General features: G+C 39.2%; 1 protein-coding gene and 1 long non-coding RNA gene across 2 annotated transcripts; one reads left to right on the top strand and one right to left on the bottom strand.

The window, feature by feature from the left end:
* Positions 1–41,604: 41,604 nt before the first annotated feature.
* On the top strand, positions 41,605–134,130 carry xylt1 (xylosyltransferase I). Its single transcript, XM_077571489.1, has 11 exons — positions 41,605–41,958; positions 85,842–86,412; positions 91,825–91,997; positions 93,526–93,728; positions 98,453–98,533; positions 101,193–101,409; positions 101,731–101,907; positions 109,817–110,082; positions 118,624–118,822; positions 125,968–126,301; positions 131,127–134,130. The coding sequence occupies exons 1-11, from the start codon at positions 41,671–41,673 to the stop codon at positions 131,447–131,449; spliced, it is 2,832 nt and encodes a 943-aa protein (XP_077427615.1). The 5' UTR covers positions 41,605–41,670; the 3' UTR covers positions 131,450–134,130.
* LOC144055494 (uncharacterized) lies at positions 47,052–47,615 on the bottom strand. The gene is made up of 3 exons (XR_013294892.1): positions 47,468–47,615; positions 47,249–47,342; positions 47,052–47,171 (listed from the first exon to the last, which is right to left on the bottom strand). It is a non-coding gene; the product is annotated as an uncharacterized LOC144055494 (long non-coding RNA).
* Positions 134,131–144,179: the final 10,049 nt, after the last annotated feature.

Here is a 144,179-nt window from a genome sequence, read left to right as displayed (position 1 = left end):
TGTTTGTGAAATACTGTACAGCATATGAGGCGAGATGCAGAATGACAGTGTCAGTAATGTAACTTTGCAAAGTTGTGGTCATATTAGGCTGCAAATGGAAAAACATTTCTAGGAATTGCGGGGCGCGGTTTGAGAGATCCATCATGTTCCGGGGCGACTTTAATGGCCGAGCCAGAGAATGGAGCCGCAGTGACATTCACGGAATCCCACAGATAAAAAGCTACTGATCCTAATGGCGAGATGTCGAGTGGAAAAGGCGAATGACTTTCATTTTTATGACTGTATATATTCTTCTATGAATGGACAATCAGCCAATATGTACCTCAAGCCTTTTATACCCGCTGAAATATTCATCTTTAGTGGCTGACATCATTTTGCTGTCAGCGCCACTTCAGCTGTGTTCTGCGAGATTTCTCACACTTCTCACACTCTCAAATAACACAAAATCCTCCATAGTAAAAAAAAAAAAAACCTGTTTGAAAAATGAAGTCAACAATGCCGGTGGAGCTTGTGATGACAATTTAATTGAAATGTCAGTCCAAAGACAGACACTCCGAAGATGTGAATGTTGTTGTTGTCTTTTTCATCCCTCTTTTGATTCCTTTCCCAGCACATTTTCGAATGACAACTTCATCTTCCCGCTTCAGCCAAGGACACGTATGCATCAGGTGACAAACTCATTGCTGCACTCATTTGACCTATCACCCCAACAATGGAAGCCGACCCTGAGCTGTTCATCTAATTAATCACCCAACCTTCGCTTTTACGTCCCCATCTGCCCTTTCCTCAATCCCAACCTTCCTCTCAGGTTGAACCAAGCCTATATCTGCCCCCTCAGCCAATAAGAGTCCACGGCAGTCGTCCAGCATTCTGCATGAGTGCCAGTATAAACGTGACAGAAGTAATTATCCATCAACGTCTGGAGGCCACGAGCAAGGGTTCCCGCCGACCGCTCTTCAACCTCAGCGTAGGCTACTTTCGTCTTTTTATACTCAGCTGGGAGGAGGATTGCGGGGCATGAGTCGTATTTAGAGTTAATTGCCTCAGGCAGGTGAGGACATCAGTTCCACCGTGTGACCAGGCAGATGGCTCACTGGAGGCACGTTCGATCAACTAATTGTAAAGCTCTCGTAGTGCTTTGGGGACGTATTGACCCTGAGCTGGGGGTGAGGGGCGAGACACACAAAACTCTGCTGTTTCAGTTTTTTTGTGCTAAATCATCATCATGAACAGACACTGCTGCACCTCTGAAGCTTCCCCCGCGGGACGTGGTTTAAAATATTTGGAATTCACCTCACACTACCTGAACAAAAGCATGCATAAATATAGGCACGTAAAAGTGTGGCCCAGCACAAGCACGTGTCATTGCAGGTGTCTTGAGCTGTGGCCTTTATTGCTGAGGGAACAAGAGGTGATGTAAATAAAGTTGTTGGCTGAGGAGGAAATACTTTGCCAGCAAAAATCCGAGCTAGAAATAATAATAATGAGAGGTGCCACAAAGAGAGAACTCAGACAACCCCAATGTAACACAACTTCAGTGAAAAAAAATAATATTTTTTTTAAATGAGTGTGTTTTAGTTGACCACTAGATGTCACTATATCATAGAATGCATCTGAAACGCACACATTTTAAAGCATGCACACTACGGTGGCTCAGAAAGACCACACTTCACAAGCCTATTCTTATTTTGCGTGGTTAAATGAGCATCTCGGTGAGTGACGGCGACTTGGCAGCCGATATGAAGCCCAGAGGATTTAGCCGTAGCAGGTAACAAGAGCGGCTAGCGGGAGAAGCTAGTAAAAACAAAAGCTAGTAAAAGCTTGCGAGAGAAAAGCAGAAGTTGAAAAGCGACGGGAGCCCGAATCACAGGGCTCAGCGATGACCACCTGCAGGCGCCAGCTGTGGAAGGTAAGCGGCAGTCGACCCATCGGGTCCGACATTCGATGCAAGCAACACAACCAGGGCTAACTACGTTCGCAAAGTTGTCTTTTGAGCATCCGTTGCAGGAAGCCTCTTGACTTTAGCCATGAAATATAATTAGTGATTACTAAACCAATGATTATGTTTAAAAAATGTACATGTAGTGATAGAACATATTTTTTGCTTATTATTGAAATAAATAGTGTTTTTTTTTAATAGAATGAATTATTAGTTCATCACTTGATGGCGCTAAAGATTACACACTGTCACTTTAAAGAGAACTCAGGACTTGATACGAATGGTATTATTGAAGCCATAACTGATCGACAAAGTGGGCATTAGGTCAATTATATTGATGGAATGTCCGTCATTTATGGGCGGACAACCATTTCACTTCAACAAATTGACGGAAGTGATTTTTCGTCCAACATAATCGTCAATAATGAGTAGTGACTGACAGACTCCCATTTTACTGACGACTGAAGCTTGGTTTATGCTTGACGCGTCCTCAAGGTCCGGCATCCGCATTGCTCCCATTTTTCGCACCGTGCACCAACGAGAATTTTTAGCCTACGCAGACCACATATGTAGCAAACTTGCATATAGTTCACAAGTTCTGTCATCATGCCTCAAAGGGGCCATGAAGGCAACAGCAGTCAGGATGTTGGCGGGCTTGGGGGAGGGGAGATGCGACAGACTGCAAACGATGCATCGGCTAGCGTGGTTGTTGTCCTACCGTGGTAACGGCCAATAGTAAAAATTTTATGTGTTCTCATTAAGAGTTTGTTGCTAGCTTGCCGCTTGGTCTGATTACTTCTGCAATTCAACAATAATAACCTGGACTGCCAGTCAGCTCTCGTGGATGAAAGTAGAGGACAGCCATTTTGTGTGGCCTCTGTGATTGTCAATTTCCGTCCAAAAAAAACTAAGACAAGCAAAAGAGGAACTCCTCTAGAACTGCAAAATGTAATAAAATCTCATTTATAACACTTAATTTGAGCTGGTCGCGTCACATATTAAAAGTTGGAAAAAAACCACATAATTTTACCAGTAAATTTGTAAACAGGCTGTAAATTTACTAACAGTCTGAAAATTGAGGCGACCGGTGAAATTTACTGACAGTCCTAAAATAGCAGCTGTAATTTAGCGATGGCGGTAGCGCAGTTAAAATAACGATGACGGATTGATGATTACAGCTTGGTTCCGCTTGAATACAGGAATGAAGATGACATCAAAATTTATTGATGTGCCCACCTCTGCTGATCCATATTATTTAATTGACTTAACAGTGGGACAATTATTCCCCAAATTTTCTCACAGTAATAGAAACACTGTCAGCAACTCAGCAAAAAGAGCAACAGTTACATTTAGCTTTCTTCTGAAACTATGAAGTGAGAGATTCTTCACGGGTGGGTAGCTAAATGTCCAAACCATAACCTGTCCCCAAATGATATTGTCCAACTTTTTGGGTAAATTATAGTGTTTCACCACACAACATGTCAGTCACATTTCCTCTAGTCTAGGTTTTTTAATATGTGGTCACAGCTGATCATTTTCTGACTGAAGACTGCTTGGTAGACAATATGCTCTTCATGGTGTTCTTGCCTATAGGCTACTGTTTAATCCTACCGAGACGATGAAAAATATTTAACCATTTCATACGCAGGAACCAAAAAAAAAAAGGAAATACAAACAAGATCATTCTGGTCCATTTTTTCCTCCAAAACTGAATAAAACTGAGTTCGATTTGGCATCAATCTGACATTTCCCCATGCTTCTTAATCTAAACTCATGATAAATGGCTTCCTTATTGTCTTGCCCTGATTATAATGAACTTTTTCTCCTTCCCACTCCACTAATCTTTATTTGTCCAAAACATCATCTCTCCAGATAATAAGGTTTCACATATGAATGTGGAGGGGAGAAAATGAATATTTTGAATTAGAAATGGTCTGCGAAACGGAGTCTTTTTCTTTCAAGCTGAACTGAAGAAGAGTGAGGAAAAGGTGAACGTCTGATAAGATAAACTGAGTCAAGTTTAGGGCAGTTTTTGGCGGGTGGAAAGAAATTCCACCTAAGAATATTCATAAGACAAACATTATTACTTTATAAAGTAATTAGCCCATTCTGATGAGATCCAATATTGGAGCTCCATCAGATATTTCCTTCACAAAGATAACAATGCTCACGTTTACTGAAATTGTCCGAGGTATTAATTTAATAGGTTTGTTTGTTGTGATTGTGTTTTGGTGACTGTCACAATAGTCATTGTATTTTTGACATAATTAAATGTAATTAGGTTGTCCATGTGTACCTCAAGTTGTGGCTGTAAGTCAATAGTGAACGTCAATTTCGTCAAATAAACAGCACATATTTAAATCAATATACATCTCGGAAACAAAAGCCGATGTTCACTGCTCCTATCGGTGTGGTGTCCATGTCTATTGAACCAGCTGAATGTCCCCACTACTGATTGGTTTTGAGAAGACAAAACAAATGAATCCCTCCTTCCAACAAGACATCCTTGCGTGAAAACAATATTGGGCTGGAATTAATGAAGCAAGACGAAATGCAATTTAGTGTGATTATCAGGCCCCTCTGATGTTTGAATTATTTACGGTATTAGCGGGTGTGAATATCAGTAAATCAATGCAGCATCTCTTTTAGATCATGTTTCATTAGTTCAAACAACATTACTTGGGTTAGTTGCCATGCGATGCTATTATGTATCACTGTGCCACCCAATAGTGAGAAGTGAGAAGTGGTTGGATTACCGTATCAAAAAACAATAAGATCTTCAGATGAGTTTCTTAAAAAATGTATTACCTTACAAGTCTTGGTTTGGCTAATGTGAGGATTTTCTGGTCTCAAAATGTTTTTCTGGCTTCATTCAAATTTGACACACGGTCAACTGGAGAAACTCTGCTGCAGGACAGCTTTTTTTTTTTTTTTTTGGGGTGACCAGGCATCAGTTTAGATGGAGTATTTAATGCCTCTCAGCAGCTGGCAGTCGGACCGTAGCGTTGACGGCGTATCCGTCATACAACACAATGCTCTCTCATCCCTCACTGCCGTTAGCTCACCCCACCTCACGCCCCCTCGCAGATTACACATTCGATCCACTTCAGATCCCTCTATTCGTCATGTGTGATTTGTTGAGCTGCACCGGGTTGTAGAGACGCAGCTGATAAACACTAATGTCTGCTCTGCCTAATCTCACCTGGGTGAAATGATAAAGAGCAAGAAAGGAGCCAGACCTTGACTTTGATGGGTCAGAGTGGGGCGCAGAGGCGCAATGAAAATGAGAAAAACAGTAAAAGTGAGAGTTTGAAGGATGACTCGGGATGGTATTGTACTCAATGACAGCTTAGTCCAATTAAATGTTTGTTGTTTTTCCCCCTGGGCACAAGTCTTTTTGTCCATATAACACTGAACGGTGGTAGAGCGAGGAAACAAACAAGTAGTGTTTCGGCAGGTTATTGAATTGATGTGCAAATGAAGTCAGCTCATATTTGAGTGCAGTGCTTTTAGCTGCTGTGTGAATGTGTCAAATGAAGTGTGTTACACACGCACTTCAGCCTTGAGAGCACAGTAATGCTTTCCCTGAACTTTTGCACGCGTGTGCGTGCATTTGTGTATCCATCTATGTGTTTACATACAGTATATTTCAAGTATATCATGAAAATGTATGTAAATCGTCATGCTTGTGTATTATACATTACAACAGAGATCCCCAAACAAGGTGGTGTGGCACAGTAGTGTGCAATGAGATTGCACTGGGGAACACGATTTTTTTCAAGTTAGGTCTGAATGCTGTTTTTCTGTCTTTTTTTTTTCCAAAACAGATTTTTTCAAGTTTTTGAGCTATAGACCCCCATTTTAATTAAAATGTGTTTGTCTGTTAATAGTTGGAATAATTATAACTTTTGAAAAAAAAAAAGAGTATAAAATGTAATTTACAACTGACAACGGTAGCATATGCCCATGGTTACAAGAATGAGAGAAAAGCCAGCACTATATCTTTTCAATTCCCACTATGCAAGATTTCTGTTAGCGTGATGACCTATTTGGAGCTGCACACACCTCTAATCACACTTTCTCAATTGTGACTGCAAAAACAAGTTGCCATGTGGCCGTAGATGAGTCCAATTGTACTCAGCTCTTCTTACTGCAGTCTTACTACAGCTAATTTTGCTGTTTGGTAAAATGTGGAGAATAAACTTGACGTACTAGAAAAAAACTGATTGCAATTTTGGAATTAGTATGCCAATTTTAGTTTTAATCAGCACAAAAATCAAACTCAATGGATTTTTTTTTAATAGTTCCCCAGTGTTATGAGAGGTCGTCCAATTTTACTTTGTAATTAATCAATTATCAGACAATGTCAGCCACATATCATATCATCATGATAGGCAGAACAATTAAATGCTCTTCCACATGACGGCAGAAGGTACATTAAACCTGTGTATCCTCCTCTTGCAATAACACAACACAATTAGTTGTGGCTTCCTGCGAGTATATCAGCTTTGTGTTCAATTAAACACAGACAGATTTCAAACTCACTTGCAAAGTAATTTGGTGAATACATTGAGGCAAGATTGCCAGTATTTCAATATTCATTCTTTTTTTGTTTGGTGGTGTCCTATGCTTTTGTCTAATATAAAATGCGTGCCTTGACTCACTAAAGGTTAGCAAACATTACATTAGCAAATTCACAAAATAGGGATCCTGCTAGTATTCATATGGAATATTAGGTTGCCACAGCAACTGCTGATGCAACAATATTTTATATTAATGCTACCTCTTATTGTGCCTCCATCTTGATCAAATTATCGTGGGGAAATAATAATGCCCTGGCCATGGAGCAGTCTGAGGTGTCAGTGAATAAAAAAATCACAAGTGCAAGTTGCAATGACAACACGTGTGTTGCTCCATACGCATTTGTCAGATTGAGCAGTGTATTACTCTAAGTGGCAATTCAATGAGATGTGTGTTAAGATCACTTCAAGAGCCACTTAAAAAGAAGAATAAAATAATATATAATAAATAAATAATACTTAAAATATTACTAAAATGTCACTCTGCTCCCTCTTGCCAGCGTACATGAGTTGGAGTTCAGATTCATAGTTACATTAACACTTGATAAAAACACAAAAAATAATACCACAAAAAGTCTCAATATTTTAGAATATTTTGTTTGTTTACAGTTGTTTTTCTGTATGGATATCATGTAAGTCTTTTTAGAACAATTCTGCTACTGTACTGTGAGAATGTATTCTTGATGCAACTTACTTTATATATACAGTTCTGTACTTTTTTAATGATCATTTTTATTTCATTTTTTTTAAGCCTCGAGCGTGAAACTCTCAAGCGATGAGCTGCTGAGTGGTCGTAACCTTTGCTAAAGGTGGCTTAAAGATTGCATCAAGGCACCGTTCCTAAGCATTTATACAATTTGAACGACCTATCCTTCACGTAGCCTATTTCCGGATCGTCTCATTCGAATACGATAGTCCGGAGTATACGTGGGTATACGGCGTATACCCACTTTTTTTTCAGTCAATTTTGCGTCTACTGAAAGAGGAATATATTATTATGTCCTCTTTGCGTGTTCCAAAAATGAAGATAGATTTAATGCAAGAAAAATACACCTTTGCAAAAATGATTTAATAAAAAACAGAGAATCTCTGGACAAATAACTGCCTCTAATTCATCACTTAAACAGGTGGGATTCAGAGCGTCAAATGTAGCTCTTCCGCGTGCACAACGGTTTCTTATAGTTAAAAAGACCTCCTCTCTTTCATTTGTAGACAAAACATACTCTCTGGTACTTTTCCGTGAGCGATGGCGAAAACAGAGTCAGGTGTGGGTGTTCAAAACAGATTCTGTTCTCAAGGACCAAATGTATTTTCGCACAAAGCGCTGAGAAGGAACTTTTTAGACTAAATAGTATGTCCCAGCTTAAGGTCAGCCTATACGAAGTCAACACCATCTGCTCTGCACAGGACACAAAACATTTCGACAAGGTTAATATAAAGAATTAAAATGTTAATAATGTGTAACAATGGTTAATAAAATAAAATGAAGTATTAAAAATGTTATAATATCTATCACTACCCACTTCTGAATCCTCCTGGATACGCAATTTTTGCGCACCATTCAGCCATGACTACAGCTACGCTACGTGTATTTTATATAAACTTGCATATTTGCCACTTTATAAAGTGGCATATTTGCAAGAAAAAAAATGGTAAATTTGTTTGAGTTTTTTCTCTGAATATTGCCCCCGCTCTATAAAATATATATATATAGTTATATGTGGCCCTCCTTCGCTCCTTTGGTCCAACACAAGGGTTGAAATAATCTTTCGCATAACAGTTTATGTGTCTGCATGACATGTGCATTTTTAGCCCAAATAAAAAAAGGATTTAAAAGTTTTTCCAAAAATCAAACGGCAGGGGGAGCCCCAAAACCTTCGTTGCGATGTTTATATTACCTACAAGCGGGTACTCAAAGTCGAGACAAGATCGGTTCTACTAGCATAGCAACAAGCCTCAGCTGGCTAATACTGCACACAAACACGTTGCCCTTTCGCTCTTAAAGTTAGTAATGATAGCTTCCATGGCGGCATATAAAAATTGCAAGTAGTTATCGTATACTGTATACAATAACTTAAAGTAATATAGCCCTAACTAACTTAAATCAGGTAGTTTAATTTTATAGTAGATAAGACAATTCATGTTTACCTCACAATAAATAATTTTTTTATTACAAACTGCTCCTAATTCATTCATTCAATTTATTATTGTGCGTAATTACAAATGATGGCTTTTCCCTCACATGTCACCGTTCCTAAAACAAACATTTCTATAATAACCACCCACTCTCATAACATGCCTTAAATCCAGAATCTAAAAAATAAAATAAAATAAAAACTAGCCCATTGGCCGAAAATTCAATAACTCAAAAGTACTAATCCATCGTCAACCTTTATCAGTTAGGTTTTCTTAATCTCTTTGTTTTTTTATACTTTAGCAACAGCCACGCTCACAGTCTTGAAAAAAAAAAGCAAACACAACTTGACACACATGCAGACCTTGACTTCAACATGGAGGGGTCAGCCACACTGAGGCGTGACCAGGCTTCTAAGGGCATGAATCAAGTTCCCAATAAATAGAATTAAAACGAATAAATACTTAGCCATCATAGATGGAGAGTGATTTATTCCACACTTTTACAGAGCTGGCTGAATACCACCAGCGCCATAGAAATCAATATGTAATTACAGACATCCCACCTTGGGCCATTCGTCTCTCAGCATGCACTTCCCACCACTGACCAACATCACCCTCAAAACAAATGTCACAACAATGCTGGAACCGAGAAGAGAAACAAAATATAGAGGACTTTACTCTGATGAGTACAGCATTGTAGGGACATGGACTGTATCAAATTCATTTTTGGCACCATTAGTTTATTGTTTTGTTTTGTTTTTAATTTCAATAGAAACTAGTTGCACATAAAAAGTAATTTAGCTTTATATATATTAGGGGTGGAACAGTTCACAAAACGGTTTGTTTCGGTACGTGTTGAATCATATCTACCTGTTATGCATATACCGGTATTGAAGTTATAGCACGTTAAACATGTCATATGTGTTTGTGTCACGAGTAGCTGAATGTGTATTCAGCATGTTATGTTTGATTTATGTTGGTCTATGTTTTGATTTTTGATTTTTTTTCAACAAATCATAACTTTAGGTTGTGTGTAAAATAATGACATCCATGTCAATTCCGTGAACAAGTTGCAATGTTCATCGGGGAATTGTTTGTGAAATTACGAATTTATATGTTTTGATTTTGGCCTTCTGATGAATTGGTCTGACATTACTCTTTTATTTTTTGTTTTACTTTAAATGATCATCCCGTGGGCTGGATTAAACCCCTTTGCGGGTCTGATCCCGCCCGTGGGCCGTACGTTTGACACCCCTGGTTTAACAGTTTTATTTTACAGAAGAAGTATTCTATTTAAGGATCAAAGAAAGCTATTAGAACAGTGTTTGAGATTTTACTCAAGTAAATATCTGTTACAGGCTTTGAAGAAAAAGGTAGAAGCAGAAGTAGAAAAATGAATTAAGATTAATTAATTGCAATTAATTACGGATAATTCTGCTCTGATTTATTTTTTGGGGGGGGGGGGGGCAAAGGGAGGTGGTTTACCGTGAGGATTTTCATATGCCATGGCGTCACAGGTTGGTAGAATATTTTTTTTATCATTGAGGTATTGTTAAAAAAAACAAAAATCCTGAACTTCTAACTTATAGTCATTACATATTGTAACTTTTATGAGATTCATTATACTGTACGTAGGCATTCCGAATAGGATGCTTACTTGTCTGATTCAAGAAAAGGCATGAACTCTTTGACCGCCCAAAACATTTAATGACGTATACTAAAATCAAAATGAATGCCGCCAAAAACGTTAATTGACGTTGTTTTTTTTCCCTCAATGGGCAGCGCTGCCTAGTCAATGGGCTTGTGAAATCACAAACACCCACTATCTATGGCCATCAGATGGCAGCATTGTATCTCTTTTCAATGGGCTCCCGATAGTATGAAATTGCAATGAAACATGACGAATCTGATGAAATAGAACGTTTTCAAGGATGACGTCGATGATCAAAGCCTTTGCCACATTAAATCTAATTCACAGAGCGTCAGTAAACAAAAAATATTAGTGTCAAAGTCACTGTTTTCACAAAAAGCTGTTTTTCTCCTTATCTTTTCAATTTTTGCTCAATGTCACTCAAATTCTAAAATGGTGATTACAAAAGAACGGAATAAGGTGGAAACATACTTTTTTTACAATGAAAGAATGGAACGCAATCTTTCATGTGGTACCCACCATGTTTATGTAGTCATAGCACACAATATTCTGTTTGGCTTGAAAGATGAGTTAAAATACTCTAAATCGGCTGGCACTGTCGTGGTTGTTTTTTTGGATAACGTGTGGCAGTAAAAGAGTTAATATAGTATGCCTATAGAAGCAAGCCTCGCTGAGTGTTAATGAACAGCTGTGTGGGTTTGATCTCTACTCACTGCCAGTAACATAAGTGACCAGTAAGTGGTTTGCCACACTTAAGCTGTAGCGGCTCTTACCTGGCCCCGGCGGTTTAAGACTGACCCCGACATAGGCAGAAAGAGACACACTAATCCATCGCTCTTTCCCCAGATGGACTCACCTCATCCCAGTTATCTCTCCCCACAACAGCAGCCCCTCACTTAGACAAACATCTTTCTCTTATTCTTGCTTTCTGGATGCCTTCATCAGCCAAATTTCCAATATGTCGACGGCCATAATTTTTTTCTGCTTCATATCTGACTTTAATGTTTCAATATTCCTTACAACGCCAACAACAAGCCCCAACATCAACCAACGTTCACTTCACTCTCTGGATGCCTCTCGATCTTGTCACAGGATACCATTACCTAGCTTGGGCCAAATTGACATACATCATTGCCTATCAATATCTGCCTCTAATGAGGGCTGAAATTATTGGCAATAGGAGCCGTTTTGATTCACTGCCACCTCCTTCTGCCTCAGGCTCCAGCTTTGAGTCAAGCTGCACAAGAACATTTGAATTTATTTCAGGATCCATAGCTGAGAGATGGATGTACAATCATTTGATGCAGCACAAGGCAAAAAGTGTCAGCTGTGTGTAATTTTATCACAGGAGTCAAAAGTGAAGCCAGTAAATCACTTTATGTGCTGTTGTGGTGGAAACAATGAGATTTTTCGAGGTTCTTTCTTTAAATGGCAAGTAAACTCGGAATAATGGAGACAGATCTGAAGCCTTTTTTAACGTTTATCTACCCACACATGTTGAGGTTCATGTGGTGCAGGAAGCAGGTAAAGTGAAAAAGGAAGTAATATGGGGGTGGGGGGGGGGGGGTGCAAAATCCAAAAGCAAAGTTTGACTTGGATCAAGAAGTACACAAAGTGAACAGGCACAGACTAAACACACACGGACAAGAAGACCAAGAAGACAACAGGCTAGGTAACTAAAAACACACTGACCTATCACAATTTGAGGTACACCTGCACATGTGAGAGGAAGGAAACAAACTGGTTGGATGTCATAGGATGGATATTGTCATGTCAAGACACAGGTGTAAATTCTATAGGGTACAAGGGAGCAGATGCCCGGTGACCTCCAATGCAGTTATTTTTAATTATTATTTTCCTACATTTTACCACAAGAGACCGGCCCACAATTTAGAAGGCCCAGTCTATTAATCCATTTTGAATATAGATAGCAAACTGAAACATCATCAATAAACATTAGGGCAGAACTGCATGTTAGGCAAGAGTCGGGCTGGGCTGGGCTGGGCTAAGTCAAAATGCCAGGGCCGTTTTTTTTCGTGCCAGTCTAGCTCTGCAAGGGAGTGACTGGTAGGAAAATGCAGGAATGAAATTTAAAACAGAACAATGATTCAGGTGTCCAAACATTACATTAAGTTGAAGATGTACTAAGTTTTTATGTTTGCATTGGCTTTCCAACAAAATTAACTTGCCAAATTGTGTGCTACAGTTGCTATTAATACCATGGCATTTTAACTTATTATATAATATTTTTCCACTTTGTTGCTCTGAAATGTGAATTATTAACACATTACGCATTATTTTGGCAAGTGATGTCACACAATGAGGCCCTTGGGGAAAAAATGGCCCCTGCAGTTTACTGACTAGCTCTCCCTGATGTGCATTATGTCAAGGACACGTAACGCACCATGATGTCATAGCGTTTGAAGCTCAGACTCATTCTGGCCAGTCCTGATCATGCCAAAATGACCAGCTGATCCCAGTGCACTCTGGTGGAAAAGATTAGTGAGAGGTCACTTGTCTCGAAAGCACAAAAATAGCGGTGACATTTTAAAGGCTACAGCGGGATAATTTTCAGAGCCTCATTAGAATAATAGGAACACATCAAACTAAGTCAAATATTATTCATGTTGATGCCAATGTGTTTTGTAGTTACTTCACTTGGAGCTGATTAACTGAGATTCAGAAGTTTTTGAGAACTGTCTTAGATGTTAGATGGTATGTGCCACAAATTCAATGGTGTAAGAAATGCTACTGTTAACAGGCGTGACCTCTTGTGAGTCTTTGAGTATGACAAGATTTTCTCACAAACAATGGAAAGAACTGCAATTTACATTATTTTTTATGAAGCCCTAATAGTCTAAACACTGTATTCTGATTAATATCGCATCAGTGGAATATGAATATAGCAGCAAAATCCACCCGTTTTTATCCATCTCAAGGGGCAGCCATTTCATCACATATTTTGGGGATGTGGGAAAAAACTGGGGTACCTGGAGAAAACCCACGTGAGAGTATGCCAACTTCACCGGAAGATTTCAACAAGTAGCTCCTGACTGTGAGGCAGATGTGCTACCACAATTTCAATATAGCCTTCATGTTATTTATGAGGTTTAAATGAAGATTCGTCCATTGCAGTATGAAATATTTGATACGATCATTAGTGGAAATTAGATATACATTAATTACCAGCATTGTTTGAACAGATATTTTAGCATTAACAGTAGTATTTAGAGACTCATAAGGAAAATATTGTGACTCAAAGCGAAGAAGTGTGAAAAGACCCGTTGGCAAGTTGTTCCTTATACAGGATGTTTGATGTCACTCAGAATTGAAGAGTTATTCTTGGAGAACAAAACTAAATTGATTGTGAGCAAAGGTGAACAAGAAAATGGACAAGCAGTGAAGGAAGAGTGAGGTAGCAGCGATTGTATCAGCTATTGGCATTTAAAGATGCATTACTGTATGAATCATTTTTTTCAACACTTGTCCCTCTGCCTCAACCCCAGGCTAAGATTCTACTTCCCACATGGTCGTATTTAGATCCCACTTATAAGTATAGATTCATTCCTGCTTTACACGGCAGTCTACCTAACAGCCTATTTATAGTGAACAAAAGTCATCACTGTGATTTGTTTATACATTTTGTGAAATAATGGAGAGTGTCAAACAAGCCACCCATCAGACTATGACTTTAAGTCGGTCAACGAAAAAGTTTAATGTTAATATACCAAAATGACATTTCAGTCATCTATTTTCAACCATTCAAACCTCTGAACAATTTAGAGCCTTCATTTAACCTAAAAAAAAATATTTTTCTGGAATGTGGGAGGAAGACAGGTGGAACTCACTCAACATGCAAAAAGCCCAGATTCAAACACCCATCCTCAGAATTGATGAGCAAAGCACCACCATTGACTGAAAACAAAATACAGTATGTTGCTGGAAATACAACACTGTTACACATTCAACTAAATTTAAAAAATGTTCAAAATGCCCTGCTTAATAGCAAAATAGGACTTATGTAAAATAATATTAATAAGCTACACTATGATGTGTTTAATTTACATCTCCCCGACAGTGTTAGAGTCAAAACTTTATTGACACAGCCACTCTATTGGATATAATTAAATGCAATATAACCTAATGAAGTGTCAAGCTAAACAATGTAACTTGCATGACCATTCAAAATCTACAGCAGCCAATATGCAAATTAAATCTTCTAAAAGAGTGTAGCATGCTATTGTGTTTCTTCAAGGTTTACAGAATGATTTTGAATGAGTCCAATTTTGTTATTCCACCAGCAAGCCATGCTTGAAGGGGCAGAGCACTTGCACTCTGGCCTCTTTGTAATGGCTCTGCATCCCCCGGGGTGGGAATAGTGTGGTCAGCAGTGGGTTAAATAATTGCTGTGGTGGCATCAACACTGGAGTGGTTTGATGCTACAGAGAAAATTTTACTTGCGAACCAGCAATGGAAAAGCTGAAATTCCATTGCTATTTTTACCATAATATCAAGATTGCGGGCCTACGGAGTGCAAATGTTCTTGTCAGGCTTCCAGATAACGACGCATGTTGTGGAACTGACGCTTGTAATCTTTTCTTGTACAGTGTTTTGGATGCCTGCCATGCTTGCACAGGCAGGGTTTGTTCTGTGATAATCTTAGCCTGAATACAAGTTACAATGGGGCATTTATACATTCAAACATAACTTCAACAAGTATGAACTCGGAAGTATAATGCATTCCTCTTTTCTTAGAAATTTTTGGGGGGACTTAGTTTTTTTGAATATATATATTTTTATTTTCTGTTTTATTTTAATTTTTTTCTGTTTTTCTGAGTAATTTTTTTCACAATTTTAAACAATTATTTTCCTGTTTTTCTGAATATATATTTTTTGTTTGTCTGAATAACCAGCTCCCCCCATGTTTTTGGAAATATTTTTATAACAAAAAAACAGAAAAAAAATATTCTATATTTATTCTAAATATTTAGAAAAAAACTGAAAAAAAATATGCAAAAAAAAACAAACAGCTGTGAATGAAAAATGCTTCCGTTTCGCCATGCGTGTTAGCTTCTTTGATCATATCTCTTGATCACTGTCCCCGACAAAATCTTGTACTGTTACCTCATCTTTTTTTTTCTTTTTGTAATCATCATGTGTCACCTGGTAATCCAGATCAGATCCACACATGACCAGAGGTAAAGGGAACGAGTGAAAGGAAAAGAAAGAGAGCGAGAGAGGGAGTAGATTAAACTTTCATGAGGCTGGTGTTGGCAGGCACAATGAAAATGCAAAGATTGAACTTTTCTCCAGGAACGAGGGCGGAGTGATGAGAGTCAGTAACGCCTGGAGGTGTGTGAGAAATGGGGGAGCAAAAGCATTCATATGTGGCCTGGATGGGAGGATGAGAAAAGCAAACACTTTCCACCACACCCTTGTACACCCCCCATTATTGTTAAGATTATTTCTTTTTTTCACTGCCATTTGAAATAGACTCAGTTAACAAAATTGATCTATTATTTTCCGCATCCCTCTCATGTTGCAGGAACTGTGACTCCAGAACTGGACATGTCAGATACAATGGTGGCAGTGTCTCCAGAATGTCTTTCATAGATTTTGGTCTATAAACACACATACAAATAGACATACACATACACAAGTATTGTGGCTCCACTCTTCTCCCTTTCTGCATTATCTTTATCTTGTCTCCATCTTCCTGGAAATGTGCAGTGCTATATCATGATTGATGGGTTACATTCAAAGACAACCCCCAGTATTTTTTGGCTTTGTTAAATGTGGCTGAACTTAAGACAGACAGTTTGTTGGATTTTGATTCCAAAGCCACACTTATGTACTCATAAAACTGAGAAGGTTGACGTGTGTCGTGGGGTGCACTTAAGGAATGTTGACTATTGAATGCTGTTAGTAATTGGTGGTGTGTCCTGATTATGTCCTTATGATTAGCATTTCATATTTGTTTGCCATCAGACTAGGACAGGGGTAGACAATCCTGGTCCTCGAGAGCCACAGTACTGCGTGTTTTAGATGTCTTCCTCCTCAAACACAGGTGGGGATCGCTGTCAGGCTTCCCCAGAAGACCTGTGATTCAAATTCATATCACAGGTGATTCAAATGATCATCTCTTCAGTATGATCTGGAGAAGCCTGATAGCGATCCTCACCTGTGTTGGAGGAGGAATACATCTATAACACACGGGATTGCGGTTCCAGGGTTGGCTATACTCGTGCACTAGAAGCCAAAGAAATTGAAGGTCCAGGACATTCAGAAAGAGCAGAACCCATTTCCACGTTGAAGTTCAACGTTCTCTTTGGCATATACAGTGTGCAACTCCACACCAAGAGTTGCACCCACAGAGAGAATTTTGAGAAGTAATGGAAATCCAGTGTATTTAATCTTTTTTTGGAATGACTCTGTATTAATATAAAACTAATTACTAAGGTAATTCTAGACCTGTCACGTGAAGTGTGGCGTTATGACCCAAACAAACAGGGAATCTTTATATACAAATATAAAAAGTAACAAGTGAGAGCAGGGCTGAATTCAGATGACCTTGAAGAAAACACTTGGCAGAGAAAACTTGACTAAGAATCTGGATGCAGACCACAAAAGTACAAAGTAACCACAGTGAGCAGGGAATAGAATAAAATAGTGATAGGAAACCTCAACGTGCTGAGAGAAACCTTGGCAAATACTGACAAAAATGTACTGACAAAAGCATCACTCAGTAACTCTTGCTAGGCCAAGACACAATTCTATATGACGGAATAAAGGCCTATATGATCAAATAAGAGACAACATTCTCATCACAAGGGACATTTGCATAAGACTGAACAAAGTAAGAGTAGCTTATACATCATCATCAAACATGATTATTATTAACATTATGAAGGACATAGCAAATGTATACTCGCATAGAAAACATCAAACATCATCATAAGGGACATAGCAATTACAAAATAAAAATTACTAGACAAAATAAGACTAATACATCATCGTCAAAAGAGACAACATAATACAAAACCATAATGATTCACAACACAGTCACATACGACTCCATGACCCAACCCCAAAACACAGTCTAGCAAAAACTTTGTAATTATAAAACTGTACTGAACATAGGTAACGTTCTATTGTAACATTTTAACCTTGTTCATTGTCATAATTATGTTTGAAAGAAGCGACAATATTGTTTTAGCATAGTTGCCATTAGCTGTATGGCCTGTAGCTGCACATCAAGGATTAATTTTAGCAAACATACAGTATGGTTGGATGTCCGTATGCAGGGATGGTTGAGTGCAGGTGAACTCTTTGGAAACACACGAACAAAAACAAAAGGTTGTGAACAAAGATGATTCACCTTTGTATGTAAATATATCCCTCCCCTACTGAGATCCTTCCTCATAAATAGTTACACAGGTAGCGGAATTGCCTGGGGTTTTCCTTGCACCTTTCCTCTTAACCTTGATGTTCTCTCCAATTCCCAAACATCTGCTTAATACATCTAGCCCTGAGCGTTCACTTCCTCCTCACAAGAAAAAGAAAGAGATGGTAAGAGGAGAGTGAAGGATTGTGGGGATCAGGTGTCTCTCGAGACCACGATTAGTATTCAGAAGCCCAGCTTGCAGTCCTCATGCCTGATAACCCTGCAGCAGAGGGCTTGCTGAAAGCAACAATATGGAGTAATTCTACCTGAGAATAGCAGGTACAAAATAAGTATGATTGCAGACTTAACTATAAGCAGGAGACGAGATCTGTGTCTTGGTGATGATCAGACTTTAGTGTGCCATGTAGGCCACTGGCCATAATATTTACGTTGTAACATTGTTGTGCTAAAAGTTGTGTGTTAACAGTCAATGTACTAAGGCCCGAAAACACGAAAGCCAGTTTCAATGTATTCTCACAAGTTTCTTACCGTTTAGGCCGTTCGTCCACATGCCGGCGCGGTTTCGGAGCTTGAAACCGATCACTTTTGATTTCAATACGCGCCCCGTACGTGTCCGTCTAGCCACCATATGCAGGGTACTCCTCCAGCGATGACGTAATGGCCGCAGCTCGATGACGACGCATTGTCGCAGATTCATGACTTTTGCACCAATTATCGCGTGACTGCGCGCGAACCGTCAGTCTGTCAACAACAATGGCGGATAGCCGTGTCATAGTTCGTTTTGCGCAGCCTCCTTAGCTAGCTCAAGCTTTTGCAGCAAAATATTTTGCTTCTTTATTTCCACGTTCAGCAAGCGCTGTTGTACTTAAATCATCAGCCATTGTCACTTCTCCTGTGTTTGTCTTTTTCATGTTGTTTTGATACATGCCAATCCATGTTTGTTCTGTAGATTGCAATAAAGTTCTAAAAGTGTCTTCTTCGCTGATTCTTCTTCTACGCTTTCCGTTAACTCCCTGTAGCTGCGCGACATATGCATTACAGCCGCTAAACGTCCTCAACGTCTTCTTTTGGACACACGCAAGTCGTAAAATGTTTCTGTGTATACGAGATTTGTTTGAGTAACGAAGCCTTTGCCTCCGTCTGGACGGGGCCTGAATCTGACTATTGTTTTGAATGTTTTTTTTTTTTAGCACTGTTAGTTAGTTAGTTTGTTAGTTTGTTAGTTAGCTAGTTAGTTAGTTAGTTAGTTAGTCCTTTTGCTCCATGGCTAAGTAAAAGGGAGCACTGTGACAGCGCACGTCTTGCTTTGTAGTCCTGTCGCCACCAAAATGGCGGATACGTCGATGATGACACACATTGCCCGTTCCCCACTCACATCCACTTTGTAATGGACATCATCACCACCTACAGCCAGTACTGGGTGGAACAATCTTGCGCAGCAAGCCATGATTTTACAGATGAACTAGTAGAATTGTTAACGTTTGTTATGCCATTTTGTGTGGGATGTTTGTGGTGTCAGGTGTGAGTGCCAAGTGCAAAATCAGAGAAAACAATACCAACTATTGTCTCCATTTGCTTACTTGATGCTTCAAGGAGATAGCGTTCCTAACTCCCATCTCTTCTTCATGTAATTTGCTTCTATGCCTAATCTCTGTATAATCTTCTGTTTCCTGTCTCGTGGCATATTTCCGCTGTTTCTTATCACTGGGGCTTTTTCTTTGGCCATCAGTCTCAAACTGTCTTCAGACGACGTCTGAAGCTGCCTTGTCTTTTGTATTCTGTAAGAAAATGGTGCTTGTGTCTATACTTCTTAAAACCGTGTTTATACTGACAACAAGTTCTACTTTGTAATTAGATGTCAACACCATACACGGTACAACACATCAAAAACATCCAAAATGGGTCCTGATCTTGTGTTGCTACACATTTTGGAACCACTTGGATCTGACACCCAGCTTCTGTCGTCTTGTGTCTTTTCCATCTGACTTTGGCGGAGGTCTCACTCTATCACTGTCCTACTCCATCACATTGCTGGTTCCTGTCCAACCATTTAAGCATTTCCTACACAGCCCAACTGGTTGAACATTACATTGGCTGTCATGCACATCAACACTCTACTAGATGTTAAAGAAAAACAACAGGTGGAGTGCAGTTGCATTTTGTCTGATGTTTGTGTCATTACTTTACTTCAAAGAGGATGACAACAAAAGCAGATGAACAAAACAGGATCTGTCTGCTTTAAACTTCAAATCTGTCAATTTGGGGTAGCGCGGATGTAGACACTTTGGGCAGAATTTAAAACTTGATCATATTCTTAAGTGAGTAAATATTCTGACAGCTTGTTCAGGAAATGATAAGAGATGAAGTAGCAGTTGCTAGCGTTGTTGCTTAAAAAATCAAATGTAATTGACACCTCTAAGATGACACATCAGGTGGCATGTACTATTTTTCTTGATATGGGATGAACACTGGTCAGGACTCACATTTTTTATTTTTCTTTGGCAGAGCTGTATTAACAATTTTGCCTTTCCAAAAATAATGTTCAATTTTTTTATGGTAATTATTATGGAATACTGACTCTTTAAAGAGGAAGTCAACCTTAAACATTTCTTGACAATAATATGTTATATGTGACCTCATTGGTCTAAACATATCTTTCTGATAATTTTACACTTGTAGAATCTTCGGGGGCGGCCATTTTGCCACCTCATGTTGACTGAAGATGACATCACAGTTGCTCAGGTCTCAGGCAACGACCAATCACAGCTCACCTGTTTTTTTAAACTGAGCTGTGATTGGTTGTTGCCTGAGACCTGAGCAACTGTGACGTCATTTCCAAATGGCTGCCAAAATGACAAAATGGCTGCCTTCCGATATTGATTAAAAATTGCTGGATTTTGCTGCTTAACTCATATTCCACTAATGCAATATTAACTATAATAATGTATTTAGACTAGTGGGATTACATATAACACATTTTTCTCAATAATTTTCTTTTGGGTTGACTTCCCCTTTGCTTTTATACAAATATTTGTTTCTCTTAAGTGCATGCCCACTCAATAATTGAGAAATTACACAACCATGTACTACCAACCTCAATAACCTTCGACCAATTTTGAACCTTCCTTTCATCTCCAAAATACTAGACAAACCTGTCACCTTCACAACCACCTCATGTTCTTAAAATCACCAACAACCTCCTCATGGCTTTTGTCTCTGGCCTTCTTTCCATTCTCATGCTAATCGACTTCACAGCAGTATTTGACGCCATCTCTCACACGGCTCTCCTTGAATGAATGGCATCCATTGGCATCACTCACATCCTGTCATTCTAACTGCGCTCAATACATTCATCTTAGGTCTCACAAATCAAATACTTTGCCTGTCACAGCTGAGGTGCCCCAGGGGTCCAACCTGGGGCCCCTGCTCTTCATTATCTTCATTCTTCCACTTAGCTAAACCTCCTGCAAGCATAACATTAACTTTCACTTTTAGACGGATGACTAACTTCCTTGAATTGAACAGTTCTCTATGCATGTCAGGTCATTGTGAATACTTATTTTTGTTCATGCACAGATGTTGTCGATTCATATTTGAAAAAAGACTCCAAATTGTTTCCAAGACACTGACACAAAAAACTAGGAAGTAATCAGACTGCTGCTTTTCAGATTACATCTGGAGACACACATATTCCAGTTCAAACCACAGTTTTGGTTTACTCTGTCAAAAGTCAAGAATTGTCTTCTTTTTATGTCATCTGTTGCCTAGCAGCAGCAGCAGCAGCAGCGGCAGCAGCAGCAGTTGGCATCCAACAGCTCTCATCCTTCTTGCAGTGTGGTGCTGTACATATGGCTGTTCATGCACAGGCGAGCGCGTGTGTATACTCCTTACTGTCTGAGCTGTACTTGAAATGCTAATCTGCTCAGACAACAGGGCCAGTCATGTCCAGAGGCTATGGGCAAAGGACGGAAGGACCTTGACAACATTGTGTCCGTGTAAGAACGCTTCCGCCCACACTGGCCAGCCTCTCTTACCTCATGACTGTCAAGATAATTAAGATTGCATAGAATCTGATTAATAAGGCTCCGGGGAGACAACCTTCACTGGCGTGGCCACCAATTTAATGTGCTTGCTTGTAAACAAGTTGGGTATTTTTCGCAGACAGGAAAACAAGCACAATTTTCATATTTAAAAGAGCTGCAAAAATGGAAGAAGGCGATCGAAAATGAGTGACAGATTTGATCAAAAGATAGATGGAGCTCATGTTAAAAGAAGCAAGAGCGTAGAGGCATGGGCAACGAGCCAGTGGTGGCTCAGCAGGGAGTCTCTGCTTCTGGTGCTTGAACAGCTGGTCAGTTCACACTTTTTGCTAGATTGGCCTTAAAATATTGTAAGATAAATAGGTCCTCAAATCCCGTCTATAATAGACATACCCATAATTCCCAGCACATGAATTTCTGTGGCTAGAGGGCAAATACAATTATCTTATAATAGATATGCACTTCACTGTGGAGCCACCTGGATATCATCTTAACACCCTGCTCCTTTTCATCATTTATCCGACACAGAGCGAATGTTTGCGTTAAATTTATTTCAGTCCAATTCAGCTTTATTCCCATCATGGCAAATCCAAACAGAAGTTACTTCAAGGTGCTTTTTACATGGAGCATATTTAGGAGCCAGGACCGATCTTCTTATATTAAAATGACACAAGGGATTCCCACCTACCGTGTCATTTTACTGGAGGCGGGGGTATTGCTTAACACCCATCCTCAAAATGTAAAGATGGTGACTGTATTGGATTTGTATATCTTTATACAGTACATCTCAGGCAGGGACATTGGTAGTGCAGTCATTCCCATTGCTTGGGCTCGCCAATTGCCATGTGATGAAGTGGCAAGCGGGCCAATGTGTCGTATGTCAGCCAGGATAGGCACTAGTCCATTCAGCAAAGGAGAGGAACACACTAGAGTAGTTCATCCAATAGTCTGTATTATTTCTTTGCATGTGGTTGTTTATTTAAAACAAAAAGACAATGGGCACGAGTCCTTGATATGTTCACAAGACAACACGAGATTATTTTGCAAACATTCTGAAGGAAAAAAAGCTAAGAAGGATTTATGAAGCGTTCTTGAACCTAATGGAAGTCATGTAATGGTAAATATTTAATGGAATTGGAAATCATTTAATAATATGCCTGAGTAGAAACTTCACATATTTTGCTAGATCACAATATAAAAATTATCTTTATTGTTTTTTTAATGAAAAAATATTGTGTTGACATGAACAAAAATAGTTTTCAAAAACTTCTATGCACACGAGCTCCAGATGTATTTCACCTTTAAACTGCATAGAACAGTTGAGATCCATGCACTGCATGATAGCTTGAATGCAGTTAGTAGTCGGATGCCATACAAGTCGCTTCAGGTAAAAATGGCAACATTTGGAGTATTAATTGTTACTTTGGGAGTCGTCTGTAAAATGTGCTTTCAATTAAATTGACTTGTTTTGTGTTGAAATATAATGTCTTTTTTTTTAATGTGTGGAACAGCAACATGTAAATTAAAACACGTAACATTATAGTCATCACATTTTTCAAGTGGTCTTCTATGGGAAATACTGTATTTATCAGTGAGTGCCTCAGTTATCTTGAAAGGTGTATACTGTAAGTGGGACTTCAAGCCATTGAACGAGGCTCACTAATCTTTGTCTGAGAAACAATTCAGCAAGTTGCATGTTTTGTTTTCTTTCATTGCGTAAGTGTCACAGAAAAGACCGTTTTCTGCTAACCAATCAATATTATACCTTTTAATACCTAAAGGTTGGTACCCCCAACAGTGGGGTACCAAAAGGTGGTATGGAACATATTGTATGCCTCTATTTTCTACCACTTTTCACAACATTGTTGTTGTCGTTTTTTTATTATTACATAGTTTTTTTGTTTGTTGTAAAAGGTCAAGTATTGTAGTTATGTATTTTATATGACAAATTATGTGAATTGCTGTATAAATAATATGTATGTTACTTACTTGTCCTGCCTAGGGTCAGCTGGAGCCTTGCCCCTAGGATATAAATAAAGTTGAACTGAATTGAACTGAATTGAATTGAATTGAATTGAACTAAATTGAACTGAATTGAATACATTCTGGACTGGTCGCCAGTTAATGATAGAAAAACAACCATTCAGGTCCGGTCAATTTAGAGTCTTCGCGTAAATTAACTTGCATGTTTTTGGCATGTGTGAGGAAGCCAGCAGGAGAAAACTCACTCAAGTAAAGACAGAATATGCAAACTACACACAGGGAGGCTCGAATGAGATTCTAACCCAGACGTGCTAACCAGTGGTGACTCATCAACAGTGCTAGAAGTCGATGTCTTCCAACTCTGCTGGGTCACCTTGAAAGAGAGAGAAAATAAATAATGAATGTGGGAAAATACTTTAAAATATATGTACTGGATATCTGTTTTCAGCATCATAAATACAGTACTATACAGTTATTGATGAGTTTATTATATCAAACAATTATGTATTTCCAGTATGGGCCCCCCTGATCAAACTCGTCAGACTCAACAAACTCTTGAAGTTTGACATGCAGTATGCACCAAATAGGGCACCTTTGGGAGCTGAATTCGACTACCCACATACAACAATGTCTAAACGTAGTTACTGTAGCGGACATGATTTCCTGTCCAGCTCATGATGGAAACTTGCCCCATCCAATATGGCCACCTCATTTAAGTGCTGGCTGCCACGTCCACGTCTACTCATCTTTTCTTCATTCAACTCAGTGAAGTAACTCCATCACATTTCAAGAGGAGAACACAGTGCTCGGGCCTCGTGGATAAGAACAGGTAATTCTAGGTTACTCAACAACATTACGCACCGACAGGCTATAGTGATGATTACACTTGCCATTCTTGTCGGTTGAGTCCGCTTTTTCGCTGGCTTTCGGGTGTATACTGTGATAGTATGGTAAAGCCACAGCTGGAGTTTGTTAACTAATATTTTGTTACCCATATTACTAATATATATTTTTGTGTTTACTTTTCTTTTTACTATGTTTATATATTTGTAAACGTAGCACATAACCTCAATTTAAGTAGATGTTTGTCTGCCTCGTTTGATTTTAGTCCGAAATTCAGAGCATCATTTATTAAAGCTTTTATCTCTCACTGTGCCCACTGAGCAAGACTAGATGATGCATGCACAGTCGTGTTTCCTTTTACGGCCTATTGTTTGTTTGTGCATTGGGGCACTCCATTGATTTAAGTCATTTCTGACTCCGTCAGGTGCACAAAGCAAACAAATTTGCTGAAATAACGCAATCTTTGAAAGTTGCAACATTGCCCCAGATACATACGGCCGCAGAGAGATTGTTGAACACATGCTGACTTGTAGGACAAACAAAGCAAAAAAGTCTGGCCTGTTTCCATTATTGGGGAGAAAATGTTAACCCCTGGCACTGACTACAAGTGCACACCAGCAATGCAGGGTCTTGAGATGGAGGAGGAGAAGCATCACAGACATTTGAATGCCTGATGCATTTGAAAGCAAATACATGTTGTTCATTGGGAACACCAGTGGTGTAAATATCTTGTTTTCGTTTATTAGGACTGAATTGAGTAAGGTCTTTCTTTCTTTCCATCATCACCGCTAGGTCTGCCAAAAATAGCATTAGTGGCATTCAAGTTTGACCTTCCCTCCTCTCACTGCAGTTAAAAGTTGGATGTGATATTTAAGCAATGTGTTCGAATATGTCTTTGGGGTATTATTACTGTAAACATCAAGGTTGATTCCAGGACATCTATTACAGTATACATTATATAAATGGGTTCCATAAGAGTGGGGGTGATTTGGGGGTAAATTCTTCATGTTTATTTTACTTATTTATTGGACAGCTTACTTTGAATGAGAGATTTATTCATGATTTCATTTCAATTAGCAATCTAACTGAAAATGCATGTTTAGAAAAATAATTTGAATAAAACACACAACAGTTGTGCTTTATATAGAATACTGCTATCTCTTGTAATGTGATTCAGAACATTTAATAATTTTAATTTTGAATTTACATTTGACCTTGGCTTGGTTAATGAATGCGCACAGTATGTTGCTGTGTAAATATATGTAATATAATCACCCATAAATTAATCACAGAGGTTTAATCACATCCATTGACCCATTGTATTGTAAACAACCAGCATGAAATATTCAAAGCATTTCTGTTTGTAGAGCGCATTTTGCTCTCGGTGTAATCCAAGTGAGATAAACATTTATTTGCATGTCTCATTAGTGGAGGTCACTGATAATCAGACAAATCAGCGGGGGCATATAATGCTGTATGTCTCACCTACGCAGATCAAAGTTAGGCAGCTCTCTGGGCTTCTTTAAACTCGTACATATTTCCCAAGCTCCCTCTTGCACATCGACTGCCTCTTTAACTGTCTATTTTGCTTTCCTTTTTTTTTTCCTTCTCTCAAATCATCAGTTGTGTTACTATTTTTACCAATCTTGGTCAAAGAGGAGTGAGTAGAGCTGCAGAGAAAAACAAAAGAATGTGCAAATGGAGGACAAGCAAAGCTACACGAGTGTCTGCACTTGATTTGACAGAAATAAAAGCTCTTAGCCTTGCAGAGGGATTAGAAAAATGTGGGTTTAAATCAGGTTGAGTGGTATCACTTCTGCAAGAGGAGAGATTGAGCCTTTAAATCAGGGGTATTAGGGGTTGTCATTATACATATATATATATATATATATATATATATATATATATATATATATGGCAACTGTATTTACTTCTGTCATAACTACAGTCGTACAACTCGTAAAACACAGAATCAAACACTTTAGAGTACTCAAAGCCATTTGTTTTTAATCTGTCAGACACGGAGCATCTTTCAAATCCATTTAACAGGGCTTCACTTTTTATCTAATCAGCAAAATGTCTGAATGTAGTTAGAATAAATTATTCAGTACTGTAATGAAAGTGCATAGAAGTAAATTTGCTCTGTAAAATGGTTGTCTCTCTTAGGGGGTTTGCTCAGGGACTTTGGAAGAACTGGATAGCTGAAAGGTCACATAATATTAATATTAATATTTTAGAGTTTTATCCCCTAAAGTCTTATACCACTGAATAGCAAATGGAAGTAGCCAGGCAAGTTATATTCCATCAGCCACATAACATGAACAAATGTTCTTATTCTGTAATTTTCAAACACTGGGCAGCATTTATTGACTTTTTTTTTTTTAAACAAATAAAATCGTACACAAAATCCCTCCTCATGCACTTATTTTAAAGAATGTGACATTTAGAATTAAATGTTTTGTTACAAATACTCATATATGCAATTAATGATAGAGCAAAACAATTAATCCTGCCACTAAGCGAATGTTTCCCCCCCAATATGTTTGTTGTCAAAACCTTGTAAGTTATCAAACAAAAAGCATTTGAGTATTGTTCATGAACATGAATTAGTAATTTTGTTTCATTGTAAATTGCATGTGCCTGCCAGCTTGTCCTTGGTAGCAGAGTTACATGTCCTTGTATTCTAATGAAGGACATGAGACTGAGACTTCGGAAACAAAAAAATGTCAAATACTGAGAATGGAAGCATTGCCTTGCATTGATCACATTTGCAATTATGCATTAAAAAAATATGAATTGAAGCTCAGTATTTCTGGCAATCCAGGATGTGAAGGTAATGTTGCAGTTGTATGAGTAATTAGCGTAATAATTATAAAAAAAATAAAATGAACTTTATTCTTTAACTTTATATTTATATCTTATTAAATATTTCATTGCACTGCTATTGCTGAAGGACGTTAATACAAACACATGTTCAGAATATCATAATTGCAGTTGCAAGGACATCTATTGTCAAAGCTTTTAGGTTCATCATGCTAACTCATTCAGCAATTAGGAGTAATGAAAGAGCGGACAATCTCTGTTGAGTTTGTTTCTTAACAATGTAAATGGGTCAATGTGACCTGTTCTAATGTTTAATCATCAAAAAATCTCATAACACCAATTCGATGTTTTTAATATTTAAAAAATAAAAAACGCAGGTCAGCAGATGAAGTTGAACCTAAGTTGTTTTTTTGTTTTTCTAGATTTTCCAAACGGGTCAATTTGACCTACAACATAACATGGGGGTTAAGTCAACCCCAATTGATAATTTTTTAAACTCAATTTAATAATCAACATCTAAGCCACAATATAAATAATAATAATAATAATAATAATAATAATAATAATAATAATAATAATAATAATAATAATAATAATTAAAGTGACTATGAATGTTTGATATTGTACACAACATTTGTCTTTGTTGCTGGGCAACAAACAGCTCTTGGCTCTGTAACTATGGGAAGTGTTGACCTGCTACAAACTGAACTGTTGCACACAAAGAGGACTAAGGCATTTTTTTCCCTTTTGGTACGAGAGAGATTGTTTGATACACCAGCAAGATACACCTGCTGTTTGAATTCAAATCAGAAACAAAAAGAAATACTGTGCTCACAATGTATTCAAAGTTTCCCCTTCTTTGCAAGCCTTATGGATTCAATGCAGGCATAATTAACATCATTCCTTGTGGGAAGGTGGCCACTACTCATCATCAGTCATCTATACAGTAATTATAAAATTATATATAGGTATAATCTTAATTATACTTATCCATTTTCCATACTGCTTATACTTATTAGAGTCCATGGGTAACTGGAGCCTATTGCAGCTGATTGTGAAAACCCCTGCAAGCATGAGGACAACATTTATGTTTCATAAAGAAATGTTCAATGTAGGCCTATAACCACTATAGCAATACTCGAGAGTGCCCATCTTTTTATTTATCCATCCATTCATCCATTTTCCATACAGTTGTCCTCATTAGGTCGAGGAGTTAGATGGAGCCTATCCCCGCTAACTTTGGGCAAGAGGCAGAGTGTAGGCCTACTCTGGACTGGTCACATTCACACCTTTGGAAAATTTGGAGTCTTCAATTAACATAGGGCCTACTGTAACATGCATATTTATGGTATGTGAGAAACAAAGACAAGTAGAGTATTAGCCTGGCAAGCCAAGTCACACCCACTTTCTTGAAAGACATAAAGTGGGCCTGGAAAGGCTGCCGTTGACCGCTGTTTGGCCCGGTTCAAAATGAACCGTACAATCACATTGGTTGATTTGCTCTGACGTATTCTTCATGAGCAACGTCACACTTCAGCGGCGTAAGTCCATTGAAAATGGTGCTAATTTGTTTCCCTCAGCATTAAACTCAGCTTTAAATGACCAGAAACACCGTCATTAATAACCACAGTAGCTGACTGACATCATTGGAAACATTTATTTCAGATGGAAACTCACTTGCTGGCACAACGAGGAGTCTGGTTTCCAGGCAAGTCGAACATGACTCCAGACACTACACACATGACAAGATTCAAACCCCAAACCTGGGAAATGTGAGGCAGATGCGCTAACCACTAACATACTGTGCCGCCAACTCAAAGCATGACATTCACTAGCCAAGATTTGAATTAAGCGTCATTCCAGAATTGGAAGACATCAAATTTTAAATAATCCACAAACAGAATACTAAAACGTGAGGGTTTTTTTGGGGGTATAATTTTCTGAGATCAAATCTAAGAAAAACTAAGAGAAACGAATGCTTGAAAATTGTTTTTAAAATACCAAATAAGTCTGAAGTAGCCGCTAAAACGTAATTTTTCTCTTGTCCCACCTCCTAATGATCAAATTGAATCCTAAATAAAACAGTTAAGATGACAATTAAATTTCTTTCTTTCTTTCTTTCTTTCTTTCTTTCTTTCTTTCTTTCTTTCTTTCTTTCTTTCTTTCTTTCTTTGTGTCTATTATTTGTTTCATTGCCGTCTTTTGTAACTGTGGGAACATTTGTATGGATAAACATAACATTTCAGATAATAATTATTATTCATGGCACCTGTGTTCCACAACATGCACACAACCCTGTTACCATAACCTTTTAGAAGTTTTGTAAATCAGATGATACGCCTGACTTGACATGATTCAAAAGAATGGGTAGAGCAAACGTATGCTAACATAGTTAACCTTGATTGAATGTCATCACTCTGACACATGCAACCCTGTTATGCAGATCAGAATAAGACAATTTTTCCCCTTTTATTATTTTCATATTTTCAAGTAAGTTTGTTTTCTTGGTCGGTAGTAACAGCTAGCTAAACAGCTAGCATCTACTCCTGAGAGAAAGTAGTCCGGATTTGCAACGCTGTTACCTGCAACCAGCTGTTGCTTTGATTAGAGTGATGGGGTTGCGCTAAATTAACAGGGTTGTGATAAAAAAACATTTTTACCATTGATCTGTAAACTGAGCTAATCAAGCCTGTGACAGTTAATTACCTAATATTGATGAATATGTAGTTGTGAAGGTTTATGCTAAGTTTTTCCTTGCCATCTTGTGGTTCGATCAGGGGATGTCGTTAATATTTGTCAACTGTTTGCATCTGAAGACCTTTGAGTCTCTTTTGTGATTAAGGGCTACATATAAATAAATTGGACTTGACTGGACTTGACTATTTTTCAAGAATTTTGAAGCTCTAAAGTCCACCAATTATGGAAGGACCCTTAAAGATAATATTTTAATTCATTTTGTTGTTTAGCTACAGACAGTCAGTGCAAGCATGAAAACAGATGCGGCTTAATGTCAAAAAGAGGATAAAGTCATAATTGGACAGTGTGAATCTGTAAGTTGCAGTGCACAGCGCGATAAGCTCCAAAAGAAAGAAACTGCAGAAAAGATTCCGCTACAACAAAAACATCTGATTACCACGAATCAGCAGCATTACAATGTGTATAAAGTCTCCTTTATAAGGTCTCGGGATTGTGTAATGTTTGAAAGTCACATAAAATGGTCAAGACAGCAAAACATCATTACAACAAACAAAAGGCAGATGAAACTTGTTTGTGCCTTCACCCCATGACTCCCAAATTTCGAACATGTGAGAACTTCATTTGCCAGAGGGCACGTAAGGAAAGTCCCTCTTTCAGTTTTTCGACTTGTTCTATTAAGCATGAACACTTGACTTAGCCTACTGCAGAGTGACTACTTGTTGTCATGAGCCACAATTTCCCAGCAACATTAGTGTCACTGCAACCCCTGTAGCAACATATTCCAAAACAACTTGGCACATTACACTCAGACATTATTAACACGCTGTACTGATAGTACAAACCCAATTCCCAAAAAGTTGGGACACTATACAAATTGTGAACAAAAACTGAATGCAATTTTGTGGAAGTGCCAAATTTCAATATTTTGTTCAGAATAGAACATAGATGGCAGGTCAAAAGTTGAAACTCAGAAAAATTATAATTTTAAGGGAAAAATATGTTGATTGTAAATTGTATTCATGGTGCGCAACAAAAAAAAAAGTTGGGACAGGTAGCAATAAGAGGTTGGAAAAGTCAATTACACTTGTAAAAAAAACAGCTGGAAGACCAGTTACCACTAATGAGGTCCATTGGCAACTTGAATGGAGTATAAAAAGAGCTTCTCGGAGTGGCAGTGTCTCTCAGAAGCGAAGATGGGGAGAGAATCACCAATTCCTCCAATGTTGCGCAGAAAGATGGTGGAGAAATATCAGAAAGGTGTTTACCAGCGAAAAATTGCAAACAGGTTGAAGTAACCATCATCTACAGTGCATAACATCATCCAAAGATTCAGAGAATCTGGAACAATCTCTGTGTGTAAGGGTCAAGGCCGAAAAATCCTACTGGATGCACATGATCTTCGGGCCCTTAAACGGCACTGCACCGCAAACAGGAACGCTTACTGTAAGGGAAATCACAGAAAGGGCTCGGCAATACTTGCAGAAAACATTGTGGGTGAACACAATCCACCGTTCCAGCCGTCGTTGCCAGATGAAACTCGACAGTACAAAGAAGAAGCCATTTCTAAAGCAGACCAAGGAGCGCAGGCGTTTCTCTGGGCCAGGGGTTATTTCAAATGGAGTGTGGCAAAGCGGAAACCTGTTTTGTGGTCAGACCAATCACGATTCGAAGTTCTTTGTGGAAAACTAGGTCGCTATATCATACTGACTAAAGAGGACAAGTACAAGCCAAGTTGTTATCAGCACTCGGTTTATAAGCCTGCATCTGTGATGGTTTAGGGTTGCATGAGTGCGTGTGGCGTGGGCAGCTTCCACATCTGGAAAGGCATCTTCAATGCACAAAGGTATATTCAGATTGGAAAACAACATATGCTCCTATCCAGGCATCATCACTTTCAGAGAAGACCTCACTAGTCTAATTAATATAACATTTGTGGACTATGAATTATGCAGCAAAATCCACTCGTTTTTGTCCATCTCAGGAAATGTCGCTCAGGAAATGACCAATTACAGCTCACCTGTTTTATGAAGCTGTGCTGTGATTGGTTGTTCCCTAGACTTGAGGAACTGTGATGTCATTTTCACTCGACAGCAAGTGGCAAAATGGCCGCCTTCTGATTTTGATAAAAACGGCTGGATTTTATTGCTTAACTCATATTCCACCTACACAATATTAACCTGAATATCATTTTTAGACTAATGGGTCTGCGTAGAACATGTTATTTTCAAGAATTTCTTTTTAGGTTGACTTCCCCTTTAACAAATATACTCAAGTAAAATTATTCTAATGTGTAATTTATCCAAAAATGTACAATGTAACAACACACCTTGGGTTACAGTCTCCCTCTGCTTTCGTGTAGGTGTGGCTGTCAAGGCCACCTGCCTGCTGCTGTGTCTCTCGCTGCGCTGGTCCACTCCAGTCAGCACGACGCCTGATTACACGAAACACTGAATGCATCGGCGTCTTGCAGCGGGTCGCCTCAGGCTTCAACGGTCATGTTGTGCTGCTCCCACCAGAGGTCTGCCCCCTCCTGTCCCAGACACACTCCACCACTCCTCTACGTTATCGATACAGGTTGTTTGTGAATCTACAGCACATGTGTTTGGTTGAATCCCAGCAAGTTAAAGTAGACCGCTGCGTGTCTCTGAGTGAGTGACCTGGTCAGCTCTAATTATTCTCAGCGTCCGTTGCTCACTCTGTCTCTTGGACAGGTGGATGGATGGACTCATCTGTCGGCCACCTTTCAATCCCTGAACTACTTTAGTAGACGCACTAGTGTGCTTTATATGCTCTGATTGTGTGTCCTATCATAAGCTATTATAAGCTTACTTTATGAATATCTATTTTTATTTGAGCTGTTCTTCATCTCGCTTTTCTTTCATTTTGCTCTCATTTTACATTTTTTGTGTCGTCTCCCTCGCTGCCTTCCATCCTGTGTTATCATGCTCACGTTTGTTGTAATTACCAGCTTTGCATTTCTATCCTTTCCAGCCCACCCTTCCCATCTTCCTCACTCACCTTGATGAACAAAGGCTTGGTTGGCATTTAGAAGTTTGGCAAATATCTTTGGAGTGTCACACATACAGCCTTATCGCTGGAGTGTTGTCTCTGTCTGCCTGTAGATATAGCACCAAGTTAATCGTTTTTGCTGCAATTGAAATCATAAAAATATGTCAAGAAAAAGAATGTTTGTACAAATGACAGTGACCTGACAATATTTAAATGAGAAAAGTTGACAAGAAGTGACACTTAAAGAGGAAGTCAGACCAAAACTTGTCTTTAAAATATGCTGTATGCACCAATTGCACATGCACTAAACACGGCAGCAAAATCCACCAGTTTTTTATGTATCTCAGGTGGCGGCCATTTTGTTGCTTGCTGTCAACTGAAAATTGCTTCACAGTTGCTCAGGGCTTAGGTAACAACCAATCACAGCTCAGCTTGTGAATGTCACATGACCAAAAAAAAGGTGAGCCGTGATTAGTCGTTACATGTAGACATGAACAACTTGTTATGATCTGTGTTCTGCTTGGTTTGGATTCGGTTGTATTGTAGTTGTTATGTTTTCCTTGTTTCTGCCTTTGTTAGTGTCCCATTAAGGTCATTGTGTCCGGCTGCTTGTCCCTTGTGTCATCCAATCAGCTGCCTCAGCCATGTGTGTTTTGTTTGGTGCCTCTCGTTGTCTTGTCAGTTTGCGTGTATTTCGTTTTCCCAGCTTTCTTTCAGTCCTTTTTCATTGTCCAGTCATGTCCATGTCACGTCTTGCTGCAGTCTTGAGTTAAGTCTAGTTGTTCCTAAGTATTTGGTTGTTCTTTAAATAGCCAAGTATCTGTTTGCCTTTGGTTATCTTTGTAATTAAACTACTTTATGAGCACAAACCTGCACCCTCCCTGCTCCTCTGCGTTTGGGTCTTCAGGTCCATGAAACAGTCGATTTTTTTAGTTGTTTTGTTTTGCTTTTTTCAGTCTATAGTGTCAAAATGGCCAACCCCTGCAATGGATACAAATGGGTGGATTTGTCTGCCTTATATTAAGCGCATACAACATTTTATTATTATTATTATTATTATTATAAGATTAGTATTGTATTGTAAACTCTTGGGTTGACTTCCCCTTTAAGTAGTGATTTATTTTCTAACTAATGATGACGATTTGGTCCTTAGCTGACTTGTTCAATCAACAGTGACTGCCGGTTTGAAACATTTTGCCTCGAGAACATGCTTAATCCACATTCAGCTATACACAATCTAAATATTTCTCACATTCTCAATTGACTAATCATCATCAGCAAGCCTGATAACGATCCTCACCTGTGCCGAAGGAGGGAGACATCTAAAACAAGCAGGACTGTGGCTCTCAACAACCAGGGTTGCTTACACCTGGAGTAGTTTCATTGAAATATTGGGTTTAGAGTACATTATCAACGCTACTGTACTTCTTCAACTAGCACTGCCTATTTAATTAATAGTGTATTAATTTTGTGCAGTTGCTCGTCTCACTTTTTCTTGGTTCTCTGTGACTCTTGCATATTCTGAAAACCGGGGCAAGCCACTCAATGGCCACTCTCATTTCTAGGGGAGGTTTTGATAAACGTGATTATGCGATGCAGATAATTAGTTCCGCCTTATTGCCGTTTCTACATGATTGCATTACACTGAGGCACGTGGATGCTCTGTCACCATACATTCAGATTGAACATTTGTCAAAATAAGCATTGACACTTGTAGTGAACATTAATCAAGGTTATTACATTCACACTTTCACACACCAAATCAATTTATCATCGTCTCATATTACACATACACAACAAATCGGTGAAAAACTACCGTAATTTTGAAATCAGAGGCCAGTAAAAGCTGTTTGTTTATTATATTTAGTTTAAAAGTTGGATTGCGAACAGAAAAACATGCTTGCAATATTGCAGTTAACTTATTTGCTCCCAAAAATGTATAAGAACATTTTATTTTAAATATTGACATGGTCCCATAAACGTATTTATGCGTTTTTTTTTATTATGTTTTTGCTATGCTAGAGCAAGGGTGGCCAAGTTTGGTCCTCGAGAGCCCCTATCCAGCCTGTTTTCCATGTCTCTCTCTACTAACACATCTGATTCATGATCAAGTTCGTTATCAAGCTTCTGCAAAGCTTGCTGATTAGCTGATCATTAGATTCAGCTATGCTGAAGGAGGGAGACATGGCAAACAGGCTGGATAGGGGCTCTCAAGGACCAAACTTGGCCACCACTCTGCTAGAGCATACAGAAGGCTTTGATGCAGCATCTGACCTGAAGAGGTCGCTTAAAGCAATGGTAATAATTACAAAATGCGGCCAGCAGGTGGCAGCAGACTATGCGAGATCAACCAGGGGAAAGATTGCAACAAACTCTTTTCCCCAGTGTTTTCAACAGATTTGTGAATGATGATAAAACTTAGCTATATTCTAATGCTAATTACTGCAAAACAGAAACGGATACAAATATACTTTTTTTTTCTTGATGAAAGAAGAGACGCTATAATATTTTTTGGGGTAGATTCCATGTTTTTATAGCAATAAAACAAAATATTCTGTAGGCCTTGCAAAATCAGTCAAAACCCAGTAAAACAGCCGGGAGCGAAGGGGGTTGCTTCAAGTGAAAATGGCTGGGAGTGAATGAGGATGATTTGCAATTTTGCCATTTTAGAAAGAAACATGAAGTTGATGCACATAATTTGCTTTTTTTTTTTGGGGTGGGGGGGCATAAAATGATATGGTGGGCCAGATCTGGCCCCCGGGCCTTGAGTTTGACGCCTGAGACAAATTTTCTGGCTCCACTCCTGTCTGAAGATGTCAGGAATGTCTCCCTTGTCAGTTTAGCAACACAAGGTTAGCATGTCAAGGAGAACAACTGCTGTGGTTGATGTTTTTGGCTATTTAAGATATGTTGTTATGTGTGCAACAGTCAAGGCACTCACAAAGGATAAACACCACAGCACCGTAATTAAAATGATCGCTTCTTTTTATGGCTTTGAAATGCCTTTGCATTATATAATCGGGTCGCAATCAAATACTTGACATGCAAAACCCAAAACAGAGTCTGTCATTAAAAATCTGCATCTATCAATTTTCTTGGTTTCCACCCTCAATTTTCTATGGACCTTCCATCAACATCATTTTTCCTCATTGTTGATTATGTTGAAGCAAAGCAAATATATAAATATATTCCGCTTCCATTCCGCTTTTCGCCAGAGGGGTCGCAAATACAGGGGTTTTGCAGATTTGCGACCCCTCTGGCCAAAAGCGGAATGGAAGCCAGCGACGTGCACGTGCCCAAATTACGAGACGTTAGTTAGTAGTAGTTTTATTGTCCATTGCTTATCATAAATAGACCCTATCGCATATTCATGACGAGGTCTTACCTTTTTAACAAAAAGAAAGCAAGCTGTGGGTCCGGTTTCATCCGCTTAGTTTTTTCCACCTACTTCAATATTAACACTGCTCCAATATTGATCCGCGTCCTCCTGCGACGCTTGTGCAACTTCAGTTTTGCCTTTTTTTGTCACACTAGACAGTGTTATCCTTTCCCGCTCGGTATTCTGACCCGGTCGGGGGCGCAGGGGAGATTTTTCCCTCAGTCAGAGTCACTTCCGTGGACAACTCCCGTTGCATGTTGCCAAACTATCAGCCCAATGGTTGAACAAAAGGAGCCACCGGGAGACGCAGGGTCGCACTGCAGTATTGGTTTATTATTATTTTGACACTTTTCAATTTCAATCTACACTTGTAGCCCTTATTATCGCTAAAAAAACAATTCTTGTTAACTGGAAAAATAAACAAACTCTGAATATCGACCAATGGTCTAACCTCCTCATAAATCACATTTTAATGGAAAAAATATCTGCCTCAAATAAAAAACAAATATCAAAATTTATAGAAACATGGTCTACGTATATAGAATTTTTTAACCTAATTCTGGTTACTTAATTCTGCCTGTTAGCGAGAGCCACCACATCGTGATAACTTACATTGATGTTTCTGCATTTGGCAATTTATTATTATATTATATTATTAGTATGGGATTTTTTTTAATGGGCTTTAGGTGAACTGATGAAAAAAAAAATATATATATATATTTTGACACTTTTATATCCGCTGTGGCACACAAATGTCTTTTCCCACGGATTCGTAGAAACACTCCCAAACACTTCTGCCTTCCCAGCGCTTCCCCGATCATTATTTCACTCTACAGGAAATTATGGGCAACAGCTATTGTGCCACAGTAGTGCCTCCTGTCCATTATACAATTCTTAAAACGTGTGGGTGAAAAATATGGTTATTTTAACACTCCAAATTGCGTCAATTTTGCGACATGCACCTTTAAAGTCATATCGCAATACGGTTGTCTTCATCTAATTCAATCTTCAGTTTGAGAAATACACGTTAAATATGCCTGAAGCTCTGCCTCTACTGAGAATTTTTAACTCCTCTTCTGTTACCAACACATAGTGAGATGACATGGGGTCCATTTAACAAAGCATGTTCAACTAACACCGAGACTTACACTGAACAGCGAGTTGACATACATTGAGATAGGAAACTCTATGTTTTCGGTTCCAGGACATCTGATTTGAGTTACCGGTAGTTATATCAACGCAGAGTAGTTTAACCTGGCGTTACCACTACACTAAAAAGACCACATCAATGGAGCCCCAAGTTGTCGAGTCACTATGGCAACGGAGAAGCAGAGCACGGTGCCGCCCCCTGCTTCCGTGATTTTTCCCCCTCTCAACTGGAAACCTAAATGCGATCATATGGCGAATTTGAACATGCAACACCGCAGAGGAAGCCGGCGTGGGAAAACGTCGCTGTTTGGGTCAATGCGGAAATTGAAATGTAGTCCTTTGCAATCACAATAATATTACAGGGGAAACATGTTGAATGGTAGCTCATTAATTCATTTCATTTAGGTGCAATCCTGCGAAGGGGGGATGGTGGAGTAATGTTAACTGCAAATGTAAGGATGGATTAAGATGTGTATGTACAGTAGATGAGGAACGGTACCGCTCACAAAAGATAACTGCCACCATATCTATGCGCGGTCTAATAACAATCTCACGGAAAATATTTAAGAAAACATCAATAGGGTCGTTGTCAAAAGGTCATGCCATGTTCGTGACAAAAGTGGACTTTACGCTATAGACTATACGCGTACTTACGCAAAAACTCGCCGCAGCGGACTTTATGAATGAGGAAATGAATTGTCGTGTGTGGCTAAAAGGAGGCGGGGATAGAGAAAACCTCAAGGTTTATTGTGATAAACCTGCGACCGACCAGGTTAGTTTCATTGAATGTGTTACTACTCTCCAGAAAAAAAGAAAAAAAAAGAATGTGTTACTACGGTAATTGACCGAGAGATTAAATTACCTCTTTTTATGAAACAGGCTAGAGTTACCTCTTTTCCTCTGGTTTCAGTTACCGGTACCTTCCTTTCTAAAACGGAAGACGCAGAGTTTCCCACATTTTAGGGGTCCATTTCACAAAGCATGTTCAACACCGAGACTAACCCTGAACAGCGAGTTGACATGTCTTGAGATAGGAAACTCTGCGTTTTCGATTCCAGGACAGCTGATTTGAGGTAGTTATATCAACGCAGAGTAGTTTCGCCTGGCGTTGCCACTACACTAAAAAGACCACCCATGGAGCCTTGATTTGTCGAGTCACCATGGCAACGGGGAAGCGCAGTGCGCGGCGCCGCCCTCTGCTTTTGTTGTTGTTGTTTTCTTACCCCTAAACCTGCTTTTGTGAAATAGACCCATGATGTTAGATCTTATATTAAAACATGAGCACTCCCCACTCAGAACATCTTCTTTTAAAGTGTCGATTTGTACTATAATAAACCACTGAAGTATTCATCCCAAACGCTTGAAGAAAAAAACTAATTATAGAGGAATTGTAAAAATAAATTTGGGGAACACTGTGTGAGTGAAGGTGAATGTAGGATGAGGGCAGCTGCACAAACGATGGCATCCAATGCAACTTTTCAGAAACTAGTAGCCCTACATCCATATGCACATGGACACGATTGATCGGGGACAAGGTGGTCTCCAAGTGGATATTTCACAACGTGGATTTATGATCTTCCTGGCCAACTTAACATCACCCGCCCGTGGAGGTCTGCCTGCGGAAACACACTTTGTCTCATCAGTTTCTTCTTCTACCATGTCAAGGACTGTGTGCCTCTCATGAGCTGCGTTTAAAGGCAATGATAGGAGCCACTTCGATTGCTGGTGAATCTAATCGGTTTTGTTCATGTTCACAATGGCACATAAAGCCCATTTTTAACTTCGCTGAACTGCTTGCTTCTGTAAACATTCCCTAAACTTGGCTGCCATAATGTAAAGTGGGATGGGGATAACAACATCAGCTACAAAGATACTTCATAAATATAATAGCATGATACAGTGGAATATTCCAATTAATTCAACAAAGAAAGGAAAGTAGAACATCATACAAGGAACAAAAATGGAAAACATCAAGTTGTTTTGTGCTATTTTGCAATTAAATGACCACAATCCACACATGCACTGTGAAACTCGTACAAAGACGGCATAATCTGTTTACAAAAAGCAGAATAGAACGTGAGATGAAGATAACATAAGGCAAACAAATAGTGAAGTGCCTCACTGAATAGTGATAACATTTTATTTTCTCACAGCTTCATGTGTGTGTGCACAACCACATCTATCTGCATATGAGCACAAACAAATGATAAGAAACACTCAAGAAGGCCAGGCCTCATATCTTTGTAGGTCGTTGACCACTTGAAAAATTGTAGAAAGAATGTGAAGAAGTGCTCCTGCTGGGATCCAACTTGAAGCGTACAAGAAGTATTTTCAAATTGCCAGATTGTCTCAAGCCGCAATGCTTCTCATTTGAATTGCCAAGTCGTAAAGGGTGCAATGAAGTAGCGCCATCGTGCAGGAACTCAAGTCCAACACCACAGATGTCTGAATTTCAATATACATTTTAGAGCGTGCGTCTAATTTTGAAAGTGTATACATAATGTGGTCTTTATGCCATCCATTTTGTAATAGAAATGAGACAATGATGTTAGGGGAAATTTCTACAAATTCCTACAGTAAAATATGTATAAGTACAAAAACTTAATTGCTGCAAAAAAAAATTAGGCATATGTACTTTTTTTGAGTATTAATTCATTTTTTCTGAAAACGTATTACTTTTATTTACTACATTTGAAAACCATCATCTGTACTTTACACTCGTTACTTTGCCAAATGGGCTAGTTTATTTTTTTTAATTTTTTTTTTACTTCTTTGGGTACACAAAGTAGGCCAACAAACCCCAATTCCAATTAAATTGGAATGTTTATTAAAATATCAAGAGAATATCATGATTTCCAAATCATTTTCAACCTATAAGTTTGAAAACCAACATCTGTAGTGGCATGGTGTGTTGGTGTCTATGGTATGAGTAACTTACACAGCTGTTATTAAGGCAACATTTTTGGAACAACATATGGTGACATCCAAAGTAACCTCTTTTCCAGGGATGTACTTGCTTATTTCAGCAAGACAATGGATGCCAAGCCACATTCAGCATATGTGACAACAGCATGGCTTCATGGAGAGTGACTTGTCTGTTTCCTATTCAATTTGGATGAAGTGTAAAATACAACAACGGAGACTTTGACTGTTGAGCAACTTAACCCTGGAGAACCCACGGGGTCAAATTTGGCCCCTATAAATTCTGCTACTCAAATAACAAAGACCTTCTTTTTTTTTTACAAATTTAACTTCAAAAGTCCAGAGTGCCACTTCTGACCCCTGCATGGGGCCATCTAGTGGATGAATATTGCACTTACATGAGCCAGAGTGGTGGTGACAAGATGGCTGGCAACGTGCTGTCTTGTTGAGCTGGAAATCAATCCAAACAAAACCAGCTTCTCAGCAAACCATCAGATGGTAAAATTGTGTTTTTTTTTGTTAATCTATTTCATATCATGTTGCAGAATGTCTAGGAGTATGTTTTATATATATATTTTGATAAATTAGCAACTCTGAGCTAGTTAAAAAAACAAGGGTTAAAATTGAAAAAACATATATTTTGGTGTTCAGTGAACTTACAGCAGTCATTTAATGTATAATTCATAATTTTCCAAAGAAGAAGGGGGTTCTTGGGTTGTCCAGGGTTAAGATCAAGCAAGATTGCGAAAGAATTACATCCAGAAAGCTTCAGCAATTAGTGTCCTCACTTCCCAAACGACACTACTTGAATGTCGTTAAAATGAAAGTTTTTGGAACCACCCCCACCCAACATTTATTTATTTATTTATTTGTTTATTTATTTATTTATGTTTTTATTCCACACCAAGTTCCACCACACGGGGGCCCTGTCCTTCTCCTGCCGATGCTGCTCGTCTTCCAGCCTCCACGGTCGTGTGGCTCGCTCTCGCCTCCCCCCTCCATCCTCCCTCCTCCCTCCTACTCGCACAGCTTTCCCCAGTCTCCAACCTCGCTGCACAGTGCACACACACACACACACGGCCGCTCCTCCAGCTCCGTGCTGCCCGCTGCGAAGATGGTCGGCGGCGCGTGTGCTCGCAGGCTGGCCCGCCGGTCTCGGTCCGCCCTCATCGTAGCCCTGACGGTGCTGCTGGTGCAGACGCTGATCGTGTGGAACTTCAGCAGCCTCGACTCCGATGAAGACAGCCGGGGCGACGCGGGCTCCAACGTGCGGGAGAAGAGGGACCGGGGAGCGGGCAACAAAGCCGCTGGCAGCGACTATTCGCAGCATGGGCTGCAGCGGCAGCGGCGGCAGCATCTTCCGCCGCCGGAAAGAGGAGCCAATCGTCACATACAGCAGCCGGTAAGACACATGTTCTATCCTCGTATCGGGCGAAGCGTGCGGTCGCGGAAGATGCAGCTGGCGTGGAAGCCTGATCCTCCAGTGTAGAAGACGAGCGCACGACCGGGCCTTATTATTTGTTGTCTTGAACGTAGGCAGCCCGGGAGGCAAATAACAGCATGCCTGCAGTCACACACACGTGTGGCCTCTTGGCTCCTCTGATGCTGAGGACAGGAGGCGCATCGCAACACTCGACTCCTGACTGGAAATGCAAAATGCCAAAGCTGAGGATGAAATGTGAACTCAGTGGTGTTGGCAACTCCGGGGAGCAATGACGGCATGCATGATGGCAAATCCTTCCTTTAGGTCTGTTAGCTGAGAAGATGGCAGAAATGGTCTCAAATTGAACGTCATGTAGAATGTTCTGCTGTTTATTAACCCTAGAAGTTGCTTTGGATGACTATATGTACAAATTAATCAATATGCTCACAAGCCACAACTTTTCAATCGAAGCCCGTTACTGCATTTGCAAAATGATCACTTAAGATTGATATTGACAGCGGTATTGATCAATTAACATGTTTATTGGTTGTGATTATACTAGTCATGGAACCAGTGGAAACCTAAATCTGTACAGAACAAGTGGATTTTTAGTAACCAAGGTAAGCTACTAAAAAAAGAAAGAAAATCATCCAAATATTTATTTGTACACTCAGCTTGTGCCCTAGAGGTTGCACAGCGAGCCGCTTTGCGTTTGAGCAGGACTTCCGCTCAGCATGTTATTCATTTTTACAGCCTGACGGCTGGCATTAAATCCTGGGAAATGGAACTTCTCTTTCACGTGGTCTCACAAGATGTTAGGCTGCCCTCAAGAAATGACACGCAGTTGTAGCTGGCATTCACGCAGCATTTTCCCGTCATAAAACTGCCAGCTGTTTAGCGGAAGCACGCTCGTCAGACCGCGCGCAACCTGTGGACGACTGTGATGGGTTATGATTAACCGTGGCCTTCGCACATTCTGAGACTTGCACTGTATCGTCTGTCCCCGCCGCAGACTTTACAGTGAGACATTTTCTGGCGGGAGCGTTCATCCCACCTGCCGGCATCTTAACAATTCAAAGTCATGCCAAGGACATGTTTCTTATCTCTAATGAAATAACAATAAGTTGCTGGGAATGACTTTAGACCTTGTTTTAACTTTGAACTTTATTTTAAATACATTACTTCTAGAAGCCTTCATTGTAGTTTGCTTTTAGCTTGTTAGTAGGATTTTTCTGAAAAACTTTATACCGTTTTATACATGCCATAGTGGTGGTAATGGGCCTTGAAACTGATATTTGCAAACGGCTTTTTTTTTGTATTTGTCTCAATATCACAACATAATATCAGTCTTGCAAGATAATGTTGATGCAGTTTTATCTGTGAAGATGAACAATTTATTTAAGGATTTTTCGGCCATGAGGAAGTGCTTCTTCTATGATTTCTTTTGCTTTTCGGACACAATTTGATTCATCGCCATACTCAGAAGCGATCAGTTTGTCAGAATCACGTCTTGCTATTGTGACGAGGGATGGGAGAGTACCGATACCAGTTATCACTAATGGGCCGATGCCTGGCCTTATTTTAAGGTATTGGTACTTGCGACGGTGGCCGATTTGTGGCTGCCTTACAAACAGGACCTAGAAATGAGAAAAATAGAAAATTGCCATGAATTTCATTCAATTTTAAGGAAACCAAATATTTTGGGATATATGAATCTTTAGGGTTTCTCCCAGAAAACTCTTTGGGGCTTTGTGCATGGCCCACGACATGCCGCGATTACTTGTCATTGACGGGGCCTGGCGGGGAGGCAAGAAAAAGCTGCCAGGCCCATAAAGCACTAGGAGAAACCCTGGGTCTTTCTTTGGAAGTATCTGTTATTGATTTTTTGGGGTGAAAATTTTATGAGTGTAGTGCATGGTATCGATTAGGGTTGTGCCCAAAAAAATAGATTCTCATAAGAATCGCGGTTCTCCTTTAGTACGATTCAGAATCGATTTTAAATGTCCTTAAACCAATTTTATTCAAATTATTTTATACTGTCTTGCCTTTGTCTGTGTGTGCCTTTATTTGGAGCGCTGTTCATGTTGTACCCGGTTTGGCCACTGAGGGGCAGTGTGCTTCGACGCGGTCTAATACACTGTTAAGTTGTAGCCACGTTAGAGAGTAGAAGGAAAAAGTCACGATCAAGTTATTCCAATAAAAGTTTGGGTTTTTTTCAGCGTGGAGCCGTTCTTTTGAGTGAAAGAAGTGCCGCGAGTAGCGCGCTAATTAGCATTAGCGAGTCAGACTGGAGTAGATCATTACAATTCCTTGCACATTTATAGATTGAAGCAAAAATCATTGTCAATCAACTCATTTTGAATAAACAATCGTCCGTAATCGAAAATCTATTCTGAATCGAATCGTGAGACATTCAAAGATTCCCACCCCTAGTATCGGTGATTACTCGTACTGGTATAGGTCTGGGAAAAAATGGTATTAACATCCCTAATGTTGGCGGTATATTTATTCAAATGTCTTCCATTATTAAAACTTACTCATTCTCAGTATCCATGACCGTTTGCTATCATTGGAAAAGTCATGGCCAGTCAACTGCTTGAGACACTTAACACAACCTTAATAGACGTCCACCGGTCATTTAAATGGTCTATCATGCTTGTCTCACTCTCTGCATTGGGCATATTCAATGAGTCTTTTCTAGACCCTCAAGTGGATAATCACTGCTTTTTATCGTTATTATTATTTTTGTCTACCTACCTACCGTTGTGGGTGGTGTGTGTGAGTGGATGTTAGCGAAGGTGGTTTGGCAAAGCAGAGTCGTCCTGTCCTGCCTTAAGAGTGACACACAAACGGCAAGTGATGCTTCGTGAGTCACAACAGCTCATAGAAAAGAGGGCAGCACTTCTCATCCGCAGTCGAAGGAGCCAGAAGGCACACTATGACAATAGCTGCATTTCGATGCGGCAACTTGTGCTCGATGGAAATGATATGTTGGTTTTGCGATTCCAGCTGGTTGGAGCCAAACTTGTCATTAGTGGTTGTTTGGTCTTGTGGGAAGTGATGCAAGTTTGTGGAGATATTTTCTCCTTAGTCCAATCCAGTCTTTTACTCTGTGTTCTATATTCTATACCCGTGAACCTCGGTTACCCTTTCCCGATTCATCATGCGAACCTCTGTTCTCTTGTCCCTTGTATCAGCTCAGACACGAAATGGCATCCCATTATTGCCATTACTGAAACTTTTATCGAGCCAGACTTTGTGGTAGACGCGAGGAAATGTTAATCGGCCAGATTTTCAACAATCTGCTTTCAGCAGGAGGCAGCGGAAGTTTCTTGGGGCTTCACATCTGGTCGTCAGCTTTTTCTTCCCGTTTGCCATTACATACAGTCAGGATGTTTCCAGTGGGCGTCCACGTTGTAAAGACTTTCCCTGTTAGTCACTATGTAGTGTGTAACGTTACCTAGTTGTAAGTCTTTTCCATCTCCATGACGATCTACAAATGATTCATAATCTTTCCCATGGCAAAAGGTGGTATTGGACGTCATAATTCCCGCTGCTGTCTCCACGTTTGCACTCTAGTTTGCCAGCACATACCACAACCACAATTACGATGCTCGTGTGCTAACAAATATTACAAATATGATTCGTTTTCTTTCATTTCTATTCTGATTATTTTTTTGATGGATTGCCTGATGTAACGACCAGCAAGAGAAAACAAGAGGACAGGCACTTAAAAAGAAATGACATGTTGAACTTAATTGTATGAAGATCAATACACAGTACTGAAAAAGGGTACATAACGCTACGCTACGTGTCTCTTGTCGATTGCTGGTGAAGATTGAAAACACAATTTCCATTAAGAGATGTGCTTTGCTCTTTAAAAAATATTGCACATTATTAAATTAAATGTAAATAAATGAATGCTCTTTATTTCCTATTGGGTGTAATTCTTCCCATGCACTACCTTTTGAGGAATCGGGTTTCGATTGGAACCCTCATTTCTCTTGCTAAGAGAAATGCAGAAATTTGGAGTCTCCATCCCATCTTAGTGGAAACGGGGAATGGCTCGTTTCTGTTAGACCACTAATGCGTTGTCCATAAAGGCTTGGATGGAGATATTTGCAGTCATGACCTCCACCCCATTAATTAGAGACAACCAATGACCTGTGACCTCATGTCTTTCCTGTTGTTGCCAATATTAGGAAATATAGATGAATAAAATCTGAATCATTTGCAGCATTATCAGTTTCATTAATAATGATATGCAAGGTCACTAATAGTGTCGTGGCACAAAATGGGACCGATACTGTAGGTAATAATGTCAATATTTTCTGTCTGGAATTGTGCCCTTGACTGACTGATAAACAATGCAGGGTGCATCCTGCCTCCTACCAAACTTCAACTAGGATATGGCCCCTACTTTCCCGTGACTGTGGACAGCAGTAAAAACAGAAGGTTGGATATATGGCAACAAATAAATTCAATGTCTGTTGAATTTACACACAGCACTGAAATCTAGTGCTGTAGTTATTTTATTGTCTTATCAGGAAGAAAAAAAAAAAGACATTGTGTGCACACGGACACAAATGCCCAGTTGAAGTGATACGAACTTTAACCAAACACCCCCAATTTATTTAACTACATACAAAATTATCCTTTTGGTAGCCTAAAATCTGGCGCACTTGTTAAACATTTGAAATAGTCACATCCTCTTGACGTTTTGAAATAGTCGCATCATCTTAACGTTGTGTGATGCCCAATAGCACGTGTTGTTGACGTGAAGAAGCAGTAAAAACATATGGTTGAGTATCTCACATTGCATCTACGGCAATTGAATTTGTTTCCGGCCCATTTCAAGTGCCGGTCACTGTCACTGTTGTGTATCATAGCGCAGCCATTTTAGCGGCGGTAATTGACTTTTAAATTGGCACTCCCGTGGAAGTAAATGTCGCTTCAATTTGAGCCATTCTGCTTTAAACAGATCTCCAAACATACATAATTACAAGCCAAAGAGACTTTGTGGATGCTATCTAAAAGAAAAAAGAAAAAAAAAAAATCAAACACCCCAATGATTACATCAATAACGGGCTTCTTTGTGAAGCCTTTAATGAAGGAAAAACAAAGTACAGTCTGCTGATCAGTCCATCACTTGGTCTCGGGTATTTGAGCCACTTCATCAAATGCCGTTAAGTCTGAAATGGAAGTGGAAACGTACTCAGATCTGAGGGAAGTGAGATCCGCCTCAGACTTGAAAGAGGCACATCCAAACCTCAGACACTTTGATGTTGAAGTGTAATTTGTACACATGACGCCATCACACTTCAAATCCCGCACTGGGAAAACCTTTCATTATTATAATGCAACTTAAGGAAAAAAAAACAAAAAAAAACGAGTTAGTTGCTGTTTTGGAATTTTAAGACTTCCGACTATTTATAGTGTGCAGACTAAAAGTTTGCGTATCCATAGCATCTCAAACACAGACACTAACCTGTGAAACACTCCTTGGAGCGCAGGTGCGGAAAGTTGTGTAGGCCTCTTCAGTGCCGTATCCATGTAAGCTGTCTGAGGGTCCTCTTCTGCTTCTCTGCTGACTTTGTGTGAAGGACGAATGAACCCTTCAACTGGTCAATCGGTGTCAGGATGTTGGAAATACTGCACACAAGCGGGAATAGAAAAGCTACCGGAATGACTCATGTCACCTCTGTTGACTCTCACTTAAGAGATGAGGGTTCGGGTGAAACGGGCCATGAGTATCATGTTTGACAGGGTACATGCTTACTGCATCATTAAGTTGAGCAGGTGTAACATCTGTACATCTAAAACTGCCCGATAATTGCCGTTGCACACTTGTTGCCGCTATGAAACGCGGTTGGTTCAAATCTTTTTGGTTTCACATCTTTCACATGGTTGTCAAATCCCTCGGTGGCCTTTTCTTATTGCTGCTGAAGAATAAAGGAACCATTACCTTTTTTTGTTGAAGACTAAAAATTTTTGCCCCCTTTTTGTAACTTGTTCATGTGTTTGACAGATGGACAAATAAAATAATTAAATTGACCGATATGGTTTTATTCAGGGCTGATACCAATACGAGTATTAGTTGTCAAGGAGGCTAATAACCGTTTTTTGGAGTCAATATTCACTTCCACTAAAAGATAAAATGTTGGCATCAATACTAAACAAAAATACAAACTCCAAATCTTAACTTGGTTGATATGTCTTTAAGCATTTCTTTATTGAACAACTTTTCAAATTTGCAAAATTTTGATTACAGACAATAGACATCTTTTTTTTCTAAATTCTAACCAGAGGTGCAGGGAGCTCCTAGGGTCAGTAGCATCTCTAATAAAGTTAACTTAACTGCAAATTTAAATAAATAGTTCCTTGAAGTAAATCCAGTTTAAAATTGATCTATTATTTGCCACCAGATATATACAAATATTTGTCAAAACTATTTAGCAACGGAAGGTCTGTCAATCCATCAATGACAGATGCCTGTTTTGTTGACTAACTAGAGCTGTGAAACGATATTTTTTTTTATTTAGATTAATCACTTCTTGGAATTTTGATGAATCATTATTAATCCCTTAATTAAAAATGCTTTTTATCAACATTTTTTGCCCGCCAAATTTGAAGAGCACCTGCTAATTCTTTCTACATTTAATGTTATGAGGGAAGCTTCAACATTTTTTGATCCACTAAACACTCTAATTCTCCACTTTTTCTAATCAGTTAGTTACTTGCATAATTAAAAAAAAAAAAAAGGCCCCAATATTTTGACATGAACAAACATACGCAAATATTTATTGAATGTTTTACTTATGCATTTAGTTATGTTTATTGCTCAAACACAACCTGTGCTACCTTTAATGTAACCATCCGTTGTCAAACTAAAGGATCATCTTTGGTCAAAATTAATAAGTGTGATTCATCTGCGTGAATACATGATTAATGCGATACATTTTTGTGATTAACTCATTCACTGCCATTGACAGCTATAGATGTCAAAAATTAATTTGAACTATTTCTATTAGTTTAAATTTTTTTCCACTTTTGTTAGTATGAAAACCTAGAAAAAATATTGTACATTTAGAACAGATATAAAATGTGTGATTAATCGTGAGTTAACTATTAAAGTCATGCAATTAAAAACATTTAATCGCCTGACGCGATTTAAAAAAAAAAAAAAGAGAAAAGATTATTAAAAATTAGGACCGTCAGGTGATTAAAAAAAATTAATCGCATTACTTCACTAGTTAACTCACGATTAATCACAAATTTTATATCTGTTCTAAATGTACAATAAATAAAAACAATTCTAGGTTTTCATACTCTTAACAAAAGTGGGAAAAAAATGTTAAACTAATAGTTAGAAATAGAAATAGTTCAAATGAATTTTTGACGTCTATAGCCGTCAATGGCAGTGAATGAGTTAATCAATGATTTAATGCTTTAACTTTGATAGCACTGCTAATAGCCAATGCCGGGAAACTTGGAAAAATTGACGGACAGGGTTTTTCATTAGTCAACATAATCATCAATAGCAGTTTGGTTTGGCTTGAAAGAATGACAACGCTAACGGACCGGTGTCCTGACCAATGACGAATAACAGACACTCCAAATTCATTGACGGACCCGCCTGTGTTAATTTGTGCAAAATGTAGCATCTGCAAAGGGACCATTTTTGTCTCGCCAATCTCCAAACCAAAGAGCAAAACAAAGAAAAGCTGTTGTGTGTTGTGTTGAAGCCAACCACAAAGTGATGGGAGCTATTACACTTTTTTTTCATGCCCTCAACACGGCTGTCGGGAAATGACAAATACGAGCCACTAGATTAAAACTGCAATCTTGTTACCAGCTATGAGATCACACAGACAGTTTTGATTCACTGAGATTGATGATCATCTCAATGCAATTTAACAACTTTGTTTTTTTAGACTCCATTGTTATTTGCACAGATTGCACAGGTGTGTCTGTGTGTTCAGCACGATCCCCTATAATTTAGAAGCATCAATCACATCAACTGAGGCCATCTCTAAAAAACTACTGCAAGGTACCCCCTTGGCCCCAACCTTCAATCTTCCACCATACTCCCATCATCCTCTGCTGCCGTTACAGATGGTTTCATTTCCGACACATTAATAACACATCATCCAGATGAATGAAGCTGTATAATACGTAGCATTGCCAATAATCCCGTAGGTAAGAGGCTTAGCAGACAACCCCGTGAGAGACAAAGAGAAAGATATGAAGACGAGGCGGGAAAGGGGGGAGGGGAAGTTTCCTTGCTTTCTGAAGACTGCGTCCCAGGTTGATTTGCTCTCACAGATCGAGACGCACAGAATTTTTGAATGGGGCTTATTTGGCCATTTAATGTATTCCAACTGTGTTTCCTAATTCTCTTTAAATATATCTAGCGTTCATTAAGGAGTTACTGATACATATTTGAAGCTAAACTTGAAATAGAAACCATATTCTGAAGGGGCTAAGAGTTGAGTAGACTTGCTAGTTCCAGCTAAACTGAGGCTAATGCGATATATATTGATCACCTGTCAATCACAGGACTGAAACATCAATAAATAATTATTTACTTTTACATTCACTACCACACTCAAGAAAGATTGAGTAACAAATCTTTATGTCAATGGTTTGTTATGACCGCATATTACCGGTAATGCTACTAGTGATGATGTTGACATGACGTGGGTAGGGCTGGGCGATATAGGCCAAAAATAAAAATCTAGATTTTTTTTTTTTTGTGTCATTCAGGATGATTATGATTTTAATCTAATAAACCAAACAAACAATTATTTAAAGGTGTCATTAATTCAAAAATAATTCCTGTGCAAAATGTTCAGACCACAATATTGTATACTGATTATAAATCAGTTTCAACAAGAACCTAACATTCATAGTTAGCAAAATTACAACTCACAATAACATCTGGATGTAACAGAACATAAAAACATCAGCCTTTAATAATCCAGAAGACAAAAAGTTCGATTTCACGATTTAGCAAATTTTCAATGATTCGATTTTCAAAATGGCGATTAATCGAATTAATTCGATTTATTGCCCAACATCATTTGGAGGTGGACCCAAATGCGGCGAAGCACAGAGAGGAGGCGGTGACTTTCGTGGGGGGGAAAACGACAGGGCAAAAACTCAACAGCATGACCGGAGGAATAATAACGACGACAATATGAAGAGGGGAGACGAGAGACTAAGGCCCCGTCCACACGAAAGCCAGTTTCAATGTATCCTCACAAGTTTCTTAGCGTTTAGGTTGTTTGTCCACACGATGGCACGGCTTCGGAGCTTGAAACTGATCACTTTTGAAACTTGGCTCCAGAGTGGAAAGATTTTAATATGCGCCCCGTACGCGTCCGTCTGGACACCATATGAAGGATACTCGTCCAGCGTTTCCAGCATTGTCGCAGATTGATGACGTATGCGCCAATTCTCGTGTGCGAACCGTCAGTCTGTCAACAACAATGGCGGATAGCCGTGTCGTAGTCGTTTTGCGTAGCCTCCTTAGCTTGCTTATGCAGCAAAATATTTAGAAACACCCGCCATTGTCATTTCTCCTGTGTTTCGTCTTTTTCATGTTGTTTTGATACACACAAAGCCATGTTTGTTCTGTAGATTGCAATCAAATTAGAAGGAAAAAAAAGTGTCCGTCTTCTTCGCTGATTCTTCTTCTACGCTTTCCGTTATCTCCCTGTGGCTACGCTACAGCGCCACTCCAGACTTGGCATATACATTACAGCCGTTCAACATCCTCAGCGTCTTGTTTTGGACACACGCAAGTCTTGCAATGCGTCTGTGTATACGAGATCTGTTTAAGGAACAAAGCCGGCTTTGCTTCCGTCTGGACGGGGCCTATATATACACACACACTAATGACACACCTGTGTGAGACACAAGTGGCTGAGGGCACTGATTGGTAGACACACCATGAAGGGCAGGCAAACACAGGTGGACATGATCAGGCTTGACGAGACGGCGGAAGCACACGAGGACAATATGACAAAAACACAGATCATGAGCGAAACTTGAAAATCAAACAAAAACTAAACTAAACCCAAGCCAAGACAGAAGCAAACTCAAACCTTGTTCCAAAGCACATGATAACATTTTGTTGTATCGAGTGCTGAGATATTCTTTGTGTTGCTGGCATTTCAGCCTTGATCACCTTATCTGTAGTCATTGCATCCCCTGAAGCATTTCCCATGAACTGCCTTCTGTTAGCGTCATTAGACAGCATGGAATATGTTTATCTCTCTGCCGTAATGGCCACATCACACTGAAAATCACTTGACAGCCTGTTGTTGAGGGAGCGTATACGATAGCTTGCCCACTTTTCTGCAGGGCGACTGTATTGACATGCAACATGCTGATCCACATGTAACACGGAAACTCACAAGAACATATCATCACACCCACACACGCTAATAGTGGCACTGAGCATGAGCCACTTTGTTGCTATCTTCTCCTCCACATCATACTCTAATCCCTGTGCATTTTGGGGCTGCATTAAAACGTGCTGTCAGAAAGAATAAAAGGACTGTGATAGTAACGTGAAGATATGGGCGATGGCGTGTCATGGTGACGACGTAGGGACCATCTTCCCTTTCTTTTATAGCCTTATTGTCACCCGAGTCCTGTGGAGCAAGCAGAGACAGCGACACTTTTATTCTTTCTTCCTCCTTTTTTCATCATTTCCCCACCACTGGAGATGAATGCCAACAGGCCAGAAAACTTGAATCTATTTGTGATTAAGAGAAGGCGTGAGAGAGGAAAGAAAGAGAACAAAAGAGGCAAGAGGAAAGTGCTGATGAAAGAAAAAAAATGGGTGGAAAAAAAGAAAAGATAAATGTCTCATCCCTTCTAAAAATCCAACATTGACTCAAATCCTGAGTAATCCTCATAGAAACCTGGTTTGGTTTGAAGGCCTGTTCGGGAAAAGCATTTGAGGCAAATTGTGTAATAGGACACAAACCTATGTTGAAACAAACCCAGAACAAATGGATCGTCACACGCAACCTACGTCGTTTCGTCGTCCGTAGCACCTTCTTTTTCATTAATTTCCCACAGTAATCACGCCATTTTAAAGTTATTTAAAGTTGTGCTGTTGTTACCTCCAGCAACGTCCGTCAGCAGGTCGGCTTGCCATCAGGCGCGTCACATTTCTGTGTTTAAGCGCCGCTCTTCCATCCGTCAGCAATGAATGTCCGTCCGAAACACGAAATATTGGTTGCGTCGTCTTCCCGGTGGCCCAAATATGTTTTTTTAAATTACTGTACAAAGTATTTTGAGGTAAATATTGACGTTAACGGGGAAATCCGACTTAAGTGAAAATTTTGGTTACATCGCCAGCGTAGGAACGGAACTCCGCCGTAACTTAAGGACTCGCTGTAATTGATTAATTTCTTGATTATTTTGTCAATTAACTTATTCACTGCCATTGACGGCTATAGACATAAAAACTTCATTTGAACTATTCCTATTAGTTATTTTTTTTCCCTCTTTTGTCAACAAGTGTATGAAAACCTAGAAAAAAAAAGATTGTACATTTAGAACAGATATAAAATTTGTGATTAATCGTGAGTTAACTAGTGAAGTCATGCGATTAATTACAATTGAAAAATTGTATCGTCTGACGCCTCTAATTCTTAATAATCTTTTCTTCTTTCTTTTTTTAAAAAATAATCTTAAAAAAAAGATTATTAAAGATTAGGGACGTCAGGCGATTACAATTTTTAATCATAATTAATTGCATGATTTCACTAGTTAACTCAATCAATCAATTTATTTCATTCATTTTTGAAAGAAAAAAGACAATAAAAAGCAATATTTAAATTCCAAGTAAAGCAAAGAGAATGAAAGGGGAGAAGGAAAGAAGTAAAACTTGTTTTGTCTGCCCCTGATCAACTAAAAAATAAAACAAAACAAAAAACTCACGATTAATCACAAATTTTGTATCTGTTCTAAATGTCCAATGTTTTTTTCTAGGTTTTCATACGCTTGTTGACAAAAGAGGAAAAAATCTTAAACTGATAGAAATAGTTCAAATGAATTTTTGACGTCTATAGCCGTCAATGGCAGTGAATGAGTTAATCTATGAATTAAATTAAAAACATTTTAATTTCCCTCCATCCATTCCATAAATCATAAATTAATTATGTTTCCGATACTGGTTTGGCCCATAACATGTTTTCCAAAGTAAAGGTAGATGTTATATTTTGATTTAGCACAAAGATAATCAGTCGGCTTTCATGGAGGACTACAGAAAAAGCTGACATTTGGATAGTTATACAATTAAAAAGGTATTAAAAAGGTAAACAATCAACTATTAAAATCAATATTAAATATTATAAAAAAAATAATGATTGATTACATGATAATCTGTGAAAAAAACTGATGTCTCTAGCCCCCTCTTGTGCTTCTAATTTGATATACACGAAACCACTGCACCCGAGGCAAAACAACAGCCTGCTCATGTCTGAGAAATGACCAACATAGGTTGTAACCGTCACCACTCAAAGATACGCCACACACTGCGCAGGATTTACGCCGGTCACAAAACTAGAGTTGTAAATGTCATTGGTTTGATGTTTTATAAATGTGCCTGTGCTGACTGTGCATTGCGAAAGTACGTGACAAATGATTGACACCCCGTTAGTAGTGCCCCTTGTCTCTGATTGGTTTGTTTCTCCCTGAGCGCGGTGGTTTCTTGTAAATCAGATCATATTTTTTTGTTTTGTTTTTGTTTTTGACGCATAAATCTCCAGATAAGGGCGCCTGCGGGAATAATAATGGTGTATTTGTGAGAAAAAAAGGGTTTTCAACCAAAAAGAACAATTGAGTTCAGTGGAGCATTTTTGTGTTGCCATTGTCAAACATGAAAACTTGGCACTTCTCTGTGACATGGAATGAGAAGACCACAAAACACTCTTCTCAAACAAAGCTGGTCTTCTTCTGGTTATAAACATCTACATGCCAAGAAGAAAGAACACAAAATGCTGCTTGTCCTCCATGTGTCTTATGTTGTATTGTTTCAAACCCTTGAACTAGGGGTGCACCGATCGATCGGCCGGCCGATTTATCGGCTCCGGTTTCCTTAATTTTGGAAGATCGGTGATCGGCCGATCCCTTAAAAATAAACTGATCTTTTCCACCAATCTCATCTTCCTCCTCAGAGGTCTGAAAAAGTCAGCCACTGTCCTGTTCTGCTGAGATGACTAACAGGATTTTCATTTTTATTTCAGAGAACTACTTCATGTGCAGTTAAAACAACCCATTTGTATTATTTCACCGATATTGTTCAATGTTTTCCAATAAAACAAGATTGGAACTCTGAAGGTATATGTTGCTTGTAATGAAAAAAATCGGTATTGGCAAAAATCTGGATCGACAGGTTAAACTTTTTAAAAGATTGTGATCGGTGCACCCCTACCTTGAACTGAACTGAACTGTATCACTCTGTGGAAACATAGATTTACACTTTGGTATTTTAAGGTTACCGATACAAGTGACTGCAAGTTATTTAGTGTATTCATGAGAACAGCTTTGTAGACTACATGATCAATGAATCTACGGTTGGCGCTGTTCACATAACACAGACGCATTTCAAGCAGCACTAATGAAGCGTTGTGTTCGCTGAGGCAGTGCACTCAAGTCGCGCTTGTTTTTCTTGATTGGTTTCTGCCGTTTCAATATGCTTCACTCTCATTAACTCACCTGCATCCATGTGGCCATTTACATTCAATCAGAAGCATGCGTGCGGACACAACCCGCATTCTAAACTGCTTAAAGACCATTCAGCTCAATATGCAGATAAGACTCTAGCATGGTCTGCTTGCTACTGTGGACACCAAACATACTACAACCACAGCATACATTGTATTTGAGCATTTATTTGGATGATCATTTCTGGAGAATGCTTATTATTGTTGCCCAAACCTTGGGGTTTCAAATTTAAAAACCGCGGCTGGCTGAAAATCAAATATACTTTAGAATAAATTCTCACCAGGAAATATTTCAAAAAAAAATTATTGCTAATCAATGAATGTCAATCTAGTGACCAGTGGCTGTGTTATTGCTTTAGCTATTGCTAAATGCTATCTTGGTTGACACTTTAACAGTTCCAACCAAGTCAATGCACTCACCATTATTCGACCTCTTATGCTTGGTCCCGGCATAGAACCTGGCTGTTCTGTTTACCTTGCGCCATTGTAACACTGGAATTATGCCGCCAGAAAAGCTCAGCCTGCGTAGGTTCTGACAGGCATCTCCAGCACTAGGCTAGTAGGACAACATTTCCCAGGATTCTTAGACATGGAAGCAGGAAGTAGTTCTAGCTCCGGCATGATGAAAACATGCCTGTTAGCGATTCAATGCGGATGAGGATGAGAATGTGAATGTGAAAGTATATAGGAAGGAATTTAACAGTGAGAATCACATATTTTAAGTTTTTCCGAACCATTAAGACTATCCCCAAAAACTTTACTGTGTTGGACGCACGCATGTTAAAGTTGCCGCAACACTTGGGACCCTAGGTGGCTGAGGCAAGCTCGGGTGCATATACGTCACAACCAGATAGCTATTAACACGCTTCGGCTGGTTATAAGTGTGCCTAAATAAACACTCACAATCTTCACCCACGAATAAGCTACACATCTGACGAGTATCGTTCTCACGAGAGTATGACAAATAGTAAATTCACAGAGGTGGAGAAGCCATGCTAATTGCTAAGCTAGCCAAAGATATACATGTAATCACTGGAATTAAGTGCTTGAGTACACTTTTCACAGAAGTCTGGCTGGAAGCGTGCTAAAGCGGGATGTAGTCAACTTTAAACAGCAAAATAGCAGGCAATTTAATAAGTGTTTGGAGACAAAATTATACAAAATATTGCTACAAACCTAGCTAAACACGACCCGGAATCAATTATGTTATGTTCACGTCAACTGGAGATCGGCCTAGAAAAATGAAGGTATATTTACAATATCATATTTGTTTTTACTGTGGAGTCCTGAGTTTAGATATTGACTTTTGAGATCTTCACAATAAATATTCTCAAAATTGCTTTACAGTAGATTTTATCCTTTGTTTTAAAATCGTTTTTTTTTTCCAGCTATGCTAAAAGAACATACAACCTATTCAACAATACTAAGTTAAAACTGAAATTCACATTTGATGAAAAATGAAAATGATAAAGTTGCTCCTCCGATAAAGAAATTAATTAGCAAATCAGCTCCACTAAGAAAAAAAAAAGTTATTTTGAATTTTGCATAGTTACGGTAAGTGTCGTTGGCCTGGCAACGCAAAGCACATCCACAATATACCTCATAGTTCCCCTTCACAAGTTGAGCATAGAACGAGAGAATCAAGGTGAAGGCAATTTTGACTACTCGAACACTTCGAGGCTGCCCTTGCCTCAGGCTCTCGCTGCACATGGTATTTGAAGCTACATGAGACTACCGACTTCCAAACGAACCAGCACATAGAATTTTCTTCACTTGCTCATTATAAACATACACAGACGATTTGAGAGCAAATAAAATTGTCGAACACTCCACACCACATGAATAGCAGCTCTTCAGTTTTCATACTAAAGCACCAAAATCAGGCAGCAAGCTCATGCTCATTACAGAGCAGGTGTTTGCCCCATGAGTGTCGCCTTCTGTCCGCTCTCTACTTGCTTGCCTTCAGGTGCACTCGCATGCATCCACGCCGGCGGCCCTCACTTTGTAGACTTCCTCACCCTCTTCATAACTGCACGCTGCCACTCATCCGTTCACCCGTCTTCCCAACCCACATCTCCCTTTCTCCCCTATCTCAAGTGGGGACGTCTCGCTGTGCCACTGAGTCGCTCAATGGTGCTCCAGACGCCGCAGGCCTCCCAAATCAGCTTCAATGAGGAACCCTGCAGAGGTTGTCGCTGCCGGGGAGAAATTGCACTGTAATTGAGCGCCATGTAATAATAATACGTTCTTTTTTTGCCGATTTCCTAGTAGCGTTGAATCATCAACATCATCGTCGTTGTCATCATCATCATGATCATCATCATCATCATGCCATCACATCAGCAACGCTCCGCATACACTGTCACACGTCGTCGCTTGAGTTGACCTGCTCGATTCTCTTTCCTCAATTGCTCTCGTTCCACTTATTTTATTCCAATTTCCCTCCTTCTTTCTCATTTCTGTGACTGCTTCCTCACTAGCAGCTCCTCTCATCTGACTCCAGTCAACCCTCACATTTATGTTCCATTGCAATGAGCCCCGTGCCTCGAAGGTATACAGAAATTAGAGAGTGAAGAAAAAATACTGGAGAGAGGTTGGAGAAAAAAAAGGTACTTTGGATAATGATTGTGAAAGTGTTATATTTCACTCTGGACAGCAAGCAATAATATTTGCCAGTTGAGGGCATGGGATGCGAGGTTTTCAAAATTTGGAAAGTGAACATCACAGGCAGGTGTTTAAAGAGGCAGTGTGTACTATTTAGTGCAATCTAGTGGTGAACTAATAGAATGCAACGGCCTAAGTTAAAAGAGTGTGCACTACGGTGACTCGGAGAGACCACGCTTCTCAAGCCTACCAATTAGTACATTCATGAAGTACTTCTCCTTCGCGTCTCTGTAGCACAAGATGGCGGAAAATCATGTCAGCCTCCTGTAAGGCACGGCAGAACCTATGTAATATACAGGGAGTCCTCAAGTTACGGCGGCGTTACGTTCCTACGCTGGCGATGTAACCCGAATTTCGACTTAAGTCGTATTTCCCCGTTGAAGTCGATATTTACATCAAAATACTTTGTACAGTAATTTTTAAAAACATATTTGCGCGACCCGGAAGACGCCGCAACCAATATTTCATGTTTCTGCACGGACATTCATTGCTGACGGACGGGAGAGCGGCGCTAATTCAAGCTTAAACATGGAAATGTGATGCGCTTGATGGCGAGCCGACCTGCTGATGGATGTCTGTTGCTGGAGGTAACAACAACACAACTTTAAATACCTTTAAAATGGCGTGATTACTGTGGGAAATTAACGAAAAAGACGGTGCTATGGACGAGGCACGGGCGCCGTAAAGTCGAAACAACGTAGGTCGCGTGCGACGTAGCTCGAGGACTCCCTGTAGTTAGTTATTTAAAAAAATATATATGTTCATGTGATAGAACATATTTTGTTGTGTATTATTGACATTACAGGATTACTAAAATGAATGAACATTGAAATTTTTAATAATTCTACACACTGCCCCTTTAAATGACAAGGTAATAGATAATCAATTATCTTCTATTTAACTATACTAATTTTTTCCTTATTATCTTTCAGTCGTATGACGACTGACTTACGCCAAATTAATTAATTTGTTGTCCGTTGATGGGTAGTGGGGCAAGAAAAGCCTGGCGGGCCGCCAAGCTTATAAGCCACTGGGGGAAAAGCTGACATCTTGTTTTGGGTGGCATCTCACTTAGGGTGAGAGGCAAGGTACACCCTGGACTGGTCACTTGTCAATCACCTGACAAACACATAGGGTTAATTCACACTACCAGCCCAAATTTTATTTTTGTCATTTACATATTATATCTTAATTTGGTTTTAGGAAATTGTAAGAACAATTGAAAACAACGAAATACGGTCTCTCTCAGATGAAGCCAACCTCCGTGTAAAGATGGTGAAATTCACTATGGTTGACATCATTAAAGGGAAGTCTACCCCCCAAATAATTTCTTGACAATAATATGTTCTATGCAGCCCCATTAGTCTAAATATGGTGTTCTGGTTAATATTATGTTAGTGGAATATGAGTTAAGCAGCAAAATCCAGCAGTTATTATCAATATGAAAGGCAGCCATTTTGCCACTTGCTGCCGACTGAAGATGACATACAGTTGCTCAGGTCTCAGGTAACAACCAATCACAGCTCATTGTCAGAAAACAGGTGAACTGTGATTGGTTGTTGCCTGAACCTTGTCATGTCATCTTCAGTCGACAGCAAGTCGCAAAATGGCCGCCCCCTATGATGGATAAAAACGGCTGGATATTGCTTCATAACTCAGATTGCACAAATGTAATATTAATTATATTATATATAATATTAATTAATCAAAATGTCATGTTTAGACTAGAGAGGTCACATATAATATGTTATTGTCAAGGAATGTTTAAGGTTGAAACATTGAAGTATATTTGAATAGAAATAATCTAAAAGTTACTTTATTTTCCTGTCATTATTGAATGAACAAGGCAGAACGCTCTTCAGTACCTTGAAGATAAAAACAGGCTATATAAATGCAACCCATTTTCTAAAATGTTCTCAAGTTTACCCATAGGAGTATAAAAGCTCTTTGTGGTTGTAGCAGTTTCAGTAGGTTCAAGGGGAGCAAGAGTAAAAGCACAGTTATGGACACAGGCCGCCGCCAGGGATTTGCCACCCTGTGAATAAAAAATCACTTTGGGCCCCACCGCTTCAATGGCAATTCAAACATACTATTTTCTAGGGCAACTGTCAGTCATGAGCCCGTAGAATCGCCATTACTTTTCTCCTCGTTATTTATGGCGTCCCTGCTTATGGATGTGAAAGAATGTGAGGCCATTTAAACGAGATGCTGGATGGGAAAAAAACACAAAAAGAGAAATACTGGAAGCGGATGTTAATTGACTTATAGAAAGCCAGACTGAGATGTAAACAGAGACAGGAATTAAGGGGAAGCAAATGCATGTCAAACTGGATTTCAAGCCTGCAGACCGGCGGCACGTGTGTCTATGTGTGACCCTCAACAAAGAACACTGCTTCTCTTTTTTTGGTGGCTAGTCAGGGCTTCTGACTACTCTCTTTGTCCTCAGGTTTCCACTTAACTGCTGGGAGGGAAATCTGTTTAGCTTTGGCCTATGACAATATTTTGTAGAATGTTTAGTTGACTCAGTCAGAGCTGATGAATATGTCTTTGTCATGGAGAACCAAGTGAGCCCTACAGCACTCCTTCAGGAACAGGATATATATTTGCTGTATACTTTGTGGATCAACTTCACTGCGCTTGTGTCAGTAATAATGTTTTGTACTTAAACATATGCATGTGCTGTTCATGCTATGCAGATGTAATCGTCTTTCTGAACCTGCTGAAGAGATTTGGTCACAGCAATTATAAATCAGCCAGGACACGTCTGCTTACTTAGCACACAGTCCATTTGCCTAAAAGACACAAATGAGTGCAGTTTAACGGTAATAGAGAGGCAGTCTAATGAGTAAGTAACTATTTTCCTGGTGTGAGTTGCTCCAAGGTGAGTGGAATAATCAAAGGAATAAGACAGTATTTACACTGGTATTATGTCCACTGGCAGCAATGAAGATTAATGAGCATGAGGTTCATTATTGCCTTGAAATGAATTCCCTTTCCGTCTTTCATTTTTCCTCATTTCCTTTTCCTCTATATGTTCAGCCAAATATATTTCATATGTTACTTGATAACAAGGCAGGTGGCTGTTGTGATACCCTTGTTTGAAAAATAAAAATGTAAGACGCATGCTCGTTCACTTAATCATAATCATGATAGCCCTTGTTAATTAGTTTATAATAAAAACAATTCTGGTTTCAGCTACTTTATCTATTCTATTGATTGTAATTGTTGATTAAAATAAAAAGGACTATATTACTGACCAATTTGTTGTTTTTCCATTTTAAAATCTCACCTTTGACTCAAAATTGTCCCAACTTACAAGCTTTTCAGGTTTGCTTGTCCAATTTTTTGGGACAGTCTAATGCAAAAAAAGCTCAACGTTGCCTAAGGTGGGAAAACTGTTGTCAATCGTCACCCAAATTTAATGTTGAGGTCTTCACATATGCCCTCTTCAGCCCCTACAAATATCAATGATCATCCAATGTTTTTGATTTTTTATGGAGGCTCAGTGGTATAGTGGTCGTCTCCCAATCCAGAGGTTTTGGGTTCGATCCTATGCCAGTGTGACCACGATGAAGTATCCTTGAGCAAGATGCTGAACCCCCAGTTGCTCCTGATGCTGCATCATCAGTAGGTGAATCAGTAGTCGAATGTAAAGCACGTTGAGGGCCTTGTAAGGTGGAAAAGCGCTATATAAATGAAGAAGTGCCATATAGGCAAAAAAGCTTCTTCTTTTAGGATGACAAAAAAATTATATTCATTCATTGGGTTTGAAATGAGCAGGATGCCCTTTATCCATTTTCACTATTTCATATTCCAAAATACAATATTCAATATGTAAACAAGCTTTACTCAGATTGGGTTTCTATTCTCCTTCATTTCACTGTAAATGGAAGACAGCTTTTTTTTTCAATATGTGCACCACCGTGCCTCTTTATTGTGTTGGCTCCGTTGAAATTTAACGAGCCATTAGCAGAACTCTACCCCAGTGTATCTAACATTGTGTTCTATGTACATTTTCCGCTTAAATAAATGGAAATGTTCATACTCATGTTCATACAGCTGACTTATAGCTTTATATTAGTGGACATATGAAGAAGCATACATTAAAGCCGTTCTCAGATTAGCTGTTAGGTGCTTTGTAGCAAGTCTGTAAACACTGTTTTAGGGGTGTTCCATATCATACCTTCGACGATATTACCGGTGTATTTGGGTGTATTTTTTTGGGGGATGATAAAAATTTGAAATATCGTGAAATTGACGTGATGACGTAATGCATGACATCATCGTCTGGACGTTGGATAATACTAAAGCGGTTGCGTATTGTTTGGCCAAGAAACAATCTGCGGTGGTTATTTTACTGTGACCGGTAACTCGCCTCATAGTTGACGTGACTTTGTGATGCTAACGTGCTCTCGACGAGACGGCGTGCGCGTTGCTGTTGCGCAGTGGCGTAAACATGCACATTCGCATTATTCATAGCCGCTAGTAATGTCTACAAGCAATCACTTTATTTTCTCGCCCCTCTTATTGACCATTCAGAGACATTCACGGCAAAATAACGCTCACAGTAGGGTTGCCGGTAATGGCAAAAATAACCACTACCTAAACAATTTTCAACAATACACTTGCCTGCGATGTACAGATCATGACGCCACAGAATGGCTGCTACCGTATCATTTTTTTTTTGTTTTGTTTTTTGCAAGGATCAACCTCACAGGAGAAAATAATGGACCTTCTTGACTCATGCAATTTACCACTGACTTCTGAAGGTTTGTGTTTTGTTTGTGTTTGCTAAGTAAATATGCTTTAAGCAGTTATGTTACAATTAGACCTCGCAGGGTAAACACTACCTGGCCTGTTTTTATTTCCATTTCATTCCATTACAGTTGCTATATTTGCACTTTGCTTACATTTCAATTGTAATAAAAATGGGTGGCTTGAATATTGTGCTGCAATAAAAGTTATATTATTCCAAAGCACCAGGGGCGGAGTGGCTCAGTGGTTGAGTGGTTGTCTCCCATAAGGTTGTGGGTTCAATCCTCACTCTGGTGACTATGTCGAAGTGTCCTTGAGCAAGACACTTGTAAAGCGCTTTGGGCACAATATGGTGTAGTTAAAGCGCTACATAAATGCACTCCTTTTACCATTTCACCAATCACAAATATATTGTTCAGTAATTATTACCAATATCTTCACTGCAAATTTCTTTGAAATATTGTGATATAATAAAAAAATAAAATAAAATAAAAAGATCACCCATGTAGAATAACCGACAGAGCCATACTTCATATGTGCATAGAAGCCATTTCAAATAGCATTTAATACTGTGCTTTAGTTGCCACTCAGTGAGTGTGAATGGTTGTCTTTGTTTTTATGTCTTAGAGCCACTGAAAGAATATAAAGGTAACATTATAGGAACAGTCATATTTATTGGCTTCTATTAAATATTTATGAACTTATCCTGAGTGATAATAATGACAATCTTTCGAAAGCTGATGTGTTGATGATCATTTACAAGTGTGTGTGTGGATGTGAGTGGTAGGACTTGCACGCTGCACTGCACATCAAAGGTCAGTGAAGGTGATGATTTGTGTGTGTGTGTGTGTGTGTGTGTGTTCATCATTGTGTCGCCCCCTGCAGCATGTGTTGATGATTCAAGGGACACTTTGCACATGACGTGCACTGTCTTTGACCCTCAACGGCAGCTGCTAATGTAGTGTGCAGCTGTGTGTTTGTTTGTGGAACATATGTAGTATGGGTGAGGGCCAAGACATAGTAGCTTTGTTTGGCATACATTTATTACTACTACAATGTACTCATTTTGAATCACTACATTAATCCATGAGTAACTTTTTGATCGCTGTCCAGCTGCGTGCATCCAGCACCTGCTGGGTCACCTCGGGCCTCATTGCTCTTGCTCTCACAGGCCTCAAAGGGTTTCTGTTGGCACATCTTGTCGGATTGATGCTGCATGGTGGGCTAACTGCTTTTTTTTATGACCAGCAACATCTGCATGTGGCCTACTCTTAAGTACAATGTGATAGCTGTGAGAAGTTTTCTTTTGCTTTATATTTATGCCTCTGACTTGAAGAGGTCACTTAAAGCAAAGTGGCCAGCAGGTGGCAACAGAGTATAAGTTATCAACCAGGGCGATGTTGCAACAAGCTCTTTTCCCCAGTGTTTTCAACAGGTTTGTGAATAATGACGAAAGCTGCAAAACGAAAACAGATACAAATATACTTTTTTTTTCCTGATGAAAGAAGAGACTCTAATCTTTCTTTTGGTAGGTTACATGTTTTTATAGCAATAGATTGTATACAATATTCTGTGGGCCTTGCAAAATCAGTCAAAAGCCAGTAAGATAGTGAAGGAGTGAAGGAGATTGCTTCAATGAAAATGGCTGGGAGTGAATGAGTTAATACTCATTTTGAGTTTTTATGAATGTAAATGTAAATTTATACATTTGCACCTTTTTATTTGATTTTAAAATAATACATTTAATAAATTTGGTTTCATCCAAAAGAAACTTGCATAATTGTAGTTTCAATTTTTTTTATTTGTCTTAATATTTTTTACATTTAAACATTTTCTTGTTTTGTACCAAAAACTAAATGATCGTCCTAATCGTGATTTCAATTATTACCAATATAATCGTAATTAATATTTCCTTCATAATCGAGCAGCCGCGCTGTTCACAGTTCTATCTTGAGGAGAATGATTTAAACCTAAAAATTGGGATAAATCACTCATCCTGACTCGAAGGGATCAGATCTGATTCTTTCTGGCTATTATTGGCAACTTTCCCATGTAATTTCAATAGCAAAATAATGGATGATAAAAATCCTTTTCAGGATGCCCTGTTATTTAGAGTAGAGGCATATTATCCCCCCACCCCCACCCAACCCCAGCCCCCCAAAAATGTGGTTAATTTACAAATCGTGCAACCTTATGGGATTCAAATTCACAATATATGGGGCATTTTTAGAGCTTGGCTACATATTTTCATAAAGGAGACCAATGTGACTAAATTGCTAGGCAGTAAATTTATCATTTTTGCCTTCATTACAGTGCATCACTCTTGTGTCTAATAACATGCTATGACACACCCAAACCCAAGTACATAAGGCACTATTTACCTTCACAATGTGACCTCAACATTGCATCACACCCTCCAGCTCACAGAGGGGACTCTGTGTCTCACTCTAGCAGAGGCAGTCTGTTTTGCTTCAGTATTATTTGGGTTTGCTTAGCGGGGCAGTACCAAAAGTATCAGCTGCACCAATAATCAGCTAGTCCTCACCGCTCGCTAAGGCTCACCACATAATTGCCACACTCATCTGACTGAGTCGCTTCTCAACGCAATTCCAAAGCATGATCCTGCAGTTGAGCAGTTGATCTTAAGCAAACCCTCAAGCACATGAGACTACATGACTGGAGCCCAGCTCTCGTAACCCTCATAGCAGTGTAAGGAAGATTGAGCCGACTCATGCTTATCGTTTGCAGAAGGTCATGGATTAGAAATCATTTGGCCTTGTAGCTATGTTGCCTAAGTCTAATTCATTCTCATACTTTAATACAGTCAACAAACCAGTACTGTACTATAGTAGTTGGTGAGAGAAAAGAGGAATTTTCTATAACTTTCTACAAGATGGAAAAGTGTTTAAATGGTTTGTCCATTGAGTCAGAATCATTTTTGTGGCTGATTTTTTTTACAATTTCTATTGTAGTCTATCCCAAAGGTTTTTGATGGGCTTGAGGTTAGGAGTTGACTCCATCCAGCTAAACTATACCAGACTTTCACAATCATCCCATGACAGAAAAATCAGAAACATTGATTTTGGTCGTCCATATGTGACTTAAAAAAAAAAAAGCCAAGGACAACGACTCAGCAAAAAATGTGTAGGCCACACTAACAGTAAACTTTGAGTAGTGGACCGCAAAATATCATCCTGTGAGCCGTAAATGACTCCTGGGCCACAAATTTGAGACTATATCCAGATAAGAGCAAAGGGGAGAGTACGCATCCCTGGTAGGCTCCGGTGCCGATTGTCATTGTGTCCGAGACTATTTTCGCTATCTGCACGTTACTTCCGGCAATTCATAAAGTGTGTCATCCACCTGCACAGAGATTTGTGCAAATGTCTTGGGAAGATGAAAAATGAAGCATCAATAACGATCTAGCCCACCCTTTGATTGATTAAGAGGTGTGTATCTATAATTTTTGTGCGTGGTTGCATTATGGCTTTGTCATCGTGTTAATCTCTGTTTTGTGTATATATGTACAATGGGAAGAAAGAGGACATGGGTTTATGTCATTTCCTGGATAATAGGAAATGGACACAGGAAGAACTTAATCTTTGTGTTCTGATTGACCAAACATGAGGCCTTCCTAAGTGTTTTGTTATTTCCTGTAGGTTTCATCAGAAACAGTAACAGAACCACAAAAAATAAAAAATAAATGAGTATATTAGTGAGGCGAGTGGATTAATTTCTTCTCCATTCAATCTGGTAATTTCCTCTGTGAATCTGTTTCATCTCACCTTCCGCTCACCTCAGAAATCCGAATCTGTCTCTGAAATGTTTGCAATGCTTTGGGTTATTTTGAAACCCATTTCAAATGTGTTCTGTGTAGTTGATTATTGTGTGAGGGTTGGTTAGTTTTGCAAAGCTCCTTCTACATTGGGGACCGAGGTGGAGCTCATCCTGCTTGGATTTGATCAAAGGGTTCTTCAGCATCCACAGAATTACTATAATTAGATCCCTTTCCTGAGTACTGCCCAAAACATCAAAATATTAGCCTGTGTTTTAATGTGAATCCAAAATAGCATTGTTTAATATGCACCATGACGTACGTACTATATAAGAGCAGTGGATTTGACATAATTACCTTGAACGTCTAGACAGAAAATTAATGTTCAAGTAATCAGTGATGCTGTATTTATTTATTTATTTTGGTGTGGGTGGGGGATGTTCATGAGTACTAATTGTATGAATGACTTGAGACATTCCAGCAAAAGTCAACAAAGTTGCGGCAATGCAGTCAGACTGACATTTTAACCTGACTAGCCTGTGTGCTAACTTTGTTAGCCTGGGTGAATTCACTCTTTAGACGAGAAGAATTCGAGCCACGTCCAACCTATTTTTAGCCTGACTGTAGTGTTATGGCACCGAATTATTTATTTTGTACGTTTTCACTGTTTTCTTTGTTTGTTTTTGGTTATCAGCACATATAAACCAGGACTTTGTCTCCATATTAAGAGGGTTGGGCGATATGGCGTAATATTCGTATCACTTTAAAAATATAATCCCTTCACGGTAACACTATGTAGCGTGATATAAACATAAGTGTAAAAATGATCATGGTAGCATTACTACACTGTATAGCCCCTTTGCAAAGCTAAATTCGTTTAAAACACAGATAAGCAAATTAAGCATAATATCTGAAAAATCATCGTCGGATTCACGGCACGTGTGTATCTATCACCTGAAGACAGCTGGGATAGCCTGCTGCACACAATGAGGGAGAAGAAGCAGTTTACAAAATGGATGGATAAACATTGGGTAAGGCAATTTTTTTTTATTTTACAACCCTTCCTCGTTCGTCAATCAGACAGCCTCTCTGATTGGCTTCATTCTGTCACGTTACAGTCTGAGGAGTCAACTGGCGAGAGGATTAGGTCGTAAATATTGAACATTATTCGTCCCGACTCAATTTTGAACCCTATTATTGAGGCAAATCCACTCTCAACACACCTAAGACGTTTGACATCGTTGGAAGGGAAGAGGCATCATCGGGACAGAAACAGCCCAATTGTCTTGATGTGTGTACATACTGTACATGGCCACTACATGCAGATATTCAAATTACATTGGAAATAAACTTTTCCAAGGATCATATTTATGAATAATGAAGTAAGACTTCAGCCGTTGGTGTGCCGCACACATCTCAACCTACAGACTTTTTTAACACAACATGCAACCATGATCCAGTGGCTCCTGGCATCCTGCCTCCAGCGTGTTTGTGATTTTACGCAGGCACATCGTAAAAATAAATTGTAACCACCAAGGTGCTACCTCAGTTGTCTTGGATCCCCTTAGCAAAGCACTTAGGTCATAATAAAGGTCCTGCTGTTCCAAAGAAAAGCCTGTAAAAGATTTGGCCTTGTCAGACACTTTGTTAAAAACAAAAAACAAAAACAATTCCCTCATGTTTCCATTGAAGCTGGCGATAAGCCAGGAATACGAAGGGACAGTTTACAGGCTAAATCTGTATAACACACACACACACACACACACACACACACACACACACACACACACACACACACAGAAAAGCCAGTACGTTAAACGGAAATATGGACCTAATGAACACCCACACTAATGCATACATTAACTACACATCTTAAAGGTGACAATGTAGCTCTACAATTGTTTTTATAATGCCAGTATTTTCTCCCACCACAAATATACGGAAAATTATTCATTTATTAAATGTCACAGTTCAATGATTTATTTACCTCTGCACCATATGCAATATTCATGTAGGTAGCAGTGGGATTTGTTTGTAATACCGCTGTACATTATTTGAGAGATAACCTGCTGAATGAGACAAAAAAGGGAAGAAGTGACAATGCGAGACGAAGGAGGCAAATGCCAAATATGCCGAATAAAAAAAGTTTTCAGAATAAAGCTGTATGGGAGGAGATTTGGAGTGCCCTAATTAAAATGCTAGAATCCTGAGAGGAATGAATTAAGGAAATGTCAGTTAGGCTGAGCCAGAGGAGGCGAGATTAAGAGGCACTGGCTCAGCTACTGTCTGATTCCTATGTCTTTTTTTTTTTATCACTGCTGCTTGGAACATTGGTCTTTAACAAGAACAAGTTGGTACTTAATTGTTAACTATTAGAGTATACGCTCACTGGTCACTTACACACAGTCGAATGTGAACCAGTACAAGGAATACATAAAAAATGTCTATTAAAAACATTTCAGAACATGGAGAAATAAAAATATTCATTTGCACGTCCCTATGTTATACAGCAGCATGTATAGCACTGGAGAGAGTTAGCATGCCACTCGTGGTGACTGTACAGCACTTTGAGAATCATGGCAATTGCATTGGAAACAGCTGATGCAATTCAATTCTACACCACTGTAAACTATAGACACAATAATAATTTGTTTCAGTTCAACTTAAAAAATAATATAAATCATATTTAAGTAATTAAAAATGAAAAATAATTAGACATAAAATTATATTTGCCCGGTAGTGAATATTGTGCTAAATTCATTTATAATCATCCGTTCTGTTTAGCCACGCTGTTGCCAACATGTTGTGATGGGCAATCGACGATGCGTTCAAAAATTAGAAATAGCGTCGCGAAACCTCCGTTGAATGAGCTACTCTTGACACTCGCAAATATCTTGCATCTAATAACACCACAAATATGCAGTGCAGCAATGCAGCACTTGAAATTTCATGTTTTCTTCTATTTCCGGGTTTTGTTATTCCTTCAGCCCTCATCATTTTTGTCCAATGGGAGCACAGATCGTCACGCGGGTCGACGTGATTACGCAATATAGTCTACTTGCAAAAAGCACAATGTGAAACGAAAAAAAATAATGTCTACTTTTGGTCCGGACCAAACAAGCGGACTAAAAGACTTTTCTGGTCTGAATACACCCTAAGTCATGTTTCCCTTGTGTTCCTTTCTTCCATGATAGTCTTGTTGGGTTATTGTATCCACCTGTTCTCATCATCCCGGTCCCTTGTGTCATCAGCTCCCTCAGCCACGTGTGTCTTGTCCAGGTGTCTCTCGCTGTCTCATCAGTTTGCTTGGGTTTAGACCCCGTCCAGACGGAAGCAAAGCCGGCTTCGTTCCTCAAACAAATCTCGAACACACAGGAGCATTTCAAGACTTGCGTGTGTCCAAAAAAAGACGCTGAGGATGTTTAACGGCTGTAATGTATAGGTCGAGTCTGGAGTGGCGCTGTAGCGCAGCCACAGCGAGTTAACGGAAAGCGTAGAAGAAGAATCAGCGAAGAAGACTAACACTTTTTTTTCTAACTGTATTGCAATCAACAGAACAAACATGGCTTTGCATGTATCAAAACAACATGAAAAAGACAAACAAGTGACAATAGCAGGTGATTTAAGTACAACACCGCTTGTTGAACGTCGGAATAAAGAAGGAAAATATTTTGCTGCAAAAGCATAAGCAAGCTTAAGGAGGCTGCGCAAAATGAACTACGACACGGCTATCCGCCATTGTTGTTGACAGACTGACGGTTCGCGCGCAGTGCCGCGAGAATTGGCGCATACGTCATCAATGTGCGACAACGCGTCGTCATGGAGCTGCGACCATTACGTCATCAGTGGAGGAGTATCCTGCATCTGGTGTCCAGACGGGACGCGTACGGGGCGCGTTTTGAAATCTTTCCACTCTGGAGCCCGGTTTCAAAAGTGATCGGTTTCAAGCTCAGAAGCCGCATCAACGTGTGGACGAACGACCTAAATGGTAAGAAACTTGTGAGGATACATTGAAACCGGCTTTTGTCCTTGACAGTTCAGTGTCACATCTTGTTGCTATTTGTTCACTGTCATAAGTCAAACCGTACCCAGTACTGTATTTGTAACTTTGACTCTTTTTTTGGGGGACTTTGCTGGTTTTTGTGTTTCTCAGGATACTCAAGTACCTTGTTTGCCTTCTTTTTGTTTACATTGAATTACTGTTTTTGGAGTACACATCAGTCTTGCTGCCTTGTTTCCCTGCGTGAGGGACCACATCCATACAAACTATTGACAATATTATAATATAATATAATATATAATGCTTTTAATTAACACAAGACAGTCCCAATTACACAATTTGATTCTCTCTTTCGTTCACCTATGATTTGATGTACTATGAGTTCCTAAAAAATAAATAAAATAGAAGCAACGGGGCTCCAGGAAAGAAAGAAAGTACCTACCTACCACCTTTCAGTTTAAGCTGCTTAAGGTCATCACATCCTCCTGTTCTGCAGCTCTTTAAAGCCCCCAGTCTATTAGCAACATCCTTACAGACTTTCACCCGCTGTCCCATATCCATTTCCCTTGTAGGGAAGCTCCATATGGGGCCGACATGTTTCTGCTGCGTTGGGCAATACGACAGCATACGCACACTGTCAGACTGCTTGTAGAGTGTATTAGAACAAATGACATCGACATGTCGGTTGTCAACACAGTGGAGGGAAGAGATGGAGGTGAACAGTGAGGAAGAAAAAGTAGGCACAGCTGTACGCAACATTGTACCTGATGTTACTTAAAGATGATGAGGTGACATGTTGACACAAGACAAATAAGAGGGAGGAACTGCTGAAAAGGACGATTTTTATTAAGCTTCACTTGCTAGGCTACTTTGCAAGATGGATGGTTCCACTTCACTTCCGTTGAAATTGATGCATGGAAGCATTACTTTGGTGATGTATCCTTAATTTAACATTTATTGACTTGCTTTGACCTGCCTTTGTTGATACCTGTACAATAAGCCAGGATTATGTCTGTCTTAACAATAAGATCTTTCCGCATTGAAAAGATTATTGTACAAAAACACAAAAGAACAGCAGTTTAAATTCACATTTTCACGCAAAATGGAATACAAGTAAATTAACTGCCATCATGCTGATCTTCACCACTTATGCACACACTGTGTGATCCAGGCCAAGCAATATTAGTTTATTCCATTGCGCAGCCTCACAATGCACAATGGCAACAACAGCAGCAGCAGCAGGTCATTAGTTTCAATCTGAGAGATAGTTGCAGTAGTGACACCCACACCCCCCACCCACACACACGCGCTTCTTCCTCACTTAATTCCCCACAAAACATTGAGCCAGCCAGGTGAGATTTGACATACATTCTGTCATCGTTCATTATTTCAACCTTAAATCTCTTTTCTGGGTGTCTCTGTGCTACAGGACAGGTTTGTATTGGTTCTGTCTGGTGAAAGTACTACAATGGCTGTGGGGGGGGGGGGGCACTCCATTGAAACTGTTATGCTCCATAATGAACAGTAGGCCTCAGTGTGAAGCAACATGCACATTTTTTTGTGTGAGTTTGTTGGAAAGAGAAGAGAAGTAGGTCAGACCAAACGTGGCACCTTGAAAGTGAGGAGTTGACAGACTGATGTGGTGGCAACACAGCACACTGATGTCAAAGCAACTAAAACCAACTGTTTGAAATAAGGATTGCAGACGGTGGTCCATTAGGATTATGTAGTGTACACGTGCCAGAAGCTGGGCACATAATCAATATTTAATTGTGCTTTTGAGTTTGGCTTCTTGCAATCATAAAAACATTAAAATTGAAGAAAAACTTTGCGTGCCAATCATTATGGTGTGTGTTTGCAAGCTTCTAGATTGTGAAAGTACCATTTTGCTACAAGCATGTGACATGTACATGCTGAGCGGGCTTTAAGCTATTTACGGTAATTACTCTCCAGTTGGAGTTCACTGTAAAATTACATATTGTATGTTTAAATAAAGTCATACTTATATTTAAGACTCCGTAGTGATTTTAGACTCGTTTTCTGACGGTTTCTATCAGATATTGGAACACCCATATTTAGCTTGAAAATGGAAACGTCACACTCGTGTCAGAGGCAGACCAAATCTATCAACGTGTTTGGAAGATCCACATGTCTGAGAAGTGAGAAACTGCCTATTTTCTCATTCTGTGGGGGAAAAAAGCCATGCCATTTATTTTTCATCTATATTTAAATGTTTTTAATATTATTTTATTTGTATTTATTTATTTACTTAAGACATTAAAGACAATAATGAGTGAAAATAGTGAGGATTCGTGCTTGGACACGGACATCAAATGCACGTTTGCATATATTTACCATTTAAACACTGAATCCCAAATCCATTCGAATGGGTTGCTAATTGTATTTTTGCCGAAAAATACATCATAGTAAAAAAAAAAAAAAAGACTAATTCAAATCACAATGGTAAATGGAGTGTACTTATACAGCGCTTCACCTACACCATATACATACAGTATATATACACTTTTTAAAAACATATCGGAGGGTACATGGGGCTGACATGCTAACACAGCTACATCCACCTGCGGCAAGGTTTTCAATTTAAGTTTAAAATAACATACTTTAACCTCCAGGATCCCTCGTCATACACTAAGCAAAGGCAGAGCCCAAGGTGTTTTTTTGCTTTTGTTTTAAATCCATCTGTGTCCTAGTTTCTGTCGTACCAGCTAACTAGCGCTTAGCTAACCCCTTTGAAGGTTCGTCTCTCCGGTCCAGTGTCCAAATATGCAACCTTCCTTCATGCTAGGACGTCATCAGTGGCCAACATTGAAGGACAAAGGCGTTGATACACTGCCTAGATGGGCTTTATTGACTCATTGCTTTTCAGTTAATATAATGATCATTAGTCAGCTAAATTGTGCATTGTGTATTCATCATGTTAAAAGTACTTCATTTACTAGAAGGAAGCAAATGTTTTTATACTGTAAGAAAAAAGTAATTAAAATCCTAACATTTTCTGCTTTCTGGCATGAAGGCTGATCTCATTTTTCTGTTCCTTTTCCAATGTATCTCTTTTTGAAACCCTTTCTCCCTATTTTCCCAGTTTTGTGTCTCATTTTCTTCTCATTTGCGTGTCTGTATCCGTGCACAGTGGCTCTGTCACCTCAGCACTTCTCGCAGTGTTTGCAATGTGTGCGTGCATGCACGAGTGTGTTTCTTTTCCTCGTGGCATTTCCATGCCAGGTGTGACAAATGGCAGGCAGAGAGGAAACATTTATTCCCTATGGTGAGCTTAATTAGCCTATCAGCTAAGCCTTGGCACTAGCTTGTTTTGAAGACCGCAGACACACACACACACGCACAATAACACACACCCACACACAGACATTTTCCTCAAGAACGAATCCACCAGTGAGCACAAGCACAGACATACATACAGCAGACAAATCACATCAAAACGTGAAGCACGCAGATAAGTGGACACTGCAATTAAATGATATGTAAATCAGAGCAGCAATTCTTACTTTTCTACTCTGGCATCATATCCAAAGGGACTCAGTGCTGCCAACAACACTATTTTCTCCATTAAAAGGTTAAATCCTTTACAAATTGCCGCTTTCCTCCAGCAGTTAGCCTTTGGTGGTGTACAGAGGACATTTAAGGCGAGCAAGCAAGACTGGCAGGAAAGAGATACGGGAGTTTGTGTGTGTGTCTGCAGCGTGTCTGTTTGTACTCGAAAAGTGCATCATTGCTGTTTTACACCTTTGTACATTGGCGAGGGGAAGGTGATATGTCCAATTCAGTCGAAAGCCAAACCCAAAATCTTGAACGGCCTTACTCTGTGTTGGTGATTGCTATTCCATTATACTTTTCTGGTACCGTGCTGTTACAATGGAACCGCTTTTCAGAACCTCCTCTGAGGTGGTTCTGGTTCACAGGCTGACTGGCACCATGAGATCACGGTCTTCTGATTTCTTTACAGCGAATTAGCCGCTGCTAGCTAACCTTGTCTCCTTTAAAACCTTTCTTCGTCTTCGACAGTGTAATGCTCTATGACCTTATGCAATCTATTCAATGTTTCAATCATTTTCCTCTATGCTGCTTGTAATGTTATAATCAAGATCTCATCAACTTCCATAATCGTAGCAATAATGTGAGAAATGTTGAATAGCTTGGTATAGCTTTTCTTGACTCTTCACCTCAATCCCTCTCATTGTTGGCCACCTATTGTACAGTAATGGAAAAGGAACGAAGGCCATGCCGAAAGAAAGCAAGACCGGTGCGGTGTGATGTTGAGCCGCTTCGGAACCTGTAATGCAAAAGTAGCTAATCCCATGTAACATGTATCATAATAAATACAAGAAATTCTGAGCCCTCTATTTCATGAGTATAATATCCCCCCCCCCCCCCATTAAAACCATGACGTATATGTGACATATTTATTGCATAATCTATTAGAGGAAAGTATCACCCAGCTAATACTTTTCCAGCGATCGTGTAAGATCGCCCCAATTGAAAAAGGAGACACCTATACTGAAATATACTTGATTTTTGGAAATACTATGATTGATATGATATGATTGATATGGCTGTTTTTTATTGTATTTTTGACCGTTATAAATGTACGAATTTAAAGCATTGTGACTGGATCTATCAAATATGACACCAATCAAAAGTTATATGTGGAAGTTTGAAAAAAATGTTTGTTTGTTCAAAAGGACCAATAAATTCTCTATTTACAAAGAATCTGAATCTTCTCTCATATATTTTATGGTTCAGGCTTATATAGGGTTCACTGCCAACACCTTCAGGTTTGTCCGTGTTCGCCTCTGTTACTACACAGGAAATGAAAGCTCTAAATGTTGCTGATGTGCCCTGCTAAGAACGGGTTCTGATTCTTTGATGCCAGCCAGGTAGTTAAGGGATATTAGGGTCCCCTATGGAGTATAGAAATATGAAAGGTCAACATTGTAATTTGACCACATTGTGTAGCAACTTGTTGAAAGGCGTTGCCGGATTCAGCAGTCCTGCTGCTAACAAACAGCTTTTGATGTAGGGGGCTAAAAGATTTGCCGGGATGTTGGCGGGACTCCATGCTGTTCTGTTGTGGGATTAGCGTTGGAAAGTCATCAGTCAAAAAAGTCTCGCGCTTGTTCGTGGAGTCCTTTCAGGATTTGAGCTGATTAGCTGGAAATGCTGCCAAACTTGTCGATTCATTCTGATCAACGTGTGAATGTTTTGCATGAGCAAGACTTAAGAGTTACTGTAAGTGTAATAAATTCCTTTTAACTAATGTTAAATTCTTTCTTCAACCTAATTTTATTCCAGCCATTTGTGAGTCTTCTTTGAGTAGATTTACATTAACATAAGACCTCTTGTTGAATGGATACGCTTCACCAATAAGTGGGTTCATTAAGGACCTGTTGGTTGTCAGGAGACAAGTTTATTCATCCTGTGCAGACTGATAGCACTTAATGAACATGTTACTGTGCATCATGGACTTTAATGTTTTTATCCACCAGTGTACATTGCATGCAGTGAGCATCATGATTGGTAGCGGTGTGTTCCTAGTTGAAGGAAACAAAGTGGTTTAAAAGCTAACTTAAATACCTGTAAAGTAAAAAGTACTCAAATTAAAGTGCATCTGACATATTTGCACGTCCAATGCTTTCCACAGACTCCAACAATGGTCTCCATAAACGACTCAGCCTGAAACATTTCTGTCTGACAACAAGTAATTAGAAGACTGTGACCGGATTTTATAATATTTCCCCTGGAAATCACTGAAGCCCTAAAGGACCTTTGTTGGACTGTTATGCATCATGCATAAATGCATCCATGACACCTGGAAGAGGATACCCATACTAATCGTTGGTAATCATCACCCCCACTAAATTATAGTCAAACACAATACATTTCATCGATATAATGAAAATGTGGACATGTATAACAAAATTATAGATCTGCCCAAATAGACTGAGTTGCACACTTTAGACTTTGCTAATTAGGAAGCAATTTTTTCTTCTTTTTGTTTTCTTTTTTAACTTTGCAAGCCTATTTGAGGCATGTTTTTAATGTCGTGTTGCCGTCCATAACCTCTTGAATGAACATACTGTACTAGAATACTTAATGTACTTTAAAGCGAAAACAGGACACTTCTACATCTGCACACAATTATTGACTTCACACTATTAATTATCTTGATTCAGAAAAAGAAGACATGATGATGGTCTTGTTGCCAATTACTCTATTAGGAAATTGTGAATACCGACACCAGGTATTGTATCAGGCCGATATGGCTTTAATCCAATGTGTCAGGTACTCACGACTGCAGCTGATACCAGTCACGATACCAAGGCCACCAACCAGCATATCTACAAAGAAATTGTTTACAAAAGAGGTAGCTACTGCATTACCTTAAATGTAAGTGCGTTCCACAATCTGAGGACAACAGACTGCGAGGCTTTATTTTATTTTATTATAAGACTTTATTTTTTGGCTTGAGTGAGAGACAGCAAGTAAAAGTCAGTCAGCAGACTGCAGTGACCTAACATTGCGGGACCTGTAAGTGACTTTTCAAGTTTTGTACAGAATCTAAAAAGAGCAGGGAGCCGGTGCAAGGACGACCGAATGGTAGTGATGTGGCTGAATGTATGTGGTCTAGAAGCAGCGCTCTGAACTGATTGCTTATAGTCTAATGAATTTTTGTTAAAAGAGAATTGCAGTAGGTTTCGGAATGTTATAATAGCGTTAAAAGAAAAATACATCTGGAAAACTGATGTCGCACAGACATGATAGTAAACAATGGAGGTCAACCACTGACCTCTGGGTTAGGACCACACTGGGGTCGCTGTTACGTAACAAGGCAGATTACGAAGGCATCCTAGAATACCAGCAATGTTCCCTAAACACACTCACTGCAGACCTTCATACATTCACGTTGTTCCCACCAGCCCATTCATGCAAAACAAAAGGACGAAAGGGGGAGGCCACTCTCTCCCATCTCCTCCTCCACTGCTCTTGTCTACATCTCTGCTGTTGCTACTGTTTCTCATGGCCCCGTCACCCTGCTTCACTCATTTCTTTGCAGCTATGTTTCACCTTTGGTCTTTTCGGGGGGACTTTGTAAAACGGTCTCGTCAAAATCGCACACGGATATAAAAACCATGGGCCACACCCATGACTGCTCAGCTCTATATACCTGTAGAAACTCAACATGCCGCATGATCATGCAGCCTGAGTATAGCGGTGCCGCCAAAATGGAGATGCGTGGTGTCACAGGGAAATCGCCTTCATCTCGTCCTCTCTCATGAACTGTTGGCAAAGAGACACCGCCCCCACTCTTTTCTTCTCATCGCCGTGGTGAATGGAATTGCATGGCTGTGCAGTTCAATCACTGTCAAACGCAAAGAAAAGGGGTCTCTTGTGCAAAATTTCATGATTCACAATTGATTCAATAAGGGTGTCATTTCATGGCTGAACAGGGAGGTGTAAGATAAGGGGTGGTACAGATTTTTCATGCCTTTGTGAGATATGGCTTAGCAATCGCCTGATGGGCCCCATTCAAAGCTGGAGCTGTAAAGTTCGGGGGGGTTGTTCACAGATGGGAGAAAAAAAATTGACTACTATACAAGAGAAGGGGTGCACACAGCAGGAGACCTGCCAGTGTCTTCCCATGCTCGCTCTAAAGCAGTGGTGGGCAAACTCGGTCCTGAAGGTTTTGGAGGTTTCCCTGCTGCAATGCAGCTGATTCCAATTAACAGGATCGTTACCAAGCTTATGCAGAGCTTGCTGATGAGCTGATCATATATCAGCTGTGTTAAAGAGAAGGGAAACCTCCAAAACCTGCAGGACTCCGGCCCTCGAGGACCGAGTGTGCCCACCACTGCTCTAAAGGCTTTAATGCCTTTTAGAGATATCAACATAATATATTGTACGTTGCTGCGAAAATTGAAAAAAACATATAGTTCGGCTAAAACGGAGCTTGGGAGAACAAGGAGGGGATTTATGGTAGAAGGTGGCTCTAAAGGTTTTGCGTTCCTTAAATGGACACTGTCTTAACTGATTTTAAAAGAGTGCAACACTCTACTAATCAGACCCGTTGCCAGGATTTATTAGCCTAACATACATATTTTGGATTACGCGTATAACTTTATTCGTGCAGGACTGATGCATGCAATCATCACATTAATCATAGCCAACAGCAAATACCACCACCAAATTAATCAAATATATATTGAAGAAGAGTTAGTAAACTAGCATAGTAGCATTAGTGAGTTACCCTAGTTACATTGCCTGTTGCTAAATGCTAATCTTATCTAGCGTTACAAGAAGGAAAACATACCCTGCCAGTGATGTTGATGCTGTCTTTAGCAGGTAGACACCAAAGCAAAAGCTTCATTAGAAATCCAGATGTTGGCCATTTGTACCACTCCAGACATTTGTAGGCTTTTAAAGATTCCCCCTAGTTGGACAACGTAAAGTTAACGAAGTCGTTGAATAGCCTATATCTGTATACTGTGTAGATCTGGAACTTTTGTCCTTGGCTATATGGCTAGCTGAAGAGACGTAAAATGCATACTGAGTGCATTATACGGGGTCAATTATATTTAACATATTGTTGTGTGTGGTATTGTTAAATATCAATGTGGTTAAAATGCTCAGCAAATTCTGAAGGCTTGAAGTCAATGCTGGTGCAAATCATTTTAGTTGCTGCGGGACATTGAGCCATTTATGTACTTTTTCATACCTATTGTTCTGCATTGAATCTGTGTTTAAAAACAATTTGGCAATATAGCAAATAATCCGTGGTATAAGTAAAATAAAAATGTAATTAAAAAAATTACAAATCTGCAATGTAGAGCTAGTCACAAAAATGTAACCGTGATATAGCACGGGACGACTGTATTTCTTTTCCAATGTGCATTTTGGAATGTTGTCACTTTGCTGGACATAAAAACAAGAAGGGAAAAAAGTACATTACAGTGGGACAAGTTGGCAAAGCATTGCCTGTTCCATGCTGTGTTGCTTATTGTGTTGTTGTTGTTGTTTTTCCTGTAGTCTTGCTTCCTCTCACATTCTAAAAACATGCATGTTTGCTTCATTAACTTGAAAGGCAATTAATTGTTTACAGGTGTGGGTGAGTGTGAATGGCTTGTTCTATATGTGGCCTGTTGTTAGCTGGCGACCGCTAGTGAGCCTAATAAGCATATGCACTATAGAAAATTGATGGATGGATGGAGGGGCGGGCTTTATTAAGACAGCGTTCACCCCTAGAAGCACTAGCGACAGCAGTCACCAGTAGCAAAATCTGTTGTTTGATATAGTTTGTCATCCATCTACCACAAATGCTGTCCAGTACTGACTTTATTAAACTCCCTTCTTTGATTTTCTCATGAATTACTGTCCCTCGGAAGTAATATTGAGCATATTAGCAAGGCAAGTATGAAACTATCTCAGAACCATTGACAACTGATAACAGCCATTTAGTCAGATAATAACATCCATACTGGCAGATTTTGTGTCACGCTAGACTCACACCAAACCTGGTCGCCATCTACGTCAATGAACATTTCTCTAGTGCGCTCTCTCTCTCTCTCTCTCTGAGCGTACACTCACACACAGACTGCAGGATGAATGAGTCCCATTGGTAAGCAGTATGCGAGTGTGCAAACAGGTTGGTTTGTTCAATAGAAAGAGAAGAAAAGTGTGACTGTAAATGTGTGGTTTAGTAATCCATCTGCGTAAGCCGCTGAGGTGTAGAGGAACATTTCTTTTTTATGGAAGAGAAGCAAACCGAACCTCGTGAGGCTTAGGCAGGCTGGCTTCACTTTTGCCACATGCTTTGGGGATTTTAGCTCTTTTGTTGAGTGTGGTCAATTGGTACATACTCTCCCTGTAAACCTTTGAGGTCATTTAAGGTCATCCATTAACTCGATTTCACCTCAATCAAGCTTAGGGTAAAGTTCTTTTAAAAGGATCATCTTGACATCAACTCACTTACTAATTATTTTCCCAGCACAACATTCACATCGAAACATTCAATTTATCCAAGTTCCTTTCTACAAGTGAGCAGAATTTAAATTAAATTAGGTCCATTATATGCTTCACTTACATTTCAAGCATTATCTGCTGCTCTCATTCAAAGCAACATGTATTAATTGCAATAGATAAATTAGCAAGATATGCCGTGCTTGCAGCAATCAGTAGTAAGAAAAGTAATGGTCAAGGCTGTGAGTGCAGAATAAAAATGTGTGGAAAGGGAATGAACAGCATAATATATTTGTTTACTAAGATGGGAAAAATCATACCCATTGCATCTTCTGAAAGTAGTTAAATTGCCCATCAGTTGAAATGTGTATGTGAATGCTTGTTTAGCTACATACTGTATATGTGCTCTGGTTACCAGCAACTCTTAACGAGGACAAGTAGTATCCAGGATGGATTGATGGAAACTAACAAATCTGGTGTTATCTAATATCCTTTTCTGTAAGTTAATTAATGTTTGTCCAAATGTATTGGAAAACCTGGACATTAGTTCCACAGCAAGCAAGCAAAGTGGTCATATTAATGAATTAATTAATTAATCCCATGTCACTTTTTAGGTTTTCAGAGGTTTGGATGTGATGTCTTTCCCTGCTTTGTTCAAATCTATGCATTGCCGAGACAACAGGAAATTCAACAGTAGTTTGCAAATTCACCTTTGCCCCCAGGTCTGGAAATGCACACAGCAGGAACTTTTCTATAATTTAAAGAACATATCCAGAAGTGTGGCTATTGTACATTAGTGAACAACACAATTACGTGGCAATAATATATTCTCCTTCTTGCTGTTTTATGCATTTTCACAAACACAAAAGGTCCTTTTTGACTTCTTGTTCTAGAGCACATAAGAGGCTTCTGCGCATACCTAATGCGGACTGTTGATTCAGAGCTGCTGCTAATCATACATTTGCACATACTTACATGTAACCAGCATTCTGGTATACAACTTTGATTGGAAAAACAAAAGTAGCATAAACACTGTAAATATTCACTACTTGAAGCCCGGAGGCAGCATAAACCACTGTTTTCTTTCATCATAGAATGTCTCCATGACTCATCTTTGTACTCAGTCCATTTTAAAGCTAATGTAAAAACACAACATAATGGGTTCTCATCCCCCAGAGCCGATAACAAGTAGGCTTCTTTTTTGTTGTTGTCAATTCTCTCTGTGCTGCCTTGCGGTGGAAGAACAGCTGTGAACTAAGGGTGTTTGTGTATCAGACTCCAGTGTCATACAAGACTCCGCATCTTGCTCAGAGATTAACTCCAGGTAATTAATCTGAGCTCGTTAGCCATATGGCAAGCGCATTCAGGCCAAGACGCAGCTGAGGTGATCCAACTCCTGTGTACTCGCTAATATGCATGTGATGGCCAAATGCATTTCTTAATGAACTTCACAATATGTTTATGGCTGGTGTGGTCATCTGCACGGCTGCTTGTGCCGACATGCTGGCACACATGATGGCTTTGTCCCGCTGGTGCAATGTGTCTGAAAGGAAGCTTGCTGGGAAGGTGTGGTTGAACGAATGTGTCGCTACCTTGCTGTCCCTGAGAAGTAAAAGACGGCATTCAGGAGGAGGGGGAAAAGGCAGTGCGCAGTCTTTCCTTCCTTAGAGCAAGGGATGACGCGAGGGCCAGGGGAGGAGAAAGACAGGTGTGGGGAGAAAGATAAGTTCTTTTCCCTCAGCCACACAGGAGATTGGGTGAACTAAAAAGAAAAGCGGAAAAGGAAAGAAAGAAAAGAGACAGGTGAAATATTTTCCCCTGTGGCAGAGGAAATGAGGAAGAGTCAGAACTACCAGCCAGCCCTGTATGTGAAGAATGGACCAAACTATTCCCAGAGGGGAAGCTGGAACGCTCTCCCTTTCTCTGAATGTGCCCACCAGTGATGAACAATATTAATGCTTTTTTTCGTCACTCCTCTGTATTGTTTGTGTGAAAACTGGAAAGTGTGCCAGGCAATTCTTGGTTGGCCTTCCAATCCATTCCTAAAGTAAGAAAATAAATAAATAAATGTCCCTGTGGCAATCCATCCATGCCCCACGCCCACAGACCATCTCCAGTCCAACTAATAATTCTTTGCCCCACAGCTTCCCGCTCACAGCACAAGATTAAAAAGCAACATTGCCAAGTAAGTCCTGAAGATGAAGAAAAGGAGGAGGAAGGATAGAAGGAGCCTAGTGAGATTGTTTATCCTGAGAATTGTCCCTTTTTTTCCCCATTCTACCATACTTGACGCTGCTCTCATCTGATCCATGTCAATTAAATTACAACAAGTCATGATCCCATGATGAAAAAATAAACTGTTAATCACTGTGGATCAACATATTTTCAACTGCTTATGTTCTGGGTCACGGGTGAGCTGAAGCCCAGCTGGTCCCGGACTGGTCGCCAGTAAATCACATGGCATGCAGACAATCAAGCATTCACACTCACTTTCACACCTGGTTCGCAATTTCCAGCGGCATAGAAGGAAGATTATGCAGAAATTAAAGCAGCTGCTTTCTAAGGGCAGAAGTGCTAACCACATGCACCATACTGGCAGATTATTACAATACCTGTAATGTCAGTTATTACAAAACCAGTACATTCTACTTCCAAGTAATAGCAACAACAATGCATTTCACACAATTAATGTAATTTTTAACAATAAACACAATTTAATCTGTTATTATGCCCATTCAACTGTCACGCGAGGTGTGCGATTTGGATCCAAAAGCCGACAAGACACAGCAAAGAGTCTTTATAGACAAAAATGCAAAGTAATAACAGAGAGCAGAGCTGGATTCAGATGGCCTCGAAACAAACACTTGATGGAGAAAACTTGAATAAGAACCTTGAGCGGGCTGAATGCAGAGAAACCTTGACATACTGACAAAAGAGTCCCTCAGTAACTCCAGCTAGGATTATGCTCAATTCTGTATGACAGACTAAAGGCCTATATGACAAAAGAAGTGTGATAAATACAGCACCTAAATGCAGGACGTAGGTGTAACAAATACAGGACGCTAGCAACTGCATAGCAACTGACAACATCATCATAATGTCAGTCCAAGTAGAGGCATCCGGCCGGGCAAGATGCATGCACCTCATTTGTTACTGCTGCAAACATTGAGTTACTCACTTGGATCAGCCCCCTAACATACTTTCTTCTCAGGTCTGGATTCTCTCTACAAGGTGATCAGTAGCATAAGCAGCTGTTACATGAGGGATTACCAGCTTCCGTCAGACAACATGATCTTTTGAACTGGAATAGTGAAGAAAGTAAAGGCAGTCATGGGGGGGGGGGGGGGGGGGGTGATAGTGACTGTGACAGAAGAAGAGAGACAGAGCTGAAATAATACTAGGAAGAGAAAAAGAGGTGTGATGTGAAAAGGGGATGAAGAAAAATACACTGAGCAGAGGGAAGAGATGTAAAGGAGAGGAGCAGAGGGGATGGATCCTGATTGTGTGAAGAAATGTGTGAAAAAAGGACTGGAGCGAGTGAAGAAGAAAAGAAAGGAGGGAGATGACAGGTAGCAGCTCAAAGGTGTATTGGATTGTGAAACGTCTGCAGGAAAAGCAGCTTAAAGGGAGCTTCGTTTTATTCATTATTACGACTACAAAGGTTATTTTTCCAAACCTGTTTGGGGAGGGGAGGAGTATATCCATGATTTGTTATTTTATTGTGTTTTTTTTAAACAACAAATACACTAATAGTAACACACTTATGTAGGTGTACAATTTGGTGCTATTCAATTTTAGGATTCTCATTGTTCCACAATGTGAGAGGGAAAGTGTGTCAGCTGTGTAATTGTGCTTATAGTAGGTGCTTCCATAGAGGAAAGGTTGATGACAATCCGTCTGGCTTCAGGGTAGAAGCCAGAGAAAGACATTTTAGAAAGGCATTTTTCACACTGAGCTGCTAGCTTAAATAGCAGCTAATTCACTTCCCTTGTGTTTCCCCTCTCCTGCTTGTGTCGTACATCGCTCTATTCTCCCCCATCTCTTTTGGCGCCTCTTTTCTGTGTCTTGTAAATGCTGAAGCACATCAGGGAGCCTTGTTGTTGTGAGCTCTATCTTTCCCCAGCTGCTGTTTGCTGTTCCACCTCCCATAGTCCCTATAACCCCCGCCCACCCCCAACACCTTTTCATCATGTGTCTAGCAAGGTGTACAGGAATGGCGCGGCAGCAAGGCAGCTTCCTTTATTTCTGTCTGATGCACGGCGGCACATTTTCCCGCAACAGGCCAGCGCTTCCTGAGAGTGCAACTCAACCCTCGTGTCAGCGCTCCTTGGCCATTTTTGCTCATTACGCTTTTTTGCTCTTCGTGCACTCTCCACTGCAGCTTGTTCTGCTTCAAAGATAAACTGTTGGTTCAGTCACACACACGCACACGCACGCAATCTCATATGACACACAGCCTTCCTTGTCACATGCCATACTCCAGTTTGTTCTTATTCTGTGACTCCAAGTGAAAATAATTGTACACATGCATGCGCACACACGCTCAAGTATTAACAGCCACACCAACTCACAGTCATACTCGGGCCCTTTATCCCCTTTGGGTAATCTGTTTACGGTGAGCTGGGGCCATTTGAGGGAGAATTTAATTGAAACCGGGCTAATCTGATGATGGTACGGAGCGACAGAGCCCTCACAACCCTTGCGTCACCTCCAGTCAAGTTGCACCTTGTAGTCCTCCCACTCAATACCTCAATACTTAATTTCATGCCACACAGTTCAGTGCGTTTTTGCCCACTCAAACATGCCACATTGATTGTTAAAGCAAAATATGATATGCACCACGCTCACTCGCTTTGTGTTTTTCTTAACCCCTTTCAGCATCCCTCATCGCTTAACGAACGTTCGTCTCTTTCTCGTCTATTCTTTGCAGGATGGATACTACTCCCATCGACCGAAGGAGAAAAGCAGAGTGGACAGCAACAATGAGAACTCCGTACCAAAAGACTTTGATAACATAGACAATAGTAATTTTGGCGCACGCTCGCAGCCGCATCGGCAAACGGTCGGTGCTACCAGCAGGAGGCAGCAGCGAGAGCATCTGCAGGAGAAGGCTCACGGCCAGCAGCACGTCTGGCGTGACAACTCGCCCAACCTGGTTCGCGGCTCCAATGAAGTGCTCCCTTTAAGCCACCAGCCACTGGCGGTCGCCAACAACTCACGCCCCGGTGGTCAAGGTGCGGCTGCAGGAGGGCGGCTGCATCGTGCCTCGCACCAGGCCCAGCACAGGCATCAGCACCCACACAGAAGGCAGGCCACAGCAGCGCCCCTGGAGGTGACCTACGACCAACCACCCAAGTGTGAAATCAGTGGGAAGGAAGCCATCTCCGCTCTGTCCAGGGCCAAAAGCAAAGACTGCAGGCAGCAGATCGCAGAAGTGTACTGCAGACACAAGGAGGGCCAGTTAATGCCTGAAAAGGTCACTCGCTACTGCCCCTTGGAAGGTAAATTCATGAAAAATAGTTATATATTTGTGCTGTTCATAAATATTCCATCTCTTGATATTTTAATTTGAATTATGCACTGTATTTTGACCAGGTTTTGAAATTTTCATCACCAATTATTTTAATTATATTTTTTAGAGCAAGTTTATTGTTGTTGTTTATTTTTCTTTTCGAAAATACTTTGTCCTAGTTTAGCTTGTAATAGTTTTAATACTAGTTTGCTCGAATTATTAGACATCACAGTTGCTCAGGGCTTAGATAACGACCAATCACGGCTCAGTTTGTGAATGTCACATGGCCAAAACTCAAACAGGTGAGCCATGATTGGTCGTTACCCGAGGTCTGAGCAACTGTGATATCATTTTCAGTCAACAGCAAGTGGCAAAATGGCCGCCCACTGAAATGGATAGAAACGGGTGGATTTTGCTGTATAATTCATATTCCATAAACGCAATATTAATCATAATGCCGTGTTTAGACTAGTGGGTGAGCATAAACCATATTGTAAAGAACATTTTTGGGTTGACTTCCCTAAAATGTTTTTCCATTTTAGTTTTAGATATTTCACATAGAATAAAACTTTTATAATAACTTTGATTCTGACCAAAAAAATAATGTTTTTTTGCTATTTTTCCAACCCTAGAAAAGCCAATAATTTTATTTATTGATTTTTAAATGTGTGTAATTGGTATTGCAGACAATGTGAATGTTATTTGTATTCTCTCCAAATTGGCTTCCAAATGTCGTTTGTTTGTTATTTCAAACTGGCCATCTATCAAAGTTTTTCATTTATTTTCCAAACCTGAAAACAGACAAACATTCAACACATATTTTTCTCACTTTCACTCCAGCTGTGGAGTCTGCCAACAAAATCGGAGGATTACAACAAACTGGTGACAAACAGAGAAAAACATAAATAGCATTTTGTAATGTTTTCCAGAGGTAGCAGCCTGTCAGAACAGCTTCACTGGACCTTGGCATAGATTCTGTTAGTCTCTCTAAGTCTGCTGGAGGCATGAACACCATTCGCTCCAAAAAATAAAAATTTCTGCTGTTTTGATGATGGGCTCTACAGTCTTCAATCCAAAGCCACTAACATGCTCCTTCTGGACCAAACCTGGGCAAAGAACAGCCCGTGAGCCACGTCGCAGTGTTTACAAAGTCAAAACAAATCGTAAAATATGGGATGGTTGTATTTTGAAAGCAGTCATTTTATTTTGATGTGCGTGTCTGTGGGCAATACCACTGAGTAACTTGTGTCTTCAGTGTTGCCGAATTAAGGACAATGTTGCAATATGTAGCGATTTTTCTTTTTTCCCCAACTCATCCAGCAACTACTAACGCCAAACGTGGTCCTCGTGTTGGCAACATTCCGGCACGGTGCAGGGAAGAGGGCCAGGGAATTAACCCTGATAATCATTTGGGAGTCCCGACTAGGAATGGCTAATTAGATTTAGCACACTTCAAATTGTAGGAAAATTGATGCACGCTGTAGACATGTTTTTATGAATGTCAGTTAAATACTGATACAGTATGATGTTCATTAAATTGAAACACACTACCTGCATCTGTGGACTCTTGTCCTTCACACATCTTGCCATTCGTGCTGTCCCTCCAGCTAAACAATGGTTTCTTGTGACAGAAGCAAACAACACTGTAGTATAGTATCTTCAATGGTTTCCGGTAGGCTTTAAAAAAAAAATGCACCATTGCCATGGAAGCCAGATCACACACAAGTGTATCAATGCTAGTCAGTTTCAATCAGCGTAGCCATTCTTAAGTGAGCTGTTGTATTTACACAGACGGACTTGGAATGAACACACCATGTCAGCAGGCCTTTGCTCTCCTTCTATAACAAAAGAAGGCACAGTGACATTGCAACTTTCGTACACTGCCCTTCCCAAGAGCAGGGGTGTCATTTGTCTGTGCCAAGCTCCAGCAACTCACCAGCCTGTTCAAACTGACGGTGCGATCAAAGACACCAAGAAATTGAAAAAGCCTTTCCCCTGGTGGCTGGCCTAATAACAACGCCACAGCTAAATTAAATCACTTGTCTGTCTTACTGTCCTTCTGCCTGCCTGCTGCCTGCCAATGTGTTATCGCTCCCTCTTCCCTCCTCTATTCCCATCCCAATTCAAGTCCTAACCTTGTTAGCACAAAATTGTCCAATTTGATTTGATCAGTGTAGCGTCCTTGAGGCATTGGCTGGATTAGTAATTGTGTTGGATCTGATATTTGCATCATTGAATGCTGGAGGAACATGGTCAATCTCTGTGTCTGTCTACCATATGCTAACTTGGCTAATGACGATATGTTTGGGTTGTGATGCTCCAGGGCTTGGCAGGGTCTTTGTACAGTAGCATTAGTAGGACCTTTTTCCAAGTCAATGAATATTTCTCCTGTGAGCAGACCAAATATCATCTGGCCAAGATTGTAAAATTGTGGAGGGTTTCATTGCCCTAGTGGGCACAGGTTCTTCTGCACTGCAACTCAGCTTTCTGTTTAGCTTAGGTGGTCTTAGAGCATCTCTGACTGTAAGATCTCTATGCTGTCATTGGCTGGCATTTCCATCACTGTTCATGCAGCCATTGGTCAGTCTGTGTGTCAATCATTTGAAGCAAACATTCTGATTGAACAGAAATTCAAGTGAAAACACAATGCCGTGTGGACGTGATCTCATAAACTGTCGAACATACTTTACATAGATCATAGATTTGGAGATTTATTCCCACTTTATTCTTACCTCGCATGGACATTTTAAACTGATGTTATGCAAGATAAATGAGGACAAAGGAAAGGTGAAAGCAGATAAGGGAGCTGTACTTTACAGGATTTATGCCGACAGGAAGAATGATGAAGACTCTCCAGCTCAAGATTGATTTATTATTTTTTTATTTTCCTGCTGTATTTTGTTGTAGGTCAAATCGACTCAATGGCGAAATCATAAATGCTTAACAAAAGTGACAGCACAAATGAAGTTCATGCACTAAGCAGTGCTCATTAGTTCAGCTATCTCAGATGGCACACATTCAAGATCCTTTGTGAAGCAACTGGCCCAATTATCCATGTGTAAAGCAAACCAGTGAACCTTCTTAGATGGCCAGTAATTAACATTCAATCTAAGACAAACTACAAATATTTCCCTCCTGGGATCTGTGAAGTAGAGTGAAGTGCAAGAAACAAGTGGCAGGGAGTGTCAGGACATAATGATAGTTGTAATCACTCAGGTTGTTAACCCAAGCCATCTTTGGACAACGGCCTGCTGGACACCTCTCCTTAAATGTAGATAATGTCTGTTAAATAGTGGCAGTGAAGGCTTCTTATACCATTCTGATACTTGGCTATTAAATCTGAGTAATTACAGGGCCTAAAGGCCACACACTGTGCGGAGTCGGGTTGGACATTTTGGGAAATATGACCTCTAGGGGATAAACAGCTTCTGTATTCCTTCTTCATTATTGACAGGCTCTAGGGAACCAAAGTCCTAAATTATAGTCATTAATCTCCTTAAGACATGACATTGGAAACAAACGTGTCATATAAGCTGGTTGTGTGCATTTGTTTTAATAACAGACCAGTCAAACCTTGTCCATTATACACTTTCAAGATTGTCAGCTCACATCCTCAACAAGTTTGCGAGGGGAGGTATAAGAATCACAGCATGAAGTAATGTGAGGTTTCCAATAAGACTACAGATGCTTTTGGTAGTTACTTTTACAAGCCGTGGCTGAGCTAAGATTTGCTTCCATTATTTTGTCATTTGTGTGAAATAAATGTTAGCTTCCAAGTTGTACCTGAGAAAAACTAGGGCACATTGTGAAATTGTGACGCAGTCCTATGATAAGCCAAAAGGAATCACTTGTAGCTTGTGTTTACACTTTGTTTATTGTTTCTGGATTTGGCCTCACAAACAGATTCTTTCTGATACACTGATAAGGACAAAATGCACTGTGTACATTCTTATTTTAGGCTCACTTGATGTGTAACACCAAGTGACAGTCACACCGTGAATTAACAGGTATTGTAAACACATACACCGCCACATAAAGTGGGCCATAGTTACCTTTTTGGCTAGTATTTCTGTTTATTTCACAGAGCTGCCAAATGGATCGAATACGGATTTTCCATAAGAAAAAACAAACAAAAAACTCCATGTCCACATTGTCTCCAACCTCCCTGCTTTCATGCATGCTAGTTTTCATTGCCCCAGCTCTTTGTGAGCATGTCAACACAGCGCAAGTCCCTAATCGTTGCCTCCATGGCAGCGAATAAGCTACATTTCTGACTAGTAGCGTTATCACGAAACAAGGATTTCGAGAAAGACGGAGAAGCCATGCTAATTGCTAAGCTAACATGACAGACATGTAGACATGAAACAGTGTTTTGGTGATACGATACGGTATATTTGTCACATACAGTAGGTCTGTCTGAAAATGTGTTATAGTGGAGATTAGAGCAAACAACTTTGAACTCCAAAATAACAGGCAAATTAGTAAGCCTCTGGAGAGAAAATGTTTTTTTTTTTTAAATAATGCTACACAGCTCCAGAGGACAGAAAATTTATTAGTATTTCAACACATAGGTAAAGGATGATCCCATGAGGTTAAAATAATATTAATAGAATAAATATTTATAATATGACAGAAGATAAGATAACCTTTATTAGTCCCACAAAGTGGACATTGCCATCATTTCACCAGCAATAGTGGATGCAGGAAATAGAAATCTTGTACAAGAAATGCTTTGCGCTAATTGGAAACCAACATTTTGTTTGTGTTTAAACTACCTAACCCCTTCTATCAACAACGGTATTTGGTCGTTTGCAAAATAGAGTACTGAGTTTAATTTTGGGCTTTTGAGCTATATCTGATGAATCTGATTTGATAAACTTTTTATTATTTACTACAGTTGAAAACAGAATGAGTAAAGGCTCAGTCATCCATAGATGAAGATGTATTTGACGATGGCATGCTGAAATCTCATAGAGGCCTACTTTTATTCAGGCTGCAACATTACAAGGTTGATGCAATAAATACATTACAATAACAAAGATTGAAACCATAATTTATTAACGATTGTGGTTAGTAATTATTATTCTGTGCGACTGCTCCTGCTGTACAGTACGCATAATTATTTTTATCCTATTAAATAATATAGTGCAATAAATGTCCTGTGGTAATGTTCTTTGACAAAATGTAATAACTTGGAAATTCAAACAAGTTGTTATGAAAGTAAATTTCTATTGGTTGGCAGCTTTGATTTCATGAAGAAATTACTGCATCCATCCAAAGTATTCCTTATTACTATAATAGTAGAACACATAGCTGGAAACCTAACTTCTTTGGTCCAAAGGCATATATTATATTTTGCAAGGTCTATGAATATAAACACTTGTCTTTCTTGCTGGTATAGGGAAAGCCAATGCTAATGTCCAGTGGGATGAGGACTCGGCAGAGAGCTTCCAATCCAATCCAGTGCGGATCGCATTTGTCCTGGTGGTGCATGGACGCGCCTCTCGTCAGTTTCAGCGTCTCCTCAAAACCATCTACCATCCGTCTCACTACTATTACATACACGTGGATCAGGTGAGTTCGGCATAACATAAGAGCAATTAAAGTACTCTGCTGCCACTGCTGTCTTCCACTCAATTATTATTATTATTATTTTTGTGTGTAATTATCTTCAGCTGTAGATGCTGCAATGGCTATGCACTAATGATGTAATTATGTGATATGCCATTAGCTTCTGGGCAATCTTTACTGCATTCTGTCATATCATTATTAGCCTAATAGCATAATTGCCTAAGTCATTGTCAAATTACTGTTGCCAAAGCAATAAAAAAACAAAAGAAAAACAATGTAGGGTAACGTAGGGCGTGTTGTCACATGGGCAAGTTGTCACATTTTTTTCATTTTTCTCAGAAAACACAAAACCTGTAACAAATGCTGATTATATTATATTTATTATTTGATGTCAGCGGTAGAAAAGACTGTTCTGATCTGAAAGATGTTTTTAGCAGAAGTGGCCAGCATCCTGAAGAGATGTTTCGGTCAAAAAATATTCAAATATAAATAATATAGAAAAGATGACTTTGGCCAATATTTTAAAAGGATAATGATTTGTTTTATAAATAACTAATGAAGTGGATAAATAAACATTTAGCTTTACTTTTACCTTTACTGAAGGCTCTTTATTTGCGTATGAAGCACCGAAGAGAGAGAAAGGAGACATTTTCTTGAGTTATTTCTTGAATTCTGTCATGTGTCTTGTATTCTTTATCAAATTGCTGGAACCCAGAATATTGTGTCATAGTGTGTAAGAAGGATTCAACATACGGCAAGACACATTCAAACTCAAATGATAACAAGCCACTCGGTAGGCTCGGCAACAATTAGAACAGGTTGGGGAAACATTGACATAACATTCTGGCAAAAAGTTTGGTCTTCAAAATAAAAACACACCAGTCTAGTAACAGTTTCACTGCACTGTATTTTGGCCCTTAGGAGTCAAACGCACACTATTCTGTACTTGTTTAATGAGTGTAACTGCAAAATAATCCACCATGTAGTCCAATAAAATGTGGGAAAACTTTGTTATTATAATGCATGCTTTTATTTTCAAAGTCTGACATTTGAAAGGATGTATTACACAGATGTTGCAGAGTAGCCCTGGAGAGTCATTGCTATAAATATTGTGTTAATAAAGGCCTGAATTATGGAATACGCCTTGCCGTTTTGAAAACTTTATACACAATTTACAATTATTTGGGGGCTGAATGCACATTGATTCAGATTTTGAGTTAGGCACTTTGTTTTTGTTTGAAAAACAAGTGGATGGCTGAAAACCAGGACTAATTTAAGACCAAAAAAAACCCATTGAAAACCAATCATAAATTTAGACCCGCCCCCACCCAAAAAAAAGTTGGACATCAATAATTTTGTCAGCGTCTATCATGTTTGTACCATTTGAATGTATTTGCTAAGAACGTGCAAAGACTATGAATATTGTTATTTAACTAATTATCCGCATGTATGCAAACATGTTCATAGTCCATCAACTTTTTACTGAGTGGCTGCTAAGACTGCTTGTTGAAATATTTCTCCTTTGTTGCAGCGCTCCAACTACCTCCATCGGCAGGTGGAGGCCTTGGCTGCTCAATACTCCAACGTGAGGGTGACACCGTGGCGCATGGCCACCATCTGGGGAGGTGCCAGCCTCCTGACCATGTATCTTCGAAGTATGGCCGACCTGTTGTCCATGAGGGACTGGAACTGGGATTTCTTCATCAACCTCAGTGCTGCTGACTACCCCATCAGGTAAAGGAGGAGAGCACAATATCATCTGGAAACTTGGGGTGGGGCAATTAGGTCAAAAAAAGAGACGATGAAATTATATGTGCATGTGATAAAGGAATGCTTGACAATACATGACCGGAAAGCCGATATGCTCGGGTCTGGGCTCTTGTGGTTAACCGTGAGTTTTGAATAAAGAGTCTCTCACTCCAAACCAAACAGATCAATGAAGTAAAACGTCTGCTTTGCCAACACTTTCCCCTCACACCTTATTTTCCAAGTCTTTGTTTCCTTGCTTGTCCTCCATTCAAGTGGTTGCATGGTGACCTGATTACAGTTTAATTGCCCAGGGTCAATACATATTGACTTTCTCTGCCTGCTGTGTACTGCATGGTCCAAAAACCCTATCTCACGTTTGAACATGTTACTTTAAAGAGGCCGTAGCAGGTAATTAAAGGCCACAAAGCTCAAGTGAACTGGACACAATGTCATCCAAGTAAACTTAGGGAGACTTTTTTTTGGCGCAAACTTCCTTTATGTGAGTTTATTGTTCTTGTGGGAGTTCAGGCTCTGCTGCATTTCTGAAGAAGCCATGCAGCAGCTAATTAAAATGCTTCTATAAGGGGAGAGTTATCTCTGCTGCACAGCCAGATGTCCACCAGTTGGATTTAGACAAGTTGTTATAATGGACAAAAGGACGTAGGATCTGATGTCTTCCAAACTGCAGCCAAGAAATTGAATTTGTTCAGACAAGTTTAATCTCGTCTCTCCCATCGTATTGATGAATGCTGCGGACAAGCTGTCAATATGTTTCCGCACCATGTCTCAGTTCATGTCTTGCATCTAGCTGCATGCTTGTGTATTTATCCTGTCACTCCATGATTAAATGCAGTCGTGAGTGTGCCAAGGCACTGTTTTGCTGATATTTTGCATCCTCATTTACATGAGGCTGATGGAGTTGGAAAAATAGCTGACAGTGGAGATTTTAAGACCCATCTGTTGGGAAATGAAATGATTGATGGAGCAGAAGAGGGAATTGAGATACAGAAATGACAGCGAGAAGGGAGAGGGGCCAGATCAAGTGTGAGGAAATGGATGTTTTGGATCCGTGCAATTCTGAAATATGCCAATTTTAGTCTTGTATCATTGCAGAGCAAGTGTTTTTGTAGCAGCCTGGATTTGACCATGTCGACTGGCAAATGTGGTCCTTTTGGTCTGGGGAGGTTTTATAAGGTGGTGAATATTATGCATCGGTAGCTCAATGTGTGTGTGCGTGTTGGTTGTTGCTGTGAGGTTTGTTGCGAATATATGAAAGTAAATAAACAGCCTGACAATGTGTGCATGTATTCAAATGGCCACACACAAATTGCTGAATTTTTACATGTATCTGGAAAAGAAGTGACTAGACTAAAATAAATGACAAGGCTGTTAAAAGATGCACCCTCTTCTTCTGAATTTGGTAAATGTTGTTATTAAGCATATGCCATTTTTGTTCATTTTAGGAAATAGTCTGTGTGATTTACATTAAACAAACAGTTTTTTATCTCAAACACTAAAAACTGAAATTTTTATTCAACTTGCATCCCACGTGCAAAGTCCGGTTTCCGTTTAACTCTTAGTTTGGGAACACTGGTTGCCAGTCTTTCCATTGTGACCATACAATATTGGCAAACATCCAAACGGGTGGAGGGGATGAGGGTGGTCTCTCTTGCACTGCCCTGTCCTGACTACTGCTGTTGTTATCGGGGAGACGGGAGACAAGCATTATTTCCCCTCTAATTCCCTGATAATGTCTGTCTGTCTGCCGCATGGCTGCCTCTCAAAGGCAAACGCAGAGCCACTCACACCAATGGTGGGGCTGTGTGTGAATGTGTGTGCGTGTGTGCGTGCGTATCCAGAGAGGCCAAAGGATGAGTTAGACGCATGCTTTGCCAAAGTGTATGGCCCTCTTTCCCACCTTTTATCTACACAAGTCTCCTTGTGCTTACTTTTTTCCCCTTTTAAGCCCCTTTCATTTACTTTAAAGCAGTGTTTAAAATGATTGAGCTTCGTGAGACAATTAACTGCAGGATCCTTGTCTTTAATTTTGTCTACAGTGAGCATATTTTGATTAGCAAAAAAGGACACTCAGCACCGCCTTGTGAAAGACACAGTTTACACAAAGGTGCCATGTCAACTGAAAGTATTTTAATGCATCCCTACAAAATAAAAATAAAAAACATAACTCTCTTATTAGTCTTGACAAATGAATAATGATGATTTTCTAAGCCCAACCTTTCTTGCTCTCGTGATGAACATTTTTAATTGCGGGGTGGAATCAAACCCATGCTACGACTAGGTTTCCGGTTTACGAGCACAGAGCACTACCAGTGAGCTAAAATTCCTACCTACTGTTTTTCTTTTACCATGCACACACAAAACTCGCCTTTTTGTTTGTGTCTCGCATCCAAATATTATTGCTAGTTGTTTGTTTGCATATGAAGGTGTCATCTTCAGCTGTAAAAACAAATGATTTATTTTATAAATATGAAACAAAAGTAATAACATTGTACAAATTAAAGGATCTTTGTGCAGTTTGTCACTTTTTTTTTACTTGCGACTGCCACCTCTGGCCCAAAGCGTAACTGCACCATCTGTGTCAGGCTCGTTCATGGTGCGCGAGCGAGTACTTGCACGATCTTAAAGCGACACCCGCAATTGACAAACAAAGACATGACTTCAAATTAGGTAAGAAAAACTCCGCCCCTCCCCAAAGAAACTGTGGAGTGTGAGGGTCCGCACACTCTACTATAAAGGGAAGATAAAAGATGATAGGTGCAGTCAGAGTAAAACAGTCAGGGCTCTTCGTACTCATCTGGGCATTGGTGGAGCATTCTTTGATGTAGAAAAAGCTTTAATGTTACCTTTTTAAACTGCACAATGCACCTTTATCATTGATTTTTCATCTATTTCTTCTGTCAGAGATGATAAATGTAATCCTTGTCAAATGCGTTTGAGTGTCTAGCAATAACCCCTCAACTGTGACATTGCGCTATTCCACCCTGGGATCATATAACAAAAGTCCTACGTATAAAAAGGGCACATTATGATTTTAACAAGACCATGGAAGTGAATCAGTGGTGAATCAAGTTTAATTGACTATGACATTGGGAAAAAATGTCAGCGTGCTTGCTGGGAAGTGAAAGCAGAGTATTGTGTGTGTGTGTGTGCGTATTAGCGTGTGCGTGTGAATACTGAGCGCAACCACGGAGCTGACAGTAAGCAAACCCGACCCAATGGACCCGGGGTGACCGCTCAGGTGGCAAAGTTGGAGTGTGACACTTGCTGCGTGTGCGCGCGTATGTGTGAGTGTGCCTTGGAGCATCGTTGTGCCTGTGTGCATGTATACTGTATTGGCAATGTGCGAACTAGCCGTCACACAGCATGCATGTGTGGGTGGGAGGACAGCGTGGCGACAGAAGACCGTGTGCGTCTGCACAGCATATCATCAGTTCGACTTTATGGCACAGGACCTCCTAAGATAAGCCCCCCAGGCTGTGAAATTGCTCCTTCAAGAGAAAATGACATTAATATGCGCTTGTCCCTCCCCCCACTGATCCGTGCGCTTTTAACCACAGCCTTGCTGCTCTTTCCGAAAGGCCAGGCAAAGCGTCATGAAAGGCTCCGAAGCAGACCAAGCGACTGGGGCATACAACCAGCAGAGCAAAGCTTTTAGCCTGTCTGGCCTGTGTATGAGAGCAGGCTGCCCTACAATGTAAAACCAGCATGGAGTCTTTCATCAAAATAACGGCGACACAATCTTTGCTATGATCCCAAGTAGTCCGCCGGGAAAAACAACCAGAGCAGCTAAGGTCATTAAATCTGCCTTCAACTGTTGCGTTTGGTCTTTTTCTTCATAAAAGATGTGTTGAATGTGCTAAACTACGTGCATCAGGCATGTTGCAAAATAAATTCTTACATTTTCAGGTAAAAAGAAAATGGGGCATTACAGCAACAATCAGTCAATAGTTTGAAAACAGCCTTCAGTATTAATTGAAATGTCTCACTTATTTTGATTCACAGGGCCATTTAAGTAGACCTTCACATTTTGATTGCTGTTTTACACTTTTCCAATTGAATGATACTCAAAGCAGAACCTGCTCACAGTGAAGGACAACTTTTCATCCATTTTAGCATTTATAACACTTTAAATGTTTGCTTTACATCACCAACACTGTAAAAAAAAAAAAAAGGAGTAACACTTACTTGGAAATATCTAGTTTTTTTTCACTCAGAAATTCTAAGTACATTTTAAAAAGACAGTTTTGAGTACGTTTTACCAGTTTATTTAGAAATTATAAAAATAAAAGCTACTCAAGGGTTGAGGAATGAACCCTAAACTTCAGGTTGGAAGACAGCCACTCTACCACCTGAGCCTTGCCGCTCCTGCTGTGTGTTAGTATATTGATGGTGTCAGGCGGAATTCTTGTACCGCTAAGACGTTTTTGGTCTGATTTTGGACACACCAGCAATGTAGTACAGTATAGTTGAAGCTTAAGGTCATGAGTTTGTTCCTCAACGCTTACGTGTTTTTAATATATATAAACTGGTAAAATGTACTCAAAACTCTGCTTGTAAAATTTACTCGGAATTTCTGAGTGAAATTTTTTTACTAGATTGTTTCATGTAAATATTACCAGTACTCATTTTTTCTTACAGTGTCGGTATTGATTGCATTGATTCAATGAGCCTCTTTCTTCTGTTTTTAGGACAAACAACCAGCTGGTGGCCTTCTTGTCCAAATACAGAGACATGAACTTCATCAAGTCTCATGGCAGAGACAACGCCAGGTGAGTCTGACTCGCCCGAGGTCAATTCTGAAGCACTGGTTGCCGCTTCCCATTCATCTTCCATTGCCATTCGGTGAATTACGGATTAGCATTGTTATTGTGGTGACCCAGTGAGGTCTCCGTCTTTGTTGCCGCCACCCGCTGCTCTCTGTACTGGCGTCACACTGTACTCAAAAATACCCCAAAACACATGCGTGCATGACTCAGCTTGACTCAACACGAGCGCTGTGCATTTGGAGCCACATTGCATCATTTGATTTTTCTCTCAGCATTGCTGTGTTTGTAAAAGAAATGCAATAAAAGCAACATTAATCTTGATACTAAATTAAAGTGTGTATATACAGTTAAGTTTTTCACCGATATGATCGGCTATATCGGATCGGCTGGCATTTTATATTTTATGCACTTTTTGTGCTGTAATGTCTTAATTTGCCAATCTGATCAACGACGTCATTGCAGTGTTTCAAACGTATAAATTTACCCGTGGCCACCACAAAAATGAATTTGACTACCATTTATAGATTTTGATGCTACCTATAATATGTAACTGCTGTATAGTATTAACTTCCTTTTGCTTCATGGAGATGCCACTCTGCTCCTTTTGCGATACCTGTGTGCGATACCACTTAACTTTCTGGTACAAACCCGAAAATAGAGTACCTCAAATGACTGAAGTTTAATCATATAAGTTTGAGAATCGGTCTAGTTATTGATTTAGTTTTCCTCCCTTACACTTATTTTAAAGTGTTGTCATTATCTTAGTGAAAACAAATAAAGATATACAATCATGTGCAACTGTCACTTAATGGGAGTTCCTCACGACGCTCTCCCTGCCTTCTATATGCAAAAGTCCCATGTCAGTATAGGGCTACTATACCACATCATTAGCCATCTCACTTCACTTCATTCTACCATGCATATTGCTCCATCTTGTGCTCACATCAGTGATGTGACCTTTTTCTTCTTTTTTTTTTTTTGGGCTGATCGGCGACCGCCCACCAAAAATCATAATCGTGCCATTCCTAGTATACTCTATATATTGTACAGTATATTTGGATAGCTGATATACGCATCTTCTGCTCCCCAGGAAACCAACTAATTCTTAAGAGTTGGTTGACCTGAATTTGACTCCCCATTGCTAACACTTGATATGTTCAATAGTAAAACCATCAATTATGTATGTGTAACTGATGAAAGCGTAATGTGACAAATCAACAACATAGCCTGTCACTTATGGAAACAATAAGGATTTTATTCATCTATTTAGTGACAAGGCTTCCCCTACAATTTTAAAGTAAAACTTACTGTACATAAAAAAAAAAAAAGGGCTATTATAGATTGACAAAAGTAAACAACCTGACAGGGAGGAAGTAAGGGCTATTGGACAAATGTTGGCAACCTAATAGGAAGAAAAAAAAACTTTAATTTTTGGAGTACAACTCGCATGCGGCATGTGTCAAGACTCTCCTTGCAGAAGCTCATGTTCCATTTGAATGACATCCTACAAAACTTGATGGCACAGTCAATATGATTGAAATTACATATTGTAGAAGTGAGTAAAAAGATATATCTGCTGTTGTAAAATATGATGTAACTTATATAACATGAATACGGAAGCATGTTGCATTCACTTAAAAAAAAAAGTCCTGTTTTTCTGACAAATTTTTGGGGCGAGCTATGTTTTTTTGAGTATTTTTTTCTGTTTTATTGAATATTTAACCCTAACCCTAAATATATATTTTCCTGTTTTTCAGATATTTTTTTCTGTTTTTCTGAGTAATTTTTCCGTTTTTCTGAGTAATTTTTCCATTTTATAAAATAATTATTTTTCTGTTTTTCTGAAAAAAAAAATCTGTTTTAAAGGGGTTTTCTCTCAGAGATTAGAGAACAAACCACAATACAGTATGCACATGTATTCCTTTATTAAGAGCCAGTAAGTAAACATGACCATCTTATTGCATATGGAGGTATGTGGGAAAGTGTCCGCTTCCGCTATTAGCGAGTCTGCAACAAGTCACTTGGAGTTCAGATGTAAAAAAATAAATAAATAATTACTCCGAAAAACAGAACACCAGCTGTTTTTCTGATTTTTTTTTGGGGGGGGGGGGGGGGGGGGTTCAAGTAATTTTTTTCAGGTTTTTTTTTTTTTTCCCTGTTTTTCCCCTCCCCCCTATTTTCCTAAGTAATTTGTCCTCCTGTTTCTCTGAATATTTTTTTTCAGCCTGTTTTTCAGAATATTTTTTGACAGAAAAAAAAATCTGTAAAACAGAAAAAAATATTCAGAAAAACTGAAAATTAAAAAAAAAACTTAAAAAAAAAAACAAACCTCCCCCCAAAATTGTGAATGCAATACGCTTCCGTACATGAACAATTTACTTTTTAGCATTTTTTTAATTGATATTATTTTTTAACTGAATTATTTATTTTACACATTCACATTTGTGTGGATGTTTAGGCAACTATTAATGACATCAACAGCTACGCAAACATCAGTAGATAAATATATTAGGAAACACTATTATTAATTTGCCAAAAGATGACCTCCAATTGATTTGCTTTTGTCTTGTTTGAGTCATTAAAATGTGATGTTCAGCACGATAGCACATGCAAGCTTTTGACTACATGAGTCAGCCATTTAGTCATCTTTTGTTTTCGCCAGGTTTATCCGTAAACAAGGCCTGGATCGTCTCTTCTACGAGTGTGACACCCACATGTGGAGGCTGGGAGACCGTAAAATCCCAGAGGGCATCTCTGTGGATGGAGGATCCGACTGGTTCCTTCTGAACCGCATGTTTGTGGAATATGTCATCAACTCCAAGGACGATCTGGTCACCAACATGAAGCGCTTCTACGCCTACACTCTGCTGCCTGCCGAGGTAACCTTCAGGCAACACATTTTCATTTTTCTTAACTGACTGACAGGTAAGCAAAACTTTGTACTCAAAAAGCATTGGTCTTAGACAAAAGCACTACAGGTTACTTGTCGTTGCAGTTGGCAGCCAAAAATAACTTGAAATCGCTTTGTGACTATATTCAACTCAAATTGCATTTTAGTCATTTCTGTGATTGTACACGTTCTGCTGCTACTCTTTTGCCAGTGAGAATTGAAAGGCATGACAAATAAAATGTTAATTTGTTCTCACTGTCTGCTGTCTCCCTTTCTCCTTCTGTCACATGTCTATGTGTTTGTTTTCCAGTCATTCTTCCACACTGTGCTGGAGAACAGTGCCTACTGTGAGAGCATGGTGGATAACAACCTGCGCATCACCAACTGGAATCGTAAATTAGGCTGTAAATGCCAGTACAAGCACATCGTTGACTGGTGCGGATGTTCGCCTAATGACTTCAAGCCTGTAGACTTCCACCGCTTCCAGGTAATAGTAACACCCTCCATTAATTTCTCTTTTTGCGTTGCAATGATTGATGAACTTGCCTGAGAAACGGCCAGTCGCACTAGACAGATTGAACCCGTTTCTTGTATCGTGATGTTGAGACTGTAACTTTTGACGAATTATGTAAATACAGTAGTCACCACTCTGACCGGCCTTCACAGTGCATATGATGTCAAAATTAAATGTAAATTATTTGCGTTTAAATAATTGGGGGATATATTTTATATTTAAAATGTTGTTTGTTTGTTTTCTGAAAAAGAAGGCAACTTTAAACTGCAGAGAGGCTAAAACAGTAAAAAAAAAAAAAAGCATTAAAAACATGCACTTGCACAGATCCGACCAGATGATAATAAGGGATACCATCAAATGGGGATACTGTAAGATGATGTAATGTTAATAAGTGTATACAGTGTATGAAATTTTAATGACTGTGTATATTTTTCATTAGATACTTTATTTACACAAGTACTACTTTATGAAATAAAACAACACATTAATCCTTTATATAAATACATTGCATAAATATGGAACACAGTTGTGGTTGGCATGTTGTGCGACCCTCTACAACCCTTTAATTTTGACCCCTGAGATAAAATAAAAAAAAGTCACAGGTCAAAGAGCTGTAGTCAAAAAAAATTGTTTGTTTTTTATGATACTACTTATTGCTTTTAATTGATACTGTGGCAGTTATTAATTTAATATGTTTAAAATTGTAATTGTAGGTTGCAGTGGTGTAGAACTGCACTGCATTATACTAAAAGCTGTTGTTCAATAGCCTCTTAGCTCATGCAGCATGCATTATTAGCATTGATTGTATTAAAAACGACTCAAGTGCCGTTCTAACTACAAAAACAATAATAAATGTATCTCATTTATTATTTGGACTAATAACACCAAAAGCACTCAATATTAGGTTTAAATTTTCTGTTTCAGCGTGTTTGGACTGTGATGTAATTTTCAGTTGACAGCAATTGGCAAAATGGCCGCCCCCTGAGATGGATAAAAACAGGTGGATTTTGCTGCTCAACTCATATTCCACAAATGTAATATTTATCAAAATACAGCGTGTAGACTAGCAGGTGTGTATATAACATATTATTGTAAAGATAAGTTTTGACTTGACTTCCCTTATAAAGATTTGCTATTGTGCATTCTGACTACTTTCGAGGTGCCCTCGAGCAAGGCACAGAAAACCTACGAAAATCACCTTGGGTCTGCAGACACCCACAGTGCGCTCCGTTATTATGACTACATAATAATTTTGCATGGTGATCGACAAAAATATATAAAGTAAATAATACATTTTATTTCTCCTCGAGAGATCATATTCATCATATTTTAGTGTTTTAAAAAATGAAGTTTTCTTCCAATTAGCTACATTTAAGTGTAATATTGGCGACAGTTCATTGATTTTCCCCTCTAGCAGTTTGATGAAAAGATCTTACCAATAACATTACCCACAAGTGACAAGCGCACACCTTATTAGTTGATTTTCTGCCTCCAGGCCGTGTCCTCTACATCAGAATGTTCCCGTAGCTCTCATAATCAATAAGTAGAAAATGATATCTTAGTTTCGATGACCCCGAAAGTGAACATTTGAAAAGTAATTCGACCCTCCTTGCCTTGGGTATTAACAGGAGGAATAGGATAGTTAGCTTTTTAAAATGGAAGTAAGTGATTGGCAGTGACCCCAGGAGCCTGTCAAAGAATCCGACTCCCAGTTGGACTTTTAATAAGCTCCTAAAAAGTAACATCTGTGGCACAAAATGAAAATGTTCCGCCACAGTTAAATACTTCTTGAAGTCGTATACTTCTTCGACCGTGACTCCTGTCCTTCACGTAGCCGTCAAAGCCGCAGCACTTGAGTCCTTTGCCAGATTGGTCTGCCGCCTGTCTCGCCCCAGCTCACTGGCGCTCACTGGCGCTGGAGTGCCAGCACATTACCACAGCTCCCTGGCAGTGCTGCTGGCTTGGATTGGCACCGTGGTATCAGTGAAGGCCATCCCCTGGCATAAAGTAGGGAACAAAAGCAGGCTTTGCAGGAGCGTGCCAGGCCCCACTATAAATAGGACTTGATATCCCACGGAGCACGAAATCCGAATTTCCCTTTGAATCTTAACGTTACGGTAGATAGAGACCAGAACATTACCATGGACTGTATAAAAGATGGGAATTTGGCCTTTGGCTTTAAAAAGTCATGCAACGATAGAGAAGACACTTGATGAAGAAGTCTTGACTGGAATTTAACGAGTCGGGTTTTTAAAAAGCAATTCTCATCAACATAGATGTCACATAATAGTAAGGAGTGGCTGTTTTGCAGTTGACTATTTGCTGTGACAGTCTAAAAAAAAAAATAATGACGTTCATGTTGTTGTCTTGGAATGTTTAAATGTATTTTTTGCCCAAATCATATTCACCATGTTAATTCTAAATACAAATGCAACTAGAGCTGTGCAGCCTGGGCCACTTTGTGGTACTGGCACATTGGAATTTGATTTATTTATTTTTATATAAATGGCACAAACCTTTAACATATGTATTTTCTGTTTTTTGTTTTATTACCAGGCCTTAAAGCAGCACTAAGGAACTTTCAGTTTATGTTGATTATGGCGGCGCCATATGGACAAAAGCGGTATTGTTGTGTCTGAAGGAAGACCACATTTCCTATGAGGACAAGCGCATTGCGCCAATTTTTTATTTATTTATTTAAAAATAATTTGTTACATTTTTTTTTTTAGCTCAAGACAGCGCGTTAATTCCGTGCCAATGTTGATCCCTTTTCTCTTTTTTGTCTCATCAGACAAAAGCTTCTGCCAGGAAAAGCCAAAAAAGTAATTGTGCGTCGTCTTTCAAATTGACTTCCGTCTTTGTAACGAATGGGTAAAGGGGGAAGTGACGAATGTCATAAAGCAGTCAGCACATTTGTAGTTTTTTGTGTGGTAGTTTTCCTACCATGCTCCTCAAAGTTGCTTAGTGCCAGTAAAAATGATACAGTCCCCCTCAGGCCATGAGCAAACGTACCATTCAATTAGTTTCATCACAAGAGTTATGAAAATATTTTATTAAGGTTGAAAAGTTCCTTAGTTTTACTTTAAGTGTGTGCAAAATTTCACGTGTTCTCACTTGTTTTGAACATGAAAATTAGTGTTGTTCCGATTCCGATACTGGTATCGTCAGGGGCCCCGATACTGCATTAAAACAGTGGTATCGGTATCGGTAAGCATTAACAAGTAACATGCCGATACCATTAATTCTGACACTAATATAGGACTTTGGATGCAGCATCTTGTGTCTTGCTCATGCACGACATTCACTGATGTGTGACATGCTCAATGCATGCCGAGCTAAGATATCCTATTTGCCCTTGAATGCTCTGAACCAATGGCAGGACAGCTTTTTCATGTTGAGAAAAAAAAAAGTATCGGTATGGTATCAGCATCGGCTAATACTGCAAAGCTGGGTATCCGAATCGGTATTGGAGGTTAAAAAACGGTATCGGAACAACACTAATGAAAATCGCATAATTTTTCATGGCAAACAGTGTGTCGCACAGTGTTTAAAGCTATAAACAGCTTTGCTTTTACTTTTCATCTTGAACATCTTTAGATGAAACACCCTCAGTTTCAGGACAAAAATTGAAAAGAAAATACAAAATAGTGGACTTACTGTTAGATTTAGCAGATGTCTCGAAGAGACATTTCTTTTACATATGCCTTAAAACTTCTCGTAGATCTTGATGAAATATGCAACTGCGGTGGCTTTGTTAAAATTTTCTTGAGGGTGCTACTGTGCCATTCTTTTTTAAACCACAAAATAAACTCATGAAATATTATTTTGCCAAATGTGATGAGCATGCAGAGTTTCATATGTTTCACTAATGTGAAGACTATAAAAATCAGCTTAATTGACAAGCAGTGCGTCGCCACGGCAACAATTTGGATAATTAACTCGTTCACTCCCATACCATTTTCACTAAAGCAATCCCCTTCACTCCCGGCTGTTTTACTGGATTTTGACTGATTTTGTAAGGCCCACAGAATATTGTGTTCTATTGGTACAAACACATGGAACCTACCAAAAGAAAGATTAGAGTCTCTTCTTTCATCAGGAAAAAAGTATATTTCTATCTGTTTCTGTTTTTTGCAATTAGCATTAGAATATAGTTACGTTTCATCATTATTCACAAATCTATTTAGAATTGTGTGTAAAGGATCTTTTTTTTCAACATGGCCCTGGTTGATCTCTTTTGCTCTGCTACCACCTGCTGGCCGTTTGTGTAATAACTACCATTTCTTCAACCGTTCTTTGCAGTTGAGATCCCGCATTAAAAAAAACCACACAAAAACATATAAATACGCCTTTGGGTCACTTAAAACATTTAAAATATATTCATACGTTTTTGTGATGTATGAGTTAAAGACATATACAGCTTTGCTTCTACTTTTCATCTTGAACATCTTTAGATAAAACACCCACAGTTTCAGGACAATCAGATAAAATCTCTGTGGGCCAAATTGGAAAGAGAATTCAAAATAGTGGACTTAGTGTTAGATTTAGCAGATGTCTCGCAGAGACATTTGTGTTACATATGCCTCAAAACGTCTCGTAGATCTTGATGAAATATGCAACTGCGGCTGCTTCGTTCAAATTTTCTTGAGGGTGCTACTGTGCCATTTTTGAAACCGCACAATAAACGTATAAAATATTGTTTTGCTAGGTGTGATGAGCGTGCAAAATGTCACAATTTTTCACTAATGTGACGACTATCAAAATCAGCTTCATTTTTCTCGCCACAGCAACAGCATTCGGATAAATGATAAGCTTGCTTTACTTTTCATCGATGAAACACCCGCAGATTCAAATCAATCAAATAAAATCTGTGTGAGCGGACGCTAATAATAACGGTTTCCATTATTATCACCACCAAAAGAAGGTGCCACTATTAAAACTTTAAAGGAGCACATTTATGTCACATCCACTTATTTTGTACCAACACTGGAAATCGTCTAACATTAAGATGATCGTTCATGTTACATCTGTCCATTTTGCTGCATAATTATTTTCAATTGCCATCGCCCTTGGAGAAAGCGGTGGTGTGCCTTTTTAAATGGGTCATCATTGTGTAGTAATGTTTTGGGAAGCAAGTGGAAAAGACTAGCTATGACAGCACCGAAGGGCATGTCAAAACCCACTAGTTCTGGAAACATTCAAGCACCAAAATTTCCCACCTACACGTTCCATTTAATTGCTGGAACCACGCACAATCATCTGGTGCCATGTAACATCAAGCCGGCAGCCCGGAATGACAGTTGCAATATGAGAAAGCGCTGAGATCCGCAAAATGTGCCAAAAGTTCATTTGATCTTCTTTTTTCGTAGGTTGCACCGAGGTGCTTGGTGCTAGCTAACTATTGGTTAATAGTTTTGTGTCTGTGGCTGACAGGAAAAGTCTTTGTGTAAACGCCAAGCTGCGGAGGCGGCAGATTTCATGATACACCTCCAGCCAGACAAGCAACAGTAGCAAGGACAGATTGGCATGGGTGGAAAGAGCAAACAAGGCAAAGCAAAAAATAAAATCTGTGTGAGAACAGTTGAACAGAAGAATATTACGCTACTGACTGCATAGACTGCTTTTAATGGGAATTAACAGAAGTATGTGGAAATATAAATGTTGTCTGTCTCTGAATAATTCCGAAGTTTCTCAGCAACCCACCATGGAAAGTTACCAGAAATGTTCAACCCTAAGTACTTTTGAGGACAATTCATATGAAATAGTTTCCTCACTTTAAAGTAAATGTCACATTACAGCAAAGACTGAACATCAAAAGTTGCATATAAACGTTTTGTTTTCTTCCCTCCTTGTCAAATCCTCTATACGCTATTACCCACTTGGCATTACATCTGTGATTAGAATCGCTAAATCTGACTAAGCCCCCAGTATGCACGAAGGCGTAAGACAAGATATAGCATGGCTCAAGTTAATCACCAAATTGGAATTGGATCCCTGTGTGGTTTTTGGCTCGACTTCTACTCTCATATTCCAGAAATATTTTAGTCATAGTCCTTCTTTTACATACTTTTATTTCAAACTGCGAAAAAAAACATTTTGGGATTTGCAATAGCCAAACATCACTCATCTGCGCAAAAAAAAAAAAGGCTGCTTTTAAGGAAGGGAAGGTGATTTTTTTTGTCACATTTATTATCGACCAATAAAATCATCTGATCAGGTCTGTCGTGTCTCAACCAGCATGATCGGGACTGTTCTAATTTATTCTTCAAATAAAAGCTTATAAATATATTTACCGGTATTACAAATAAAAATTGTCTCTTTCATTGCCTTAATAAATATACCACTTAATGTTTATTCAGACTGAACTAATAAATAGTTTTAATAAAATTAACATTTCGTCACCCCCTTAAAAAAAATTGCCTATGTCATTTTTTTGGCCCAAACATTATTTTTTTCCCCAAATTATTCTCCTCATTATCCAAATGGTTAGATTTTTTGTGTTTCCTGGAAAATTTGGAAAACAATGACAAGGCCATTATTTTTAAGAAAGTGTCGATTTGTGAGTAGTGGTAATCTAAATATTTGTCAACTCTTCTGATCATGTATCTTTTTTTAACAAATGCAGTACAATGTTTTGTTGTCAGTTTATGATTATTGCAATTTGGCATCCATTTTCAGGACTTTATGTAGCTCAGGAAATCATTTCTCAAATTCCTCCTTTTTTAGTTGATGATAAACATTAATATTGAATATATTTGATTATAAATATTCACTATACAGGGGAACATATAAAAACAGTTACGTAGCCGGTAACCTCTCAGATAATCAATTTGTTCATTTTCATTCATTGTTCATTTATTTCAGGCAGCAATCAAAAATAAACAATTTATCAATTTCTTCAGACAATTGTAACAGATTTCAAATGCAGGACAAACTGGCCTAAATTATAGGTCACTTTGTCTTGCAAAGGCAAAATAGACCAGGTGCACAGTTCATGAGGAAATGCATTTCGTTACTATAGATATGGGATGCCCCATAACTGGGTTTATCTAACTAGCGACGCTCTAGCATCATCCACAATAATCTTATTGAGGGCTGCCACTGTTTACAAGCTTGCAATTTCAATTTTATGACATCATAACAGTGTCCACAGCTGCCACCTCTATCTCATCATCGGACACTAATCAGTGCTTTCTTTCTTTTTTCCCCAGGAGCCACTATTGTATTAGTGTGATGTTTTCATACCGCATCACAATCGTCTAACTGCGACCCCTGTGTGTACAACTAAAAGCAGTCATATGAACAAACATACATTCAAATTGATCAAAAGTCACAAAATGTATGAATCCTGAAAGAATGATGATCTCATCTCAGTTTACTTACAAATTGACATACTCCGGGTTATTGTACTTGTATCTTCTGCCATCTAATGGAAGAATGTTTGATTGTTCTGCCTCTCATTATATGTTGCTGGCATACATGGATGAACGGCAGATACATTGTTAATTCACCCGCGGCACCCCCGATGATCTGTCATGGCACACCAGTATGAAGCACTGTACACATTGCAAACGTTTAGCTAACACTTTAAATAATGTACCTTGCACATACAATCCATTATGACTTGTGAATGGACAGATATGAACCATTGTATAGAATAAAGTGATAAGTTCACAATGAAGTGAGACTAAAAGGTTTCCCGTCCTTGTGTGTTGAAGACTCTTTTTTTCCCCTCTGCATTATGTTTTCCGTCTATGCTCTGCCGATACATTACCTCCATACACATCACATCTGTTCTATTGTCATCCTGGCACAAAACCATTTCTTAATCTCTGTCTTTTTTTGCTCTCTTTATCTCATCTCTCGCACTGTCTCTCTGCAGCAAACGGTGCGTCCCACCTTCTTTGCCAGGAAGTTTGAAGCCAGCGTGAACCAGGAGATAGTGAACCATCTGGATGCCTACCTGTTTGGACCGTTTCCACCGGGGATGCCGGGCCTCAACTCGTACTGGGAAAATGTGTATGACGAGCCAGATGGTGTGGCCAGTCTGTCGGACACGCAGCTCACCTACTACCATTCCTTCTCAAGATTGGGCTTGGCCCGCGCTGCCGCATCGCTGCAAGGAAACCCGAGGGATCACAGCTGCAGGTTAGATTTTTCTGAACGCATGCACATGATTAAACATAGAAGTTTCCATTCATTTTAATCAGTTTCGATCATTAAATCAGTTGAGCATTTTGGTTGCTGCTATTATTATTATTATTATTATTATTATTATTATTATTATTATTATTATTATTATTATTATTATTGTGTTTGCCGCTTTTTGTTTCTTGGACTATACAAATCAGTTTTTATATGAGAGAGCAGATATACAAAACCAAGTAAAATAAATCTAACCCTAAAATGAAGTACAAAACAAAACCGGTATCTACTCTACTCTACTCTACTCCTCAAAAGCCCCGACTCCACCAACAAATCTACCCGGCTCTACTCTACTCACTCTTTCTGGTACCTGCTCCTTTGCGGTTCTAAAAAAAAAAAAAAGTAGCCTAGTTCCAAAACATGACGTAATTATTTTGGAGGCCAATGATTGATATGAGACATGTCGTCATCAACGTGCAGCTGCGCAAACCACCACCCCGGGAAAACAGCTGCCATTAACGATGAAGAGAGGACAACAATGGCTTCCAAACAGATTAATGATAGGACTTTTATGGAGGTGCAAACCTTTTTAACATTATTGAATGCAGTCTTCTGGTTGCTGCAATATTCAGCAGCTAGCTGCTAGCATGACATCACTGGCGAGGTGAAGAGGGGTTCCCGGGTGGTGGCCGTGGCAGTGGAGATGCTTGTTTTTTGGTGTAGAGCCAAGTAGAGCAAAGCAGAGTAGAGTAGATACCGTCGTTGGAAACGAGGCTTAAATGTTTGGCTTGTATTTATTTTGTATATATGAAATTTCCTTGAAGGAGCATAATCAGTATTACTGGGAAATGAATAATAAATCAATCAAATAAAGATACATTCAGTTTTGTAATCTAAGTCAGCATGTTGGAACCGTCCACCCCAGCCTTATGTGTCCATCTGTAGCGTCTTACAGTGACGTAATGAATGAATGAACCACAAAGTAGCCTGCAAGGACAGCCGATTATCTTTGAAGAAGCTAAATTATGGATCTACCTCTTCTACTCGAATTAGCATATTGCAGGTGTACATTTAAACTCTCAAACAATGTCAACTTAAAGACCATGCTGACCTGATGTGACCTGTTTCCTAAACATTCAGTATGGTGATAGGGGGAAATGTGTGACAAAGAGAGACCATATATTTGTATTGTTTTTTGTTTTACCCCTCCCACACACTCTTAAACTTATAACTTCACCTACACACATGTGAACTTACAGTTTTAAAACACATTTTACAATATACTTTTCATCCTCTCTTTTGTGCACACAGTTTTCCAAATAAGAGGAAAAGTGTTTTTTACCAGTTAAAGTTCATTGTAAAACGGACACAAACGACGCAATTTTGTACTATCTTACCCCACTAAGGCCTGAAGCGCCTGACAAAACATGTCTCTAAAACCTACAAAGCTGTTGAAAATGTCAACATCCTCATTGTCTACAAACATATTTCTTAACAGTATGTCACTGTAACTCGTTGCACTGATTCTAAATCCTCCCACGCCGTCGTCAATGGCGTCATTTATTTTATAACTCACGCAAATCTGCGTTAGCCATAAACGCTCGAATAAATTTCCAGGACATGCTACGAGGCCAGCGTCACGCTCTGGGGTATATTCTGATCCATTTCATCGGCTAAGAGATCAAGAATTGGTCAAAACAAAACAAAATGATGTATCCGCTCTCCCGGCTTTTAAGGGAGAATCGCGCTCCTGGCCTTAATGGGTTAAAGCTGACACCAGCAAATCACCATAGACAGACTCACAGAAATCTGCCTTAATGGCTACTTTAACATACACGGGGCAGCAACACATGCAAACAGGGCATTCAACATTACACACATTCATATATTCTCTGCGTGCCAGTCCAATTATTACAATACGATTTAAATTGATAATTTCTTTCTTTCTTTTTTATTTTCTTGAATGTTATTAAGGTTATATTGTTATGCAGGTGTGTACTTCTAAAAAATGTATAGCCAAATGATAGTCACGGCAGAGAGTTGGGTGGTGCGAAATGTTTTATTCTTCCTGGGGTGGGGGCGTAACAGAAAATAATTGCTTAACTCATTTGCTCCCAAGCACGTATAAATACGTTCTATTTTAAATGTTTTAAGTATCACAAATACATATTTATAAATGTTTAATGTTTTTTTAATGCTCTGCCTCTCAACTGCAAAGAACGGTTGAATAAATGGTAGTTATTACACAAACGGCCAGCAGGTGGCAGCAGAGCAAAAGAGATCAACCAGGGCCATGTTGAGAAAAAGCTCTTTTACTCACATTTCTAAATAGATTTGTGAATATTGATGAAGCTCAGATTCTAATGATAATTGTTGCACAACGGAAACAAATGTACTTTTTTGTCCTGATGAAAGAAAATACTCTAATCTTTCTTTTGGTAGGTTCTATGTTTTTATAGCAATAGAACACAATATTCTGTGGGCAAAATCCAGTAAAACAGGGATTGCTTCAGTGAAAATGGCTGGGAGTGAATGAGTTAAAAATTAAAGGTTAAAAGCCAAAAATAAATAAATAAATACAAAATTGCAATTTGATTGGGGAAGGAGGGGCAACGATGACCCACGTTGTAGCAGGGCTTCAATTGTGTCCGAGCCATGAAAGCTCCCTGAATCAGCCCAAAAAATGTTGGTGGAAATGTTGTATTCCCAAAAATCTGGTCCATATGTTCTGTTCAAAAGGGAAATTATAATTGGACCATTTTGAATCCATGTACTTTGTATTGCGCTCACTAACATCTGCTGTAAGAGAATTTTCAGATTAACTTTCCTTTAGTTTGTTTATGCTGAGGTGATGAAACCCACATGCAGTGATTAAACGGTAACAAATTAAAAACAGAAGGCGGAGGTGTGAAATGGCGATTTGTATGTGCGTGACAGAGAAAAGCGCCTTGTCAAAACAACGGAGAAGAGAAAGCAACACCTGCGTAGCATCGCAACAACAACATGACATCTTATATGCAAATGGTAATGACTTCTTGCCTCACTGTGGTACACTCAAAGAAACTTAATTGGGACAGAGCATTTGTTTGAAAAATACAAACAGGCAATGCTATCTGATCTGCAGTTGAGAGTTATTTAAACTGTCAGTACACATTTGACTCAGCAACATTTACTCTTTTTTTTTTCTCTTTTACTTTCTTTGAGTGCCGCATCACTTTCTGTTGTAAAGTCAAAAGTCTGTCAACTGCAATGGTTTGCTCCCAGAGGGCGAGACTCAGAATGACAGCACGTCCAGTGTCATTGCCCGCTTGCTCTCTCTCTCCCCGCTGTTGCATTGTGGGCATTTTGTAAGGTCCTGTGGGTGAAGCCCACGACAGACAGGAAACATCTCTGCAGATGTCAAACGTGTATAATGTCCACGTTGTGCCTGTGGTCATGTGCCGCCTCAGGTAAAATGGTTGTCGAGATTACATCAGGGTGATCAGTTTGATGCGGTTCAGTTTTTCTTTGCTCTCTGTGCCTGTGACGTACAGTGGACAGATCAATTAAATATCCTTCCACAAGATGGCCGGAGGTACAATTATTCGTGCAATAGGATAAGGCATTGCTTTCGGCAAGTATAACAAGCGACCCAAATTTCAAACAAACAACAAATATTTCTCTGAAAACTACATTATACTAGTAAAAGGTGTAAACAATTTCAAAACCATTGAGTTCTCTACGTGGGAAAATACAAGCAATTTGAAGATGGAAAATCATTCACACAAACTTTGGCCATAGCTAATGTAACCATTCGTAATACAAGGTTAAGAAATAAACTTAATAGCCATTTGCAAAAACAAAACAAAAAAGCATGAAATATGATTGAATGCTTATATAAAGACATAAATAAACCACCAGAAACTCAAAAACATCCCTTCGAGTTTTTTTTTCTCCGAGGGATCCTGAAAATGCATTTCTTAAAGAACTGTGACTAAGATATGACGGAAACAGTAAAAACATTTGCATATTATCTCTGTGCCTGTGTGGGTTTCTTCAAATGCTTTAGTTTTTTTCCAGCTGAAATGAAACATAAAGTTGATGTTACATAGCCAATAAGTATTAGTGTGGGTGTTGATGCTGGTTCATGTTTTAGTGTGTCAGGACTGTTTACCACACTTCGTATCTCATGTCAGCTATTTTTGCTCTGGCTTCCTACAACCTTGCGTGGGGAGAAGATTTAAAGCTAAGAATTGATACAAATTTGTCTGATTTGAAAATAATGAATGATAAACATGCCCAGAAAAAAAAAAGTATGTTACTTTTAATGTATTGGGACGTGTCACTACTCACTAGTGGTAACACTTGACCTTTTATCCAATAATTAGCCATGAGATGCACATCTGTGTACAAGTAGACAGTGAAGTAAAGAAATTGACTACTATTCCGCTTTTACCGACAAAGTATGACATTGTTCTTATGCAGTTTGGCTTTTCTTTTGAATTGACTCAGTTACACAGTGGAACCTGGATTTAACAGACCGGAGCCAAGGGACTACGGTTTTAATGAACAGGGAAAAAAGTGCAGTCCACTCAAAATTCCCATTTGTTCAGAAGTTGCCAAAGTCTTTTACTCTGTGCCTATGTGGTGGACATGTTGGCAGGAGCAACTTTCCCATCAAAGACAATGCATGGACATACAGTGTGTGGCGGCCATTTTGTAAAGTGCAACACTACCAGAAAAGGCTATAGCTTAGCATTGCCATTTGCACGCAGCTTAAAAAGACTGTCATATCTGCCTTTTCATATCTAGGGTTGCTGCTTTTTTTTTTATTACAATTTACAGATATTTCTCAAACACTTATCCATAGCATAATATCGTAACGGAGATGAAAAAAGGAAGCATGCATGCTAACATTGTGTCTTATAAATTAGCTATTCTATATTTATTAACAATAATTTTATACTGTACTGGGCATTTTTAGGCCATGAAAAAAAGTACTACAATTTACTGGACAATCGGCTATACTGTAATGGATGACTCCTTAACCTTAGTCTGTTAAATCGAGGTTCCACTCTATCTCAGTTTTATCACACCAGGTGTCATGTTCATGTAGCAATGTATTGTAAATGTCCCAAACCCAATGCTAAACACATGCTTAAGCAACAGGTGGCTCTAACCACAAGGGCATTTAATCTAATCAGAAGCCCGAAGAAAGTGACTTAAGCAGTCAGTATCACCATAAGATGCTGATGAGACTTCCCCAACACCAAATAAAATCTGGGATTTTCCATTGATCTTCAAATTTGTTTGTATTTAGTAAAATAAAAGACAAGAGAAATGATACATGTAAACTAATGAGTGAAATGGCGTAATGCCAGAATATCACATCTGACTCTGAGCGCACTTGTTGAATCGAGACATGCAACCAGCAGATGCGTCAGTGTAAAAGTAGGCGCATGTCAAGGGGAGGGATTTGGCTCTTTTAGCAGCCCACTGTGACTGTGAGGGGTTTAAAGGCCTGAATGGAGCTTCTGTGCCGACTACACTCTGGCCAGTTCCCCCTTTCTTCTGGGAAGGACTGGGCAGGAGGGGAAATGAAAGCTGAAGGATGAGACGAAGAAAAGGACGATGGCGGGAAAACAGAGAGCGGCAAGAATGAAAAGCAGACGTACAAATAGAGTACAGCAGCGGGGAGGACAGTCGAAAAAAGAATGCACTCTGTTGTACTTGTGGGTGCAAATATTTGCTGTTCTGCTTGTCAGCGTAGCATTTACCGCGATGGGTTGACTCCTGCTCCTTCTGCAGAATACTGATGAGGCCTCAGGCACAGAGGAGCAGCGGTGGCCAATGCGAGTCTTACTGTGGGCCTCCACACTCGCTCATGGAAAAGTCTGCAAATAAAGATGAAAAGATGAGGGATGAGAACTCGGAGTCAGGACATGTGTTGAGAGCAGCTGTAGATTGTTGCGCAGCAGTGGCCATCGTGGCTCTTTTTTTGTTTTTACAGAAGTCACTCGCACCGCCCTGAGGGCTGGCCACGTATACGACGAGGCACACTAACAAAGAGACTAATCAGGAGGGCAAGGCCTCCTTTTAGCTTCAGCTGACTGAATGACCCAGTTCAAATGTGTGTGTGTGTGTGTGTGTGTGTGTGCCCTCTTCAATGACTAATGTGAATGACTATTCTGTAATGCTCTGTATCTCTGTGGTCTCAGCTGTCACATATTTTCCGAGCCAAGTCACAAGCGTAGAATAATGATTCAAATAAAAGTTTATTTATTACTTAGAAGATCACAGAAGTGCTTCTCCTCTATTATTTCACTTATATGGTGGAGCCTTCTGAAATTTAAAACACTGGTCATCCTCCATTTAAATCACATCCCAAACAATTTCTCCCAGGGTCAAGGGGTCAAGCTGTTGCCATTATAAATGCCATGTAACATATACCGGCAAAGTTTTTTGTATAACATTCTTAAAGGGATACTTGACTCATTGAGTCATTTTAAACAGTAAGAAGATAATATTTTGTCTATAATTAAATGTGATAACTTCATTATTTTTCATGAACAATTAATATCTTTAACAATTTAATTTGCCACTTGCTGTCAACTGAATATGACATCACCTGTGCTAAGAAAACAGGTAACGCCCAATCATGGCTCAGTTTGCTGACCAAACCCAGAAAACAGGTGAGCCGTGATTGGTCGTTACTTATTTCCTTAGCACAGGTGATGTGATCTTGAGTTGACAGCAAGTGGAAAAATGTGTTTTTAAAGGTATTTAATTGTACATGAAAAATAATGACGTTTTCAAGTTAATTCAGGACAAAATATTAACGTTTTACTGATGAAAATGGCTCAATGAGTCAAGGATCCCTTTAACACTCATACAAAAAAAAAGTCAAAAGATGTTTCCCGCTGTTAATATGAAGGTGTTAAAACTGCAAAATAGTCTCAACTCTTTCAATGTCAGCCACAGCACTTAAAAAAAACTCATACATCCAAATAAGATGCTGAGCTGAATTCCGCTGGTACGCGGAACCCAAGGCTCAAAATGGGACTGTCCAGTCAAACGGCTGTCTGGTCACCCAAACTAAGACTGTATCGGCTGACACATTAACGCCCCCACGTCCACCATTGGAAAGGTATTTTCTTTAAAATAAAAATAACCTCCAGGATTCCTCACCGTACACTGGTAAACAGCAGAACCTATGGTGTTTTTCCACTTTTAATAATGTTTTAAATCCACCTGTGTCATGTCTGTCACACTAGTAGCTAGCTAGCGGCAAGCTAACCTAGAACCGGTCATCTCTGCGGTCCAGCATCCACGTTTGCAAAGTCCTTTGAGCTCAGACGCCATCAGAGGCTAACAGCAAAGTAACCACGAAGGCATTGATTTAGTGCCTTGGATGGGCTTTATTGACTCACTGCCTAACAGTCAATGTTCATTAGTCGGCTAAACATTCCCCATACATGGGCAAACACTTTCGGATGTCGACCCTCAAAGAGTGCGCATCGCACGATGCGGTGCACTCCGCACATACGTATTACGTCACATGCGTTGCCACTCAAACAATCGAGTTATAATGTTCTTGGCAGAAATTTAAAATTATGAAAATGAAAATAACTTGTTCAGGAAGTGAATTTCTATGAGCTGTCAGCTACCAAGTTTAGAGGGTTGCTATGGATTAAGTTGTGCAAATACAGTAATAAAAAAGGAGTACACTTTTAATACAGTATTATTGTAACTATCACACGGCTACTCTACTAATACTATTACTACTATTACTATTATTACTACTAGGGATGTAACGATATCCAAACATCACCATACGATATTATCACGATATTGTGGGGAGGTTGGCGATACAAAAAAAGGTCACAATATTAGAAAGAAAAAAAACTCATACTAAAAAAAACACACACACACAGTATTGTATCTATAAATATAATATATATATTGAGGCACTAATGCAAGCACACATTGAGTTCCTCCACATATTGACTCGCTTCACAAGCATATTACATTCCCCTTCATCTTAGCGTAGATTTTAAACATAAAGGGTCAAAACATGCCTTGTGAAAATTAAACTGCACTCAAAAAAACTAGCCACTAGAAGGTGCCAGAACTGCACAAATGGAAATCAACCCAACTCTTTTAACAGATGTACGGCTTTTAAAATCGTGACATGACAACAAGGATATATTGTGGCATTTGTTACATCTCTAATTACTACTAATATATATATTTTTAAATACACGCATTAGTATTGTTGAATGCAGCTCTCGTAGATACACCTTGTCAGACTCCTGTAATCCATCACATATCTTTATATCTCATACATATGCAGAATAATAGGGTGACTATTATCATGGGAGACAAATGTTTGATCAGTAGCTCTTCATTAAAGGTCACAGCATTAATGTGAGCCATGTCAAACAGTCAGAGAGCTCATTGACTGTCCATACACGTACACCCACATTTTTTAAAGTTTTTTTTTTTTTGCTTGCTTACCAGATGAAAACAGCATTTTGCTAAGAACTTCTCTAAATTCTCTTCCAGGTATTTCCCAATGGGCCACCCAGTGTCCGTGCATTTCTACTTCCGGTCTGACCAGTTCCAGGGCTACCTTATCAGGCACCACGCCACCAATCTAGCAACAAGCAAGCTGGAGACAATGGAGACCTGGGTAGCACCGAAGAAGATCTTCAAGTCAACCACTCCTGCGAAAAGCACATTCAGCAGGTTGCAGTTCGCAGAGGTGAGTCTGCAAATTGTCTCGTGTGTCTTACATCAAATCTTTTCTGTGTCATTTGCTGGAGTGGATTTGAGTCACAAAATCAATCAGGAAAAAGGTTGCAGTAAAACGCCAAGCACGACACAGGACTACACACTTTGTGAAGTGTAATGTTGACCTTACACAGTTATGACCTTGCAAAGAAAATCCTTAAAGTTGATTACCATGCCATTAAAGGGACGCATGTAATGGCCTTGTAAAATGTACATTTATTGAATCCATTCACACTAGTATCACATAGTGTTTATTTGTTGATCCTGAATGTCCTCTCACCTTCACAGTGGAATGCTGGCCTTGATTTTCTTTTTCAGTGACGGACCCAGCAGCTAGGGCTGATGTGACAGCCACACAGTGTATTTGCAGCATACACAAAATTAGCTGAGTGAATGTAAAGTGACATTTTGTCCGGGTTTGTCACTTAGCTTGCAGCAGGGGTCGCATTCGAAATGTCATCAAATGTATGAATGGATTGGTTTGGTCTGTTGCTGCCTGCAGGCCTCGCTTGTGTCTACCTGGACACTCCCAGACTCTGTTTGACCTTTTATGCAAACATCTCAAAGGGAGCAAAAAAGAAGTTCAGACACCCGGTCGCCATGCAGCTCCCGCTCTCTTAAGCCCCCGCTTGTGTGTTGAGCGTATGAAACCGTGAGTGACAGCCAAGTGATGTGAGCAGTGGCTTTTATCTGGATGCTCAGCCTCACAGAGCGTTCAGTGTCTAGCAGTGTGCAGTGGCTGTCAGTCAGTCTGCTTGTCAGTCTGTCGTACAAAACGAGAACTGAAAGACCTTAAATAAGGCAGCGTGGCATTGTGGTACTAGGGAGATATGACCCCTAATACAAAAGCTATATGCTAGATAAACTATGCGCTTGGCTTAACGTGTTCTCTGATTCCATTCACTTTACAGTAAAGCAAGACAGATAAGTCTTGTCTTTTAACTCTGTATAACTTTTATATTCCATTTTACAGCATGATGGAGTGCAGCAGTCCTAAGTCTGCGCACTTGAAATGAGTGTACCGACTAAAGTTTTACATGACTTGACATTTATATGACATTCAGAATTATTACCTTGCGCTGGATAAATCAGGCCAATTATTGGACTAATGAAGACGTCCATGAAGGAAGGTAACATTCACCAACAGTTTAAATTTATTTAATTTTTTTGGGTGGAAGGAAATTTTGAAGATGTTCAAAATGTTTAGCAAACGTGACCTTGAACAAACCTTGGCAAGCAATCAACATTCGCTACCTTTGCAAAGACTCGCAAAAGACACAATACAAGAGCTACACCAAAGTCTACGCTTTTATGAAGATAATTTACACTGCCAAACAGATATTGATTTAATGTTTGTTGCGCCATGTTGGGATATTTCTAGTCTTTTGGCTTCTTCATTGCGCTACATAAGAAGAGCAAAATATTAGACACCAGAAAATCTAAATAAGGTGTTCAAAGTAGCTCACTGTATCATACGATGCACTACAGACCATGACCATGATAATAAATGAATACCCTAGCATTTATTACTTTTAGAAAGGCAGATTTTTGTTGGTTAAGAAGTGTCTGGTTAGTGTGCATTGTATTGTACGCTTGCTTCCTTTCATACCCAAAATCGACGACTTCCAAAAAATAAGCCTAAATTGTCCATTGATGTTAATGGTTGGTTGTCGCATAAATGCCCTGCAATTGGTCGGCGGTCAGTTAAGGTGTACCCCACCTCATACCAAAAATCAATTGAGATAGACTTCATCTCACCTGCAAACCTAATGAGGACAAGCAGTACACAAAGTCTTTGGATAAATGTCATACCAAGCAGTGAGTTTTCGCATCAATGCACTGTGCAACCCTGAGGAATGATCAATGCATTTGACCTTATTTAGTTGTAACCTTCGGGTCGATTTGTCAACAATGTTCCTCCTGCTGCCACGTCCGTCCAGGGAGGTTGGCTACAATTCTGTGGATCTTACATTTCTGAAAAGGTGGCCACAGGATCATCAAGCAGAATTGAACTGTTCACACTGACATGGGGGGGAAAAATGCTGTTTCATTGGGGGGTTGATCTGACCTGCAGTATATATAAACATAGCCTTAGTTTATAGTATCTTTCAACTCTAATTGTCGACTGTGAAAGCAAAATATGATTTTCTTAATGAGCTGCAGACGAGCACAATAGCTTGTGGCCATTTGTTTGTCACACCAAATTCCAAACACACGCTGTAAGAAGTGACACTTTTTGGGATGCGCTGGCCGGTACAGAGAGTACTCTGGCTGACTTTGTTATATACTGGAAAACTACTTAGTTTGTTGTTTTGTGAGCTTGATTTCCAAATTACATGATCAAATCAGCACAACTCTAATATTTTCCCTCTATCAATTTATTCTCGTCTCCGCTCTTCAGCATGTCTTCCTCATCTATTACTCCACATTGAAACATTGGTAGCCAGCATCCATCCATACCAGCATTCATATGCTTCAGTAGTGTAACCTGCACCTCAGGGGAATCCATCTGACGCCACGGAGAACACCTGTGTTTGATTACATCCACAAAGCAGGGCCACTAATAAGGGTCCAAATGAGGCCCTGGGGGAATGCGTGCCCTGAGGTTTTAAACAGTGCCAGATGCCGACTGTGGCTGTCCAAGATGCTGCCTGATCAAATTGACCTAGCTTAATTAATGGAGGTGTCATACTGTGGGCGCCAGCAAGCCAATGACAAAGAGGAATGGTTTGCAGGGTCATGGAGGGAAAAAAAACTGAGAACAGAAAAACATTTTTTTTCATAGTCTTATGGATTTCAATGAGTTCATGGATTGAGTGTCAAGGTTGTGATTTCTAGATATGAATGATGCAAGACTGTCCCGTTGAATAGAATCTCCTGTACTCACGCCACAGCAGTCTAGAGTTATGCTGATGTTAGTGGAAGGGTGGAAAATAAAAAAAATGGACCACAGTTTAAGATAAGGTTACTGGATCAGAATTAGTGGAGCAGAGGCATCTTCTTCTAAGTATAGCTATAAGTGCAACAAGGTCGTAAGCTTCTGACTTGGTGAGCAAATGAGTGTTGGTTCTAAGCCCAAGCTTATTGGGTTATTGGCACCCAGGGACAGGTTGTATGTGGAGGTCAATGTAAGCTGAAATGGGCCAGAAGTTAATCTGCGTTTGACCCATTTTTTGTCTGAAGAAAAAATGTCTTGGTTGTCGTGGATTCCTGTACTGCTTGTACCTCCATGAGTGTGAAAGAAAAAGGAAGGAGAGACAAACTAACAAACTAAGGTGGAACTGTTCTAAGGGAAAGTTCATAAACATGTTCAAGTGTGTCCCAAAATTAACTTGAAATTAAACGAACCTCAACAGAAAACAGTTTCCCTCATATACAGTAACTGTAATAATGTTTCCGCCAAACCTTCAGTGGTGTCCAACCCCCGGTCTGTGGACCGCGTACCGGTCCGTCAACCAATTTGGACTGAGCCGCACGATTAAAAGAATAAAAACTTACTTTACTTCCGGTTAATTGTTTATTCAAGGCTTAAAAATATTTTATTTTGAGAGGTGACCAGATTCTCTCTGTTGCGACTTAGTGAATGTCAAGATGCTAATTATCTCGGTCATGTAGCATTGATGCTAAATTGAAAAATTAGCAAAATGAGTATCAAAGAGACGTATTTGGAAAGTTCCTTTGTAACGGGGAAAAGGCACCATGATGAGACAACACGAGCCTGTAACCAAGAAGAAAAAGAAAGGTGCATTGATTTACGGCGACAGATGATTCCCACGCATGAGGCCGCTGTACGGCGAGCGGCTCTTGATTTAGCATTATGGTGAGTGAGTTATTCATAGACTTTATATTTGCTCTATGGTGCCCTGCTATGAGAAGGAGAATGCTGCTAATATAGTTACATAAAAATGTGGCTTCATGTTTATTGTTATATCTACAAAGTTGATAAGTGTTACCATAGTGACCATATTAAAGCATTGTAGTTACCCTTTTTGTGGTGTTTTTGCTGCTAGTACAGGTACTTAAAAATCCGCAGTGGATTTGCATTTGTTGTTGTAGCATTTTACTTTATCAATAAGCAAAACTCCAGGGTTGCCGGTCCGCAAAAATTGTGGACTTGTATGAACCGGTCCGTGGCGGAAAAAAGGTTGGGGGACCACTGTTCTATTTAACTCATTCACTGCCATTGACAGCTATAGACATTAAAAATTCACTTTTAACTATTTCTTATTAGTTTAACATATTTTTCCATTTTTGTTAACAAGAGTATGAAAAGCTAGATTTTTTTTTGTACATTTAGAACAGATATAAAAATTGTGATTAATCGTGAGTTAACTAGTAAAGTCCTGTGATTAATTACGATTACAAATTTGTATTGCCTGATGCCCCTAATTTTTAATTATCTTTTCTTTTTCTTTTTTAATATTTTTAAAAAAATTTAATAATCTTTTTTTATATATATATATATATATATATATATATATAAGGAAAAGATTATTAAAAATTAAGGGCATCAGGCAATAATTTTTTTTTTAGCATAATTAATTGCATGACTTTACTAGTTAACTCACAATTAATCCCAGATTTTATATCTGTTCTAATACAATAAATAAATAATAAGATAGGTTTTCATACTCTTGTTAATAAAAGTTGGAAAAAATGTTAAACTAATAGAAATAGTTCAAATAAATTGTTGACGTCTATAGCCGTCAATGGCAGTGAATGCCCCTAATTTTTAATTATCTTTTCTTTTTCTTTTTTAATATATTTTTTTAATTTTTAATAATATTTATATATATATATATATATATATATATATATAAGGAAAAGATTATTAAAAAATTGAGGGCATCAGGCAATATATATTTCTTTGCATAATTAATTGCATGACTTTACTAGTTAACTCACAATTAATCCCAGATTTTATATCTGTTCTAATACAATAAATAAATAATAAGATAGGTTTTCATACTCTTGTTAATAAAAGTTGGAAAAAATGTTCAACTAATAGAAATAGTTCAAATAAATTGTTGACGTCTATAGCCGTCAATGGCAGTGAATGCCCCTAATTTTTAATTATCTTTTCTTTTTCTTTTTTAATATATTTTTTTAATTTTTAATAATATTTATATATATATATATATATAAGGAAAAGATTATTAAAAAATTGAGGGCATCAGGCAATATATATTTCTTTGCATAATTAATTGCATGACTTTACTAGTTAACTCACAATTAATCCCAGATTTTATATCTGTTCTAATACAATAAATAAATAATAAGATAGGTTTTCATACTCTTGTTAATAAAAGTTGGAAAAAATGTTAAACTAATAGAAATAGTTCAAATAAATTGTTGACGTCTATAGCCGTCAATGGCAGTGAATGAGTTAATTTGTATTTGCCATGATACTGTTGGAATCTGTAAACAAATCAGTACAGTTAAGGTTGTTCTGTATTACCAGCGTGGGGTATGCAGGCAGAATGGCAATAGCTGTGTCATCAATATAGTGTGACTCATAGCTGTGAAACAGTGTGTACTTGCCAATGAATTAAACAAAGAATAAAAAACACCATACAGAGCACTGCTGCATGCTGACATTATCTCCAAACAAGCGACACAGTATGTAAATGTATTTGTCCATGGTGCCTCCCATTATCTTGCCATTTTATTCATATATTCAATTGAAACACAAATGTGACAATTGTCTGCAGTTCCACCAACGTGCAGAGGTATGCCAAAGTGTGTTAAAGAGTTACATAGCATAGGTCAAATATGTTATTACTTTTTGTGGAAATTGCATAAAAAGTGTACTTCACCTAAAAAGCTCCCAATTTCGTAGTAGATTGCCGTGATTATCTTCTGGCAATGTTGCCTTCTCTTCTCCCACGTTCTTTCTGCCAATCAATTGAGGATGTAGAGTGCCAAGGAGTCAGCCTTGGATAAACTAATGAGCTACAGAGGTGCCAGACATGGGTTGATTAGCTATTTAAAGAGCACAGAACCAAGGTCCAAGGGGCAGGAATGGCAAAGGTCAGTCGAATAATTGAGATGAAAGTGAGCTGTCTTGCGCACAACACACATGATTCACTCTCATTCATTTTAGCGATCTATATTTATCATCTGCATCCTATTCTTAACTCTCAAAGGATGTAATACAGAGTCCATTCCAGTCAGACATTGATCGTCCAGCAGGGTGAGGCTGTGCTAATCAGTTGCTATTGTAAGGATGTGCACTCCTTAAATGTGTCATCCTTCTCACATTTCTGCCAGCACCTCTCAGTGTGTGCGCATATTTGTGGGTGCTACCGCCATCTTTTTAACGCCCCGCTATCAATATTGATTTTCCGAATCTCATTTTGCGTACAGAAAGGTGTTGCAATCCAGCGCACGTTCCAGTGTGATAAATGCAACCAGCTATCTCCGAACAGAGGATCTGTATTTTCCTCACTCATCAATTACTGCTGCATTTATTAAACCCAGAGAATCCCAGGCGGTGCAAAAGACAACCTGTCATCACTGTGTCAATATATATAAAATTGACGCATCCCATATTTTCTTCTTTTTTTTTCCTGTGATGTTATGTGGTGATCTTGCTTATTGTTATCACTGCTTGCCTTCGATGCAGGTTGGCGTGGGTTCGCTTCCCCACCTGGGAGTCCATGTTTGTCTGTTTGCATGTTTGTGTGAGAAAAATAAATTAAAATAAAATAAAATAATTTAAAAAAAACTCACTGCTTTCCATCCTGTCACACCATATGCAGTCAAAGGCATGGTGTGGATCTCTGGTAAATTTATATGCATTCCTCCCAGCAACTGTGGACAAACAGACTCCAGTATAAGTATAAAAAAAAAATCATAAAAAATAAAAATCGACTTGTCAGCGTCTGTATACTACAGTCTGTATAATTTGCTGTGTGCAGGCTTGGGCTGTTTGATGAAAAATGCATGCTGAAGATTATTTCCCGTGATAATTCAGCCCGGGTGTTGCTTATCTTAATAGTATGGTGAAATGGTGATGCAGTCTGTTGCTGCCTTCTGTTCACTTGAGGGAATTCATACATCCCCATCTCTTACAGTTGTCTGTCCTCTTTCCTCTTTCCATTTTTTTTTTGTCAGATCGGGACAGAGTGGGACGCCAAAGAACGAATTTTCCGAAATTTTGGCGGCCTGATGGGCCCCATGGATGAGACGGTGGGAATGCAGAAGTGGGCAAAAGGACCTAACGTTACAGTAACGGTCGTGTGGATTGACCCAACCAACGTCATCGCGGCCACCTACGACATTCTTATCGATTCGACCGCTGAATTCACCCACTACCGACCGCCGCTCAACCAGCCTTTGCGTCCTGGTGTTTGGAGTGTCCGCATCCTGCACCACTGGAGCCCTGTGGCGGAGATGCGCTTCCTTATCGCCCCTTTGGCCTATAACAAGCACCTGCCTATACGACAAGGTGAGAGAGCCTTTTAAAACATTTACTACTATCAGTCCTGTGATCTTTTTAAAAAGGCCGATGCCAGTGCTGATAATCTGTCCAGCCAATAATCGGTCTGTCCTTACAAAATTTATTTGTTTTGCAATGAAGAGGCCACTTCACTTTTTAAGTGTTCCAAAATACTTAGCAATTCATAAACAGTTTTGGAACGTTACTTTATAAAATTAATGAGTTATAGTTACTTATTACTTGCTCAAAAATTTAACTGAATTAGTAATTGAATTACTTCATAATAAAAGTAAAATCTTAAAATCTCTCTCGCTCGCTCTCTCTCTCTCTCTCTCTCTCTCTCTCTCTCTCTCTCTCTCTCTCTCTCTCTCTCTATTTAATTTGTATATTATTACATTATATTATATTTATATTATTTTTATTATATTATTGTATTTTTATTTTTTATACAAAGATTTCAAATTATGTCTAGGCTTGGTTTACATTGATTTTTGTGAATATTTATGTGAATAGTATGTCTCAGCAAATGTGTTGGAACGTTACTTTATAAAAGTAATTAGTTATAGTTACTCATTACTTGCTCAAAAATGTAATTGAATTAGAGTTACTTTGTAATAAAAGTAACATGTTACCAGGCATAGTAACTATTTTCACTACTTAATATAGATAGATAGATAGATAGATAGATAGATAGATAGATAGATAGATAGATAGATAGATAGATAGATAGATAGATAGATAGATAGATAGATAGATAGATAATTTAATTTGTATATTATTACATTATATTATATTTATATTAGTTTTATTATATTATATTTATTTTTATTTTTTATACAAAGATTTAAAATTATGTCAAGGCTAGGTTTACATAGATTTTTGTGAATATTCATGTGAATATTAGGTCTCACTCCAAAACGACAGATATCATATATGTTCTACCACTGCCAATTACTACAACAATCAGAATAATAATAAAAAATGAAAGATACTGGCTGTAGGCCTATGGTGATTTGTGGCATATATGTCACCTATAGCCTACATAATTTGTGGACAGTTCTAGTACAGACCGTTACGAGAAATACAATTGTTGGCACTATTAATGATGACTGCACAACCTAATGCAAGCTTTTTTTGAGCCTCGAAACTAATAAATTAATTGTAACACAACGCATTTAACGTACAATAATAATAACGGCGTTTCAAATATGGGGAAAATAAATGGTTAATTACTCCATTTGTGAAAAAAGAACGGAGTAATTATTATTCCCAACACTGTTCATCAACACAAGTGAGCCTTGAGTTACTTTTTTACACAATGAAGCTCTTGCAGACTGCAGTTGTTTGTCCTGAATTAACTCTTGATAACCCAAACGAGACACTCATATATAATAAACACCAGTGTTGAACAACAGCACATTTAAGCCTTCGAAACCCATGACACGCTTAAGTCAATCAGCAAACATGGATGAAAGAAAGAGCATCACTGTTGGGCTCGTTTAACGACCAGTGTTCTTGAAGTCGCGAGAGTTCTGAAATATGCTTTATGTTGTTCTGTTTTAAATAATCACACACACACTAAGGATAGACAACAATAACAAATAGAGCTTCTGTTCATGTCTCAGCAAAGCCATCAATTGATTGTTAATTTCTTTTTAATTAAAAATGTTTATATGAAGACGTGAGGTTAAAACGCTAATTTGTTTTGGTAGTTTTTGTCTTTTTTACTTAACCGTATATGACTTAACCGATGAGCACTGTTGATTTGCATTTGAGGTGGCTTAAAAGCAAATTATAAAGAGCAAAAATAGGGGAGCCCAAAAATCACAAAATAAGCATTCCTATTGCTATTCTTAAAAGTAATTCAATGTTCATTGAATATTTTTTTTAAGACAGACACGCATCTCATCAAAAATGACTTAAATATGAATTTCATGATATTTACATGCACTTTACTTGTAGAGACTGCAAATATGTCTCTGCATTTGCATATGCTTCCTTTGAAAAATAGCAGGTTGTAACGTTGCAGACATGTTTTTTGATTTTGTAGTTTGGAGCGCTGTGTGTTTTGAAGAAGCTTTACTGTTTGTGCATCTAAGCGCCTCCTTCCGCACGCTGGTTATTTACTGCCATGTCTGGCAACCTCTTACATGCTGTGCCAGTAAAAGTTAACAACGTGACCCTCTACCTGCTAGCTTAGTGATTTAGGCACCTGTGGAAAAAAAAATAAATACTTTGGGCCCTGCCACGTCAATGCTTGAGTACACACACAACTACATGAAGTCACTAGTGCACAAACTCTGCTCCTGTCATGGCGTTGGGCATCTCATCAGATGGAGCACCTCCATGTCTGACTTTTTTTTTGGGTGTCACCAACTCATGAAAAGCGCTGATGTCTGCTCACATGCGGGTGTTAGAGAGTTTGTGTTCCACAAGCAAGCTTGAAAGGGATGGCTTGCACCCCAGTTAGAGAACCAGTGAGGAATTTACAGCTTGACTTGGAGCTCAGGGTGGAGAAGGTGATTTAAGGAGCAATTGTGTTTTTGACATTTGAAGGACTCGACTGTCATGAAAACAATGACTAACGAGCCACCTTGTCTGTCTTAAATAAGACAACACAGTGTTGATTTGATGTAACAAATAGGGATGTTTGATACCTTTTTTTTTCACCAGTATGAGACGTAGGGATGTAACAATCGCGATATTAAAATTGCCACAATATTGACGTCATCATGCTACGATATTTAAAGCTCATCTCCATCAAAAAAAAAACGTTACTTTTCACCTGCTTCAGCTAAGCACAGCATTATGAACTGCATAGACTATGATACTTTATGCTGCTGGGCCAATTGTAACATAATGCTGTGCATTGTTTACAAAGTAATTCAAGATGGCGGAGGGCGGCGACTATACTCGCATAGTGGCATGGATATAGCAGAAAACTCAAAGGTTGATATATATATCGTCACCCTCTTAAAATAATTGCCTTAGTCATATTTCTTTTTTGTGCAAAATTTATTTTTGGGCCTAAATCATCTCCTCATGATGCAAATGGTAAAAAAAAAATGTGTTTCCTGAAAAATCAGAAAAAAATGACTTGGACAATTATTTTAAGAAGGCGTCAATATAAAATATTATGAGCTTTTTTAATATTGCCAACACCAGCGCAATATTGTGATCATTATCGTAACGTGAGGTTCTTATCGGTATAATATCTCATTGTGACATTTGGATATTAGTACATCCCTAGTGTGAGTACTCACGTACTGATGCTACTTTTGACTATGACTTTTGATGTATAAAATTTCCACACAAAAAAAAAAAGGACGACAGATAATCTTAAAATAAGGCCTATTTATCACAATTCAGTGTTCCCTTGCTATAATGTGGTTCATATTTTGTGCGATTGTGCTTCTTTCTTTCTTTTACAATAGTGTACCTATTTTTAAAACCTAAGAAGGTTTGCTAATTGTGTTTAAACAAGAGAGAAATGTGACAAACTGTTAATGCCTGTCTAAGAAAAGTGTATTAAGTGTGTGGTTAGGGGCTTTGCAGCCTTAAAACATATTTAATAGATGTAAAAAAAAAATGCTAATTAATACTTGGCGTAATTCACCTATTCAGTATTTTTTGGAACGTAACCTCAGAAACTATCGTAGTAACCAACATTTAAAACGAAGATTTAGAGCCAGGGCAACAAAATGTATTCATATTTATTTTATTATTGCAACATTTTCTTTTTGAGGGAGGCAAAGATTGGGGGTTAAGTGCGGCTCCAGGGAAGGTTTTTATGTATTTATTTTTTTTTGCTGTACTAGAATAAAATGTTAATTGCACATCCACTGCAGTAGCTGGCTGTGGCACTTTCATTGTCACAGAGTACACTACAAGGAGTATTAGTTGAGTTTGAACATTTGAACATTGTGCTGAACAAAACTAAGCTAAGCTAAGCTGTACAAGAGCTAGCATAACTGAAAATATGCGGCATCCAATACTTTGAGATTCATTTTTCTTCTACCTTTAGTCTTCTATTTTTGGCTTTTTTTCTGCCTTTTTTGGTATACATTTTCTGACATTTTTTGTACATTTCGTGTACATAATTTTTGGGGGGATTTCTTTGTTATTAGACAATTTTCTTTTCTGCCTCTTTTTTTAATGAATGTTCTGACCTTTTTGACAATTCCAAAGATATTTTATGGTAAACTTCTGCCTTTCTTCTTTTGTTTTTGGACATTTTATGGTGAATTTTTAAACATTTTCTTTCATTTGTGTATATTATATGGCAATTTTCTGATCTCATCTTCCTTCTAGGACATTTTTCGGTATTTTTAAAACCTTTTTCTTCTACCTTTTGTCTCTCTTTTTTTGCTAACTTACAAATTTGGACTTTTACTTTTTTTTTCATCTAAATCATTAATTCATTTAAAAAATATTTTATCTAAAAATTTAAAGTAGCACTTAGGAACTTGTCCTCATGGCAAATGAGGTCTTCCTTCAGGCATAACATTACAGCTTTTGTCCAAATGGCGCCGCCATAATCAACGTAAACTGAAAGTTCCTTAGTGTTGCTTTAAATAGATATGTACAAAAAATGATTTCTACTAATTTTTTAGAGACCCACAGGGAGTCACAGGAGAGGAACTAAAGAGCCACGTGTGGCTCCAGAGCCGCAGGTTGCAGACCCCTGAATTATACTACGGTCACAATAGAGAGTTGGGGGGGAGAATAATGCCTTCTTCCTGTTGGGGCGGATTGCAACTAAAAATATTTAAGCACTGCTTCAAAGATAAAAGACTGATCACACTTCCCTTTGTTCTCTGCTGTGTTTTTCCAGAGGACACTCTGAAGCTGCACAACGGGCCACCCAAGAACAGCTACATGGAGCAGAGCTTCCACGGCCTCAACCCGGTGCTCAACATCCCCGTCAGCCTGGGCTACGTGGAACAGGCCAAGAGTAACGCCGCCCTGACCGGCCCGGAGCTGGAGCACTGGGTCGACAGCCTTGTGGGCGAGCTGTGGGAGGCGGCGGACATCTGCGCCGTGGGCCCGACCGCCTGCCCCGTCATGCAGGCCTGCCCCAAGAACGCTTGGAGCTCCCTCAGCCCCGACCCCAAATCCCAAATGAGATCGCCGCATGCTGATGGCCGCATCAGGTAGCAGCGAGGCCTCCAGCTGGACAGGAGGCCGCAAGATTCACTGTTGATTTTTTTTTAAAATTTATTTATGGGCTTGGTTGCAGTTGCTGGAGGGAGGGGGGAAATGCTCTCCTTCTGTCTCGGGAGACGAAGGGAGCATACACAGGTGATCAATGTTAGCGACGTCCACCCTGCTTTTATGGGACTATGCCGTCTTTGCTGTTTCACTTTCACAATGTATTTATTTGTCTTCTCATGTGAGTTTTACTGTGATCAAATTCAAGCATTTATTTTGCTGCTCAATGAATTCTGAGACTGGTGAGCTACCAGATGAACTTATGTGCCTCCCAAGGTTTATGTCAGCATAAATATCCGAGGTAGCGAATGGTTTATTTTGATAGGACTCCAAGAAGAACCAATATTCACTGCCTTTGAGAGAGTTAGGAACACGTTATCTCCTGAAGAAGTCAATTACTGTCAAATGTAATCAGTAGAGTCAAGTAGTGATTTCGACTTGTTTGAGTTGAGTGCCTGATCAGGGACTGTGGCCAGCCAAAGTTTGCGCCGCAGTCACAAATATGTAGAGAAATGCAAAACAAAAGCGTTCTCAGCTCAATTTAAACTGTGAGAACAAAATTTAACTCAGACAGTTTTGGGTTTAGCGTTTGTTAAATATGTGGTAGCATTTTAGGATTTTTCTTTAACAAAAGGCAGATGTTTTTGCTAATAGGACAAATAATTTGCTGTTATGTCCAATTCGCTTTTCTTACCAGCCTGCCTCAAACTTGAAACACAATAATTCCAAGATGACCTTAAATGTTGCCAACTTTTTTTTTTCCAGATCATTCCCGTGACACTTTATGTTGTACAGAATTTTACAAAAGTCTCAAAATTGTGTGAATGAGGGTCCATGAGTCGCTATTTATTTTAAGTTTATATTAATACTGATATTTTTAGTCAATGACTAAATAATCGCGACGCTGCCTTGGCAGCATGATAAATTGTTTGTTTGTTTTTTCTTTTGTTTGTTTTTTTGTAAATGCTGCCTTTATATACAAAGGCCAACAACCCAAACATATACTGTACCTTTTTACGGCCCACACGTGTCAGTAAGTGTTGTCGTGTCAGAATAGATCTTCTTGTCTTGGTTTGCCAAGAGAAAGCAACTCTTAACCTGAGGGGTTAAAGGTCAGCTTCCTAGTGACCTCAAACATTTGGATGAGGAGAAGCTCTTCAGTGTCTACTGCTTCCCGTGAGTGGTTGTGCTCTTCATGCTGTGACAATTATCGTGATCATATTGTGTCCTCATTGCAAAAATGCTCATTTACAAACTATCTACATTAAAACTATTTTAGCTGTCATCAAGACAATCCCTGATAAGGTCATGACCTCAACACACTGAGCAACTGGAGCCAATTTGGTTTCAATCTGTCTGTCAACAATGTTTAGTTACTAACGGGCAAGTGTGGGTCCCCCCAAATCACCTCCCCTCCCCCCCAAAAAGGTTGATTTAGAGATATTACTGTTCATTAATGTCAAGTTCACCTTCCCCTTACCATAAAGCACACATTGCGCCTCCCTCGCACGGCAACACTGGAGGGGTTGACTTATAAAGTACAATTTGTTGCTGTCCATTGGTTGGCTCCTATTCCTATTAACAGCCAATCCTCTTTGCATTGCCCACGCTTACGTATGTAAATTTAATGGCAGTTTTGGTGAAAGGATCATTACAGTATTATAGGTGTAACTCACTGTAAGAGTCCTATTTTGTAACACAAATGATCAACAATGAAGCAAATGTATATAAGTATTTTGTACTGAAGTATTGTGTAAAAGACGCTGTATGTGTAAATACATTTATGGTGAAATGACTTTGATCAATAAGGAGTTTTTGATGTGGGCGAAGAGAGTGGTTTGTTGGTGTTTGTTGATCAAAGTACATAACCTGCTCCAACGTTGGGGCCTGTTTGCCTCTCAGAGAAAATCTAATGGCGGATTGTTGTTGTTCTTGCTTGAATGTATTGTCGAGCAACTGTTGCACAAATTTCTCTGAACTCCCCGCCCATCATATTTGTGTTCTTTTTTCTGGGGAGGCTCTGTGTGCCTTAGCTGACTTTTAGAACCTTCTCTGTCCCATTCAAAATTATTTTTTACCTGATGTGATGGTGAATATCAAGACTGGTACTGCAACGCCAAAATAAAAAAATAAAAAGATGTCTGCTGTTGTTGTATATATCATCAGGCCTTCTGTCTTTATCTGCTTTTATTTGTCTTCCTGCGGGCAGATTTGTTTTGTTGACCGTGACTGGCTTGTCTTACTTTCTCTTGATGCTTTTTTTTTTTAAATAAAATTCAATGGACAAACTGCTTACTCTTTGTGGCAAATATGATAGAAGTGTGTGTTATTGAAAGGAAATTTGATGTGGAGAACATATCCTGTCAAAACTTTTTTGCAACGTCAGGCATGAAATTCAAATAAAGTGAAAATCTGAGGAAAAGGAAACAATAATTTACCTCTTTGGACTTTAAATATATTTTCTTTGTAGTGTATTAAATTGAATATACGTTTAAAATGATTTGCAAATCTTTTTTTTCTTTTTTTTACAATGTTCTAACTTCATTGGAATTTTGGTTTGTCAATGCACATCTATGTATGATTTACAAGATAAAAAGTTGAGCGAATAAATGTATTTTAAATGGTCATTTTGGGCTTTCTTTATTCAAGACTTAAATGTTAACTTTAAGTACATCATAAGATGAGTTTTCACCAAAAGCAGCATATCCACCCTTCCATTTTCTATATACTGCTTGTCCTCATCAGGTTTGCAGTTCAGCTAGACAAGCAGACACTGGATGAGAGGACAATTGCAGTGCACTGTGATAAGAAGGTTTGCTCATTCCGATTCTGATCAAAACTAAAGACAGGTGGGACGTATTGATTTTAATTTTAATGACGGGAAAAAAATCATCGGCCTGTTTTTCAGCGGCCCATGGCATATATATTATAATTATATATATATATATATATATATACATATACAGTATATACACACATTTGATGGAGAAGGTACTAGTATTTAATTAATGTTATATTCTGTAGAGCTTTTCTCAATGTGAAAAGGTACCATTATATTATATTAGTATTATAGTATTTACGATTAAAATAGGAACATTTGTCTTCCTAACACTGTGGTGTATAATTGGTAATTAATTTTTAGAAGCAAAATTAGTTTCTCCCAATTGTGAACCTATTACATTAAAATTAATTAATTAATTACCTGCTTTAAAAATTGTCATATTACTACAGATTGCTCTTGTTTTGGTTCTGAATATAAAGATGGCATTCAGCTGCTGTTTAGTACAAGGGTGACTAATCTAATGGGAAGGGCAAAGGCCGGGCAATCCTAATATTTTGAGGGTTGGGAATCCTAAACTATTTGCCTCATATCATTTTACAATACAATATTTTTTCAAACTAACTGTAATATATAAAAACATATAAACAATTGCTTGATTGACTGATTTTGGCGCATTCATTAAATTAAAGTTGAAAAATTGTGAGAGAAAAAAGAAAACGTCCTTGCATCCTTTGATTTTTCTGGACGTGGCTAGCAGAGGAAAAAGTTTGGACAACCCTGCCCTAGGGTATGTCAATTTACTGTATATGCAAACCTATGCATTTACAAAAGCTAAATGTTGCTTAATGACACAAAAATGCTATGAATTGGCACAAAAAGGAGCATGCACATCTCTACTGTGTTCATCAAATACAGGTCAATGTCAAAAGCAATTTGTACAAACATATTCCATCCATTCATCCACTTTTTATGCTGTTCCTCCTCATTAATAAGAAATAGAGAAAAGTCTGAACAAGCAAGGGGAGAACATGCAAACTCCAGATGGCCTGAAGTGAGATTGGAAAAACAAACCTCAGAAGTCTCCAGTAGGCTACTGCTCAAAAGCTGAACTACGCTGTATGTGTATGGTATAAAAAAAAAAAATCTTGTGAATTGTACAACAATTTTATGTGTTTATATGCAGGCATTGATTGAGAATCTTGTCACAACTCAACCCAAAATTTAAGTTGGCAACATTATTGCACTACTGTACTTATATCATCGATGAGGTAAATTGGTGAACCGCAAGACAAAGCTGAGGTTTACTGTTCCATGAACTGTACCACATTACTTGCCCACCCCCCCCCCATCAAATCATCGCCCACAAATGTCCTCCCACTGAGCTTCTCACCACAACACCCACACACTGTAACAGCTCAGTTGTGCCACCACAATGAACACTTCAAAGAAAAGAAAACTTCCAACAAACAGAAGATAAAAAATTACTCACATTTGATTGTGGTTTGCACTGAAAGTGAAAACAAAACTGAGACCTAGATAGAGCACTTTACTCTCACTAGTGTGTGTTCCCCAGAGGGTCCCTCACACTTGCGAGTGTTTGACGCATCTTGATCAAAGCGCCGGTACAGTGTCAACACATCTCATCGTTTGTCCCAAAAGGCACGAGGTAATTAGACCTGTGGGTTGCGTGCGTGTCTCCCGAGTAGGCAAGGTAGTGAGTCAAAACATAGCGTGCAGGTTGACATGCATGTGAGCCAATGAAGGCTCATTTTAAAGACCTCGCTGCCGCCCAATTCGGTGTTTGTTTGCTGGACTGTGATGTGAGCCACTAAAAGCTGTCCTGCTGACGCCGGGAGCAAGTGACTCGGATTAATGACAGACAAACACACTGATGATCATTTTCAGCACTCACGCATTCTGAAAGTGAAGAAGCGGATCTTGTGAGTCTGTTACGTAGCAATCAATGTAGAAGAATTTGTCATTATATGACGTAATTATTCATTACAAACGACAATAATTTGGTGCCCTAGCTTAAAGCAAAGATAATATTGAATAAGAGGAATTTCGTTTTAAAATCAAGCATTGTTTTTTTAGTTTTTTTATGTAGGTCTAGAATGACTCTGGCCAAAGACTAACTCTGTATCTCTTTTTTAATTGAATGAGAATTGTTGACAGAAAACCGCTCCAGCTATCTCAGGCTTGAAGTGTGCCGTCTCCTGACTGCGTGTTTCAGATCCTTCCACAGATGTTTAATCAGATTTAGATCAGGGCGCATTGAATGCCACTTCACAATCTTCTGCTAGTCATTGTTGGGTATTTTTAGCTGCATGTTCTAGGGCGGTTTGAAACCTGCGGCTCCACAGCTGCATGGGGCTCCTTCATCCTTCTGTTGTGGCTCTTTGTGTCTTTGGAAAATGAATGAGTGTTTCATTTCCTTTTAAATTTGTCAGTTTGTCATTCATATGTAACTCTAAATGTGATGGTTATGGTGCTCTTGAAAAAATGATGGTAATGACAATGAAATGGTTTTTAGTTTGTTTTTGTCACTCATAAAAGGATGACAGGATTTATTTAGCTATTCGATCCCACTAACCAAACAATGGATAAAGCCAAGAGAAGATGAGTTTCAGAAGAAAACAGAATGTTTAATGTTGCTGTTTATTCTTATCCATCCATCCATTTTTTTAAATGTATTTTTTTTTTAAATTTTTACTGTTTGTCCATTTAGTGTCAGAGCTTAGCTCGAGCTGAAAGTGCAAAGGTTTTTTTTTTTTTCAATTTTATTTTTGGCAATTGTCAATCAAACAGCATTTTTTTCTGTTTATTCTCATCCATCCATCCATCTTTTTAATTAATCTTTTTTTTTGTGAGTTTTTTTATTACTGTTTGTCCAATTAGTGTCACGGATGAGCTGGAGCTTATCCTAGCTGGCTTTAGGTGTGAGGCTGTGTACACCCTGTACTGGTTACCAGTCAATCGCAGGTCACATTCATTCACGCAATAGACCATTCACACTCACATTCACCCCTTTAGAGTCTTCACTGTACTAACACGCATGTTTTTGGAGTGTGAGAGGAACCCTAAACTTGAAAATGGAAAGATTTTGTATTGCTCCTTTATTGATGATAAGCAATGTAGATGTCACACTCTGCAGAACATCCAATCGTGACATTATCAGTTAAGTTTGCCACCATGTTTCTGTAAAGCTTTCTACTAAATCTAGTTTTAGATGATTTAAAAAATAAAAAAAAATAAAAAAAAGTGTCCATCTGGCCACTAGCAGCAGTTGTCATGCCAATACAGTACACAGATGGACACTTTGTCCTTGTTTGAAAAGTAATTTATCACGGAGACAACTTCTCTAATATTATCAAGATGACAGATACTCTCCATCAGAAGTTGCATAATAATGTTATCTCTATAAAGATAAAACACAAGGTTGGATTGACTGACAGCAGATGAAAGTGGACAACATCTTGCTTTGTGTTTTACTCTATACGGACTGTGCGGATATCTTTTTAACTCTTGGACTCAACAGAAACCGGAGTGCTTCTAGATTATTTTCGGCTGTGATGAACCACACTGGTCTGGACCGGACTGCTTTTCCATAGAACATTATTCACAATTGATTGCCACTGTTAGAGGGTTAATAATCTTTCCATGTTTATTACTGTGGTTGTTTGTAGTTTGCAGACAACTGTTTCTAATATTTTGTCTACCTTAATTAGCTATGTTGAAAATGCAAAATATTCAAAACTCCTCTCTGCGGATGCAGGTCAAGTGTACCTAATGAAGTAAAGGCAGGGCGCTCTTGTGAGCCTGAGTAGTTGCTAAATATTTCAATAACAGCTGACAGAGAGTGGGGAAAGAGCAATGGCGAGAAGGAAGTGGGCTCAGTGCAATACACTGTGGGAGCTGCAATGAGAGGTGACAGGTTGGTGTGGGTGTTTGACCAGGAAACATCCAAAAACATCAGCAGTTGGACAGATAACAGCAGCTGAACGTTAAGAGCTAGAAGTGAGCCATCGACCAGAGAAGCTGCTGAATGCCCATTTCGATATATCATGTCTTCTTTCGCCATCTTTTTTTTAATGATTTTTTTTAAGCTTTTGGACTCATAAATATTATATATACGCATTTTGACTGTATTAAGAACTTCCATCCTTATTTTTTTTTTTTTCGCACACAATTAAAACAAGCTATGAAAAAAACAAACTTTGGTTTATGTACTTTTGAGAGCCGTGTTGTGGCAGCCATGATACATTATTCTTCTCTGATGCATTACAACAATTGGGTGATCGATCAATCAATATTGATTAATAGATTGATTGATTGATTGATTGATTGATTGATTGATTGATTGATTGATTGATTGATTGATTGATTGATTGATTGATTGATTGATTGATTGATTGATTGATTGATTGATGTTTCCCTGTGTGCAGCTGCTGCTGCAAGTGAGGTCCAGGATTATTGGCCACCCAAATATCCTGAAAAATTCAAGTAAACACCTTGTCACCTATACACCTGCTGAAAGAGCAACTGGTTAGGTAGGTCAACAAAAATAAAATAAAATAAAGCACTTGAATTTGTAATAAGTTATACAGTATATTACTTTATAATGTAACAACAGCTTTTACAGTGTATCTGAAGACAAAGCAGATATGTCAAGACCTTTGTGCTACATTAACATATTAGCATTGTTCAATATAAGATGAAGTGGCTGAAGTAAAGTGTACGATGGAAATAAGTGAACAGAAGGATATTCCGTATGTGCGCTTGCGTGCGTGCGTGTGCACAAGGCACTGAGAAAGAGACAGAGACAAGGAGACAGCTCCCAGCAGAAGTCCAACACAACTACACGTCTTGTTGACGGATGATACGCTCAAGCCGGCTGGTCAGTCAAGCGAGCAGTCCATTCTCTCCTGAACAAGCGTGGAAAAGGAATGGAAAGAAAAAGGAAGGTAAAGAAAGTAACAGATCCACAGTCGAACAATAAAACAAATGCAACATGTTACACATGCCGGTTTTGCCTACTTCTTTCTTGCCAAACATGAGCATAAACTACAACAGACTATGAAGCAACATAAAGCATCCATGTTGGAATAATGAGCCAAGAAAGTGTTGACATACTGAAACGCACGCTACATATTGTAAATAGTTGTGGGGGGGTTTTCAGAAAAAAAAGTAAAAATAAAATAAAATAAAAAGACAGCAGGAAAGGAAGGGAAATGATAGAGAACGAGCAGACAGGAGTTGATCTAAGAAGTGGCTGGGGAGATGCATAAAAAGCAGTTAACTAGACCTTGCCAATGATTCATTTAGAAATCAATTCACTGCCTGTGCAAAAGAGAGAAGTGAAAGAAATGAGGATGAAAGAATTGAAGGCTCTTTACGTTTTAATTTGTGATTAAGAATGTCGCTTTTGAATCACCCCTGTGCTTTATCACCTTCGTTTCATGAAACTTGGGGAGATTGTGGAGGTCACCGCTGCTCAGTAGTGGTCGACAAAGTGTCCAAAACTTTCATTTACTTCTGAGGAAACCTCCACATTATTGGTGTTGATTTTTTTTTATTAAATGAAATGACTGAAATTCCCTGAGTCAGTAGGTCTTGTGTGCCTCATCTGCTGCGTCCAGATGGATGGCGCGATAGATGACATGAAAAGTAATGCTGGCTGCATTTAAGTGTGGTGGCATTACTGCCTCCATAATCCCTCTTTTCCCATCAACAACTTTTGCCTTTCTTGCTGACATTTCGCCGTGTGCAGTCAAAATGTCATTCTTGAGTCTTGAACACTGACTGCTGCTGTGTCGAGATGGCGGCACATACATCCAGGTAGGAGCAGTGCATGGGCATTTGGTACTTCTCCATCTTTATGCTTGCATTTAATTTCAATAATACTTGCATTCAGCACGACTTTTTTCCTATTCATCTCTTTGACTGTCTTGCGTTCATTCAAATTTCAAATTCAAATTTATAAATAAATAAATACAAATTATACAGCCTTACATTGCTCAGTTTTAATATACTATTACAGGTAATTAGAGCTAGTTTCACAACTTTTGTTTCTGTTTTCAAATGGGACGGGAATCACAGAATAACTCATTTTAATATATGGTCAGAATATTTTCAATGTGATTTTTTCTAATCAATACCAAACCAACTACAATGGGTTAGTGATTCTTAGCTGGTGGGTCAGGTAAAAAAAAGTAAGTTGCAAAAAAAAATATGTATATATATATATATGCATACATAGGTGGTTTTACAGGGTGGCAAGCGGTGGCAGCTGTCAAATGAATCTATCAATACATAATTAAAAATTAAAATACAAATGTTCCTGATTTTGTGTTTAATGAGGCGCCGTGGAAGGGGTCATTTTATCTGGCTTACATAAAGGCTTGCTGCCAGGCTATACTTAATTAATATACAATACAATACTATACAATACTACTGCAGAAAACAAGTACTGTACATCATGTCTCTCTCTCTCTTTCTCTCTCTCTGTCTCTCTCTCTTTCTCTCTCAATCTCCAAGGTTATATGATTAAGAAAATATTTTTTATTACAAAAACAAAGTTAGCATGTCTGGACAAAATAACATGAAGCTACAAACGAATTACCCCCTGTGGGATAAACAAAGTTTGCTGAATCTGAATCTCTCTCTCAACTCAAGTTTAACACTGCGGTGGTGATGTCGTTGAATTTAATATAGCAAAAATGGCGGTTTTGTCTGCTTAACATTGGTTATTGTAATGATTAAAAATTATTATTATACACAGGGATGCACCAAAATTTTGATTTTAGACCAAACATTTTGTATCACCTAAACACCACAGCCGAAACAAAACACAAGCAAAAATTCTACCAAAAGGTATTTCAGTATTTCAGGTTGTGACTCTGAATTCCTCATTTTCAGTTTTCAGTGGCAAAAAATGGCGCAGAGGAATGAAGTGGGTCTATGAGACAAGTTTTCAAAAGATTTGATATGGAACAAAAATATGGTGAAAATCCCCTGATGACTGTTATCTGACACGGAAAGTCATAACTCTTATAATGCAATTCATATTCCATCAAAGGAGGGTAAATTACAATTCCACGGCAAACATCTTGGATTCCCCCTCCATCACGAGTTCACCATGTGGTTCACAGCCAATGGATGAGAATGTTTTTCTTCATCCCCACCTGTCAACATGTGTTTTTCTTCTTTGCTCCAGGTGGTTATTTGAGTGTTGAATTAGTGCAGTTTGACACCAGCTGTCCATTTTCACAATCACGATGCAAGTGTAAATTCCCCTATGCACAGTTAAAAACATGTTTTCAGAGAGGACATGCTACCCCACAAATAGTTTGAAACAGATAAACAACCTAGAAGCCTTTTGGGCACAAACTGAGTAACAAGATAGCTTTGTGTCCAGCAATGAAACTAGTGGAATGACAAACGCATTCGTATTCATAAGCTAATATATTTTCCAAGTGAAGGGGGATTTTTAAAGCTGCTCTTTACAATAGCCTTTTTGTTTGACCATTTATGACTGAAACGTCTTCTAATTTGTACGTTTACAGCTTAGCTGTTCAGATTGGGAACTCCTTCAAGCCTCTGGCTAATAGTTCTCAGTTTGGATTCGGGTTTGAATTTCCCACCCTCTGTCTGTGGATGTGACGATGCGAGCATTAAGTATGTGAAGAACGGTGTATGCATTTTTTTAAAGTGTATACAGTGTAATTTTTCGTCAACAGGTGGCAGTCGCAATTCGAAATTGAATTGTCTACGTCTAGTAGCAAAAAAAGAAAGAAAAGAAAGAAAGAAAGATGTAAAGAAAGAAAGACAGAAAGATAGAAAGAAGAATAAAGTACTTTATCATATAACTCGAAAATAATCATGTTAAATCCATTACATGGCTGTCGCTTCCGCAATTTGGATTAGGGGTAAAAATACACAGACAGGTTGCAGCACAGATGGAAGGACGGACGGACGGACGGACGGACGGATGGATGGATGGTTGGATGGATGGATGGTTGGATGGATGGATGGTTGGATGGATGAATGGACAGCGGGACGGATGGATCGACAGACGGATGGATAAATGAATGGATGAAGGATGGACGGATGGATGGGACGGATGGACGGACGGACGGGACGGATGGACAGACAGACAGATGGATGGATGGATGGATGGATAGATCAATGGATGGCAGGGACGGACAGATGGACGGATGGACAGATAGATGGATAAATGAATGGATGATGGACAGACGGACAGCCGCGACGGCTGGGGCGGACGGATGGATGGACATATGGACAGCGGGAACGGATGGATGGATAGATGGATGATGGATGGATGGATTGATGGATTGATGGATGGATGGATGGACAAATGGATAAATGAATGGATGATGGACAGACAGACAGTCGGGAAGGAAGGACGGACGGACGGCAGGACGGACGGACGGCAGGACGGACGGGCGGAAGGACGGACGGACGGACGGATGGATGGATGGTTGGATGGATGGATGGTTGGATGGATGGATGGTTGGATGGATGAATGGACAGCGGGACGGATGGATCGACAGACGGATGGATAAATGAATGGATGAAGGATGGACGGACGGACGGGACGGACGGACGGACGGACGGGACGGATGGACAGACAGACAGATGGATGGATGGATGGATAGATCAATGGATGGCAGGGACGGACAGATGGACGGATGGACAGATGGATGGATAAATGAATGGATGATGGACAGACGGACAGCCGCGACGGCTGGGGCGGACGGATGGATGGACATATGGACAGCGGGAACGGATGGATGGATAGATGGATGATGGATGGATGGATTGATGGATGGATGGATGGACAAATGGATAAATGAATGGATGATGGACAGACAGACAGTCGGGAAGGAAGGACGGACGGACGGCAGGACGGACGGGCGGAAGGACGGACGGACGGACGGACGGATGGATGGATGGTTGGATGGATGAATGGACAGCGGGACGGATGGATCGACAGACGGATGGATAAATGAATGGATGAAGGATGGACGGACGGACGGGACGGATGGACGGACGGACGGGACGGATGGACAGACAGACAGATGGATGGATGACGGATGGACAAACGGACAGACGGATGGATGGACAGACGAACGGCTGGGACGGATGGACGGACAGACGGATAGATGGATGAATGGATGGATGGATGGATGGATGGATGGATGCTCCTCCGCATCCAACGGCTCCCAAATATTCCTGGTTCGCTAAATGAGTTTTAAGGAGAAGTTCACCATCCCTGATAGGTCAACGTCGTGGGAACTTAGCGTACCCCATAACTCTGTGCAGTGATTTTCTGTGTGACAAGAACTGATAACTCAAGGGTGCACTTTTCCCTTCCTCTATGGCTTGCATGAAGAATGTCCTTTCTCCTGCAGCACGCCATGCTATACCCTGCCCGTGACCCGCACCAGACAGTCAAAAGGAACAACAACCATCTCCTATGTGCTTACCGTTTGTACACTTATCGTATGTCACGTCGCACTGCGAGCCATCATTGCATTGAGGCAACGTCAACTTTCTCGCTTGGGACAGCACTGCTGTTTAATGGCCGGGATGCATCATTCCTCAGCCACTGCACCGCCTTCCAACATGCACAATCTCTCAGTGTGAGGAAGCGAGCTGTCACACAGGCGAGGCGGCACCTTGAGCCGCACTGAACATGCACAGTAAATTGTTTTCTTTATGTGGTGAACTGTATCTCACAGCCACATTTATCACGCATCACTCTTTGCATATTTGTGAAGCCGCTATATTAATATTAGTGAGGAGTGAACACAATCACATTTGCAGCCAATCAAAGCAGCAACTCTCATTCGCTTTAAAATTGACGCACGG

The sequence above is a fragment of the Vanacampus margaritifer genome, chromosome 7, assembly GCF_051991255.1.
Source record: "Vanacampus margaritifer isolate UIUO_Vmar chromosome 7, RoL_Vmar_1.0, whole genome shotgun sequence".
NCBI classification, from domain to species: domain Eukaryota; kingdom Metazoa; phylum Chordata; class Actinopteri; order Syngnathiformes; family Syngnathidae; genus Vanacampus; species Vanacampus margaritifer.
The sequence above is the reverse complement of the archived record's forward strand: the minus strand, read 5'-3'. Positions and strand labels throughout refer to the sequence as shown.

Coding starts and splice junctions, on each gene's coding strand:
- xylt1 (XM_077571489.1), top strand. CDS start 41,671: ATGGTCGGCGGCGCGTGTGCTCGCAGGCTGGCCCGCCGGTCTCGGTCC. Junction 91,998..93,525: donor ATTACATACACGTGGATCAG/GTGAGTTCGGCA, acceptor CCTTTGTTGCAG/CGCTCCAACTACCTCCATCG. Junction 118,823..125,967: donor GCAGGTTGCAGTTCGCAGAG/GTGAGTCTGCAA, acceptor TTTTTTTGTCAG/ATCGGGACAGAGTGGGACGC.